The sequence below is a fragment of the Lepidochelys kempii genome, chromosome 7, assembly GCF_965140265.1.
Source record: "Lepidochelys kempii isolate rLepKem1 chromosome 7, rLepKem1.hap2, whole genome shotgun sequence".
NCBI lineage: Eukaryota > Metazoa > Chordata > Testudines > Cheloniidae > Lepidochelys > Lepidochelys kempii.
The window spans coordinates 125344232-125455324 of record NC_133262.1 but is presented as its reverse complement, the minus strand read 5'-3'; the positions used below and the strand labels follow the sequence as shown (position 1 = coordinate 125455324).

Below are 111093 nucleotides of genomic sequence, written 5' to 3'. Positions count from 1 at the left end.
CCCCCGCCCCCAGACACTCGGGGGGCGACCCCAGCCCCTCCCCCGCTTCCGCAGAGACTCGGGGGGCGACCCCAGCCCCTCCCCCTCACCTCCAGAGACTTGGGGGGGCGACCCCAGCCCCTCCCCCGCTTCCCCAGAGACTCGGGGGGCGACCCCAGCCCCTCCCCCTCACCTCCAGAGACTTGGGGGGGCGACCCCAGCCCCTCCCCCGCTTCCCCAGAGACTCGGGGGGCGACCCCAGCCCCTCCCCCTCACCTCCAGAGACTTGGGGGGGCGACCCCAGCCCCTCCCCCGCCCCCAGACACTCGGGGGGCGACCCCAGCCCCTCCCCCGCTTCCGCAGAGACTTGGGGGCGACCCCAGCCCCTCCCCCGCCCCCAGACACTCGGGGGGCGACCCCAGCCCCTCCCCCGCTTCCGCAGAGACTCGGGGGCAACCCCAGCCCCTCCCCCACTCCCAGAGACTCGGGGGGCGACCCCAGCCCCTCCCCCCACCCCCAGAGACTTGGGGAGGTGACCCCAGCCCCTCCCCCCGCCTCCAGAGACTCAGGGGGCGACCCCAGCCCCACCCTTTTGATTTGCAGCTCTGTGGGGGGCAGGGCCCAGCCTCCCCCCGGGAGCGTTCGGGGCAGAGGGCTGGACTCGGGCGCCTCGCTCTGCATCGGCAACAGCTGCCAGGCCCACAGGCCCCTGGCAGGCAGTGGGGGGCTTGTCTCACCTGGGCCTGCCCGCCCCCACCCAGGGGCTCTCAGGGGCACCCAGAAACGGGGGATCCGGGTGTCTCGATGCCACGATAACGACCCTGCTCTGAGAGCAGGAGCCTGAAGGCCCGTGGCACACGAGGGCCCCCCGGGGCGGACAGGGCCCAGCGATCGTCACCCCAAACAGGCCGACCCGGTGTGTCGGAAAGGCTGTCGGGGTTCGGAGTGGATGCTCTCTCCAAGAAGGGTCTGGTAACCAGACACCCCCGGCCGCTTCCTTTCTGCCATTGGCTCCTTCCTTTGCCCCCATAGACCCTTGTTAGGGTTAAACCCATTTCCCACTTGGAGTGAAAGGGCCGAGCCATGTTCTCTGGGGTCCTGTAGGGTCAGAATTCAGAGTGCAACTCCAGGCCCCCTCCCTGACCTGCCCAGCGCTGCCCGGGGGCACCAGCTCTGGCAGAGGTCAGGGTTTTGCCCGGCTCTGCAGGGCTTTTGGGTGAAGGAGGTTTGGATGATCCCACAGCTCCTGGGTGTCGGGGAGCCTGAGAGTCTGCAGAGATCGCTCCATCTCTGTCTCCACAGCCCCTCAGACCTGCAGCGCAGCCCGGGCGCAGGTCCCACTGGCTCTGACAGGCCTCATGGGGCTGGACGGTGCTTTCGTTCCTGCTGCTGCCAAGGCCGCCAGCCGACTCCCTGCTCAGCGAGGCTCCGGGAGGCCAGCTCCAGCCACTGCCCCTCGCACTGCACCTGAGTACGAGCCTGGGTACTGGGCACCTGGGTACTGGCCTTCAGGCTCCCCACTGAGCCAGACTGACCACCAAGGGGAGCCCAGTCGTTACTGATCCAAATGGGGATGGGGGGGCCTGGGGAAGGGGTCTGAGCGGGGCGGGGGAGGCAGAGAGCAACCAGAGGAAAGGCTCCATTCTCAGAGTGTCTGGGGGAACCCCAAGCCCCTTCCTGCCAGGTAGGCTCGGAGTTGGCTGGCTTCAGGACACCACCCCCCTTTAGCCCTTAGCCGGTGTCTCCTGCGTGCAGATTGCTCGCTCAGCCTCCCAGCAGAGAGGTACAGTGACGGGGCCAAGGCCACCATGGGCCTGTCACCAAGCCCCTAGGCTACCCCTCCCTCCCCAAGCCCTGGGCCGGTGTGGTGAGGTCACCCTGTGCTGGGGGTGCGGGGAGCTGCTCACACCTCCCTGCCGGAAGCTCTGGGTTGCTCTGGCCCCATTCCCTGCTTTCCGGTGTGCAGAGCGGAGAGGGTTTAATAGACTTGCAGGCCGAAGGAGCACTTCTCTGACCCGCATGGCACCCAGAGGGCTGCCCCACCGTTCCCGGGGAACAAGAGCAGCTCTTCCTGAGAGCCTCTGCCCCGCCAAAGCGAGCGCTCAGTCACGGGGCCAGGTTTGCTGCCCTTGCTCCTTCCACTGATTGCAGCGGATGCAGCGCTGCTCGCGCCTGGGACCGGCAGAGCCACTCTCGCCGGGAGTCACTCTGGGGTCTGCCAGGAGCGGGGCTACAAATGAGAAAGCGATAACGGCCCCAGCCAGCACCTGGCCCAGCCTCCTGCTTCCCAGCTCCTTGTGCACCAAGGCAGATGTCAAGCCCAAGGAGGGTCCATGTGAGACCAGGCCTGCGAGGCTCCCTACGGGACTCTGTCTGTCCCCACCGAGGCTCCACCGGCTCACAGATCACAGCAAGTTTGTCCTGGATTCAGCCTCTCAATTCCCCCCGTTCTGGGAGCTTTGAGAAGAGCCATGGAGGAGTCCTGCCAATAAGGCCTGGAGTCCTGGGGGTGGGTTGGCAGACCCCAGCCTGCACATTCAGCAAGGGAGCAGTGTCCCCAGGCCTTGGGCATTCGGGTTGTCCCGAGGCATCCCCGTGGCTGGTGCTTTAGGGCCCTGCTCCCAGGACCCCCTGCAGCCTGGGCTGTCACACTTGGTGTCTCACTGGCATTGTCCAACTTAAAACTACAGTCAGGCACCCACCCCTCCCCCTGCCAGCCACCCACTGCAGGGGTCCCCAGAGCTCCCCAGGGAAAGGGCCGTAGGGGGGTCACACTGCAGGCACTTCCCACTGAATCCCAGCCACCAGCTATCCTGGGCATGGATGGTACAGGCAGTGAGTGCGAGGCACACAATGCAGGGCCCCCAATTCTCCCCCTTGGGAAGGCATGGCTGTGACACTCTATCGCAGGGGAACACCCTGCACCCCCACGTTCATCCTGATAATATGATTGTCCGGTATCCAGTGCAAAGTTTGTCATGTCGGGTGTCTTCGGAAGGCTGAGCAGTGGTGCTATAGTGATGTTATAGGTCGTAATTTAATGTATAATAGTTATGAGGCTGAAAATGTGTCCTCCCAGCTTAAAACAGGCCCAGGCAAAACTCTCCAGGAGCAGAGGGGCCGTTCACCCCTCGTCAGGACATGTATGGGACAAACCCAGCCCAGCTTCCCAGGAACAAAGGACACTGGTCTAGGCAGCAAAAAGGCTCTGTTGGACTCTCCAGTGAGTCACCCCCCTTCCCTTGGTCAGGTGGGGACTGCGGTGAGGTAATGCTCCCCTGACTCTGAAGGGGGGGGCAAAGCCAAGGGGAAAGAAAGAACACAATAAAAGGGAGAGACATTTGCCATGTTTCCTCTCTCTTCCACCTCCATCTACAGACAGCACCACCAAGCGACTGAAGCGCTGATCAAAGGGGAAAGCCTGGCTGAAGGGCAACCAGCCAGCCCATCCACTGGGCCCTCCGTCCTTTCAGTGCCACCACCTAGCCCCACCTACCCATCCACCGGGCCCCCCATTCTCCCAGTGCCACCACCCGGCCTTGCATGCCCATCACTGGGCCCCCGTCCTCCCAGTGCCACCACCCGGCCCTGCCTGTCCATCACTGGGCCCCCCCATCCTCCCAGTGCCACCACCCGGCCCTGCCTGTCCATCACTGGGCCCCCGTCCTCCCACTGCCACCACCCGGCCCTGCCTGTCCATCACTGCACCCCCGTCCTCCCAGTGCCACCACCCGGCCCTGCCTGTCCATCACTGCACCCCCATCCTCCTAGTGCCACCACCCGGCCCTGCCTGCCCATCCACCAGGGCCCCATACTCCCAGGGCCACCACCCGGCCTTGCATGCCCATCACTGGGCCCCCGTCCTCCCAGTGCCACCACCCGGCCCTGCCTGTCCATCACTGGGCCCCCCCATCCTCCCAGTGCCACCATCCGGCCCTGCCTCCCATCACTGTGCCCCCTCATCCTCCCAGTGCCACCACCCGGCCCTGCCTGCCCATCACTGCACCCCCGTCCTCCCAGTGCCACCACCCGGCCCTGCCTGCCCATCACTGCGCTCCCATCCTCCCAGTGCCACCACTCAGGTCAGCCCCTGTGTCCTCCCAGTGCTCATTGCCCAGCCCAGCTCCCTGTTCTCCCAGTGCCAACCAATCACCCCCCGACACTATATGGTTGGCACCACCACTCAGCTTGGCTCCCTGTCCACCCGCCTCACATGCAGATTTCAAGGCTCATATATCCCGGCAGGGAAGTGTGACGAAGCGGGACTGTTCTTAATGGTTCCTCTGAATAGTGTGGGGGTGCCTCAGTTTCCCCTAGGCAGTTCTTAAGTATCTAGGGGGTGGGATAAGGGTGTATGATCATTGCAGAGCCCTAGAGGGCAGGTGTGTGCAGGGGTCTGGACACAGACAATGGCCGACACCCTGTTTCCTGGCCACTGATGGCCTGGGCCTTCCCCCCTGCAAGGTGAGAGCTAAAGGGTTGGAGAACAAAGGAATCAGGTGACCTCCTGGCCCGGGGAAAGGGACAAAGCCCAGAGGAGGAGGGGCTGGAGGGAGTTTCAGTTTGGGGCTGGCTGGGACATGGAGTGAAGGGCAGACGTGGTTGTCTGGCTCACTGCCCCCCAAAATGGACCCAGCTGAGGGGTCCTGTTCTCTGCACCTACAAGCTCTGTGTTAGACCATGTTCCTGTCGTCTAATAAACCTTCTGTGTTACTGGCTGGCTGAGAGTCACCTCTGACTGCGGAGTTGGGGGGCAGGACCCTCTGGCTTCCCGGACCCCCCCTGGGTGGACTTGATGTGGGAAGCGCACGGAGGGGCAGAGGATGCTGAATGCTTCGAGGTCAGACCCAGGAAGGGGGAAGCCGTGTGAGCTGTGTGTCCTGCAGACAGGCTGCTCCCAGAAAGGAGACTTCCCCAGAGTCCTGACTGGCTTCATGGGGAGCAGTTCCAGAGCATTGCCCAGGGACTCCGTGACAGGAAGTATGTTCTGTCCTGTGTCCGTCCGAGGTGGCTCAGCCGCTCACCCAGTGCCAGGGAGGCTCTGAAGAGGTTAAGGACACAGCTGGCCGCCAGGCTGCGTCCCAGTCCTGCTTCCTCTCTGCTCTGTAAGGGTGACAGGTCGAGAGACAGAGTGAGACATTCCCAGCACTAGCAAAGGGACTGTAACCCCTCGGCCACAAGCTTTGCTGGTGGGGCCACGTCTGGCCACCTGTCGAGTTCTTTTCCCAAAGATTCATAGATTCCAAGGCCAGAAGGGACCATTGTTGTTATAAGAATGGCCACATTGGATCAGGCCAAGGGTCCATCTAGCCCAGGATCCTGTCTTCTGACTGTGGCCAGTGCCAGTTGCTTCAGAGGGAAAGAACAGACCAGGGCAATTCTGAGTGACCATCCCCTGTCCTGCAGTCCCAGTTTCTGGCAGTCGGAGGCTAGGGACACCCACAGCATGAGGTTGCGTCCCTGCCCATCTTGACTAGTAGCCACTGATGGACTTGTCCTCCAGGAACTTAGCTAATTCTTTTTTGAGCCTAGTTATACTTTTAGCCTTCACAACACCCCATGGCAAAGAGTTCCCCAGGCTGACCGTGTGTTGAGTGGAGAAATACTTCCTTGTGTTTGTTTTAAACCTGCTGCCCATTAATTTCATTGGGTGACCCTGGTTCTTGTGTAAGCAGGGTCTGCATGAGCTCTCCCCTGACATCTAGCCGTGAGCTGGGGGAAAAGACTTCATGAACTGACCTTGTTTGCTTAGACCCGCCCACCGTGCCTAGGTGCGCAGCATGATGGGGCGGCTTTGCCCCGGTGATCACTTTTGGCTGGTGTTGGGCTGCAAGTCACTCTGTTACTGGGTGCGGGGTAATAAAGGGGGTTATCCTGGTGGGCTTGGCAGGCCCCGACTGAGGGGTTCAGCCTGAACGGAACTGCACTCACTGAGCAGGGTGCAGGGGTGCCAAAGCGCGCTGTAAATGACACCACTTGCGCCTCCCCTCTCCACTGTGTAACGACAGAGCTGGTTACAACTCAACTGAGAGTCTCGGTTGTGTCACTAGAGCTGCAATCACTGATGTAAATAACCTGGTGTGCATGATAGACCTGGGCTGGGACCTGCCCACCCCGCACTACAGTGGGGCTCCCCTACTAACAGCTAAAATCACGCCGAGCTGTGGTAAGTGGTGGAGATGACAGGCACATAGTCCAAACCAGAGCTTCTAGGTACAAACAGGACCCCACAGTCAGGTCCTTCTGGGGGGCAGGGAGATTAGATCCCAGACTTGGGGGCTCCCTCCTCTTCCCCAGCCAACTCCAAACTGGAAAAACTCTCCAGCCATCTCCCCCAGCCTCTCCCCAGCTCCTCCTCCAGCCTTTGTCCAATTTCCTCGGCAGAAGGTGTCACCCAGCCCCAACCCCGATCCTGGGCTCAGGTTACAGGCTCAGGTATCGTCCCTCAGGTGAAGTCTCTCCTCCTCAATGCAGACAGTCCCAGTAAAACTCCCCTGCAACATCCCAGGTCAAATCTGTCCCACTCCCTGCTGCGTCACGGGGGCTCAAGCTGGTTCTCTTCTGTGTTGTCAGAAGGACCCCCTAGATGTTGGACCCGTCCCTTGTTGCTGCTGACTCCACCTGGCAGCAGGGTGCCACATACATTATAACACTTCCTTATTCACTTGCTCCATACCCATCAGGATTTTACAGACTTCTATAACCTGGGCAGTCTCAGACTTTTTAATCTCTCCTCGTACAGAAGCTGGATCATTTTTGTTGCCCTTCTCTGTCTTTTCCAATTCTAATATATCTTCTTTGAGACGGAGCGACCAGAACCGCATGCAGTATTCAAAGTGTGGGCATATCGTAGCTTTATATAGAGACCTTATTATATTTTCTGCCTGATTATCTCTCCCTTTCCTAAGGGTTCCTAGCATCCTGGTCGCTTTTTTGACGGCTGCTGCACATTGAGCAGATGTTTTCAGAGAACTCTCCACAGTGACTCCAAGATCTCTTGCTTGAGTGGGAACAGCTCATTTAGATGCTATCATGTTGTATGTATAGTCGGGATGATGTTTTCCAATGTGTATTACTTTGCATTTGTCAACATTGAATTTTATTTTATTACCCAGTCACCCAGTTTTGTGAGATCCTTTTGTAACTCTTCACAGTCTGCTTTGGGCTTAACTATCTTGAGTAATTTAATATTGTCTGCAAACTTTGTCATCTCACTGTTTACCCCTTTTTCCAGACCATTTGTGAATATATTGAACGGGACTGGTCCAGTACAGATCCTTGGGGAACCCTGCTATTTACTTTCTCCACTGTAAACACTGACCACTTATTTACCCTTTGTTTCCTATTTTCTAACCAGTTACTGATCCCTGAGAGGACCTTCCCTCTTATCCTGTGACTGCCTACTTTGCTTAAGAGCCTTTGGTGAGCGATCCTGTCAAAGGCTTTCTGAAAGTCCATGTACACGATATCCACTGGATCCCCCTGGTCCACATGCTTCTTGACCCCCTCAGAGAATTCTAGTAGATTGGTGAGGCATGATTTCCCTTTACAAAAACCATGTTGACTCTTCCCCAACATATTGTGCTCATCTGTGTGTGTGATAATTTTGTTCTTTAGTTTCAACCAGTTGCCCTGGCACAGAAGTCAGGCTCACCAGCCTGTCATTGCCAGGATCGCCTTGGAGCCTTTTGTAAAAATCTGTGTTACATGAGCTCTCCTCCAGTCACCTGGTACAGATGCTAATTGAAGCAATAGGTTACACACCACAGCTAGTTGTTCTGCAATTTCATATTTGAGTTCCTTCATCTGGTCTTGGTGATTTATTACGGTTTAGTTTATCAGTGTGTTCCAAAACCTCCTCTATTGACACTTCAGCCTGGGACAGTTCCTCAGCTTGTCACCTAAAAAGACTGGCTGAGGTGTGGGGATCTCCCTCGCACCCTCAGCCGTGAAGACCGAGGCAAAGAATTCATTTAGCTTCTCTGCAATGGCCTTGTCTGCGTGGAGCGCTCCTTTACCACCTCGATTGTCCAGTGGCTGCACTGATTGTTTGGCAGCTTCCTGCTTTTGATGTACTTAAAAATATTTTTGCAGTTAGTTTGTCTTTTTCTTTTCAGATTCTTTCTTGGCCTGCCTCATTATACTTTTACACTTGACTTGCCAGAGTTTATGCTCCTTTCTACTTTCCTCCTGGGATTTGACTTCCAATTTTTAAAGGATGCCTTTTTGCATCTAGCTGCCTCTTTTACTCTGCCAGTCTCGTTTGGTCTGATCTCCTGTACAACACAGGCCATAGAATTTCCCCAAAATAATTCCTAGAGCAGATCTTAGAAATACATCCCATCTTGATTTCAAAATTGTCCGTGATGAAAAATCCACCACCACCCTTGGTAAACTGTTCCACTGGTTAATTACCCTCCCTGTTAAACATGTACACCTTGTTTCCAGTCTGAACTTATCTGGCTTCAGCTTCCAGGCATGGGATCGGGTTAGACTTTTCTCTGCTAGATTGAAGAGCCCAGTATTAAATATTTGTTCCTCAGGTAGGTACTTATAGACTGCAATCAAGTAACTCTTTAGCTTTCTCTTTGTTAAGCTAAATAGACAGAGCTCCTTGAGTCTGTCACTATAAGGCAAGTTTCTAATCCTTTAATCACTCCTGTGGCTCTTCTCTGACCCCTCTCCGATTTATCAACATCCTCCTTGAACTGTGGACACCAGAATTGGACACAGGATCCCAGCAGTGGTCGCACCAGTGCAAAATCCAGAGGGAAAATCACCTCTCTGCTCCTACTCAAGAGTCCCCTGTTTATACATCCCAGGATCGCATTCGTTGTTCTCGCCACAGCAGCATACTGGGCGCTCCTGTTCAGCCAATTACCCATCACAATCTCCAGACCTGCTTCAGAGTCACGGCTTGCCAGGCCAGAGCCCCCAGCCTGGAGGTGTGGCTGGCGTTCTTTGTTCCCAGATCTAGACATTTACATTTAGCTGTATTCAAATGCCTGCTGTTTGCTTGTGCCCAGTTTACCAAGAGATCCAGGTCGCTCTGTATCAGTGACTCATCCTCTGCATTATTTACCACTCCCCCAATTTTTGTGTCATCTGCAAACGTTAGCAGTGATGATTTTCTTCCAGTCGTTGATAAGCATGTTAAATAGGATAGGGCCAAGAACCAACCCTTGTAGGACCCCAATGGAGACAGGCCTGGTCAATGACGATTCCCCAGTTACAGTGACATTTGGAGACCTGTCAGTTAGCCAGTGTTTAATCCATTTCATGTGGGTCAGGTTCATTTTAGATCATTCTCATTTTTTAATTAAAAGGTCTCATGCTACCAAGTCAAAGTATTACCTCTTTCAGCCAATCTTGTCATAGCATCAAAAAATGTTATCAAGTTAGTTTGATGGGATCTATTTTCCATAAACCCCTGCTGATTAGCTTTAATTATATCACCTTCCTTTAATTTTTTATTAATTGGGTCCATATCAGCTGCTCCATTATCTTAAACATTTGCACAACATTAGCTTTCTTCCCATCTTCTGGAACTTCCCTAGTGCTCCAGGACTTATTGACAATAAACATGAATGGCCCAGCCAGCTCCTCAGCCAGCTCTTTTAAAACTCTTAGATGTAAGTTATCTGGACCTGCTAATTTAAAAATGTCTGACTTTGGCAGCTGCTGCTTAACATCGTTGTGAGATACCAGTGGAATGGAAGGAGTGGTAGCATATGCTATGACTACATCAATTATTTTTTTCCCAAATACAGAACAGAAATGTGCATTGAACACATCTGCCTTTTCTGCACTACTCTTTGGTGTCAAGCTGCAAAAAGCCCGTGCCCCACAGGAATGCAAACCTGCTGGGGAATCCCCTGGAGCTGCTGGCCAGCTCCCTGAGCTGCTCTGCTTAGATATCTCATAGCCCCCTTCCTTCTGCCTGTCTTGTAGCCAGCTGTGACTGCAAAGGCCTGCGGTAGGGCTGGGTTCATTCAGGAAAGGCACAGGAGGACTGGGCTAGCACATACTGCTTTCCTCTGTACTACAGGGCTGCTCACCAAGTGTACTGCACTCCGTAAGTCTTGTTGTTGTAGGGTCTACTCCAAGTCCTGCAGCCTGGTTTGTTGTCTGACAGTCCCCCAGGAGGACTGGGGCGGTGCATGGTAGGGTTTCCTGGGGGGGCTGGGAGCAGAGTGTTCTGGAGACACCCCACTCTGTGGATTCCCATGGATTTTGGCTGGCAGGGTGTGTGGTCAGGGCGGTGTTGGGGGGCTGCCATGCAGTCTGTGCATGTCCTGGCTGATGAGGAGTCTGTCCCAGCCACCTGCAGGGTGATAGGCCCCCTGGCTGTGGAGGGGCTGGCGTTCACCCTGGGCAGAGGGCTGCCTGCCCCACACGCCGTATGGGCTGATGTGGGACATGAGTCCTTGCACCAGCTCCTACCAGGAGACACAGCCCAGCCTCTGAATGTTGGGTGGGGCTGCCGGAGAGCCTGGCTGCAGGGGTGCCTGGGGGGAGCTAGCCGCCCTGCGGCCGGCAGTGCGAGGGTGGCCGCTGGCCGCATGCCCTTGGCGCCAGCAGGGCTGCAGTTTGCTGCCTTGTGCTGCTGGGGTGGCGATGCGACGGGACCTGCCTGTCCGTCCGTCTGTCCTGCGACCCCCGGCAGCACAGCAGCCATGGGGCTCTGAGCAGTCGGGCCTGGGTGGTGGCTACAGCCCGGCGCCCGGGTTGCGGCTCTGGGCCCAGGCGCAGCAGGCTGGCGAGCAGGTCGGGGGGTCTCAGAGGTCCTGTCCCACCCCCCAGGCTGGGCGCGGGCTCCCCATGGGCACGGCACAGCCCACAGCTCGGACTGCAGGGCTGGCGACGGGAGTCTCCTCCCTCCGGTCCTGCGCTCCTTGCTGCTGCGGGGCCTTGGGGGGAGAGCGCGCCCCTGCCCCAGCCCCTCTCCCGTTCCCGTGGCCTGGAGGCAGCCCTGAGCCACCCCCAGGTGCCCCCTGGCGCCGGGGCCCCCACGGCTTGTGCCCTGGAGGCAGGCCTGGGGCTGGCACCGGTGCAGGGCCCAGGCCCGGCTCCACCTCGCCGGCAGGTTTCATTTCAGCGGGAGGAAGGCTTTGCTGACGGAGCGATAAGGCCCCGTCTCGCCGCCGCGGAGAGGATGTAATAAGAGCTGCCAGCAAGATACGGCAGCTCCTCCTAATAACCCCAGTCCTGCCGCCATCGCCCCCTCCCCGGCAGGCTGGGCTCCCAGCCCCCCACGCCTGACTCTGGGCGACAGCCTCCGCACCAGCTCCCCCCGGCCCCCCGCCCCGGCTCCCCCGTCCGCCCTGACCCCCACACTGCCACCCCTGACCCATGGCACTGGTGGAAGCGCATGGGGGGCAGAGGATGCTGAATGCTCCGAGGTCAGACCCAGGAAGGTGGAAGCCGGGTGAGCTGTGTGTCCTGCAGACAGGCTGCTCACAGTCAGGACTCTGGGGTAGTCGCCTTTCTGTGAGCAGCCTGTCTGCAGGACACACAGCTCACCCGGCTTCCACCTTCCTGGGTCTGACCTCGGAGCATTGCACACGGCACTGCACACACCCCCACACACCCCCATCACACTCACTCCCAACTGTACTGCGCACACACACACACACACACACTGCACACTGCACACTGCACACACCCACACCCACACGGCACTGCACACTGCGCGCACACACACCCCCATCACACTCACTCCCAACTGTACTGCGCGCACACACACAGGCGCACACACACACGGCACTGCACACACACACACAGACACACACAGAGTACTGCGCACAGCACTGCGCACACACACACACCCCCACACGGCACTGCGCACACACACACAGACACACACACGGCACTGCGCACTGCGCACACCCCCCACACCGTGCTATGCACACGCGCGCACACATGGCACGGGGGGTGGCAAGCGGCAGGGCCAGCTGCTGCTAGGCAGGCCGGAGAACGGGGGGGGGTTAAATCTCAGCGGGGGCTCAGCTCCAGGCCCACCTGCCTGCCCGCCCCTCGCCCCACTGGGGGCTCCTGTGAGCAGAGGGGGCGCTCGGGGCGGCAGTGTGTCTGACGGCCGGACAGACGGAGCGGGTGGCTGGTGTCCCTGGAGCTGGCTCCCCTTCGCCAGCATCGTGACGGAGCCATTTCCTGGGGCGCCGCGAGCTCAGCACCAGCCTCAAACGGGGCTCGGCTGCCAGCGCCGTTGTGAATGGCGCCCGAGCGGGGCGAGAACGTTCTCCGGCTACGAAGGAGGCGAGGGGAGGCCAGGCGGAGCTGGGGAACAGGGACCCGCTGGCAAGCGGCAAGGGGGGTGTGACATTATTGACCCAGTCTGGGACCGTATAGAACATCATTGCAACCAAAGTCCTGGAGTGGCACCAAATCTTGTATAAAGGGGGTCAAATGAGGTGTCTCAGACGAGGTGATGGTTGGCTGGTTATGATTATGCTGTCTGTATGTGGGTATCATTTTTGTAGTTGAAGTTATGAATATTGGCTCTGTACTGTCCGTAGTTCAAACTTGTGCTCTGCTTCTGGGGGACACCCCAGACAAGTTGGTGTCAGCTCTGCCTAGCCTGCCGGATGGCCCATTAGGGACCATCAGCAACACAACTGACCCACTGAGAGAAGGCAGACACGCCTTGCGACTCAGCCAGGTGTGCAGGGACCTGCCTATGGACAGAACTCTGAGGTGTTTCCAGGCCATGGGATGGGCAGCTTGTCCTTGGGACAAAGAAAGAAAGACCACATGGCAAGAGACTATAAAAACCTGCTGCAGCTCCTCCATCTGGTCTTCAATCCTGCTTCTGACCTCTGGAGGGACTTTGCTACAAACAGAAGCTCTAAACAAAGAACTGAAAGACCCATCCCAGCTGGGGATGTTCTCCAGAGACTTGATTTGAACCTGCAGCTTATTCCATCACTGCTACAAACCTGAACCAAGAGCTTGGCCATGACTGTATGTCATTGATTCCATTTCACCAATCCTAGCTCTTATCTTTATCTTTTTCCTTTTGTGACTAAACCTTTAGATTTTAGATTCGAAAGGACTGGCAACAGCGTGACTGGTGGCTAAGATCTGATTTGTGTATTGACCTGGGTCTGGGGCTTGGTCCTTTGGAATCGAGGGAACCTTTTTTCTTTTACTGGGGTATTGGTTTTCATAACCATTTATCCCCCTAACGAGTGGCCCTGGTGGTGATACTGGGAAACTGGAGTGTCTAAGGGAATTGCTTGTGTGACTTGCGGTTAGCCAGTGGGGTGAGACCAAAGTCCTCTCTGGCTGGCTGGTTTGGTTTGCCTTAGAGATGGAGAAACCGCAGCCTTGGGCTGTGACTGCCCTGCTTGAAGCAATTTGGCACTCTCAGTTGGGTCCCGCCAGAACCAGCATCATTACAAGGGATTCACCGTTAGCAGGGGTCTTCCTCTGGCCAGCGGGCAGCCAGGGACAGAGACCCCAGCAGGTCCATACCCCGGGGCTGGGACTGGCTGGTATTCCCTGGCCCCGCCCCTCCCTGCCTGGTATATCCCGGCCCCGCCCTGCCCTGCCCAGCATTTCCCAGCCCCACCCCTCCCTGCCTGGCATTCCCCGTCCCCATCCCGCTCAGCATTCCCTGGCCCCGTCCCTCCCTGTCCAGCATTCCCTGGCCCCAGCCCCGCCCCACCTGGCATTTCTCGGCCCCGCCCTGCCACTCTCCCACATCACCCGGGGGCTCCTCCCTGGTCATTCTGTCTGGCCCAGACCCGGGGAATCCTCCACGGGGTGAACCTGCCGGCCTTACACCAAGGATTGAGCCAGCCCAGCTGCGGCCCTGGGACACACGATGCCAGGCAGGTCTGCGGGACCCACTTGGCAGGTGACGTGCCAGGCTGAAGCCATCTGGCTTTACATTTCTGCCCCCAGTGAGAGGGGCCTGTGTGGGTCCAGCAGACTGGGGTTGTGTTAGACACTTCGCCCCATGTGCCCTACTGGGGAGCGCAGTGTAGGGCGGGAGCCAGGGCACCCCAGGGCACTGGTGCTGCAGTGCCCACAAGGGGCCGGGGCCCTGCCAGCAGAACGGTGGCACTGAATGCAATGAGCACGTGGAGAAAGGCTGTCTCTGGGCCAGCGTCTACTGCCCAGCCCAGGCACGAGCACTGAGAGGTGCATGGAGCACGGCTGGGGCTTGCCCTTCTGCAAACAGGCAACAGCCCCAGGGACCCGCCCCTGAGCCAGGGCCAGCCCTGAACCCCAGGCAGGTGCCATTCCCCGGCGCAGGACCAGAGAGGGACCCACCTCGGCCTTCCTGGGGCTGAGTACAGGGGGCAGCTGTTTGCCCAGCGGGAACCCTGCCCGGGAAACAAGAAGGCATGAATTGCAGGGAAAGTGGCCGTTCACACAGCCAATCGATGGCGGCAGATCCTGATCCCCTTCATTATTAGGGTTTTCTTATGCATGTGCACGCAGCAGATTGATCGCTGGCTGCGAAGGCAAAATCAATTATTCATGTTAGAAATTAGAGAATGATTTATGTCTGCGGGAGGCTGAGCGGCGCGGATCCCTGGCAGCGTGATGGCTGGAATCAGCTGGGCACGTCACCAGGCACAGTGCCCCGCCCATCCTGGGCCCTGCCGCCCAGCCCTGCCATGGGCCCCCCAGCCCTGTCCCACCCTGGCCTGCCACCCAGCCCATGCAGCCCATTCCTGTCCCAGGGCCCCTCCAGCCCTGCCCTGGGTCTCTGTCACTGCCCAGCCTCCCCTTCGAAACCCGCTGAGGAGGGCAGTGCCCCGCCTCCTTTAGACACCCTGCTTCTCTCCCCAGTCCAGTTCTCTTTATCTGTCCCGGTGTTTCCTCCCCCCCACCCCGACCACAGAACTCCCTGTCCCTGTTTCGCCCCAGTCCAGATTGTATCAGAGGCAGCTGCTGTGGTGGGGTTACCCCATCCCCTGACGGGCAGCGCTTTGGGGTGGCGGGCCGGGGCACTGGCATTGATGACCCCAGACCCTGGGCGTGGTCCTAGAAGAGGGGCTCTTTTCAGCAGTGCTCAGGGATTAAGGTCATGCCCAGTGGCTGGCTCTGACTGGGGCGGGGAGAGGGGCCGTGGGTGGATGACACCCAGCTGGGTGCTGGGGAAGGAACCTGACCTGCATGGGTAGGCGGTGATTTGATCCAATTCGTCGGCGGGATCCACTTGGAGCTGACCAAGTTTTGGCAGAGGAGGCTGGGCTGGGCCAGGCATGCCCCCCCGCCTCCCCAGCAACCCTGGGCTGAGCTGCGCCCAGGGCCCGTTGGACATCGGCCCCCCAGGGGCAAGGGGCCCAGCCGGTGAGATGTCCTCCCGCTCCCCGGCGCACCGGGCCCAAGTTCAGAGCTGTTCAGCCCGCAGGTCTGAGCCGGTCTGGCTCCAGCTGGGGAGGCCCCCTGCTCCCAGCTCAGGCAATGGGCTTGCAACCGAGGGCCAGCAGCATGCCTAGCACTAGGGTTGCCAACTTTCTAACTGCTCAAAACTGAACACCCTTGCCCCACCCCCTTCCCTGCCACTTTTGTGAGGCCCCCCCATCTTTTCATGTTCTCTGTATATATATATATATATATATATATATCGTCCTACTGTATTTTCCACTCCATGCACCTGATGAAGTGGGTTTTAGCCCACAAAAGCTTACGCCCAAATAATCTTTCTAATGACACCATACAAGGGGTATTTAGTGTAAAGTATATTCCAGTTATGTCATATTCATAAGCATATTTCCATAAAGCATACGGAGTCAACGTCACACTGGGGATGGGGGGTTTGGGGTGCAGGAGGGGGCTTCAGGCTGCTGCCAAGAGGTTTTGAGTGCTGGGGGCGGGGGCTTAGGGCTGGGGCAGGGGGTTGAGGTGTGGAAGGAGGTGCAGGCTCCAGCTGGGGGTGTGGGCTCTGGGGTTAGGCCAGGTATGAGGGGCTTGGGGTACACGAGGGGGCTCTGGGCTGGAGCCAAGAGGTTTGGAGTGCAGGTGGGGGTGCAGGGTCTGGGAGGGAGTTTGGGTGTGGGAGGAGGCTCAGGGGTGGGTAGGGGGTTTGGAGTGCAGGTGGGGGTGCAGGGTCTGGGAGGGAGTTTGGGTGTGGGAGGGGGCTCAGGGGTGGGTAGGGGGTTGGGATGCAAGAAGGGATTCCGACCTGGGGCAGGGGCTCGGGGTGCAGGCTCTGAGAGGGAGTTTGGGTGCGGGAGGGGGGTCCAAACTGGGGCAGGGGGTTCAGGGTGTGGGCTCCAGCCGGGCGTCACTTACCTCAGGCGGCTCCCGGTCGGTAGCGCAGTGGGGCTAAGGCAGGTTCCCTGCCTGCCCTGGCTCTGTGTGGTTCCCGGAAGCAGCCGCCATGTCCGGCCCCTAGGCGGAGGCACAGCCAGGCAGCTCTGCGTGGTGCACACTGCCCGCGCCCACAGGCACCGCCCCTGCAGCTCCCACTGGCTGCAGTTCCTGACCAATGGGATCTGTGGAGCCAGCACTGGGGACGGGGGCAGCACGCGGAGCTTCTCTGATCGCCTCTGTGCCCAGGGGCCAGACATGCCGGCTGCTTCCAAGAGCCGCACAGAGCCAGCTGCCTTAGCCCCAATGCACTGCTGACCGGACTTTAAATGGCCCAGTCAGCAGTGCTGACCAGAGCCGCCAGGGTCCCTTCTCAACCAGGTGCTCAGGTCGAAAACCAGATGCCTGGCAAACCCTACCCAGCACCCCAGCCTGAGCGAACTGGTGCCTCCTCGGCTCCTGTCCGGTGCCTGGTGCCCTTGTCCTTTGCTTCTCTGCCCAGGGGTTCTGGCTGCAGCCTGGCACCCTGCCACAGGGCCCCTGGCTGCCCGGCAGCCCCCTGCCAGAGCCCCGCTGGGCCTGATGCCTGGGCTAGTGGCCGAGTTCCCTGGAGCAGCTTTCAGGGCTTGTGTGCAAAGCACTGCCCAGCCAGGTGCAAACGGCCCCCAGGTTGGAGGTGGTGGCCCGGCAAGCCGTGGAGCCCTGCCCAATGGAGGGGGTGGTCCGGCGAGCCGTGGGACCAGGGCCGGTTCTAGGGTTTTTGCCGCCCCAAGCAAAAAATTTGCCACTTCAAGCTCCGAGAGCGCAACTGCCCAAGTGAAAAAAGAAAAGACGAGGGCGGCCGGAGTGCCACCCAAGCAAAAAAAGACAGGCCTGCCCTGCCCCGTCTCTTCTGTGCCCATGGCCCAGCAAGCCTGTCGCCTCGGCCAAGTCCGGGCCCAGTGCATCTCCTCCAGGCCCATCCGTGGTGCCGCCCAGAGCTGCCCGGGGTTGGGAGAGGGCCTGAGCGGAGCTGTCTTGCTGAGGGCGCGGTTTGCCGCGTCCCCCGGGGGTGTCTGGCGGGGGCTGTGTCAGCACGTCCGGGCCTGGCGCCCCCGGCCTGGGCCGGAGCGAAGGGATTGCGAGGCAGGGACAGGCGCGGGATCTGGTTACAGGCAGCGCGGGGCAGAGCTCGAGAACAGACGCAGCACAAGGGCTTTTAGTGATAATTAATAATTAACATCGCCAATGGCGACCGGCGACAGGAAGCAGCTGAGCGGGGCCTGGCCCCAGCCCGCAGCGAGGGGACAAAGGGGGACGCAGCACTGAGTGGGAGCAGGGCAGCCTGCAGCATGGCCAGGGGGCTTGCGCCCGGAGGGAGGGTGCTTGGGAGTGGGGAGTGCCGGGGGGGGGGGCGGGGGACTGGCTGGCCGAGGGAGGTGCCAGGCTGATGTGTTTCACGCAGGCCCTGCCGGGTGGGCGTGTACCATGGGTACCTTCGCTCTGGTGCCCCCGTGCCCCGAGCGAGAGCCCTGCCTGGCCCTCAGGCTGTAACGGGCAGCAGGCCAGCGCAGGGAGAGGGAAGCGCAGGGATTACCGGATCCTGCCCGGGCCCGTGACCCGCGCGTGTGGGAGCTGTGTCAGCCTGGCATGCTCTGGCCCCCGGCACTGCCCCAGGGAGCCGAGCACCCCGTAGCGGGGCCCGTAGCGGGCCGGGGGTCTAGGCCTGGCTGGGCAGGGTGGGTGGCCTGTGCGCTCGGGGGCTGCTGGGGGCACGGGAGCAACTTGGCCCCACAAGTTATTGTGAGCTGCACATCATGACCCCTCCCCCCCACGGGAGCATTTGGTCGGGTTTATTGGGTCCCTTTAGGAGGGCAAGAGCCAGGGCCCCACAGAGCTTGGGGGATGGGGGGAGAATGGGAACCCCACAGAGATCGGTGGGGGGAGAACAGGAACCCCACAGAGCTCAGGGGAGGGGGGAAGAACGGGAACCCCACTGGGGGAAGAGGGAGAACGGGAACCCCACAGAGCTCAGGGGCAGGGGGAGAACAGGAACCCCACAGATCTTGGGGAGGGGGGAGAAGGGGAACCCCACTGGGGAGGGGGGGAAATGGGAACCCCACAGAGCTCGGGGACCGGGGGAGAACGGGGCTGGAACTTGTACTTTCCTTTCCGTCACTGCAGACTAGGCCACAGGGAAATGCACCAGAGACTCGAAGCCAAGAATCAGCCCAGCGCAGTCAGTTGGTGGGAGTTGGCATCCGCAGAGCCAGAGAGCACCGCCCCGCTGGGTCCCAGGGCCTAGGGTGACTGTATTTCCTAAAGGGCAAATGGGGCTAGCCCAAGCCCCCCTCCCTGCCTGGGGCTGGCCCGAGCCCCCCCATGGGCTGGCCCGAGCTGCTCGCCGGAGCCCTGCCTCCCCCCACGCAGGGCTGGCATTGCCCCTTGCTTCTCCGCACCCCACGTGTTGGGCAAAAGCCAACAGGACAAATGCCCACGTTCGCCAAAAAAAGTTGGGAAGTCCAGGACAGGGCTTAAGAAGGGACTGTCCCAGCCAAACCGGGCCTTATGGTCACCCTACCAGGGCCCCTCCCTGAGGCCAGTCAGCCGGGGGAGAAGTGAGCCCAAGAGAGGTGGGACAGGACGAGCCAGGCCAGAGGAACAGACGGTCCCCAGCCCTGCCCATCTCCTGCAAAGAACTGACCCAGCAGAGCCCCAGAGATCTCCACGGCAGCCCTGGCGCTCAGGCACCCAAGGACCAGACTGGGGAGTGCTGGGCACTGCAGCCCGGGGGGCAGAGCCAGGGAACCGGGAGCAGCGCCGGTTGGCAGGGGACATGCTGCACGGTGCCCTGGCCCAGGCGTCAGCGCCCGGCAAGGTAAAGCTGGGCACTCAGCGAGCGCTGGCGTGAGCCCTGCTGGCTCCAGTCTGCTGCCCCGGGCCTGGAGACTCGCTGTTTGCCTTAGGCTGTCACCCCGGGAGCGGAAGGCGGTAGGGGGCATTGCGGGGGCGGTAGGGGGCATTGCGGGGGCACGCGCTGTTGTGGCACCAGTTTTTGTCGAGCAGCTCGAAGAGACCTGCTGACAAGGAACAAGCGTGTGCACAAGATGCTCTGGGACCTCTGCCCCCCGGCTCCGGGTGGGTGGGTGTGGCCGTGTGTCCGGGCAGGGTGGGAGCTCCCATGGCTCACGCACACTGGAAGAGGCTCCACGTCCTCTTTGTCTGGTAAAGCTGCCCTGATGTCAAGGCTGGTGGATTTGAACTGGATTTAGACCCTCGAGGCCCCATGTGGACACACGCAGGCCGGGTCTACACCCCGTGCAGAGTGCTTAGGTTGATCTAACTCGCAGGGTGTGTCACGGAGTCCCCGGGCGATGCTCTGGAACTGCTCCCTACGAAGCTGGTCAGGACTCTGGGGAAGTCTCCTTTCTGGGAGCAGCCTGTCTGCAGGACACACAGCTCACCCAGCTTCCACCTTCCTGGGTCTGACCTCGGAGCATTCAGCCTCCTCTGCCCCTCTGTGCGCTTCCCACAGCGAGTCCGCCCAGGCAGGGTCCTGGGGAAGCCAGAGGGTCCTGCCCCCCAACTCCGCAGTCAGACAGGACTCTCAGCCAGCCAGTAAAACAGAGGTTTATTAGATGACAGGAATATGGTCTAAAACAGAGCTTGTAGGTACAGAGAACAGGACCCCTCAGCCAGGTCCAATTTGGGGGGCAGGGAGGCCAGACCCCCATCTGGGACTCCCTCCATGTCCCCAGCCAGCTCCAAAGTGAAACTCTCCAAACCCTCTTCTCACTTTTGTCCCTGTCCCAGGCCAGGAGGCCACCTGATCACTTTGTTCTCCAAGACCTTCAGTTGGCACCTCGCATGGGAGGGCCCCAGGCCATCAGTGGCCAGGAGACAGGGTGTCGGCCATTCTCTGTGCAGTCACCCTCACACTGGCCCTCTCGGGCTCTGAAACAATCACACCCCCTTATCCCACCACCTAGAGACTTAAGAACTGCATAGGGGAAACTGAGGCACCCCTACAATATTCAGAGGAAACATTAAGAACAATCCCACTTCGTCACATCTCCCCCCACTTCAAGACCGAACTGAGCAAGGTCACTTTAGCCAGTGACCTGGGGAAGTTCGAACCCACCAACGTTCCCATGGATGCCCGAGCATCTCTCCCGTTCCTTGGTGGGAGTTACACCAGGCCCTTCCAGTTTCATGCCCTCCCTTAGGTCGGGTGAGCTTGATGGCACTTGCTGGCGGCATGGGGGAAGGTTTAAGCGGCCCATGCCCTTTTGCCACCCCAATACCCCTGGGGTTCAAACTGAGATCAAGTCTTCTCCCAGCTCTCCAGTCTGGAGAGCTGTGATTTGGGCCCTCTTGGTTAAGAGCCCCCATCTTGACCTTGGCCACCTTCTGACCATGTGTCTCTGTCACCAGCAGCTCGGTCTGGAATTCAGGTGCTGGGGAAGGGATGGGGACCTGTTTCCTCTCGCTGGCTGGGCCTGGGTTCACAGCCCCGCTGAGCCCTGTCCCTGTTCGATCCCTCCCTGCCGTGGACTCACTTCCCAGCAGCGCCTCTGGACCAGGCAAACCTGGTTGGCAGCCGATCTGCCCTGCCTCTGGGTCCCCCCACTCAACTGGGGTCTTATCTCCCCCCTTGCTCAACACTGCCCTTGCTGTCCCAGTGGGGGCAGGCAGCGAGCTCCCTGCTCTCCTTACAGCATCAGAGCCAGCGTGAGCCCCCTTTTTGGTGTGCAAGGGGGCAGGGAACATCTCTCTGTCCCACCCAGTCCCAGGGGTCTGGTTACAGGCAGGCAGGTAGCCTGAGCCTAGCGGCCCCTCCCTGTTGCCAGCCAGGTCATCTGCATTTTCACTGACCATTTCCCTCTCCGCCGATTGGTTCCCTGGATTCAAATTCAAACCCTCAGCAGTTACCGGAGCAGGGCCTGGATCCTGTCCCAAAGAGACACAGTCACCCCACAACAGGGTCTCGCAGCTGGTATCCTGAAGAATCCCAACAGCCAGCCAGCCCCACCCCTCCTGGGTCTGCACAGGGATCTGGGCCATAGGCAGGGTGAGGGGCTTCGTCCCTGGGACCCTCACCCAGCTCACACAGGCCCTCAGCCTCTGAGGCTGCACCACCCAGGGCCTGACACCAGTTCTCTCTGTCCCAGGATCTCGCCACCCCAGGAATGTCTCCCCATTGACCATCCCCTTCCGCTCCCACTGGGGGTCTGAGGGGCCTGGCCCCAGGAAACTCCACACAGACATATAGGTTGGGACCAGGAGTGGGAGCCTGTCCATCTCCCCACCCATCTGGCTGACAGAGTCTATGGCCTTGGGACCCAGGAAGGGAGCTAGACACCGGGGCTTTTCCGCAGGGTCCCCCTGGTTCAAATCGCCAGCCTGCTCAAAGGCAGTGAGGTGGCATCCACACCCCCCCCTCCTTAACCAGGGGCAGCAATTTAGTCTCGAGGTTCCCTGCGGAACTGGCCCCCCGGGGTCTATCCCCACTCACCCCGGGGAGGTCCCCTAGGCCTCTCCGCTCCCCCACCGCCAGTTCATGCTGCTGCTGCTTCTGCAGCTCTTTCTCGGGCTCTCGCTGTCTCTCACAGTCCTCTTGCTCCCTCGGACTCAGCTCCAATCCCGTCCGTCTCCGATCCCCCGATGGGGAACCCGATCGTGAAGACCCTCGTCTGGTCGGGGACAGGAGTCTTGGGGATGCCTGGCTACCACTCCAGCTGCTCCCAGATCCTGCGATAGCCCCATTGGGGGTCAGGAATCTGTTCCTTAGAGCGGTCATCCTCCTCCAGCTGCACGATTAACTCTGCTTTGGTGAACTTTCCAACGCTCAACCCTCTCTTTCTGCACAGGGTTACAATGTCCTTCTTAAGGAGACGGTGACAGGCCGTCACTCCGCTCCTCCCAAGTTGTTGTGGACTCACAGGCCCGTGTGTTCTCAGCTCCCCACGGTTTCCAGGGAGAACCCCTAGTTTGCCAGCCCTTCTCGAGGTCACCACCTCTCTCCCAGGGTTGAGCCGCAGACTCCTCCACTCCTGAGACTGCTCCTCTCTGAGCCTTCAGCACGCCTCATCAATCCCCCTTCGTTTTACTGCTCCCCCGTCACTTACTGCAGGAAGCGCCATTCACGGGGTGCAGTAGATCCCACCTCTGCCACCAGTTGTCACGGAGTCCCCGGGCGATGCTCTGGAACTGCTCCCTACGAAGCCAGGCAGGACTCCGGCGAGGTCTCCTCTCTGTGAGCAGCCTGTCTGCAGGACACACAGCTCACCCGGCTCCACCTTCCTAGGTCTGACCTCGGAGCATTCAGCATCCTCTGCCCCTCCGTGCGCTTCCCCCAGCGAGTCTGCCCAGGCAGGCTCCCGGGGAAGCCAGAGGGTCCTGCCCCCCAACTCCGCAGTCAGACGGGACTCTCAGCCAGCCAGTAAAACAGAAGGTTTATTAGACGACAGGAACATGGTCTAACACAGAGCTTGTAGGTGCAGAGAACAGGACCCCTCAGCTGGGTCCATTTTGGGGGGCAGGGAGGCCAGAGCCCAAGTGGGCCTCCCTCCATTTCCCCAGCCAGCTCCAAACTGAAACTCTCCCGCCCCTCCTCTGGCCTTTCTGTCTTTCCCGGGCCAGGAGGCCACCTGATCTCTTTGTTCTCCAACCCCTTCAGTCGGAACCTTTGCAGAGGAGGGGCCCAGGCCATCAGTGGCCAGGAGACAGGGTGTCGGCCATTCTCTGTGCAGACAGCATCACACTGGCCCTCTGCTCTGCAACAATCACACCCCCTTATCCCACCACCTAGAGACTGCATAAGGGAAACTGAGGCACCCACCCAGTATTCAGAGGAAACATTAAGAACAGTCCCACTTCGTCACAGGACTAGAGCTAGTGCCTCCCAGAGAGCAGGGCAGAACAGCCCCTGCCAGCGAGGGAAGAGAGGCCAGCCCTCCAGCGGCGTAGCCGCAGTGCCATAGCACACTGCAGACACAGCCTAGCTACCGTGGCTCAACAATCCCTGGGCGGATCGTCTGCCAGGGCAGTGCAGGGGCTCAGATGGGGTGGTCAGAATGGGCCCTTGGGGCTTCTGCCTCTGCCAGTCCAGGAGCTAAGTGACACTGCCCGACACTGGGCTTAGAGCCCCTGCACAGCCTCCCTCCGCACGGGCCTTCAGCATGGACGGGGCCTCATCCCCTGAGCACGTGCAGCCGGGACCCGCACTGCCACGGGCAGGCAGGGCACCGCACATGGCTCCCGCGGGTGCATGCAGGTGCTGAACCAGCCAAGGTGCACACCCAGCCCTCTGCCTTCTCTGTGCCCTGCGGCACCCATCTGCAGGGACATCTACCGCCCCGCTGCCCCCGTGTCGCCGGCCACCGATGTCCACTAACCCCAGCCCCTCCTGTCGCCCCATCCCGCGCCGGGCGAGGTGTCTGGGTGGGGCTGTGACCTGCGCAGGGAGGGTGAGCAGTGGGGTGAGGCAGGTAGGGGGGACTGGGCGTTCCACCGCCCAGTGAGGGGGGAGGCGCCAGTTCCATGGGGCTACGTGGGGATCTTGGGAATGGCAACGTTGGGGTGTCCGCAGCCATGCAGTACACGTTGGGGGTGGGATGGGACGGACCCTCTGGGGAGCCCAGCGCTGGGTGCCCCCCTGCCATGGGTGCTGGGGGACCCTATGGGGCTGGGGTGGACCCATGGGTAGGGCTGGACGCCGGGAGGTGGATGCTGCGCGTGGCACTCACAGCCCTGGCTACACCCGTGCCAGCCCACCAGCTGCACAGCCCCCCATCCCCACGTGGCACTGCCTCTGTGTGTGCTCCCCCCGCAGCCCTATCTCGCTGCCAGCTCGGCTCTAATTTCCTGTCCATTGTCCCCGCTGCCAGCCCCGCCTGCCGCGTGGGGCCGAGTCCTGCGCCCAGCCCTCGCTCACTCCAACGGCTCCTTTCCACAGCCATGTCTGTGCCTCCTGCCCCCGGGCGCCCTCCCCCACACCCTGCTGCTGCTACGCCCCCCCTCCGCCCCCTGCCTGCCACATGCCAGCCCCCGGGCGCCCTCCCCCACACCCTGCTGCTGCTACGCCCCCCCTCCGCCCCCTGCCTGCCACATGCCAGCCCCCGGGCGCCCTCCCCCACACCCTGCTGCTGCTACGCCCCCCCTCCGCCCCCTGCCTGCCACATGCCAGCCCCCGGGCGCCCTCCCCCACACCCTGCTGCTGCTACGCCCCCCCTCCGCCCCCTGCCTGCCACATGCCAGCCCCCGGGCGCCCTCCCCCGCACCCTGCTGCTGCTACGCCCCCCCTCCGCCCCCTGCCTGCCACATGCCAGCCCCCGGGCGCCCTCCCCCGCACCCTGCTGCTGCTGCTCACCCCCCCTCCCCACCTGCCTGCCACCGGGGCCAGCCCCCGGACATCCTCCCCCAGACCCTGCTGCTGCTCAGCCCCTCCCCACCCATGTGCTAAGGTGGGCTGGGGGAGGGGTGGATGCTGGGGGGGGGGAGTGTGCAGGGTGGGAGAGGGGATGGGTGCTGGGTTGGAGTGTGAAGGGGGAGGGGCTGGGTGCTGGGGTGCTAGGATAGGTCACTGGAGTTAAGGGGGTTCCTGTTCCTTCTATCCCATGGAATGTGACTCTGGCCAGTCTCACTCAGCGAAATGTCCCATCTCGTTTTGGCTCCTGCTCAGGTTGTGGCCTCTGTGGCTTCCAGTGGCTGTGAGTTCCCCGGGCTCATTGTAGCTTGGGTTAAGAGCACCTCCTTTGATCAGCTGGAGTGTGCTTTCCTCACCTGCCCCCAGGGTCCCCTTGTCCCTGTGCTAGGGGCAGGGTGGGGGAGAAGCTGTCAGTGCCATCCCTGTGCTAGGCAGCTTGTGCCCTGCTGTCCTGTCCCCCCATGGCCCCCCACTTCCTGCACCAGCCGCTCCCACTGTTCCACCCCCAGTGCACGCCTCGGAGCCCCCCTTTCTGAAACAGGGTGGCCAGAAGGGAAGGTCCAAGGGCAGGGGCAGAAGAAGGGCTACCCTGTGCTTAGAAGCCTGGCCTGGGGCTCTACCCGCCCTCCTCGGCCCCAGACTTCCTAGGTGGCCCTGGATGAGTCCCTCAGTCTCTCGGAGTCTCCCCACCTGTGCCCGGCCACTGGGGGGTGAGGGGCACACAGGTACGGGGGGAACAGACAGACCAGCGCCTCGGATGGATAAAACCACCCGCAACATCCCAGGGCTGAAACAACCCAGTGGCCCGGCCCCCGTGTGCCCCAGCAGGAGAGGGCTGGAGGGAGGGCAGAGGCTCTCCGATCGACCCGTCCGGGGCAAAGACGGGTGTGAGGCACGGACGGGCGCCAGGCGTGAGCCGGTGATGGACAGCGAAGCGGTGATGGGACGTGGATACGCTCCGATGCTCACACAGGAGGATGGTGCATGTTGCATCCCCAGTGGCGTAATGAGCCTGCTTGAAGGCCCCAGGGAGCCAGCGGGCCCGGCCCCATTGGCAGTCTCAGCATGCTCGGCCTGGCTGCCTGCCTGCTTGTTTTGGTACCTGGCTGTCGTGGGGGGCAGGGGAGCAGTGCTGATAACACCAAGCTGGTCACTGAGGCTGAGAGACATCCAGCTGCGGCTGCTCACAGCTCCGCAGGGACTGGGGGAGTTGGCAGGGGCGCTGGCTGAGGGACCGGTTGCAGCGTCGAGGCCTGAAGCAGCTGGATGGGCTCCTGGGCCCCCGCACTGCCCCGGGGGGCACAGAGCAGGGGTTGTGGCGCCTGGAGCGGGTGTGTGGCTGGGGCAGGCCCTCTTCCTGGGCCCCAAACACCTGTGCACCCGGGGCACGGCGTGCTGGGCGGAGTGCTCGGGCGCAGGGCGGCAGCAGGGGCCGGGCATGGGGACAATTGCTACGGCAGACCGGGTGCTTCCGACTTTGGACTGGGACTAAGGTGATCCAGGTTCAGTTCCTGGCTCTGACGCCAACTCCCTGCTACCCTCGGGCAGCTCCTGGCTTCTCTCTGAGCCCCAGCACCCCGTACAGTGTGGGGGGGACAGTCCTGCCTCCTCCCTCTGGGTAGGAAAGATTGCGCCACAGGAGTCCGGGCAGCACCGGGCACAGCGGGCAGTGCTGCTATTGGCCGCGGGCAGCGAAGGGTGCAGGTCCCGCACGTGTGGCCTTGTTTCTGTTTGTGGGGGATGGAGATGGCAGCCCAGCGACTGGCCGGCTCCCGGCTGCCAGGCCAGTGGGACTGCCATGGGATCAGCTCCTCACCCATCACCAAACCCATCTCCAAGCCACCTGGGCCAGCGAGACCCGAGGGCCCAACCGGCGGCTGGGCCAAGGCTCTGCACGGGGCCTGCCTCGGGGACCGTGGGGCCCAGCCCCTGGCGGGATCCCACCAGCAGCATCTTCCACCCCCCGGCCAGGACTGAGCCTCGGGCTGCAGGCTCAGACACGGGTGGGAACCTCCCTGTGCTCTGGCTTCCCATGGCAGGAGACTCCCCCCGCTGCCCTGGCTCCAGACCCCCACCCCGGCCCCTCCCCAACCAGCGAGCAACCCCCACTCCTCGTCCCCACCCCTGGGGCTCCCCCCACCAGGCTGGGCCTCTCCCGCCCCGAGCCCCTGGCTCCAGGACTGCTCCCCAGGGCGCTCGCCTGACAGCCCCACACCTCGGGCAGCAAGGGAAGGGAAGGCAAAGGGCCAGCGCTGGGTGCGGGGGGCACCTGGGGGTCCAGGGGCCGGGAGCTGCCGGGCCACGTGCTACCGTCCTGCGAGCGCCGCGCAGCGCCGCGCCGCGCAGCGCAGCGCCCCGGGGTGCAGGACCCGCCCGGGCAGCGCCGGGCTCCCACCGCCCCTCCGCGCCCGGGCCCCGGGAGCTCCTGCCACGCCGGGTAGTAAATCAGCGCCGCCGGCCCCGCCTCCCAGCTCCCCATTGGCCGCCGCCGGCGCAGCTCCCGAGCCCATTGGCCGCCGGGCCGTGGCCGGCTCCCTATAAGTGGTCCGCGGGGCTGGCCGGGCTGCAGCCGCGGGAGCCGGGCCGGCAGCGGGGAGCAGCGTGCGGGCTGCGCCGGGCCCCGTGAGTAGCCGTGGGCGGGTCAGGTTCCCCGAGGCTGGGCAGGAGGCGACGGGGATGGGCGCAGGCGGCGGGGCGTGGGGGGCTCGGTAGCCCCTGGGGCAAAGTTCTCTTCTGGCTCCCCGAAGGGCTGCCATGGGGTGGGGGCAGTGGCTGGGGTGAGGGATATTGGGGAGGGGGGCTGATGGGGAAGGAGGCGGTGTGGCTGGCGGTAGGGCTCTGGGGCCAAGGGAAGGGGGTGGGTGACAGGCATGGGGAGGGATGGTAGGGAGTGGTGATGGATGGGAGGGCATGGGGGGGTGATGGCCTTTGGAGGGGTTGGGGGCTCTCTATCCGCAGAGTCCCCTGGCACAGCGGGCGGCTGGCGGGCAGCCTGCAGGTGGAAGTGGCCGCTCTCCTCTGAGGAGCCCACGTCCCGTCGGGCTGGCGCTCGGATGCTAAAGGTGACTGCCCAGCGCCACACTGCATTAGCAGCTGGCTGAGCCCCAGGGCTCCAAAGCCGGGGGGGCTGAGTGGCACCAGACTGGCTGGGGGAGCCGGCTATCCAGGTTCTGCCGGTTACAGCCCCTCAGAGCTGCCCAGTGCAGCGATGGGACCGTGCCGGCTGGGTCAGTGGGGGGCTGGAGCAGGGTGTAGTATGGGGGGGCTGAGAGCCACTGAACCAGACCATAGCCCCTGGATACGATGGAGACCACGCCAAGCCAGGGCATTTGGCAGCGTCTCTGGGGGTCCGAACACCCTGGGGCTGTCGGCGCTTGGCGGATTCCTCCAGCCGGGGTCCAGCGTGACCAGCTGCTTGCAGCCCTGGGCTGGATCTGCAGGCTCCGGGCTGGGACCTGGGTTCGCTGCGGCACCACCTGGTACCTGGCACTTTGCTGGGCTCTGGTTCCAAGCGGTGCCTGGACGTGACCAGCAGGAGAGCTTTGGGTGGGATGAGCTCCCTGGGCTGCCAGCGGGGGGGCTGTAACCCCCCTGGGGTGCTGGGAGGTCATGGCATGTGGCTGCGTGGTGCTCTGTGATGCCATTCACCGAGGCGGTGGCTGGGGAGTTGTGACCTCACCAGGATGCTGCGAGGGGTGCTGGACTGTCCCCGTGGCTGGGAAGTGACCTGGCCCAGCCCACCTGGGGTGGGGTCCCTGCACACTGAGAAGGTGGGGCTGGGGTGGCCTGGGCTGTGCTTCCCCCTGCCCGGGCACCTGGAATGCTCAGGGATCCAGCCTGCGGGCGCAGCTTCTGGAGGGGGTGGGAGAGGTTGGGGCTACCTGGGGGGCTGTGGGACCTGGACTGCCCACAGGAGAGAGCCGTGAGTCAGTCACCTGGTGCCAGGAGCTTGAGAGGGAGAGAAGAGAACCAGGCATGGTGGAGTGATCCATCCCATCTTCCAGCCCCAGCTTCTGGCAGAGGTGACCCCAGCTCAGTGCTAGGTGCCCTGTCTGCTCTGAGCCTTGGGGGGCTGGGATGTTGCCACTCGCTCCCCCTTGGCGTCCCCCAGGGAGGCCTCAAAGAGCAGTCTCTGCCTCCCCCATTCCCACAGGATTGGGCCCCATGGGCCGGGCCAGGCCAGCACAGCACTCTTTACTGGGCTGCTCCCTGCCCTGGAGGTGGTGCTTACTCCAGCACCCCCTACTCCCTGTGCCCCTCTTCTCTCTGGCCTTGCCCCATGGCTGCCCCTGGGCTTAGAGCCAGGCCAAGAACTCTCTGAGGCTCACCTCTGCCTCCTGCCTGAGGGTGAAGCCTCATGCCCTTCCCGGCCCTGAAGGCTGCCCAGGAGCTCTGAGCCCCACATCTGGCCCTTGGGTCTGCCCCTTGTGCTTTGTTCCCTGCCCTGGAAGTGTGATTGGGGGGGGGGGAGACTAGGCAGAGGTGGGAGCCTGGGGGTATTGTCCCCAGCAAAGGGAACCCCATTGCAGCTGGGCTGGGTTACTGGGGAGGGGTCAGGGTGACTGTTTTGGCCTGGGTCCCAGGCTGCCCAGCCCCTCCCTGCCCCTTCCTTGTTTTCTGGCTCTGGGTTTATCCCATGCAGGAGTGAGGTCCCCCTGTCTGGGCCCAAGGGCTGGCTGCAGCTCTGGGCCTAGCCGTGGCATGATGCCGCTCGCTGCTGGGCTGACTCCCTGGGGGTCAGGGCAGGGGCAGCCACCCAGGGGTCTGCTGGCATTGGGCCCGGGGCTGTTTTCAGTTGCTTACTCGGCCCCCAGCCCTGCCAGGTCCCACCTGGGGTTGGGGTGGATGGGCAGACTGCTGAGCGAGACGGTGCCGCATGGGGCGGCCGTCCCTGTCCTTACGGGCTGTGACCTTGCTGCTGGGCCGCACAGAGCTGCGCTGCGGGACACGGCCCCCGCCCCTGCTGCAGGTTGCCCCCGGCCCCACCCCGTGCCTGCGGGATCATCTGATGGCACCTGGGCCCCGTCCTGCCCGTGTCTCCTGCAGCAGGTGCCCCAGGGTAGGGCCCATGGGGCTGAGCACAGTCAGTGGGAGCTGCAGGCCCTCGGGGGTTGCAGCCCTTTGAGAGGCTGCCGGGAGACGTGTTTTTTTGAGGCGAGCCTGGCCATGGGTCTGTGCGGCATGGGGCCCGGGCAGAGCCAGGCTGCAGCCTGCAGGTGCTGGGCACAGCACCCTCCATCTCCACACAGCCAAACCTGGCTGCCCTTGGGAGCCATGGGACACGTGCTTGGCTTCTCCCAGCCCAGGGTCCTGCGCAGCCCCCAGCAGGGAGCTGGCTCCAGGCCACACCGCCCCCCTGGGTGTCGCTAAGGAGCGGATCCCTGGGGAGGCCTGTTGTCGCCAATCAGGGACATTGTTCCCTCCTGGAAAGACTCCATCAGCCCTGGAGGATTTTGCCTGCAGCTGGGCGGGGGGGCAAGCTGGAGAGAGCAAGAGCTTCAGGGAGCGAGGGACTGCCCAGAGTGTGGGGGTGCCAGCACCCCCTGCCCAGGGGCACCCACAAGGGCCAGGCTCTGTCCTGCCACCTGCCCATGCAGCCTCTGCCTCCTGCATGAGCCTCTTCCCCAGGGCAGAGCTGGGCTGGGGCTGGGGCTGGGGCTGGGGCTGGATGGTGTGGGAGGGGCTGGTGTAGAGGTGGAGGTGTGTGCAGTGTGACAGGTTTTGCTAATTAATGGGCTTTTCCCTCCCAATCTTGCCAAGGAGCCCTCTGATGTATTAGTTTAATTAGCCAAATCCGAGGGCCGGGTGTGCAATGAGCTGGCCCCGCGCTCGGTGCCGATCACATCCTCCTTTCTCAGGTAATGACAAGCTAGTCTCAGGCCGAGTCCTGAGCCTGCCAGCGGCTGGTCAGGTTGAGCCCAGGGGATCCAGCTGCCTGCCTGTCTCTGTTGTGATGCACACCTAGTCCTGTTAATGGGCCCCAACAGCACGGGCGGCTGTTGGCTGGTCTCGGGGGGGAGCCATGAACCTCCATCGAATGCCCTTATTGCACAGGGTGATCCAGCCGCTCCCATCTCTCCCCACGACCTCGCAAGGGAGGGGCTTTTCTAGCCCCCAGGTCCATAGTGTTGGGCATCTCACAACAGTACTCTGTTTACCCTCGCCCCGGCCACCAGGCCGGGCAGCCCACAGCCAGAGCGACAGACTGGCCAAGGCCACACGGTCTGCCGCAGAGCCAGGAATCGACCCCCAGGGTTGCAGGCCACGGCCTGAGTCACTCGGCAAACCCAGCCCTCATCTCCTGGGGGGTGTCCTTCCGGCCTCTCAGGCCGGCCGAGCACGGCCTCTGTTACTGCCCCACAGTAGGTATCTGGCCTGAGTTCAACTGGGGCACCTGTGGGGCTGCCCGTCCCTGGGCTAAGAGCCAGGCCCTCTGGTGATGGCCTCGCTGGCCCTGAGGGAATTGGAGCTGGTGGCAAAGGGCCAAGGGGCACACAGCTCTGCTCAGTGTCCCTCTGGCTCGGAGCCAAGAGGCTGCGTTATGCCCCCAGAGGAGCTGCTGCTGCGCCACGGGAATGGCTCGGTGTGACGTTCCCCGATGTTATCTGGACCAGTGATCTGCTGGGTCACTCCAATCCGTGACTGAGAGCCAGCCTGACCCTGCTCTGCTGTGAGAACCCCCACGCCTGGGCTGGTCACTCACAGCCTCTGGCATGTCAGCTGCTCCTTGGATTGTGCAACCGAATGACACTAGCCAATACCTCCAGTCCCAGACACAACCCCAGGAACCTCCATCTTGCAGAGTCCAGTTATGCCCGCTGGATGCTGCAAGCTTATGAGTTTGTCGATTTCTTTGTTAAATTGACATACCAGGTTTGTTATCCCAAGCGGAGTCTCTGACACGCTGCAAACCAAACGCTGCTTCAGATAGAAGAAACCAACAGATTTATTAAGTGATTGACCAAGTCTGACTTATATTTTGGCTTATAAACAAAATAAAAGCAAAACTCATTCAAAGCTGATCTTAACACTTTCAGTGCCCTTACAAACTTAGATGCTTCTCACCACAGGCTGGCTGGTTGCCCTTCAGCCAGGCTCTCCCCTTTGATCAGTGCTTCAGTCACTTGGTGGTGGTGTCTGTGGATATAGATGGAAGAGAGAGGAAGAGCATGGCAAACGTCTCTCCTTTTTATCATGTTCGTTCTTCTCTCTTGGCTTTGCCCCCTCCCCTTCAGAGTCAGGTGAGCATTACCTCATCGTAGTCCCCAACTGGCCATGGGAAGGGGGGTGACTCACTCCAGAGTCCAACAGATCCTTTTGTTGCCACCTAGGCCAGCGTCCTTTGTTCCCGTGGGCCTGGGCAGGGTTTGTTCCATACCTGCCGTGATGAGGTGTGAACTGCCTCTATGCTCTTGGAGAGTTTTTGCCTGGGCTTGTTTTAAGCCGTGAGGACACACTTTCAGCCTCATAAGTATGTATGTGTAACTATATAACCTATAATACTGCTCAGGGCATCATGAGCCTTCCGAAGACACCTGATGTGACAAACTTTGCACTGGATACCACACAATCTTATAAGGACAAACATGGGGGTGTAGAGTGTTCCCATGTGGTACAAAGTGTCACACTCGGCCTGGCCTGTTACTGGGAGCACCGTGCTGCCTGGCTGGGACTGACCAGCTCCTTCTCAGGGGCTCTGGCTTCCCCCTCTAGGAATTGCCTGGGGAATTTTCTACTACAGACCCCACCCTGGCTGCAATGATCCAGCGGCTGTCCGGGAATCATTGTGCCCATGCCCTGGGAACTCACTGAGTGAGGGCAGCTCTGCCCTGTCTGTGCAGCACCTCAGCCCAGTCCCAGCTGGGGCCTCGACCCTACCGTCATACACGTCCCGTTTGGCTCCAAGCCATGCTGTCCACAAATCTCTCTCGTGCTGAGATTGGGCCAGGTTCTGGAGTCTGCCAGCCGCAGGTGAGTGGGAGCTGCCAGCCAGCCCTCCTGAGCGTGCCAGCCGCTGAGAGCTGGCGCTGCTGCAAGACAAAGTCCTTTGACTTCAGGGATGTGCCCTGGGCGTGAAGCTCAGCGGCTGGGAAGACGCTGGTCCTGGCTGAGTGGAGGGGGAGAGCCAGCAGCTGGGCTGATGGTGGTGCCGCGTGAGGGGCTGCTGGCATCCCCATCCGTGAGTGCTGAGCAGGTGGCTGAGCTGCTCTAGGTGTCTCGGGGCCAGGGCTGCTGGGGGCAGCTCTCACCGGTGCTCCAGCCTGGCAGTTGACCCCTCCTAGGGGCATCCCCACTCTGCACTTCCTCCCTGCCCTGGGGAGGGTGTTAGCGCCATGCTGGCTGCTGCGGGCCGGGGCTCACAGCAGCGAGGGTCCGGGTGGCTGTGGGTTCATCTCAGGGACTCCCAAGGCCCTGGAGCACCTGGAGATGGGACTGGCGCTCCATCTCCTCCCTGCTGCCTCTCCTGGGGTGCGGCAGAGCCAGTTCCCCTGGGAAGAGCTGTGGTAAGTGGTGAAGAGGGGGGGTCCTCGGGGGGACACCACCAGAGTGAAGCTGGAGTGAGGGGCCAGGAACTCTGTGCCTTCGTGGGGAAGGCCTGGGGCCCCCAGCGGGAAAGGCTGGGAGTACAGGTAGGAGGCAGGTGTAAAAGCTTTTTTGGGAATGATTTTGTTGTTGGAATAAATCCAGCCCAGCAAGGGGTACTACCAACCTGGAGGAGAACTGTTTGAGAGAGCCAGAAACATGGGGAAACTGAGGCAGGGCACTGCAGCACCACACTAGGCCCCAAGGGGGTGCTCAGGAGGCAGCCAACTCTGCCACAAGCCCTGAATCACAACACCTGGGCGCTTGAATCCATGGAGTCTGGGAATGGACCCCTCCTTGTTCTGCCATTCACATGCCCCTTCCAGCCAGGCAGCTCCTATGGCCGGGGTGACCTTTCGCCCTATGGCCATCTGGGCCTTCCTGGGGACCGGCTGGCGTCCGCAGCCCTGAACACCCTCCCAGCGTTGCCCAAGAGGCTCTGCTGCAGCCGGCCTATCCCCGGGAAATCCCCTGCGCCCGCTGCCAAGGGGTGTCCGCGCCCGGCTGGCTGAGCCAAGTTGCCAAGGCTCCTGTCCCCGCCGGCTCTTGCCAGAACACAGGTAGACCAGGCCTGGCAGAGGGCCTCCCGCTGTGCAGGAAGGGGCTGCTGCCCTCGGGGACAGTGGCTGGCTCTTGCCCCGCCAGGGGTTCCCAGCCGTCAGCATTTCACTGATGGGTGGCCTGGGGGATGGGCTCATGAGCCATGGAGGTGTCTCATTGTTTACACCCTGCAGGTCTTGTGGCAGAGAGTTCCACCTGTTAACGGCGCTGCGTGCGGAATCGGTTCCTTCCGGTGTCCTTGACCGTCCCCTTGCTCCAGCCGGTCACCCTTTGCCCGCACTGGGCTGTGTCCCCACCCCCGCTGAGCAGATTGCTACTCCCCTCCCCACCCACCGGGCCAGCTCCCCAAGGCTGGACTCAGCCTGTGCCCAGCTGAGCCCTTCTCTCCCTGCTCTCCCTCGTGAGACGGATCTGGGACACGCAGGCCAGAGCACGTCTTCCTTACAGAGCATCACAGGGCTACTGTCTGCATTGCCTGCCTTGCTCTGGGTCTGCTCCTGCCCCATGGCCCTGTCCGGGTCCAGCTGGGCATAGTGCGAGGGCTCTGTGGAGCTGCCCCACGGGCGCCAGTGCCCTCCGCTGGGCGAGAGCTAATGCAAAGCCTGGGCAGGCGGGAGCTTTTCCCGGGCAAGTTGCCGTTGCATGGCCTGGCCCCCAGCGGTGCTGGGTCTGGGACGCTCCTCTTCTGTCTGACCTGGCTCACGTTGTCCTCGCTCAGCCCGGCCTGCTAGACAGCGTGGGCCCCTGGCCAGCCTTGCAGCCCTGCCATTTGCCTTTGGCCACAAGAACAGCCCCACTCCGGCCCAGGGGGAGCTGCAGGGGGGGATGGGTCCCAGGCCCAGCCACGCTGGTGCCTGCTGGCCAGGTCTGTGGGTGCGGGAGCCTGGGAAGCTGCCCAATCTATGGGCTGGGGGCTCTCAGGTCATGGTAGTCTCAGCCGTGTCCCCGGGGCTGTGAGGCCAGGGCCTGGGGAGCTCGTGCTGCGGTCGCTGCGCTGGGCTGGGCATGCCCGTCTCCCGGCCCAACCTCGCTGTCTGGTTGCCCTGCGCAGCCTGTGGCCGTGCTCCCCCAGCGGCCTCGCCTGGTCCCCGGGGCCTGGTCCGCCCAAGAAAACGGCCACCCCCGGCCCAGTGCAGCCACCTGGGCGCCACATGGCGCAGGCCTCCCCAGAGCCAGCTGCACCCTCGGCACAAGTGGCTCATCTGCCTGCCCTGGGCCAGCCGGGCACAGGGCCAGTCCCTGCCTGGGGGCACAGGCCAGTGTGGACAGGCAGCCGGGGTGTAGCCCAGCCCTGGGTGCTGGCTGTAGCGCTGACCTCCCCGCCTGGGGGCCTTTGAGGGGCTGAACTCTGGGGCAGCTGGGCCTGGGGGCAGGGTGTGGGCAGTGACGTGATGGCAGCTGAGGGGCAAGGGGTGGGTGTGGAGGGTCAAACAGCAGCGTGCTCTGGCTGGTGTCTGGGGGGGCGGGTCCTGGGGAAGCCAGAGGGTCCTGCCCCCCAACTCCACAGTCAGACGTGACTCTCAGCCAGCCAGTAAAACAGAGGTTTATGAGACGACAGGAACATGGTCTAACACAGAGCTTTTAGGTGCAGAGAACAGGACCCCTTAGCTGGGTCCATTTTGGGGGGGCCATGAGCCAGACAACCCCATCTGCCCTTCACTCCATGTCTCAAGCCAGCCCCAAACTGAAACTCTCTCCAGCCCCTCCTCCTCTGGGCTTTGTCCCTTTCCGGGGCCAGGAGGTCACCAGATCCCTTTGTTCTCCAGCCCTTTAGCTCTCACCTTGTCAGGGGGAAGGGCCCAGGCCATCAGCGGCCAGGAGACAGGGTGTCTCCATTTATGTACCCTGGCCCTTTGCTCTGCAACCATTACACCCCCTTATCCCACCCCCTAGAGACTTAAGAACTGGCTAGGGGAAACTGAGGCACCCCTACAGTATTCAGAGGAACCATTAAGAACAGTCCCGCTTTGTCACGGGGGGGTAAAGGGCCGGGAGGCTGGGCAGGGGGCCAGGCGCTCGGGTGTGGCCCAGGCTGAGCCCCGTATGGGTCTGGTTCCAGGTGCCGAGGATGCTGTGGCTGCTGCTGTGGCTGGCGTGGCCCGGCGAGGGCTCCCCGCGCGGTGAGGCCACGTTCACGGCCGTCACCAGCCATGTCCTCCCGCCCGACTACGACAGCAACCCCACGCAGCTCAACTACGGTGTGGCCGTCACCGACGTGGATGCCGACGGGGACTTGGAGATCGTGGTGGCAGGGTGGGTAGCGGGGGGGGGGGGAGAGCAGGGTCCCTGGTGCTCCCGGTCCCACCCTTCCCTCTTCCCTGGGGCTGGGCCGGGGCTCGGGTGCCCAACCCTGGCATGGGATGGGGCAGAGCTGAGCTCCCATCCTGGCTGCCTGCTCCCGTGCCCAGTCTCCAGGGGACTCTCCATGGCACGCTGGGCTGCCCTTCTGCCCCTGCCATGTCTCCCCAGCCTGGCCGTGTGGGGCTCCCGCCCCGCGAGAGAGGCCCGTTGTCTCGGGGACTCAGCCCCACCCATGACCCACTCGGCCTCCAGTGGGAGAGGGGGGTGGCGCGGGAAGGGTGGCAGGGTGCCCTGGCCTCCAGGTCCCTTCTGCAGGGCACTAGGAGCTCATCCCTGTTGGGCTGGGGCCCCACTCACCTGTGGTGCTGCTGATGGGCTGGAGGTTTTGTATAGCCCTTTGTGGCCCCCTCAGCAGGGCCCCCGGGTGCAGGCCAGCCCTTTGCTCCCTGCACACCCCGTCCTCTGCAGCACCCATGGGAGCTGGCTGTGGAGGGGCCTGGCGGTGGTGCAGCGAGGGAGGGAACCTGCCAGCACTGCGTGTGGCGGGGGGTGCGTGCTCAGCACACGTAACCAGCTAGGTCTGGGGATCTCGTGGCCCTCGGCCCATCCCCCACGGATACCCGCACAACCCAGGCCTGCCAGCCCCGTCCAGCGGCTGCGGGGCATGGCTGCCTGGGCCCTAGCTGCTGCGTGGAGCCCTCCTGCTGCTCACTCCTCCCGCCCACAGCAGCCCCAGAGCTGGATCTCTGGGTATCACCCCCAGACCCTTGTCGTGGCCCTGCCACCAGGCCCCCCAGCGCCAGCAGGGGGAGAAGGGAAGCCAGCAAAGCCCAGCGAGAGCCGCGCTGCCCAGGCCAGAACCCTGCTGACGCGGCCGACCCGCTTGGCGTGCCCTGCATCGGCCAGGGGCTGGAGGAGGCTCGCGGGGGGGCTAATGGCAGTGTAGACCGCCTGAGAGGCTGTGGCAGGTGAGAGAGCCGGAGTCACACCCGGGGCTCAGTGTTTAAAGCCCCCCCAACACCCATTGCAGGGGGCTGAGGTCCCTGCCCCCCCTGCCCCGTGTGGCCTCGTTTGGGACCTGTGGGCACTTGAAGGCGGGTTCTGGGCCCCGTTGCAGCAGGAACCCACAGCATGCCCCATGGGCTCCCCTGCCCATGGATCTGGCTGGGGGCCCGGCTGGCGAAGGCCCCATCAGACAGTCCGGCTGGAGGCGCCTGACCAGGGAGTTTCCATCTCTGCCGTGGTCTCTGTGTGCCAGGCTCTGGCTTCCAGCTGTGCCCTGCCCCCACCCTGGGGCAGCTGAGGACTGGTCTGTCCCTGCCCTGGGGGACCCTGGTCAGCTGGGGCAGGGTGCGGGGGGAGCGTGGGGGAGGGTTTCCCAGCTCTGTTGCTGTTGCCTGAGGCTTGGCTGGGTAAGACCTGGCCCTGTAAATGCCCATCCTCACCCAGCCGAGGTGCTGCCCCCCCCTTTCTTCCCCCCCTCAGCCTTTGCTGTGCCCGAGTCGGATTATCTCAGGGACAGTTCCTGGCTGCCCGCAGCACCCCTGGGTGGGTGTCTCCAGGTGAGGGCAGCGTGGGTGGCCATGCACCCCCGGGCACAGAAGCAGCTGCTCCCCGTGCTCCGGCTCGTTCAGCGGTGCTGGGCGGTGGTGACCGATCGCGCCGAGCAGACGGACAGGGGCTTTCCCTCGTTAGGGCGGCACGGGGGTCTGGCTGGGTGGCAGGAGGCTCGACTGCTCCCCCACGAGCAGTGCCCCGTGCCACGGTCCAGTGTGGGGGAACGTGGGCCTCACCATGCTGGACAGCGCCCGCTGGCCTGCCCCCACTACCCAGGAGTAGGGGTGGGGCTGGAGCACTGTCCCTGAGGCCTGTATCCCCTGGACAAGAGAGGCCCAAGCAGCACCCCCGGAAGTGCTCCCCCCAATCCCACGATGGCCCTTAGCCCCGCCCTGACCGGGCTGCTTGGAGGGACCCCCAGCTCCCGGGGGCTGGGGCATCAAGGCCTCGGCTCTCGCCGCGTGGGGCAGGCATGTCGCAGGGGGGGTAGTCTGCGTTCCTGGGGGGGTGCGGCTGGGCTGGAAGTGCAGGCTACTGCTCCTCCCTCTCCCTGCCCCCCGCCCCCGGGAGCTGGGCCTGCTCCCCTCCCAGGCCATGCGGAGCAGAGTCAGCAGCCGCGGGAAGGAGGGTTGTGTAACCAGCCCTGACACCACTTGGGTAACTGTTTACTGGAGCTGAGGGCAGGGCAGGGCCCCTCCGGGGTGGGCAGAGCTCAGCCGGGGTCTGCCTTGTTCCAGGCCTCCCAAATCTCCTGGGGAGGGGCCTTGCCCGGCCGGCTGCCGTGGCTCCCAGGTCCTGCTCTAGGGCTGCCCCTAGAGGGGCAGGGCACGGCACGGAGTCTGCAGAGGGGCGAACGCTCTGCTCCTGGCACTGGGCCATGTCCTCGCCCAGGCTGTGCCCCAGGGGCCCCAGCAGGGCAGCGCCCCGACCTGTCCACAGCCGTGCCCTGGGCTGGCAGGTGCAGCCTCTGGGGGGAGCTGCTGAGTCCAGCGCCCGACCACCCTCTCCCCGAGCGCCCAGGCTTCCTCCCGGGCAGCAGGGCCCAGAGAGGCTCCTCTCCCTCCGGGGCAGCCGCCTGGATCGCTGGCACCGGAGCTGTGGGCCTGGGCCCGGCCCCCTGTGGCTGCCCCTCACTGTGCCGTGCTTTCCCCTGCCCTGAGGCCATGGTGCAGTCTTGCTCCTCCCTCAGCTGGGGGGCCCAGCCCCACTGAGCCTTGCCTGGGGCAGCCAGTTCTGGGGTGGTGAGCAGAGGGGCCAGCCCTGCTGCTGCGCCTGGCTGATTCCTTGCGTGCTGGCAGGGTGCTCGGGGGGAGCGGGCAACTCTGTCTGCTGGAGCCTGTGGGCCCCACGGCAGGGCAGAGGCCAGATGGGGCCAGTCACCTCACTCATGCCAGGGAGTGGCATCTCTGAGCAGCAGCAGGCCACTTGGGTGGCCCGGGCCAGACCCACTGCGTTCGTGGCCTGGCCATGTGGGGCAGAGGGGTGGGCAGTGACCCTCCACCGTTAGGGGCCACGTGATGGGGGTGATCCTGCAGCGAGGGTACATGGTGCCTCCCAGGGCCTGGCAGGAGGTGGGGGGGCATGGGTTGTCTCCCCCGGCCACGCCTGCAGTTCCCCCCGCTGCCCGGCTGGGACCCCCTGCCCCGGCACTGCTGTGTGGCAGGGCTGGAGGTGGCCACCCTGATCCTCCCCTCCTGGCGGGGGCTCTGGGGCTCTGGGGCTCTGGGGCTCAGTTAGGGGCAGAAGCTGCCCAGCACCTCACCCCCACCCCCAGCTTGTTCCAGGATCCCCCCCCAACCAGCAGCACCCCCGCTTGCTCCTTCCTGCCCAGCCACTGCCGCCCTCCTGCCTCTGGGGGTGCAGGGAACGAGCTCCTGCCAGCCAGGGCTTGCTGTGGGGGGCAGTTGGAGAGGGCGTCCGTCTCCCCGTGGGGCTGGGCACAGCCTGGTCCTGCCCAGCCCTCTCCAGGGGTTCCTGCTGATTTCTAGATTCCTGGGCCAGCGGGGACCACGTAGCCTGAGACTGCCCCAAGCCATTCCCCAGCGCCACGGCCCCTCCGTGCTGCCCCCATCCCCAGGGCAGCGGAGGGGACGCTCTTCCCTGCAGCCCCTGGTGAGCGCCCGGCAGCCCTCCAAGCTGGCACCAGGCGGGCGGTGCCACTCCCTCCCCAGGGCAGGGCTCAAGTGGGGGCTTCAAGGAAAGGGCCTTGGGGCCACCCCAAACCCTCTGGGGGCCCAGACCCAGCCTTGCCAGCCAGCCCCAAGGCACAGGCTGGGGTGGGTCCCACATGCCTGCCCCAGCGCTCCCGCTCGCCCCCCCAGGTACAATGGGCCCAACCTGGTGCTGAAGTATGACCGGGCGCGGCAACGGCTGGTGAATCTGGCGCCGGACGAGCGCAGCTCCCCGTACTACGCGCTGCGGGATCGCCAGGGCAATGCCATCGGGGTGACAGCCTGCGACATCGACGGGGACGGGCGCGAGGAGATCTACTTCCTCAACACCAACAACGCCTTCTCGGGTGAGCTGCACCCCCCCCCCCGCCACCGAGCCCAGGGGTCAACCCCCCCGGGGCCCCCTGCGCCACCGAGCCCAGGGGTCAACCCCCCCGGGGCCCCCTGCGCCACCGAGCCCAGGGGTCAACCCCCCCGGGGGCCCCCTGCGCCACCGAGCCCAGGGGTCAAACCCCCCCGGGGCCCCCTGCGCCACCGAGCCCAGGGGTCAAACCCCCCCGGGGCCCCCTGCGCCACCGAGCCCAGGGGTCAAACCCCCCCGGGGCCCCCTGCGCCACCGAGCCCAGGGGTCAAACCCCCCCGGGGCCCCCTGCGCCACCGAGCCCATGGGTCAACCCCCGCCCCGGATCCTCTGAGCCACTGAGCCCATGGGTCAAACCCCTCCCCCCCCCCAGGACCCCTGCACCACCGAGTCCATGGGTCAAACCCCTCCCCCCTCCCCGGACCTCCTGTGCCACCGAAGCCCAGGGGTCAACCCCCCCGGAGCCCCCTGCGCCACCGAGCCCAGGGGTCAAACCCCCCCGGGGCCCCCTGCGCCACCGAGCCCAGGGGTCAACCCCCCCGGGGCCCCCTGCGCCACCGAGCCCAGGGGTCAACCCCCGCCCCGGATCCTCTGAGCCACCGAGCCCAGGGGTCAAACCCCCCCGGGACCCCCTGCGCCACCGAGCCCAGGGGTCAAACCCCCCCGGGACCCCCTGTGCCACGAAGCCCATGGGTCAACCCCCGCCCCGGATCCTATGAGCCACCAAGCCCATGGGTCAAACCCCCCCGGGACCTGCGCCACCGAGCCCAGGGGTCAAACCCCCCGGGACCCCCTGCGCCACGAAGCCCATGGGTCAACCCCCGCCCCGGATCCTATGAGCCACCGAGCCCATGGGTCAAAACCCCTCCCCCCCCGGGACCCCTGAACCACCGAGCCCATGGGTCAAACCCCTCCCCCCTCCTCCCCGGGACCCCTGCACCACCGAGTCCATGGGTCAAACCCCTCCCCCCTCCCCGGACCTCCTGTGCCACCGAAGCCCGTGGGTCAAACCCCTCCTGGGCCCCCTGTGCCACCGAGCCCATGGGTCAAACCCTTCCCGGGCCCCCTACACCCCACGCCACCGAGTCCATGGGTCAAACCCTTCCCGGGCCCCCTGCACCCCACGCCACCAAGTCCATGGGTCAAACCCCTCCCCCCTCCCCCCTCACCGGACCTCCTGTGCCACCGAGCCCATGGGTCAAACCCTTCCCGGGCCCCCTGCACCCCACGCCACCAAGCCCATAGGTCAACCCCCCCCCCCGGACCTCCTGCGCCACAGAACCCATGGCTCCTCCACCCGCCCCACCACAGTGCCCATGGTCCCTGCACCCCCCACCACAGAACATGTGGCCCATCCCCTCCACGCCACCACAGAGCCTGCACCCCCTGCCATGGAGCTGGCCCCCCATTCTCTGCCCAGCCCCCCCATGGATCCTGAACCCCAGCCACCCCCCTATGCCACCCCACATGGCTAGGGGTGTGGGGGTCCCTGTGTTGAGCATCAGAGGCCTGGGGGTCCTCGGGAGGGCGCATCGACAGCTCTGGACTGGGAATTCATGGGGGGGCGGGGGGGAGGTCCCTGGAGGCTTCGGGGGGCGCGCGCCCTGGGCCTGCCGGGCGGCACTGCCGTGACCTTCGGCGCATGAGGGATGGCTGCAGCCTGGAGTTAATTTCTCAGTCGAGTGACTCCATTGATTCACGGCCGGGAAACGGAGCCAGCGCAGCCGCTGAGTCAGCAGCGCCTGCGGCCCCCAGCCCTCCCCGCCGCGCCCGGGCCCACCGTCCCTGAGGCCCTGCTGGGACAGGGGTCCCCTACCCACGGGGGAGCTGTGGGGAGGCCCCAGTGCAGGGCCCTCTCCCCAGAGCCAGCACTAGGGTCAAGCTGGGGCCAAAGAGAAACGGGGGAGAGGGGTGCATGGTGCATGTCCCAGTACCCCCAGTCTGGCACTAGGGGGTGCTGCGGGGCGCTGCTCACCAGGCGGGGGGGTGGGCTGACCCATAGCCCCATCCCCAGGGTAGCGACAGGGGCTGTCCCTTAACCCCTCGTATGCCCCACTCCTGCCATGGCATTTGAGGCGGCTGCCCATCTCACACCCCTCGCACAAGGCCAGGGCAGCTGCCTCTTATCCCTGCTCTCCATCTCCAGGGGCCAGTGCTTCCCTGCAGGCCATGGCCCCTGGCTGCCCTGGCCTGGCCCCCCGACTGGCACTGCAGGAGTCTGCCCAATGCTCCGCGTGCCCCTGGCCTCGGCCTGCCCCTGCAGTGACCAGGGCGGTGATGGGGCACCTTGCCAGGGAGTGGGGAGGGGTGTGACGGTGTCAAGTCGCTGCCGCGGTGGGGGCAGTCCAGCGTCATGGGGGCCTGCCAGTGCCCTCCGCTGCATGTTAGATGGGCAGGTCCAATGGCTCGCCAAGGGCCTGACAGCCCTTCCTCCCCCGCTAACGGCCTGGGCAGGGCCATTGTGCGCTGGAATCTCCTCCGAACACCTGGCCCCAGTGTCTTCCCTTGGAGACAGTCCCCGGCACGCTGGGCAGCGCCAGCCTGCCCAGCCACTGCAGCTGGAGCTCACGGCAGCCTGTCCCTGCCTGGGGGGGTCTGGTCATGGGGGGGGTCTCTGTGGGTTGGGCCCACTCATGCTCTGCCAGGCCCCCGGTCTTGCTGGGTGCCTCCATCTCTCCCTTGGGGTACTGGGCCCCGGTGCATTGAGCTCTGAGCTGGGGCAGGGGCCCTCCGGGCCTGGCTTTGGTGCTGCTCTCGGAGCCACGAACAACTCGGGGATGCGTGTCTGAAATGGGGTCCCCCAGGCTCCATGGGAAGGGCACAGGCCCCCGTCAGAGGGGTCCCCCCTTGTTTTTCTTGGCATCGGGGGCCCTGCTGAGTGGGGGCCATGTGGCCATCAACCTGAACTCCTCACCATGGATCCGTCTTCCTGACACACCTAATTACCCAGGCTGCAGCTGCCAGCGAGTTGCCTGTCCCTAAATCAAGCAGTCCCATTACTCCTGTCGGCTGGCCTGCGGCCGCGGGCCCTCCATTGATTTCCCCCTCCCCTGCTTGATCTACGAGGCTCTGCACAGCTCACCTTAATGAGTTCGTTCTGCCGGGCAGCTCTCCGCTGGTGCGGCCCCTGCACCACTGGGCACCAGCCCCCTGGAAAGGCGAGTGGGGGCTGGGGGCCGGGACTGAGGGGCCCCGGCGGGGCTGGGGGCCGGGATTGAGGGGCCCCGGCAGGGCTGGGGGGCTCCAGAGAGCAGGGCCTGGGTGCTGTGACATTGGTGGACTCCCCAGGGCAGTACAGTGGGGGTTCTGCAGCGCCCCCCCACACGTTGCCCCCTGCCCGGGCAGATCCACGCCAAGCCAGCTCCTCCCCTGCTCCTCTCCCTGCACACTTGTGCTTTCAGCAAAGAATGAATGAGCCTCTGTGGGGCCTGCCCCCCACTCGCCCCCCTGACCCTCTCTCCCCCCCAGGCCTGGCCACCTACACGGACAAGCTGTTCAAGTTCCGGGCGGGGCGCTGGGAGGACCTCCTGAGCGACGAGGTGAACCGGGCAGTGGCCAGCCGCTTCGCCGGGCGCTCGGTGGCCTGCGTGGACAGGGCGGTGAGTGGGCAGCAAGCCCGGCTGGTGGCCCTCGGGGCTGAGGACGTGGGCGCAGCGGGGTCATGGGGGCGTGGGGGGAGCTTCCTTCCCACCCAGATCAGGCTCTGTTCCCCAAACTCCCCCCCGCCCCCCTCGCAGGCTGTCGCTGGTTGTGTGGGGATGAGGTGGCACTTCCGAGCCTCTCCCATCCTGGCCTCAGCCCTCTGCCCCCTAAGTGCCCCCCGGCTGCCAGGGCCCCAGCTCCCTCCTCCACCCCCCCCCAAGCTGTTAGGGCCCTGGAGCCTTTCCCTGGAGTTGTCTCCCGGCTCTCGGTGATTTATGCTCCTGTCACCTGCTCTTTCTTCTTCCTCCTCCTGCTCCTGCTGTTTGTTTTCCAAGGATTATCACTAAATCAGGGCCCGGCTGCTGCAGGGGAACAATGGGAGGGGGGCGGGGAGTGTGGGGGAGCAGGGCCTACCCAGGGGATGGGGTGGGGTGCAGAGCCAAGCTGTGGGGTGTGGGGGGGTGGAGTGGGGTGGGGTAGTAGGTGGCAGGGGAGCAGAGCCAAGCTGCAGAGTGGGGTGTTTGGGGGTCAGGTAAGGGGAAGTGGGGCTGTACCATGGGGTGAGGACTGGGGAGGAACGGGGTTGGGGGAGGTGGGGGCAGGTGGAGGGGAGCGGGACTGCGACACGGGGGGCAGCAGGGCAGAGCCGTGGCGCAGTGGGGGACCCGGGCGGTGGGGGGATGCAGCATGAGCATTCCCAGCATGCGGGGGGGGCAGCCGGACAGACACCGAATCTTGCCAGGTCAGGGCCTCGAGTGGCTCCCCCGCCCCAGGCTCAGCCCTCGAGCGACGCGTGGGGCCCGGGGCCCTGACACGGCTGCAGCCCGCACGCCACCCCCCACCCCTGCTGCGGGACTCTCATCCGCTCCCAGCGGGGCTGGCCAGAGCCCGCAGGCTGCCCCCAGGACCCTGCCCGGCCCAGGCGTCTCCATCAAGGGAAGCCCCTTCCTAGGCCTGCTGCTGCCCCAGCCAGGGTGTCGCAGCCGGCTGCAGGCTGGCGAGCCGGGGGGGCCCTGCCCAGCCTAGCTCTGCCCTCACCCGCCCGCCCCTTGCCCGCAGGGCTCCGGCCGATATGCCATCTACATCGCCAACTACGCCAACGGCAACCTGGGCCCCCACGCGCTGCTGGAGATGGACGTGACCGCCAGCGACCCTGCCCGCGGCATCGTGGTGCTGGCTGACGTGGCTGCCGAGGCCGGGGTCAACAAATACACAGGTCCCGGACAGCCTGCGCGGGGCTGGGACACCGTGGGGGGGGCGGCGCGGGGAGGGGGTGCTGCGAGAGGGGCCCATGGAGAGGGGGCGGCGCGGGGAGAGGGTGCTGCGAGAGGGGCCCATGGAGAGGGGGCGGCGCGGGGAGGGGGTGCTGCGAGAGGGGCCCATGGAGAGGGGGCGGCGTGGGGAGGGGGTGCTGCGAGAGGGGCCCATGGAGAGGGGACGGCGCGGGGAGGGGGTGCTGCGAGAGGGGCCCATGGAGAGGGGGCGGCGCGGGGAGGGGGTGCTGCGAGAGGGGCCCATGGAGAGGGGGCGGCGCGGGGAGGGGGTGCTGCGAGAGGGGCCCATGGAGAGGGGGCGGCGCGGGGATGGGGTGCTGCGAGAGGGGCCCATGGGGAGGGGACGGTGTGGGCAGGGGTGGCGCAGGCATGGGGCTGCTGCAGGAGGGGCCCGTGGGGACAGGTTGGCCCATGGGGAGGAGGCAACGTGGGGATGGGGTGCTGCGGGAGGGGCCCGTGGGGAGGGGGTGGCGCGGGGCTGCCCATAGAGCGGGTGCCATGCCTGGCACACATGGTGCTGGGGCTGTCTCTGGGCTGGGTGTTTGTTTTCCAAGGATTATCACTAAATCAGGGCCCGGCTGCTGCAGGGGAACAATGGGAGGGGGGCGGGGAGTGTGGGGGAGCAGGGCCTACCCAGGGGATGGGGTGGGGTGCAGAGCCAAGCTGTGGGGTGTGGGGGGGCAGGGTGGAGTGTGGTGGGGTAGGGTAGGGTAGTAGGTGGCAGGGGAGCAGAGCCGAGCTGCAGAGTGGGGTTGTCACGGAGTCCCCGGGCGATGCTCTGGAACTGCTCCCCATGAAGCCAGGCAGGACTCTGGGGCAGTCGCCTTTCTGTGAGCAGCCTGTCTGCAGGACACACAGCTCACCCGGCTTCCACCTTCCTGGGTCTGACCTCGGAGCATTCAGCCTCCTCTGCCCATCCGTGCGCTTCCCACAGCGAGTCCGCTCAGGCGGGGCTCCTGGGGAAGCCAGAGGGTCCTGCCCCCCAACTCCGCAGTCAGACGTGACTCTCAGCCAGCCAGTAAAACAGAAGGTTTATTAGACGACAGGAACATGGTCTAACACAGAGCTTGTAGGTGCAGAGAACAGGACCCCTCAGCTGGGTCCATTTTGGGGGGCAGGGAGCCAGACAACCCCGGTCTGCCCTTCACTCCAGCCAGCCCCAAACTGAAACTCTCTCCAGCCCCTCCTCCTCTGGGCTTTGTCCCTTTCCCAGGCCAGGAGGTCACCGGATTCCTTTGTTCTCCAACCCTTTAGCTCTCACCTTGCAGGGGGGAAGGGCCCAGGCCATCAGTGGCCAGGAAACAGGGTGTCGGCCATTCTCTGTGTCCAGACCCCTGCACACACCTGCCCTCTAGGGCTCTGCAATGATCATACACCCTTATCCCACCCCCTAGATACTTAAGAACTGCCTAGGGGAAACTGAGGCACCCTCACACTATTCAGAGGAAACATTAAGAACAGTCCTGCTTCGTCACAACCGGTCATAGCATACGAGCAGGCAGCTGGAGCAGCCTCACCTGCCCTAGAGGTCTCAGCCAAAGTCACATGCCCCTATTCCCACCACCAAGGTATTGGTGCACCACACAGGGAAACTGAGGCACACACAGTATTCACGCAAAACAGTAAAACTCACCTAGGCTCGCCAGTAAGGCTCACATACCCCATAACAAGGGGAAATCCCCACTTCGTCACAGCCGCAGAGGGTGACAGGCAGGCGCTCGCTGAGTCAGGACCCTCAGCATCCCCTCTCCTGTCTGCTCTGAGGGTGCTTGGCACAGGGGAGCCCGGATGCTTCCTGTTAGCGTCTGGTGAGGCCTGGGCCCTTGGCATGAGCTGGCACGCTGAGAATGCTGCCCAGCCCTCTGGGGCCCGGCTGGGGCATCCCGGGCAGACGCCAGGGACTCTGGGGCAGGGTCTGAGTGGGGCAGCGCGTGAGTCCTCTGTGGCCCATCCCCAAGGTGCTGAGCACATGGAGGGGCCGGGGGCTGAGCGGGTGCAGTGTGGGGGTGGGAGCTGCGCCCTGCTCCCAGGCTCTGCCCCCCTGGAGCCCACCCTGGGGGCGGTGGGAATTGCCCCATGGGCAGTAAATTGTCCGTGATTAGGAGTGTCGTTACCATGGCGACTGTAGTGCTTAGGGTGGAGGTGACCCCTGGCCCCTGCTAAGTGACTCAGGCCTGGTCTGCCCCCCGGGGCATGCCCATCCCAGGGGGGCCCCTATGGCTGTGCCCAGGCCTGGCAGAGAGGGGGCCTGGCACCCCTCCAGCCACGGGCAAATGCTTTGGGCACCGCTGTGGGGCTAAAGCGAGGCAGCGCCAGCCGGAGCCTGAGGCTGGCGGGTGGGGGTCTGCGCAGGGGTCCGAGGGGTGACTGGCCGCTGGGGAGTGCAGAGAGGGCCGGGGTAGTTTCTGGCGGGTGGGGGTCTGCGCAGGGGTCCGAGGGGTGACTGGCCGCTGGGGAGTGCAGAGAGGGCCGGGGTAGTTTCTGGCGGGTGGGGGTCTGCGCAGGGGTCCGAGGGGTGACTGGCCGCTGGGGAGTGCAGAGAGGGCCGGGGTAGTTTCTGGCGGGTGGGGGTCTGCGCAGGGGTCCGAGGGGTGACTGGCCGCTGGGGAGTGCAGAGAGGGCCGGGGTAGTTTCTGGCGGGTGGGGGTCTGCGCAGGGGTCCGAGGGGGATCTCAGGGGCAATGATGGGTTGGGAGTGTACGAGGGGGCAGGTGCCAGAGGGGCTGCACCTGGGCCATGGGGCGGGGGTGAGCGGGGGCTGCATGAGAGGGGGTGGGGGAGGGGAAGGTGTGGGGCCAAGCGGGAGGGAGCGGAGGTGGGAGTCGGCGGCTGAGGGGAAGGAGGAGGGGCAGGTGTGGGGCCGAGCGGGAGGGGGCAGGGTGGGAGTGGGGGCCTGAGGGAGGAGGGGAAGGTGTGGGAGTAGGGGCGGAGGGGAGGTGTGGGGCCGAGCGGCAGGGTGGGAGTGGGAGTGGGGGGCTGAGCAGGAGGGGGAGGGGATGGGGAGGTAGGAGGGGAAGGTGTGGGGCAGAGCGGGAGAGGGCAGGGAGGGAGCCTGAGGGAATGAGGGAGGGAGGGAGGGAGGGAGGGGGGAATGTGTGGGGCGCAGAGAGGACAAGACGGCCACATGAGGCCGAGTTTGCTCCGGGTGCCCTGACCAGTGCCCTGCTGTCCCCAGGCGGCCGTGGGGTGGCCGTGGGCCCCATCCTGAGCGCAAGCGCCTCAGACATATTCTGCGATAACGAGAACGGGCCCAACTTCCTCTTCCACAACCAGGGGGACGGCAGCTTCGTCGACCGGGCTGCCAGCGCCGGTGAGTGAGCCGGCGGGTGGGGGCGGTGGCGTGGCCGGGGGGCCAGCCTGGAGCCAGAGCGGCCGAGCGATACCCACAGGGCCCGTAGGAGGCCGAGCTGGGCCCCCCGAGCGTGTTCCCAGACCTGGGCCCCCCGAGCAGGTTCCCAGGCGTGGGGCCCGGCTGACTCCACGCTGCGACTGTAACACGCTGAGCCGAGGGCCGCCGAAGAACCGTGCGGGGGATCGCAGCGGGTTAAGGAGCCGTGTCTGGGGCGTCCACTCCCAACCCGGGCAGCTCCCCCCGCCTCCCTCCCCCTCCCCCTCCCTCTGGGGGGGCAGCTGGCTGCATGCCACGCAGAGCCCCCCACGGTGCCCGGCCCAGACGGAGATGGGGCTCCCTCTGCACTGGAGCTGTCCTTGGCCCCACGCCCAACCAGTCTCCTCTGCTGCCCCGCAGGCCTGGATGACCCCTACCAGCATGGACGCGGCGTGGCCCTGGCCGACTTCAACCGCGACGGCAAAGTGGACATCGTCTACGGCAACTGGAATGGGCCCCACCGCCTCTACCTGCAGATGAGTGCCGGCGGGCGGGTCCGCTTCCGGGTGAGTGTGGGGCACACACGCTGCCGAGGGGCACCGGGACCAGGGCCCCCAGCCTCCCCAGCCTTCCACACCCTCCCCAGGGGCTTGCTGTCCCAGCTCTCCCTGGGGATGGACACTCACTGCCCCTTCTGGGGAGCCCAGAGCCCGGCCAGGCTTAGGGAGCCCCTGGGTTCCAGCTCTGTCAGGCTCTGACCTCCTTGGTCCGACTCCTGGTGAGAACCCCGACTTCTTCCAGCAGCCCCCTCTGAGCCCCCCACCCCCATCCTAGCCCTTTGATCTCCAGCTGGGGAGTATGTCTCAGCCTCCTTGCACAGAGGCGGGGAGATCTCTGTCCCCTGGGGTGCTGGGTGTCAGTGTCCTGGGGACTGGATTTGCCATCGGCGTCTCAAATCTCCACTGATCTGGGGCCAGGCCCAAACAGCCAGGCGACGCCCCACCCTTGTCTCAGCCTGTCCTGAGAGGAAAGAGTCCTATCCCACCCATGGGGGAACAGCGCAGGGGAAACTGAGGCACACCACATTCCTAAAGATATCCCTTGGCACTTCCAGCTGTGCTGCCCAGCCCACCGAGCGCTGCAGCTCCCCCATCACTCCATGGCCCTTGTTATGCTTATAAGAAGCACACGGGCAAAGGCAGTATGCCGCGTTTATTGAAGATACAACAATTAGCATATACATTCTCTCTCTCTCTCATGATTTTCCTCCCTTGGGACCCATGAGGTCTGCACCCTCACGCTGTAATCAATCGTCATCTGACGAGGGCTTGTTTTCTTACATTGTCCTTCTCATCCTGGATCTTGTTCTTTCATCAAGTCTCTCAGGGAGTTGCCCCAGGCTGGTTTTGATCACTGCTACCTTGTCCCCATTGATGGGTGCCCATCTCATCTTTTGAGTCATCAATCTGCCTTCCTCTGACATCTCAAATGGGGCATGTTGCAGCCTCCTGGTGCCCTTGCATCTGTGTCAGGGTTCCCTCCCCACTCTGAACTCTAGGGTACAGACATGGAGACCCGCATGAAAGACCCCCTAAGCTTATTTCTACCAGCTTAGGTTAAAAACTTCCCCAAGGCACAAATCTCTATTTGTCCTTGGACTGAGGTATGCTGCCACCACCAAGTGATTTAACAAAGAACCAGGGAAAAGGAGCACTTGGAGTTCCTCTTCCCCCAGTAATCCCCCCAAGCCCTTATACCCGCGTTCCTGGGGAAGCTTGAGAATAATATCCTAACCAATTGGTTACAAAATGATCAAAGACCCAAACCCCTGGGTCTTGGAACAATGGAAAAATCAGTCAGGTTCTTAAAAGAAGGATTTTATTTAAAAAAAAAAAAAAAGAAAGAAAGGTAAAAATCATCTCTGTACAATCAGGATGGAAAATACTTTACAGGGTGTCCAGATTCAAAACCTTAAAGTTACAGAAAACAGGAATAAACCTCCCTCTTAACACAGGGAAAATTCACATAAAACAAAAGATAAACGAATCCACCTTGCCTGGCTTACCTATACTAGTTGCAATATTGGAGACTTGGATTAGGATGGGCTGGAGAAGATGGATTTCTGTCTGGCCTCTCTGAGTCCCAAGAGAGAACAACCACGTAAACAAAGAGCACAAAACAAACAGTCTCCCCTCTCCCCAGATTTGAAAGTATCTTTTGTCCCCATTGGTTCCTTTGGTCAGGTGCCAACCAGGTTATTTGAGCTTCTTAACCCCTTACAGGTAAGGAGGAATTTTAGGCTACCCTTATGGTTATGACAGTCTGTCTCTGGTTCCTCCCTAGACCATCTGGTTCAGTGATTGCCTTCACACTTATCTCTTAACACCCATTCCTCATTCACACACAACACGGAACGTTTTGAACAGAAACATCAAATTGCAAAGCAGAAGAAAAACAGTCATGGCTACATTATGATCTTCTTATTCTTTATCCTTCATTCTAAATTATACAAAAAATAAATCCTACTACTACCCCTGACCCGTCTGTCCCACAGGACATCGCCACCCCCAAGTTCTCCATGCCGTCCCCCGTCCGCACTGTCCTTGCAGCCGACTTCGACAACGACCAGGAGCTGGAGGTGTTCTTCAACAACATCGCGTACCGAGGCTCCTCTGCCAACCGCCTCTTCCGGTAGGGCCACCCGCCGGGGCAGGGTCACAGGGCGGGCTGCCTACCTGGCGGGGGATGAGAGCAGCTCACCTGCCCACCCAGGAGATGGGCAACATGCCCAGGAGAGCCAGGGGCCACAGCTGCGTGCCCAGGAGGTAGGGAGGGCGGGCAGACTGGATTCCGATGCCCCTGGCGTGGAGGTGTGCTCAGTGCCCAGGAGCCAGGAGGTGTGCCCTCAAGAGCCCATGGGCACCAGCCGCTGTGACGAAGCCCTTTGCAATGTCATTATCAGCCCCTCACTCACAGTGCTAATGCCCTGGGTTCTGTGCAGCAGCCCCTCATTAATTGTGGGGATCGATGGCTCATTAGCACCAAACCGCTCATTTGTCCCAGATGGAGAGTATCAGTGCAGCGACCAGGCCCCGGCTGCCTGTGCGGTGACAGCATTCCCGCAGACGGGGCCTCCTGGGGGCACAGCTCTGCATGCTCTATGGTGCCCCCCGGGCAGTGCCAGCTGGGTCTGCTCAGTGGGCAGGGAAAGGGTTAAGCCATTCTGTGGGGTTTCCCCTCCAGCTGCTGGCTCTACTGCTGGTTTCTGGGGGGCGCCCTTGCTTTGCCCCAGCCAACACACTGCTGCGGGTGAGCTCCCCGCCAATGGCGTCAGCCAATGCCAAGAGACATGTCCTGGCCGTGGGCACAGAGCATCCCCCAGCCAGGTTACCCCTCCCCTCTGCTCCCACTGCTCTGCACAGCCAGATGGCATGGGCTGAGCCCGGGCCCCACATCTCCCCTCATGTCCCTGGCCCAGCTCCCAGGATGGATTAGCTCCCTGAGCCTGCCCCTGAGCCTCCCCCCCATGCCCTCCTTATCCCATTGCCCCCACCCGCCCCCTGTTCCCCACACCCTCTCACAGCAGCACCTCTGGGCTCAGGCCGCATCCTGCCATTTGCTGTGTGGGAGGACGGGCCCCACGGCCAGGCCCACACAAATCCCACTGCCGGATCAGGGCCTCAGCTCTTCAGGTCAGGGCTGTCTCTCCTGCGGGGCAGTGCCCAGGGCCCAGGCTGCCCAGATACAATAGCGAGGTCAGCCTCAGCCTCAGCCCCAGGGGCAGGCTGACACGGCATGAGGGGGAGTCAGAGCCCTGCACCCCCACTTCCTGCGATTCACCACGACTCTCAGCCGGCCGGTAGAACAGAAGGTTTATTAGAAACGACAGGAACACAGTCCAGACCAGAGCTTGAAGGCATAAACAGGACCCCTTAGTCAGGCCCTTCTGGGGGGCAGGGAGATTAGACCCCAGCCTTGGGGCTCCCTCCTCTTCCCCAGCCAACTCCCAAAACTGGAAACCCCTCCAGCCATCTCCCCCAGCCTCCCCGCAGCTCCTCCTCCAGCCTTTGTCCAGTTTCCTGGGCAGAAGGTGTCACCGCCCCAACCCCCCTCCTGGCTCAGGTTACAGGCTCAGGTATCTTCCCTCAAGGGAAGTCTCCCCTCCCCAATGAAACTCCCCTGCAACATTCCCAGGTTAAATCTGCCCCACGCCCTGCTGTGTCACACAGGCCCTGCCCCATTTCAGAGGAGGGAATAGGGCCTGCTAAGTCCCCACAGGGCCACCCTCCGACCCCAGCCATTCACCCACACCAAGGCCCATCTGGCTCTGCTGGATCCTGGCACAGTCTCTCCATCAGGGGCTCCGAGCCCCTTGGCCACGGCCTGAACCTGCCTGGTGCTGAAGGGAGGCGATGCTGTGTGTGCCAGGCAGGGCTCCTCGCCAGGATGCAGCACTGGCATAGGCTCTCGCCCGACAGGGCTGCACCCTCTGCCAACCCTGCCCCTTGCAGCCCAGGGACCCTGCGTGGAGCCAGAGGCTCGCTGTGGCAGGGGGTCACGTGGCCAGCAGACATGGAGGGGTTTGGGCAGCCGGTGGGGTTGGGGGCCCGGGGCCTGGCTCTCACCCTCGTCCCCTGCAGGATCGTCCGCAGGGAGCACTCGGATCCCGTCATCGAAGAGCTGAACCCAGGAGACGCCATGGAGCCCGAGGGCCGGGGCACTGGTGAGTCCTCCACACTGCACTCCTGCTGTCGGGCTCCCCTGACCCCCAGGGGCTGGGCCAACCCCGGCAGGGCCAGGTGCTGAGATGTCCCCAAGCTGTACTGCCTGGGGACCCCTGGGTGCTGCGGGGGTCAGTGGGGTGACACATGAGTCAGCCCTGGTCAGCAGGGGGCGCCTGCAGGGCTGGGTGGGGAGCTGCAGCCGCTGGGCGGGAGGTGAAGCAAGCAGGCGAATCCTGGGTTGGCTCCGGGTTGCAGGCGGCTGGATCAATGGCTCCATTGTTGTCTCCCATCCCTGCCCCAGAACAGCAGGGCCCTGGTCTGGCCCGGCCCCTCTGCGCCCTCATCTGCCCAGTGACGCCGTCAGTTCCTGGGGGTCAGGGTCAGGGTGCTGCCCCCTCGATGCGGGGCCCCAGGGAGCCAAGCCTGGCACAGGTCAGTGGCTGCTGATGTAACCCCATCCCCAGGGACCAGAACCTTGGGGTGGCTCCGTGCGTGCTGCAGGGTGACAGTCAGGAAAGTTGAAGAGGCTACTGACAGGCAGCATGATCTAGTGGTCAGAGCATGGGGGCCTGGGAGCCAAGACTCCTGGGTTCCATCCTGAGCTCTGGGAGGAGCGTGGGTTCTAGGGGGTCAGGACTCCTGGGTTCTACCCCTGCCTCTGACACTGACTCTCTTTCATCTTAGGCAAGGAACGGCCCTTTCTAGCCAGGGCTGCCTCCCCGGCCGCTGTCCCTCTGGGCTGCCTGCAGCCCGACCGACCGTGGCTACTGGGCGTGGGGTGGATCATCCCTGCAAGCCTGTGGTCATCTGAGCCGGTCCCAGGTGCAGGCTGCACCGGGGCTAGGAGGGGCTGGCGTGAGAGACGGGCAGAGCTGGGCCGGGGAGGTGGGGGATTGCGATGGGGGCTGACCCCCAGCCCCTGCTGTCGTTGCAGGGGGTGCAGTGACTGACTTCGATGGCGATGGGCTTCTGGACCTGATCCTGTCCCATGGCGAGTCCATGGCACAGCCACTCTCAGTCTTCAGGGGCACCCAGGTGCGTTGGGGCCCCATGCTGGGCCACAGTGGGGCTTTGCTGTAAAGACTTTGTATGACTGCTGTGCGTGCCTCAGTTTCCCCTTGCCACGGAGTCACAGGCTGGGGGTGCAGGCACCGCTCTGAATGAAGTCGGGCAGGGCTCTCGGGCAGCGTGGCTCCCCTCAGGACACACGCTCACCAGGGCAAGAAGCCTCCTGGGCGTCGGTGCTTCCTGGGCCTGACTTCGGAACGTTTGGCCCTGTTCACCCTGGGAGCTCCCGGCAGCGAGTGCCCCTGGATGGGACCCCTGGGGAAGCCTCACCCGCCCCCAAAGGGCCCTGCCCCCCACTCCGCAGCCAGCCGTGACTCTCAGCCAGCGTGTGACACAGACGGGTTATTAGTCGTTGGGCCCCCAGCGTAGAACAGAGCTTGTGAGTGCAGAAATTGGGGACATTCAGAAAAGTCCATTGTTGCGGGGGGATCCAGAGCCCTGGGCCCTCTCCCCGGAGACCCAAACCAGAAGACTGACTCACTTCCAGCCGCCCAGCCTCAGACACGCCCAGCTGCCCCCACCCACCCCCAGTCCTTTGTCTCTTCCTCTTGCCGGGGGACAAGCTCTGGCCATCAGTTGCCAGGATACAAAGTGCCAGGTTCTCTGTGCCCAGACAGCCAATCAGCAGTCACACCTGCCCTCTTGGAGTCTCTGCAGCCTAGATACTTGAGTAACACACGGGAAACTGAGGCACACACCGAGTATTCAGAGTAAACATTAAGCACATTCCCACTGTGTCACCCCGCTTCCCCCCAGACGAAGTCTCTGGCTCTGCCCTATTCAGCCTGGTCCCCGGGAGTGTGTCTCCCCCAGCCGGAGGCTCCCTCCCCCTGGGGCAGTCTGTGACCCCGGGTCAAGGCTGGGGAGTGTGAGCAGGCTGTAGCCACATGTCCAGCCACATGTCCAGATCATCCCCCATCAGCACCTCCGCGGGTCACTGATCCTGCACCCCTGCCTCTTGGCCCCTGTCTCAAGTAGTTCTTCACTGAGGGGCCAAACACCCCCCCAGGGCGCAAGATTCGTGGGGCACTAACTGATCTGGGCCCCCCCATTGGGGCTGTGCCAACATCACCCCAGCACCTGTGTCCAGAACCTGCCCTTTCTTCCCATCCACCCTCTGGGGACAAACTCGCCTGCTCCCTGCGGGTTGCCCTGCGCAGCCTGTACATTGATCACACCAGAGCTTCCTCCCAGAGCCACAGCCAGGCTGTCCCGTGGGGAGCTGGAGTGCCCCCGCCGGGCTCCTGCTGAGTTAACCGGTCATGGGTTCTGCTTGGCTGCTGCTTCCATAACCCTGGGGTGTTTTGCCTACAGAAATTACATCACAGGTCTCTGAGGTCCCTTGGAGGGGGTCGGCCGCATCCACCGTCACCCCTGGTTTGGGCTTACTAGAGTCCTGCTTCTGGGGCACCCCTGGGTGGCCCCTCTTTGGGTCCCCGACCTGGGCCAGTCCCTCCATGCCTGGCCCTGCTGCCCACGAACTGCTCTGCCAGCCTGCCTGCGCTGTGCAGATCCTTTGGCTTCCTGGCCGCTAGCCACGTTTTCCGCTCCGCTCCCCCCGCCTCCAAGCTGTCAGGGGCCCCAGGTCACGGAGCTGCTCCAACCCCGCCAGGCTGCACCCCCTGCAGTGTGGTGACCTCAGCTGGGGGGCGGCTTCCATGCAGGTCCCCCCCCGGGGCCTTCTGCACACCTCAGAACTGTGTCCCCTAAGCCTCGGGGTCCATTCAGACCTGAGCAGCGGAGCCTGTTTGACCTGTTCATAGCCGCAGAATGGATTCCATCCACCTGGCCATGTGCTCCTAGCGCTCTGGGGCTGAGGAAGGGGTGACAGAGCGGAGCTGGGCCGCAGGGTCCCTGAGTTCAATCTGCAGGTGTTCCCAAGGGCAGTGAGATCGGCATCTCAGCCCCCCACTGAAACTGGAGCACCAATTGGGGAGCTAGGCTCCCTGCGGAATTGGCAGCCTTTCCCCACATACCCATTGGTGGGGCCTCTCTCCCCTCGGCTCCTCCAGCTCCCGCTTCTCCTGCTGCTCCACCTCGTGCTTTCGCTCCTCCGGGTCCTCTCACCCCTTTGCTCTCAGCTCCCCATCACTCCGGTCAGACTGTCAGGACCCAGGTCGCGAGGACACCCCCTGCGAGACGGGGGACCCAGATCGCACGGAGGCCCTGCTGCTGCGCGGGCTGCTGCCTCTGCTGCTCTCAGACCCTCCTAGAACCTGCTTCCTGGACTGATCGTCCTTCTCCAGCCGTCCCAGCGGCTGCCCGCTTCCCCCCACGGAGCCCCCTCTCCCTGCAGAGGCTGGCAGTGCCCCCAGGGGCAGGTCACACGCCGTTTTCCTGCTGTTCCTTTTGGCTGCTCTTGTTTCCTGGCTGCCAGTCACTTATGGCAAAATACTTCTGATGCGTTCAGCAACCTCCCATCCTCGTGGTGCCTTCCCCAGCCTGCCTCTGCTCCCCCATCACCAACCCACAGGGCTGGTTTTCTTCAACAGCCCGAGAAGGCCCCCTTCAGGGAGCCAGACCCACCCAGGGGCTCGCTCTGTCACTAGGGGAAGCCCCTTGGCTTCATTGCCTCCTTGGACCGAGCCTTCAGCACCCCTGGGTCATGCTGTGAGCTCCCTCCAGCGAGTCCACCTGAGAGAGACTTGGACCCCCAAGGGGCGCAATGCCCCCCACCTCCAGCCCCTGCAGGGCCGCAGCCGGCACGGTTACAGCAGGAGGGTTATGAGGGGCGTGGAACAGAGCTAGGCAGGCCTTGGGTAGCACCGAGAGCAGGAAGTTACAGCCTGGCCCACACACCCAAGTATCCAGCCCTTCTCCACCCCTAGGTGACAAAGCAGCATGGGGGGTGTCACGGAGTCCCCGAGTGATGCTCTGGAACTGCTCCCTACGAAGCCAGGCAGGACTCTGGGGGAGCCTCCTCTTTCTGAGCAGCCTGTCTACAGGACTCACAGCTCACCTCACACAGCTTCTACCTTCCTGGGTCTGACCGCGGAGCATTCAGCCTCCTCTGCCCCTCCGTGCGCTTCCCCCAGCGAGTCCGCACAGGCGGGGCTCCTGGAGAAGCCAGAGGGTCCTGCCCCGCAACTGCGCAGTCAGACGTGACTCTCAGCCAGCCAGTAAAACAGAGGTTTATTAGATGACAGGAACATGGTCTAGAACAGAGCTTTGTAGGTACAGAGAACAGGACCCCTCAGTCAGGTCCATCTTGGGGGGCAGGGAGGCCAGAGCCCCATGTGGGCCTCCCTCCATTTCCCCAGCCAGCTCCAAACTGAAACTCTCCAGCCCCTCCTCTGGCCTTTGTGTCTCTCCCGGTGGGGAGGCCACCTGATCTCTTTGTTCTCCAACCCCTTCAGTTGGCACCTTTGCAGGGGAGGGCCCCAGGCCATCAGTGGCCAGGAGACAGGGTGTCGGCCATTGTCTGTGCAGACATCATCACACTGACCCTCTCGGGCTCTGCAACAATCACACCCCCTTATCCCCCCACCTAGATACTTAAGAAATGCCAAGGGGAAACTGAGGCACCCACCCAATATTCAGAGAAAACATTAAGAACAGTCCCACTTCTTCACAGGGGGAAACTGAGGCACACAGAGTATTCATACAAACTATTCCCAGAAAATCCCCACCCCGCTGCCCGATTCGTCTCACCCGTCTGTCCCCTGCAGGGTGCTGGCAATAACTGGCTCCGCGTCATCCCGCGCACCCGCTTCGGGGCCTTTGCGCGGGGGGCCAGGGTGGTGCTGTTCACCCGGCGCAGCGGGGCACACCTGCGCATCATCGACGGTGGCTCGGGCTACCTGTGCGAGATGGAGCCCGTGGCGCACTTTGGCCTAGGTGAGTCGCTGGCAGCCTGACCCCTGGTCTGAGGGAAGCCTGGCCCTTGCCCCGGCCCCCAGGAAGCCCTGGGCATCTGTCTGTGGCTCCTGGTTGGAGCTGAGACATGGGGTCAGGGCAGCATTAGACTCCCACGCTGTGTTCCCCAGCTCTGCCTCTGCCCCATAATTGTGACCCACTGCCCCCTACTAGACCAGCCCTGGGCTCCCCCCAGACCTGCCTGTGCCCCTCACTCCCGATCCACAGCCCCCTGCTGGCCCCGCCGTGGAAGGGTCTGTTCCTTTAAAACGCTCTGTCCTGGATAGTCGGTGGCTAACAGATTGGGGGGCTTGGAGGGTCTCATTGTTGGGGTTCAAAGCGTTGGCTGCAGCAAGGTGCCCGCTGCCTGGGCTGGGAGGGGGAGCTGAGCATCCCCTGCTGCCCTCCCCAGCTGCTGCTCTGCAGAGAGGTGAGTGTTTCCATGCCCCATGAGTCCCCGACCCCTCCACGCCTGTTTCCAGCCCAGCCAGGCCTGCGGGGTGAGCAGGGCAGCCAAGCGCTCGGGAACCAGACCGAACAGCGTCTTGGTGCTGGGCCCTCGCCCTGCTCACCCCACTGCCCCCCAAGCTGCTGCTCTCAGCAGGGAAAGGAGGGTCCCCTGGGCAGACAGCAGCTTTCTCTGCTGAGATCTGCTCCCTCTAGTCCTGCTCCAGGCTGGGCCCAGGCCCGCGGCTGCCCGCTCTGATGGCTTCTCCTCTACAGGCCAGGACGAAGCCAGCAGCCTGGAGGTGACGTGGCCAGATGGCAGGGTCGTGGCCCGGGCTGTGGCCAGCAGCGAGATCAACTCGGTGCTGGAGATCCCCTACCCCGAGGGTGCTGAGGGGCAGGTCCCACCCGCCTCGCTGGAGGTGAGTGCCATGCAGCGCACCTGGCACGGAGTGGGGCAGGGCCGGGCCGGGGGCACCTCCCAGAGGCAGGGCGGGGGACGTGGCACAAGGAGCCGACAGGACGCAGACACCCGCTTGGATGGGACAGGCCAAGGGACATGGAGCCTCTAGGCTCACCCAGGCAGGCAAGGCTCAGCCACCCCTGCCAGCTGCCCTGCCCTGTGCGACGCCGTCCCTGGTGTGTGGGCTCCAGAGCGCTGGGGAGTCAGTGCCCCGTGCCCCCTGCCTGGCTGCAGACAGGGTGGGCCCTGAGCCTGCCCCTCACTGACCAGTGCCCAGCAGGGGGAGCTGGGAGGCCTGGGGCAGCCCCTCCCCACACTAATCCCAGCCCCCCGGGTCTCTGCTTCTCCCCTTGATGCAGTGCGGCCAGGGATTCTCCCAGCACGAGAACGGACGCTGTGTTGGTGAGTCGCTGCTTGTGAGGCGCCCGCGGGAGGGGCTGTGCCAGGCAGGAGCCACAGGATCGCTCTGGCTGGGTGGCAGGCAGGCGGGGGACCTTGGGCTGTGGCATGGCCGGGGGAGGAGTTGTGTGCCAGGGCATTTCTGGGCTGCTTACTTGGCAGGGGGGCGGCAGCCTGGCGGGGGTGGGAGGTGGGGCGCTGTTGCATGGCTGTAGGGCAAAGATTTGCTGCAGGGCTGCAGCCTGGCCGGCCTGGGGGCTGCACTCTGGGGGCGCTGGGGCCCCAACCGTGGGGGCTGTCGTGTCTGGGCGGGTGGGGAGCCGTAGCGCCTTCCCCGGAGCCCAGGGCTCACACTGTGCCCTGTCCGCTTCCAGACACGGACGAGTGTGCCGCGTTCCCCTTCGTGTGCCCCAGGGAAAAGCCAGTCTGCGTCAACACGTACGGCGGGTACCGGTGCCGTAGCAACAGGCGCTGCGGCCGGGGCTTCGAGCCCAGCGAGGACGGCACGGCCTGCGTGGGTGAGTGCCGCAGCCGGGGGAGAGCCAGGCCAGCCCCGGCCCAGGGGCGGTTCAAGTCCCAGGTCGCTCTGGGGAGCCTGGGTACCTGTTTCAAGGTGTTTCGCCCCCCCCCCCCCCCCGCAGGCCACGTGAAGCTGCCCATGCTCCTGGAGCTGCTCCAAGCACAGAGCTCCCAGCCCCATGGCCCTGACCCGCCTCTGCCCCAGCTGCCTGCCACTGACCCTCCCTCCCCTCCTCTCTGTCTCTCCTTCTCTGTGCAGCGCAAGTGGCCTTTTTCGGTGGATACCCCTCTGCAGGGAGCCGGCTCTGGGCCTGGCGCCCCCCAACCCCCGTCCTCCCGCTGGGCCTCGGACTCTGCCTTCACTTCTATGCACTTTAACCTTTGCCAATGACCTGTGTGTACGGACTGGACGGTCTCTCTGCCTCTCTCCGTCCCTCTGCCTCTCTGTCCTCCTCTCTCTGCCCCTTTCCCCCACCCTGTCCAATGCCCCTCGAAGCGCTGGCTGTGCCGCGGCCATCTTTGAGAAGGGCACGGAGCCGCCCGGGCCACAGCAGCGACCGTGCTGGAGGCAGAGCCATGTGCCAATCACCCCTTGCATGTTTTCTGAGAAAACAGACAGGGAGGCGCCCTGTGACCCCGTCAGCGCCCCCGTCGTGGGAGCTTGCCCTTAACAGAGATGGATGCTCAGTCGAATCGATTCCGTAGCATGTGCCTGCTGGTTTGGCCTGCAAGGTTTGCCTCACCTGGCCCCTATCTGGGCCACTGAGGATGCACCCGGCCCCGCTCGCTGTGGGGGAGGACGCCCCCCGCTGTGTTTTCTAGCAAATTGACCCCACTGTCTGGAGTTGGACCCGGCTCAGTCTTCCAGCCCCTCCCCAGGGAAGCGACCCAATAAACTCTATCCTGTCTATTTGCACCTGCCTGCTGAGTTGCTTGCGGGGGCTACGCCCTGGCCTGGGGGCCCTGTTGGCTCCAAGCTCGGCCGAGGGCGGGGGAGGGCCTGAGGGCGGGCACCAGCACCCTGGGTGCCTGTGGCCTGGGCCTGCATGGGGTGCAGGTGGTGCATGAGAGCGCTGTCCCCCCACCACTTGTGCTAGGAGGTCGTACCCCCTCTCGCGCCCCAGCAGGACCCCTCGCTGCTCCGCCGATGGGATGGGTACGCAGGTCCCAGGGCCCTGATTTCTGGTCCCCAGGCGGGTGCCTGGCTCTTTCTCCACCATAGCCACCAAGCGGGGCCAGCGTCTTGCTGGCTTGGGGCCCAGTCCCCCGGCTCTGCGCATGTGGGGGGAGGCTGGGGCCCGGGCAGGGTCCGAGAGCCGTGGGGAAGGGGATGGAGGGGGGCGGAAGCAGGAGGGTGGGCATCGGACTCAGCTGTACCGGTCCCAGCTGACGCGAGCCAGCCGCTGCCATGCGTGGGGCTGAGAGCTCGTCCGTGCTGCCCAGCTTGCCCGCGGCGTCGGCACCCATGTGCGGGTGGGTGCTACGGGCTGCCTCCAGCCCCATTAGCTCCTGCTGGGGAGGGGCTGATGGAACAGGGCTGGGGGGAGCTGGGGCTGGGGGGGCCCAGGAGGCTGGCAGGGCTGGGGCAACCAGGGAGCGGCAGGGTGGGGGGCAATCAGGGGGCCCTACAGGACATCTGTAACACCCCACCCCAGCTGTTCTGCACTGGGGGGGCGGAGGAGGTGTGACAGTCCTGTGACCCCATCTCAGCCAATCAACTTTTGGCTCCCGAATTGAATGAGCCGCTCCGGTTTGAAGGGCGATTGGTTGGAAGGGGCACAGTTCGGCAGCCTGCGGGTCCCCGGGGTGCCAAGCGTGAGGCTCAGGGGGCGGGGCTTGCTGGAGCTTCGCCCAGTGACCCCCGCTCTCTCCCTGTGCTCCCCCAGAGGCTGACGAATGTGCCCGGGGGCTGCATGACTGCAGCCAGCTCTGCACCAACACCTGGGGGGCCTTCGCCTGCCGCTGCCACCCGGGCTTCCGGCCTGACGCCCGCGCCGCCAGCCAGTGCCGGGGCGAGTAGCTGGCTGCAGGGTCGGCTGGAGCAGGGGGGCAGGTGGGGCTGGGCCAGGAGCGGGATAGCAGCAGGTAGCTGGGCCCGGGGAAGGGGCTGCCCCCCCATTGTCCCAGGCTGGAGGGCAGAGCGGCCTGGAGGCTGCGGCAGCGCAGGGGTTAATTCGGACAAGGTGCCCAGGGAGCCCGTGCGTGGCCGGGACTGGCACAGGCAGGGCATCTGGGGCCCCCCCCGGAGCAGCTGTCCCTGCCCACCCCCCTGCCCGGGCGTCACACAGAGCTTGGCACCGCCTCCCTGATCCCGCCCAGCAGCCCCCGGGCCTGGCCCGCAGGCAAGGGAGCCCGGTGCCCGTGGCCCCGCTGGGCTCAGTGGGGTGACGCCCTCCCCTTCCCTTTCAGACGTGGACGAGTGCCGGGAGCAGCCGGGCCTGTGAGACCACGTCTGCCACAACGAGCAGGGCTCCTGCCACTGCCGCCGTGGCGTCTCCCTGGGCCCCGACCAGCACCGCTGCCTGCCCCTCTAGCCCAGGGCTGCCCCACACCCAGGGCAAGCCCTAGCCCAGGGCCACCCCCAGCCCCTGCAGCCCCCAGGCCCACGGCCACCCCCTGCAGCCCCCAGGCTGCCCCCGGCCCACTGCAACCCCCGGCCCACTGCAACCCCCAGCCCATGGAAGCCCCCAGCCCATGGCAGCCCCCAGCCCACTGCAGCCGCGGGAGGGAACAAGTTCCCAGCTGCAGGGGCCATGCAACCCTGGCTCCTTCCCCCTCGGGCCTGGCCTCCCCTCCAGCCACCCGCCGGGCTCTGGCCCAGCCTGGGCTACTCACGCCTGGCGCTGCATGAATAAAGCGTTTCCCAGCTAAAACAGTCCTCGGCCCGTCTCTGCAGCCCCCAGCCTGGCTCGTCACACCAACCCCAGGCCTGGGCCGAACATCCTGCCCGCAGAGGGTCGCTCCCTGCCCCCCACCAGGGTGAAGCCCCCTCTCCTCCACACTGATTTTCCATTGTGATTTCCTGCCCCCTTGTTCTTTGTCACTCTGTGAACTGCCCGCTCAGCCATGCCCTGGCCCCCGCTGTCACACCCCCTCTCGGCCCCTTTCCCCTTCTCCTGAATATGCCCCCCCTTCCCCACGCCCCCCGTCTCTTCTGTCACCGCCTGCTGGATTTGTGTTCCTGAGCACCCCGTCCCCAGGTGGCACAGTGTGTGCTGGGGGTGCAGGCCACTGGATCCAGTAGTGGGGGGGCTGTACAGCGCCCTGCACGGACTGCCAGCTGCAGTGCTGCCTTTTACACCAGGTGGGGCCAGGCCCCGCAGCCAGGGGAGCTAGCTCTAGGGAGGAACAGGATGGAGCGGGGCCCCAGGCAGGGAGGGTTACGTCAGCCAGGGGAGGGGGCTGGTTTCCCTGTAGCCTGCTCTGGGCCAGCCCATGTGCCAGCCACATGGCACCCCCAGCTTTGCCCCCAGGGTGCCAGGCCAGGAGAGGCGGGCTCCCCAGCCCTGCGATTGTGGTGTCGGTCCAGACCCGGCCGGCTGCCACCCCCAGTCCCAGCCAGCAGGGCCCCCAGCTGCCAGCTTCCCATGCCCCCTCGACACGGCCCCTGCCCCCTTTATTGTGTGTCAATGGGGGGCAGGGGCCGTTCCCGGTGCTCTGTGCCCCCAGCCTGCTCTCCCAGAGCCCTCTGAGAGCGACATCTGCTCAGACCTGCCCCAGGCCCCAGCCCCCGTCTGCCCCAGGCCCTGCAGCGCCCCCTGCTGTGTAGGGCCGACTCGTATCGCCAGATCCATGGGCCCTTCACTTTGGCCTCTGGTAACATCCCGGCCAGGGAACCTCGCCTCTCACCCGTGGCCCCATTCCCTGCAGCGCCCCTGCCCCTGCCCCATAGGGCCGGGCCTCTCCTCTGTAGCCCCCTCCCTGCCCCCACCAGAGCTGGCCCGGTGAGGCGGGCTGGCTACTGGCCTAGTTCAGCTCACCCCCTGCAGGCCACTGGGTGTGCACCTAGCTCGCATGGCCCAGGACGCGGGGGGCACCTTCCAGGAAAGCTGCCTTGGGGGACGCTGTGACGATGTGACTCAGCAGGGAGGGGGGAGTGTTGACCTGGGAATGTGCCCTGGGGATGGGAGACCTGAGAGCCTGTCACCTGAGCCAGGAGGGGGAGGGGGAGGTGACACCTCTGCCCAGGAATGTGAACAGAGGCTGCAGCAGGGAACCTGCTGGGTGGGTTTAGTTTCAGTTTGGGGCTGGGTGGAGAAACACAGGGAACCCCAGGGCTGGGGTCTAAGCTCCCTGCTCCCCCAGAAGGACTTGACTGAGGGGTCCTGGTTGTACCCACAAGCTCTGTTTGGGACTGTTCCTGTTGTCCAATAAACCTTCTGTTTTACTGGCTGGCTGAGAGTCTCAGTGGATCCCAGGAAGAGGGGTGCAGGGCCTGGACTCCCCCACACTCCGTGACAACTGGTGGCAGCGGTGGGATGTACTGCACCCCGTGAACGGCGCTTCCTGCAGTAAGTGACTGGGGAGCAGTAAAACGAAGGGGAATTGACGGGGACCAGGCGTGCTGAAGATTCAGAGAGAGACGGTTTCGGGGGGCGGTTAACCCCTGGGAATGTGTGACCAGAGAGAAAGACTTTTGCAGTAACAGGGTCCCCCAGGGGATTGCAGCGAGCGGTCCCAGGGGCGGAGGAGTCTGCAGCTCGACCCTGGCAAAGAGTCGGTGACCTCAAGAAGGACGGGCACACGAGGGGCTTTTCCTGGAAACCGTGGGAAGCTGCCCGGCCTGCGAGTGGCCAGCAGGGAGATGTACGCTAAACGCCTGAAGAGCGACCTGGTGGAGCTGTGCAGGCAGAGGGGGCTGCGCATCGGGAGGTCCACCAAGGAACAGCTGATTGCCCAGCTGGAGGAGAGGGATCGCTTGGATGACCCGATCCCTGTCCCTGAGGGAAGCTGCCCGGGGGACGCAGCGTGGGCCCTGGGGCCTGACCGGGCTGGGAGGGGTCAGACTGCTGCTGAGGACATCCCGAGACCCTTCCTACCTATGTCCGGGGGAGGGGTTGGGGGAAGCCCAGCGAATACCGAGGGCACCCTGACCCCGGCACCCAGCAGGGGATCCTCCCGGCGGAGCTCCCCATCCCTGGAGCGGAGGCGGCTGGAATGGGAGAGGGAGATGAAAATGAGGGAGCTGGAGGATCATGAAAAACAACGTCAACATGAGCGTCAGGAGAAGGAGAAACAAAGACAGCATGAACTGGAGCTGGCCAGGCTGAGGAGCAGTGGGGCCCCGGCTGCGGCTGCGGTGAGTGAGGGGGGACCCAAGACGGCAAGGAACTTTGATAAGTGCTTCCTGGCCCAGCGGAAGGAGGGGGAGGACATGGATAGCTTCCTGACGGCCTTTGAGAATGCCTGTGAGCTGCACAGGGTTGACCCTGCAGACAGGCTCCAGTTTCTCACCCCCTTACTGGACCCCAAAGCCGTGGAGGTGTACAGCCGAATGACAGGGCCGGAGGCAGGGGACTATGAACTGTTCAAGCAGGCCCTGCTCCGTGAGTTTGGGCTGACCCCCGAGATGTACCGGAGAAGGTTCCGGAGTCAGCGTAAAACGCCTGAGGTCACCTACCTACAACTGGCCAACCGGATGCAGGGGTATGCCCGCAAGTGGACAGCTGGGGCCCGAGCTAAAGAGGACCTGCTGGACCTAATCGTACTGGAGCAGCTGTATGAACAGTGCCCTTCCGACCTGAGGCTGTGGTTGGTGGACAAAAAGCTCGAGAACCCCCAGCACGCAGGGCAGCTGGCCGACGAGTTTGTGAACAGTCGGTCAGGGGGTAGCCGGGAGGAGCCCCAAAAGAACAGGCCCCCCCCGATGCAGAGAGAGAGTCACCAGGGGGCCTCCCAGCGGGGAAATAGGGAGAACCCCCTCCCAAGGGGAACGCCTGGCGTCGGGCCCCTCCGACCTGCTCGAGGGGACCAACGTGACCTGAGCTGCTATCACTGTGGCCAGAGAGGCCACGTACGGTCCCAGTGCCCCGGGCTCAGGGACAGACTGAGCAGACCCAACCTACCCAGGGTTAACTGGGTAGGGACCCAGCTGGACGAGGGGCAGACGACCCAGGAAAGGGGGGCTGCCAGTTTACCACCTGCTCAGGAGGGAAGAGTACCCCAGGCCAGCTCCACCAGAGGGCTGGAGGCTCTGGACTCAGGGTGCTCAGTTTACAGGGTGGGCGCGGGGCTGTCCCTCCGGAGAGAGTGCCTTGTTCCCCTGGAGGTGGATGGGAGGAAGGTCAATGGATACTGGGATACGGGCGCGGAGGTGACGCTGGCCCGGCCCGAGGTGGTGGCCCCAGATCGGGTGGTGCCCAACACCTATCTGACCCTGACAGGGGTGGGCGGGACCCCATTTAAGGTGCCCGTGGCAAGGGTACACCTGAAATGGGGGGCCAAGGAGGGCCCCAAGGATGTGGGGGTACACCACCATTTGCCCACTGAAGTTTTGATGGGGGGAGACCTAGAGGACTGGCCAAGCAAGCCCCAGGCCGCCCTGGTTGTGACGCGTAGCCAGAGCCGGCGAGGGGCACTGCGCCCTGACCTCGGGGAGGGTATCACACCGGAGGCGCAGGACCCTACCCTGGTGGGGAGGGAGGGCCGAGGGGCACGGCTTAGAGAGGCGGAGGCCTCAGACCTGGCCAGCGAGAGGGAACCGGGCCCCGTCCCTGCCCCAGCTGCTGAGTTCCAGGCCGAGTTGAGGAAAGACCCCTCCTTGCGGAAGCTCAGGGACCTGGCCGACCTCAGGGTGGTACGGACCATGAGGAGAGGCTGCCAGGAGAGGTTCCTGTGGGAGAAGGGGTTCCTGTACCGAGAATGGGCTCCCACAAGGGAAGTAGAGTCCTGTGGGATCAGGAGGCAGCTGGTGGTCCCCCAGAAGTATCGCCGCAGGCTCCTGTACCTGGCCCATGACATCCCCCTCGCAGGGCACCAGGGAATCCGGCGCACCCGGCAGAGGTTGCTACAGAACTTTTACTGGCCCGGGGTCTTTACCACGGTCCGGCAGTATTGCCGATCCTGTGACCCCTGTCAGAGGGTGGGGAAGGCCCGGGACAAGGGGAAAGCGGCTTTGAGACCTTTGCCCATCATAGAGGAGCCTTTCCAGAAGGTGGCCATGGACATCGTGGGGCCTCTCAGCAAGACGACCCGGTCGGGGAAGAAATACATTCTGGTGGTGGTAGATTTTGCCACCCGCTACCCCGAGGCAGTGCCCTTAGCTTCCATTGAAGCAGACACCGTGGCCGATGCGCTCCTGACCATTTTCAGCCGAGTGGGGTTCCCCAAGGAAGTCTTGACAGACCAAGGCTCCAACTTCATGTCGGCCCTGCTCCGGTGCTTGTGGGAGAAATGTGGGGTCCGGCACGACTGGGCCTCAGCTTATCACCCCCAGTCCAATGGGCTGGTGGAGAGGTTCAACGGGACGCTAAAGATGATGCTGAGAACCTTTATGAATCAGCACCCGCAGGATTGGGACAAGTACTTACCTCACCTGCTGTTCGCATACAGGGAGGTGCCCCAGGAGTCTACCGGATTTTCGCCTTTCGAACTGTTATATGGCAGGAGGGTGAGGGGCCCCCTGGACCTGATGAGAGACGAGTGGGAGGGGAAGGCCACTCCCGATGGAGAGTCAGTGGTGGAGTATGTCCTGATCTTCCGAGAGAGACTGGCTGAACTCATGGGCCTGGCCAGGGAGAATCTGGCCAGAGCCCAGAGGAAGCAGAAGGTCTGGTATGACCGCACGGCACGGGCCCGTGCCTACGCCACCGGGGATCAGGTGATGGTTCTCATCCCAGTGAGAAAGAACAAACTACAGGCCGCCTGGGAGGGCCCTTTCAAGGTCGTCAAGCAGCTCAATGAGGTAAACTATGTGGTGGAGCTGTCAAACCGGGCGCACCACCGCCGGGTGTACCATGTGAATATGATGAAGCCATATTATGCCAGGGGGAATGTGGTGTTGGCCGTGTGTGGACAGTGGGAAGAGCAGGGAGATGACCCTTTAGTAGATCTATTCCCTGGGACCAGAGCTGGTTTCCCCCTGGAAACAATTCCCCTCTCGGATCAGCTAACCCCTGCCCAGCAAGCTGAGGTCAGGGAGGTGCTGCATCCGTACCGACAGCTGTTTTCCAACCAGCCTGGACGCACTAATCTGACTGTCCACCGGGTGCAGACAGGGTCACACCCGCCGATAAGATGCTCCCCCTTCCGAGTCACAGGGAAAACTGCTCAGGACCTGGAAAGAGAGGTCCGGGACATGCTGGCTTTGGGGGTGATCCAGCCATCTGCCAGCCCTTGGGCCTCGCCGGTGGTGCTGGTCCCCAAAAAGGACGGGTCGGTCCGGTTCTGTGTGGACTATCGGAAGCTCAATGCCATCACTGTATCTGATGCCTACCCCATGCCCAGGCCTGATGAGCTCCTAGACAAGCTGGGAGGAGCTCGGTACCTCACCACCATGGACCTTACAAAGGGCTACTGGCAAGTGCCGCTGGATGCAGATGCCCGACTGAAATCGGCCTTTATCACCCCTCTGGGGCTCTATGAGTTCCTGACCCTGCCTTTCGGCCTCAAGGGAGCGCCGGCCACCTTCCAGCGCCTAGTGGACCAGCTCCTGAGGGGGATGGAGAGTTTTGCCGTGGCGTATATTGATGACATCTGTGTCTTTAGCCAGACCTGGGAGGACCACGTGTCCCAGGTTAGACAAGTGCTGGACCGACTCCAGGGGGCTGGGCTGACTGTAAAAGCGGAGAAGTGCAAGGTGGGGATGGCGGAAGTATCTTACCTGGGCCATCGGGTGGGGAGCGGCCGCCTAAAGCCGGAACCAGACAAGGTGGAGGTGATCAGAGACTGGCCCGCTCCCCACACCAAAAAGCAGGTCCAAGCCTTTATTGGGATGGCAGGATACTACCGAAGATTTGTGCCCCACTTTAGCGCCATCGCCACCCCCATCACGGAGCTATGCAAGAAGGGGAAGCCAGACAAGGTGGTCTGGACCGAGCAGTGCCAGGAGGCTTTCCGGGCGCTGAAGGAGGCTCTGGTCAGTGGCCCAGTTCTGGCAAACCCAGACTTTGACAAGCCCTTTGTGGTGTTCACCGACGCCTCAGACACGGGACTGGGGGCGGTGTTAATGCAGGAGGATGAAAAGGGGGAGAGACACCCCATCGTGTACCTGAGCAAGAAGTTGCTACCCCGGGAGCAACACTACGCGGCCATCGAGAAGGAGTGCCTGGCCATGGTGTGGGCCCTCAAGAAACTAGAGCCCTATCTCTTCGGGCGACACTTCACTGTCTACACCGACCACTCTCCCCTGACCTGGCTGCACCAGATGAAAGGAGCCAACGCCAAGCTCCTGAGATGGAGCCTGCTCCTGCAGGATTACGACATGGACGTGGTCCACGTGAAGGGAAGTGCCAACCTGATAGCGGATGCGCTGTCCCGGAGAGGGGGCCCCGAACTTCCCCAGGTCACTGGTCAGCGTGACCCCGCTCAGTTCAGTCTCGAAGGGGGGAGAGATGTGACGATGTGACTCAGCAGGGAGGGGGGAGTGTTGACCTGGGAATGTGCCCTGGGGATGGGAGACCTGAGAGCCTGTCACCTGAGCCAGGAGGGGGAGGGGGAGGTGACACCTCTGCCCAGGAATGTGAACAGAGGCTGCAGCAGGGAACCTGCTGGGTGGGTTTAGTTTCAGTTTGGGGCTGGGTGGAGAAACACAGGGAACCCCAGGGCTGGGGTCTAAGCTCCCTGCTCCCCCAGAAGGACTTGACTGAGGGGTCCTGGTTGTACCCACAAGCTCTGTTTGGGACTGTTCCTGTTGTCCAATAAACCTTCTGTTTTACTGGCTGGCTGAGAGTCTCAGTGGATCCCAGGAAGAGGGGTGCAGGGCCTGGACTCCCCCACACTCCGTGACAGACGCCCCGATGGGGCTGATGGGTCACTCCTCCCCCGTCGGTAGGGTCAACACTTTGACCTTTGATGGGGGCACAAAGCCCCCAGGACACGGCCCCAGTGCTGGGGCCATGCACTCCACACGAGCCCTGGGCTGGGGCGGTTCATGCCGCGGAGAAGCGACAGGCTCATGCAGGAGATGCGCAGGGAAGGGACATGGGGGGCAGGCAGGACGGGGCCGGGCCAGGCAACTCCCAGGGTGCAAACACCCCTCCTGCAGAGGGGAGCAGGCAGAGAGGCGGGGCTGGGACATAGGGGCTGCAGCAGGCGTGGGGCTGGCCACACCCCCGGGCTCACAGGCTTCAATCCCTTCGGCTGAGGAGGAGTTTGGTGAGAGTTGGTGACCCCCTGGGATGTGCCGTCACCCCCCAGCCCTTCCCTCTCCCCCGCATGTCCACCAGTGTCCCACATGGGCTCATTCACGCAGGGGAGGGGACGGTGACCCAGCCGTGGCGGATGGTCCCCAGCAAGCCCGGTCTCTGGCCCGAACAGCTGGGCATGGGGCGTGGGAGTTGCGAGCTGGGAGGGGATCGGGGGGACAGGGGAAGGACATGGCCAGGGAACCAGGCTCGCTGGTGGGTCAGGGCGATACAGGGCCCAACCTGGAGAGGAAGCTGGTGCCTAGGGCTTTGCCAGCCACAGCAGGGCCGTGCATGTGCCACGTGCCGGGGCTACGCTCACGGCAGCAGGAGCAGTGGCCGGTGGGAGGCTGCTCCGCGCGAGCTGGAGACCCCCGATCACGCTCACCCCGCTGCCCCTCTGCAGCTCCCTCAGCTCCTGGCTTCATGGGAGGGGGAGGCCCCAGGCGGCACTGCCCAGGGCATGGGCGGGGGCAAGTCCTGGCACAGGGCCATTGGCTCTGGGCTGGGCCAGTGGCCGAGGGGCCCCAGGGGGCTCGCCCGAGGCGCCCTCGCCCCGTTCCGGCAGCAGGTCTCCGCGGGGGTCCCCCCAGCGGCCGCCCGCCCCGCCCTGCTCAGAACCGGGTGCTCTGGTACCGCAGCCGGCCCAGCTCGGCGAGGCCTTGGTCCCGGCAGTGCAGGTCCCCGCAGGGGCTCGCTGCCAGTCACCGCCCCCCTCCGCCCCCGCTGCTGCTGCTGCGGCTGCTGGTGCTGCGGCTGCTGCATCTGTCCTCGTAGATGGAGATCTCGATCTGGGCCCCGGCTAAGGACCGACAGCCGGGCAAGGGCTGCTGGGCAGGGGGAGGGCAGGCAGGGCGGTGCCCGTCTCTGCTCCCACTTCTGAGGTCAGCCAGGGCCCTCCAGCCCCTCGCCACCCCGACTGGGGCCTGGTCGGGGGCTCGGGGCAGGGCTGGCGTTGCAGAGAGGGGCCTGTCTGCGGCAGCCGTACACACCACTGTAAGAGCATCACGCTGTGCCCACGCCCGTCCCGCCAGGCTCAGCCATGCCCCTCTTCCCTGCCCCATGCCCACCCGCCCAGCCAGCCCAGGAGGATACGACCCGCATGCCCCGCTCCACGGGGTCGGTGAGCAGCAGGCCCCGTGGCGCGTAGACCTGCTCGTTCTGCTCCTGGATGTACTTGGCGATCTTCTTCAGCACCTGCGAGGGCAAAGGGGACAGCCCGTCAGGGCCCACCGCCCCGGGCACCCAGTCAGCACCCGCAGGCCCGGGTGCACCCAGTGACTCCCTGGCCCGGGGCACCAGCCTGCGGCCCTCCCTGGCAGGGGATCGGGCCCTTTGGCTGTGCTGGCTCTCACTGATGCTAACCAGCACGCCCGCCCCACTGCGCCTGCCCCACAGCAACAGCCTCTGGGGGCGGGTCACTGCCCCTTTGGGAAAGGAGGAGATCCTGGGGAACAGGGAGCGGGGAGCACAGGCCCACGGTCACAGTCAGGGGCAGAGCTGGGCTAGAACCCAGGCGTCCTGGCTCCCAGCCCCGCCCCACTCTAACCACTAGAACCCACCCCCCTCCCAGAGCTGGGCTAGAACCCAGGAGTCCTGGCTCCCAGCCGCCTGCTCAGAGGAGGGGCAATGTCTGAGGGGAAGGCGGGGGCAGAGTCAAACCATTGGCTGGTGACGGCCCAGGAATAAGAGCTGGCTTCTTAGAGTGCTGGGACCGGGAGAAGCCAGTCTGGGGTTCTGGAGCCAGGGCCAGGCAGCCGGTGAGTCCCAGGGCGCACACGGGCCTGAGAGCTGGGGTGCTTGGCAGCAACACCCCTGAGCTGGGCCTTTCCCTGCCCAAGGGGATCCCCAGTGCAGAGCTTTGCTGGGCTGAGTTCCCCCTCCCCGGCACCTGCCCAGACCAGTCACCCCGAGTCCCGCTGCTCTGGGGCTCGCAGGGCTGCCGCCTGGGGGCGCAGGGCCGAGCTTGGGGGCAGGGGCTGTTGCAATCTGCGCCCCTTGTGGGGAGGGCAAGCTGGGCCCAGCACCAACCTGATGCCTGTGTGATGAGGGAGCCGTCTGCAGCCCCCAGCCCCCTCTCAGAGCCCGAGCGGCCCTCGCTGAGTAACCACCCTTGGGAGACCCCAGCTCCCTGCTCTGTGCCTTCAGGGCGGGGTAAGGGTTGGGGGACTGTGTCACCGGCTGCCTCGTCCCCCGCAAGTCTCATGCAGCCAGGCTGCTCTGCTGCATGGGGCAGGGCGGTCACAGGCCCGGGCCCCAGGAGCACGCGGCCCAAGGGCCACCGCATGTCACTGGTGGCTGGGGCGGCGTGGGCTCATGGCCCTGGCAGGGGTGTTCTCCCTGGCAGGGTGCGGTCAGTACGCCGTGACTGCACTGGGTGTTCGTGTGATTCCTGGGGATGCCGGCGGGGCGCCAAAGGTGCAGGGCTGCCGCAGCACCCGGGTCCCGCTAAGGGCGTGGCTGCCCCGGAGGCCATCAAGGGCTGTGCTCCAGGCGGATGTGTAGGGTGGGTGGGGGCGGTGGGGTGAGGTGGGCTGTGATGGGGCTTGGGGGAGCTTGGGGCGTGCAGCTCTACGGGGGGAGAGAGGTCTCCCTCAGCAGCACTATGCACAGCGTATTAACCATTGCCATTTACGTTAACATCCGACTGGCTCTTGGAGCTGACGTTAGTTACCAGCCTGGAAACTTCCTGCTGCTCCCGCAGCCGGACCCTAGAAACCAACACTATCTGTAAAACTCACCAGCACATTGCAAGAAATACCTTGTTTCTTTCCCTGAGAAAAATTGCCAGACCTCTGTGCGCTGCACTTGGGGACCAGACTCCTTGGTCATAAAGCCTCTGTTCGAGACTAATAGTGTTAGTGCAAGCCCTCCGTCTGTGCAAAGGGGCTGGTGACATCACACTCACTTCCCCGCACACCCCCAGATCCGCTCACACTCACTTCCCCGCACACCCCCAGATCCGCTCACACTCACTTCCCCGCACACCCCCAGATCCGCTCACACTCACTTCCCTGCACACCCCCAGATCCGCTCACACTCACTTCCCCGCACTTCTGTTCACACACACTGTCCCTCAGGCCTACTCACACTCTTGGGGCTGTCTTTCTGAGGCTGGGGGAGGAGAGTATTTCTTGTCTCTATGGGAGACGGGGCTGCTGGAGAAAGGTCCATTCCTTTTCATCTTGAGCGGAGACGCTCGAGCATTCGGCTCAGGGCACCGGCCTGCACTGTTTCCTGTGCTTAGTGTAGTCTCCGACCCAGTGAGCTGCTGGGCCGGAGATGGGGGCAAAGGGGCGGGAGCTGCAGAAAGGAAAGTAATTGGTACTATTCGTCTCCCACCTGCGGCAGGTAGCCGCAGGGTCTCTCTGTGGAGCCTTGCTGATGGGGTATTATTCTGATGAACACGTCCTCCTGTTGTGAACGCTTAGAAAGGCTGGTGTACAGGTGGCATGGCTGGCAGTGAGTTCCACACGCCAGTGATTCATGATGTTAAAAAATGTCTCTCTCCGCCGTTTTGGACGTGTTGCTTTTCACTGTGATTGAATGCCACCTTGGTCCGTGTCGAGAGGGTGAAGAGGAGCTCCCAGTTCACCTTCTCCGTCCCATTCATTATTTTATGCAACTCTAGGAGAGCCTTTCTTACCGTGGCACTTGCTACTAACGACTACTAATCTCTGCCCATAGGGCAGCTTTCCCCCGACTTTCCCACACAGTCCGAGGAAGTCACAATGGCCCCCAGACCTCGGCATCACCTCCTTATTGGTGCTGCACGTAACAAAATTCATTTGCATGTGGATGGAAAAATGAGAGGGAACATAGTGCGGCACCCCCAGGTTTTACACGCGGCTCTGCTCCTGGCCCTGCATGCTGGCTCCCAGCCCCGTGTGATCAAAAGGGACTGTTCTTAATGTTTCCTCTGAATAGTGTGGGGGTGCCTCAGTTTCCTCTAGGCAGTTCTTAAGTATCTAGGGGGTGGGGTAAGGGTGTATGATCATTGCAGAGCCCTAGAGGGCAGGTGTGTGCAGGGGTCTGGACACAGACAATGGCCAACACCCTGTTTCCTGGCCACTGATGGCCTGGGCCCTTCCCCCCTGCAAGGCGAGAGCTAAAGGGTTGGAGAACAAAGGAATACGGTGACCTCCTGGCCCAGGAAAGGGACAAAGCCCAGAGGAGGAGGGGCTGGAGGGATTTTCAGTTTGGGGCTGGCTGGGACATGGAGTGAAGGGCAGACGGGGTTGTCTGGCTCCCTGCCCCCCAGAATGGACCCAGCTGAGGGGTCCCGTTCTCTGCACCTACAAGCTCTGTGTTAGACCATGTTCCTGCCGTCTAATAAACCTTCTGTTTTACTGGCTGGCTGAGAGTCCCATCTGACTGCGGAGTTGGGGGGCAGGACCCTCTGGCTTCCCCAGGACCCCGCCTGAGCGGACTCGCTGTGGGAAGCGCACGGAGGGGCAGAGGATGCTGAATGCTCCGAGGTCAGACCCAGGAAGGTGGAAGCCGGGTGAGCTGTGTGCCCTGCAGACAGGCTGCTCCCAGAGAGGAGACTTCCCCAGAGTCCTGCCTGGCTTCGTAGGGAGCCCTTCCAGAGCATCGCCCAGGGACTCCGGGACACCCGGCACCCGGGGTGCTGGCTCCCAGCCCCGCGCAAGCGGCTCCACTACTGGTCCTGCGCCCAGCCCCAGCCCCCTCACTCCTGTCTGGGTCCCCCACGCAGAGACACAGCCCTGCTCCTGGCCCCAGCTCTGACGGGGGCACGGACAGGGGTAAGGGGGCTGCCTTTCAGCACCACCATTAAAAGTGTTCCCACGTGTACAGACTCACAGGCCGTGCCCACTCTGGCCCCGTGGGGGGAGCCCCCCTTCAGTGCGACAGCCCCTCTCAGGGGTCCACTCTCCCTCGGGGGTTAATGCCTGGGGAGGCTCCGGCTGGCTGGCACGGCAGGGTACCCGGGGAGAATTTCCCTTCCGAGCCGCCTGGGGACCCTGCCAGGGAGGAGCGAGGGGGTCACCACAGAGAATAAGGCCATTGCCCCTGTGGAACGGGACCCAGGGGAGCCCAGGCCTGGGGGGTGGGGGGAGGGCACTGCTGGGGCCTGCAATTGTCCCTGCATTTCGCCGGGCTGACCCAGTGGCAGATGGGGGCCCCAGGTGCCGGCCGTACCTTCTCGTAGTGGGTCTCCATGCAGAGGAAGATGAAGTAGGCCGTGGCACAGGCCAGGCACCCCTCCAGGTAGGAGCTGCCCCCGATCTTCTCAGCCTCGGCGTAGAAGCCATTGAGGGTCTTCACTGTCTCCTCAAAGAGCTGCCGCTCGAGCTGGGGAGAGAAACCCGGGTGAGGGCGTTGGGGGTCACACGGGGCTCCGCCAGCCGGCACTGGGAGCCCCTGCCCACACTCAGCCCATGCCCTGCAGCAGCGGCTGGGGCATCGTGAGCATCCAGTGAGCTGACCCTGAAGGACCCCACCTGTCCCCCCGACCACAGACAGACCAGCTCAGCTAGTAGGCACTCTGCAGGGACCCAGGGAACAGCCAGCACGGTGCCCCATAGGGAGCCCCTCAGGAGAACGAAGCCCCCCATACACATGCACACAGACACCTGGGCGGGTACCTCCCACCCCCATGAGTTTGCACACACACAGATCCAGGGCATATGCACACAGACATTTGGGCACATCCAGGACCTGGCCCAGCATGAGCCTGGGCAGCTGCCACCAGCCCAGACCCCATGGCTGTGGGTGCAGCTCTTGTCGGGGGATGTGCCAAAGTGGGAATTTTCTGTATTATTTTGTATGAATGCGGTGTGTGCCTCAGTTTCCCCTATGTGCTGCATGGATAGCTAGGTGGTGGGGAAAGGCGGTTACTACAAGGTTGGGATGGCTCCTGGCTGGCTCAGGTTTGGGGGCCAGGTCACTAGGGGGCCCATGAAGACAATGGCCAACCCAACCCCTGGGACATTTGCTACGTGCTGGCTGCTAACGACCCTGGAGCCCCCACTAACCAAGAAGCCAGCCGGGTGTGACCAGCTGGACAAAGGGCTGAGAAGAGTACAACTGGGGCTGGCCAGGAATCTGAACACAGAGCGGGAGCCGAGGGCGGACACTGCTTGGCTGGGGCTCTGGGGAACCCGAACGGGCCAGGCTGTAACTTCCTGCTCTCGGTGCTACCCAAGGCCTGCCTAGCTCTGTTCCACGCCCCTCATAACCCTCCTGCTGTAACCGTGCCGGCTGCGGCCCTGCAGGGGCTGGAGGTGGGGGGCATTGCGCCCCTTGGGGGTCCAAGTCTCTCTCAGGAGGCCGCGTTGGAGGGAGCTCATAGCATGACCCAGGGGTGCTGAAGGCTCAGTCCAAGAGGGCAGTGAAGCCGAGGGGCTTCCCCTAGTGACAGAGCGAGCCCCTGGGAGGATCTGGCTCCCTGAAGGGGGCCTTTGTGGGCTGTTCCTGAGCACCAACCCTGGGGGTTCATGATGGGCACCATCTGAGGGCTACACTGGCATCTGTGCTCGCTGCGGGGAGACCCTTCCCAGAGAGCCACTGGCCGGCCCTGCCCAGGGATCGCAAGTCCACACAGCCTCCGGGCCCCAGGCCCACACCAGGAATAACTGGAGCGGGGGGCGGGGCTGTGTGACGAAGTGGGGCTGTTCTTAATGTTTCCTCTCGCTGGCTGGGCCTGGGGTCACAGCCCCACTGAGCCCTGGCCCTGGTCGCTCCCTCCCTGCCCTGGACTCACTTCCCAGCAGCGCCTCTGGACAATGCAGATGACCTGGCTGGCAGGGGGAGGAGCGGCTAGGCTCAGGCTACCTGCCTGCCTGTAACCAGTCCCCTGGGGCTGGGTGGGACAGAGAGATGCTCCCTGCCCCCTTGCCCACCGGATTGGGGCTCACGCTGGCTCTGATGCAGTGAGGAAAGCAGGTAGCTGGCTGCCTACCCCCACTGGGACAGCAAGGGCAGCGCTGAGCACGGGGGGTGCTGAGACCCCAGCTGGGGGCGGGGGACACACAGGCAGGGCAGGTCGGCTGCCAACCAGGTTTGCCTGGTCCGGAGGCGCTGCTGGGAAGTGAGTCCATGGCAGGGAGGGAGCGACCAGGGCCAGGGCTCAGCGGGGCTGTGACCCCAGGCCCAGCCCGCGAGAGGAAACTTTAAGAACAGTCTCACTTCGTCATAGGCTGTGACGCAGGGCCAGAAAGGGTGAAGCAGCAAGCAGGCTAAATGACTCAAATCCAATCTTTAAAGGCCTCTCAGAGAAGTATGTCCGTGGTGAAAGGGGCCATTCCGGATAACAACTAACAAAGCCTGGGACGCAGACTGGAGCTGTGAAATGCAGCCTGCATTGTTGCAGGATCGGGGGTGGGTGCTATGGGGGTGTTTCCTTATGCCTTGCTAGATGTCAGCCATGTAAACGGGGGGCTCCTGTCGGTCACTGAGCTATTGAGTCAGACGTCAAACAGGGATAGTAACATTTAGATCAACCCTGAATGGAATAATGTCACTGGCTGTATTTCGCTTGGAAGTTTGTAGTCAACGGTCTCTGAACCGCTGGAATGGTCACTCGCCTTCTGCTAAGCAATGCAACTCATTACCTGTGTCAGAGTAACAGCCGTGTTAGTCTGTATTCGCAAAAAGAAAAGGAGTACTTGTGGCACCTTAGAGACTAACCAATTTATTTGAGCATAAGCTTTCGTGAGCTACAGCTCACTTCATCGGATGCATACTGTGGAAAGTGTAGAAGATCTTTTTATACACACAAAGCATGAAAAAATACCTCCCCCCACCCCACTCTCCTGCTGGTAACAGCTTATCTAATGTGTATGATAATGAAGGTGGACCATTTCCAGCACAAATCCAGGTTTTCTCACTCCCCCCCCCACACACAAACAAACCCATTCTTGGGCTGGTAATAGCTTATCTAAAGTGACCACTCTCCTTACAATGTGTATGATAATCAAGGTGGGCCATTTCCAGCACAAATCCAGGGTTTAACAAGAATGTCTGGGGCGGGGGTAGGAAAAAACAAGGGAAAATAGGTTACCTTGCATAATAACTTAGCCACTCCCAGTCTCTATTCAAGCCTAAGTTAATTGTATCCAATTTGCAAATGAATTCCAATTCAGCAGTCTCTCGCTGGAGTCTGGATTTGAAGTTTTTTTGTTGTAATATCGCAACTTTCATGTCTGTAATCGCGTGACCAGAGAGATTGAAGTGTTCTCCGACTGGTTTATGAATGTTATAATTCTTGACATCTGATTTATGTCCATTTATTCTTTTACGTAGAGACTGTCCAGTTTGACCAATGTACATGGCAGAGGGGCATTGCTGGCACATGGCATAGATCACATTGGTGGATGTGCAGGTGAACGAGCCTCTGATAGTGTGGTTATTAGACCCTGTGATGGTGTCCCCTGAATAGATATGTGGGCACAGCTGGCAATGGGCTTTGTTGCAAGGATAGGTTCCTGGGTTAGTGGTTCTGTTGTGTGGTGTGTGGTTGCTGGTGAGTATTTGCTTCAGGTTGGGGGGCTGTCTGTAGGCTGCCTCAGAAACAACTCTGACATCATAAACAAAAAGGCTGACAAAGGAGGTGCTGTTGTCATCATGAATAGGTCGGAATATGAACAAGAGGCTGCTCGGCAGCTCTCCAACACCACTTTCTACAAGCCATTACCCTCTGATCCCACTGAGAGTTACCAAAAGAAACTACAGCATTTGCTCAAGAAACTCCCTGAAAAAGCACAAGATCAAATCCGCACAGACACACCCCTGGAACCCCGACCTGGGATATTCTATCTACTACCCAAGATCCATAAACCTGGAAATCCTGGGCGCCCCATCATCTCAGGCATTGGCACCCTGACAGCAGGATTGTCTGGCTATGTAGACTCCCTCCTCAGGCCCTACGCTACCAGCACTCCCAGCTACCTTCGAGACACCACTGACTTCCTGAGGAAACTACAATCCATCGGTGATCTTCCTGATAACACCATCCTGGCCACTATGGATGTAGAAGCCCTCTACACCAACATTCCACACAAAGATGGACTACGAGCCGTCAAGAACACTATCCCCGATAATGTCACGGCTAACCTGGTGGCTGAACTTTGTGACTTTGTCCTTACCCATAACTATTTCACATTTGGGGACAATGTATACCTTCAAATCAGCGGCACCGCATGGCCCCACAGTATGCCAACATTTTTATGGCTGACTTAGAACAACGCTTCCTCAGCTCTCGTCCCCTAACGCCCCTACTCTACTTGCGCTATATTGATGACATCTTCATCATCTGGACCCATGGAAAAGAAACCCTTGAGGAATTCCACCATGATTTCAACAATTTCCATCCCACCATCAACCTCAGCCTGGTCCAGTCCACACAAGAGATCCACTTCCTGGACACTACAGTGCTAATAAACGATGGTCACATAACCACCCTATACCGGAAACCTACTGACCGCTATTCCTATCTACATGCCTCCAGCTTTCACCCTGACCACACCACACGATCCATCGTCTACAGCCAAGCTCTGCGATACAACCGCATTTGCTCCAACCCCTCAGACAGAGACAAACTCCTTCAAGATCTCTATCAAGCATTCTTACAACTACAATACCCACCTGCGGAAGTGAAGAAACAGATTGACAGAGCCAGAAGAGTTCCCAGAAGTCACCCACTACAGGACAGGCCTAACAAAGAAAATAACAGAACGCCACTAGCCGTCACCTTCAGCCCCCAACTAAAACCCCTCCAACGCATCATCAAGGATCTACAACCTATCCTGAAGGATGACCCAACACTCTCACAAATCTTGGGAGACAGGCCAGTCCTTGCCTACAGACAGCCCCCCAACCTGAAGCAAATACTCACCAACAACCACATACCACACAACAGAACCACTAACCCAGGAACTTATCCTTGCAACAAAGCCTGTTGCCAACTGTGCCCACATATCTATTCAGGGGACACCATCACAGGGCCTAATCACATCAGCCACACTATCAGAGGCTCGTTCACCTGCACATCCACCAATGTGATCTATGCCATCATGTGCCAGCAACGCCCCTCTGCCATGTACATTGGTCAAACTGGACAGTCTCTACGTAAAAGAATAAATGGACACAAATCAGATGTCAAGAATTATAACATTCATAAACCAGTCGGAGAACACTTCAATCTCTCTGGTCACGCGATTACAGACATGAAAGTTGCGATATTACAACAAAAAAACTTCAAATCTAGACTCCAGCGAGAGACTGTTGAATTGGAATTCATTTGCAAATTGGATACAATTAACTTAGGCTTGAATCGAGACTGGGAGTGGCTAAGTCATTATGCAAGGCAACCTATTTCCCCTTGTTTTTTCCTACCCCCCACCCCCCCAGACGTTCTTGTTAAACCCTGGATTTGTGCTGGAAATGGCCCAACTTGATTATCATACACATGGTAAGGAGAGTGGTCACTTTAGATAAGCTGTTACCAGCAGGAGAGTGGGGTGGGGGGAGGTATTTTTTCATGCTTTGTGTGTATAAAAAGATCTTCTACACTTTCCACAGTATGCATCCGATGAAGTGAGCTGTAGCTCACGAAAGCTTATGCTCAAATAAATTGGTTAGTCTCTAAGGTGCCACAAGTCCTCCTTTTCTCATTACCTGTGTGTACACAGGAACCAGGTAATTCTGCTTCCGATCTACTACTCTTCACGCAAGGGAGCCCTGGAGCCAGGAGGTGTCTTAGCCTGCCAGAGACCTTTAGAGAGAACTCTTGGGCCCTGGTCTTGTTATCTTCAGATCTGCCTAAGCTTGGTCAGGGGCCCCAGGTCCATTCTGGATTGGCCTATGACTCATGCCTGCATGTTTAATGCTCCTTTAACTAGGACTCTCCCTCGCTTTTCTTGTAACACCTTTTCGCCTGGTTAATAAGCGGTGGCCGCCAGCGTGCATTTGGCAGGGTCTAAGATGCTCATGAGCCTGGTGGGTGATGTGTCTGCTCCTCTGGGACTGGTAGAACTGTTTATAGGATGAACAAGATTTTCGGGAACCCTCGTGATGTTGGGTGTGGGGTGCGGTGGGAGCCCAAGGCTGGGTCGCTGGAAGGGAGCTGTGTGTTGGCTTCCGGGTAGCCAGTGAGGTGTTGCAGCCGCTGTTTTGTCCCTGGCTTGGTGCATCGAAGTAGCAGAATAGCCATCAGGTTGGGGGATTGTCTGCCCCAGCCTGTGCAGTTTGCCCGAACGGAGCCATCTCAGCAGGGCCCCCCTGGGACTCCAGTCACAGGGGCCTTTGCCCCAAGGCTCTGCCGGGCCCTGCTCTGCCCCCCCAGCCCCCATCACCTGCCAGCGCAGCAGGGCACCGTGCTTCCTACCCGGCTGTCCAGCTCCAGGGGGAACTTGGTCTGGAATTGGCAGAGGGTCCCGTCGCTGTAGTCCCGCTGCACAAAGACCTTGGTGGCCAGCGAGGCGCTTCGCCGCAGCTCCTGCAGGTCATGGGCCTGGGGGGACAGGGGCGCGGCAGGTTACCCAGGGGCAGGGACGGGGCGAGGGGGCTGCCGCAGGACTCTGGGGAAGGGAAGGAGGGTCCTGACACAGAGCAGAGCTCAGGACTGCAGCCCCGGGCTGGGGGGCAAAGACTGGGTGACATACACCATCCCATCCCCCACCCCCTGTACCCCCTGTGCACACACCCCGTCCCATCCCCCACCCCCTGTACCCCCTCTGCACACACCCCATCCCATCCCCCACCCCCTGTACCCCCTGTGCACACACCCCGTCCCATCCCCCACCCCCTGTACCCCCTCTGCACACACCCCATCCCATCCCCCACCCCCCATACCCCCTGTGCACACACCCCATTCCACCCCCCGTATCCCCTCTGCACACATGCTGTCCCATCCCCCACCCCCTGTACCCCCTCTGCACACCCCCCGTACTCCCTCTGCACACATGCTGTCCCATCCCCTACCCCCTCCACACACGCACTGCAGCCCACCCCCCGTACCCCCTCTGCACACACCCCATCCCACCCCCCGTACCCCCTCCGCACACACGCCGTCCCATCCCCCACCCCCTGTACCCCCTCCACACACACACCGCAGCCCACCCCCCATACCCCCTGTGCACACACCCCATCCCATCCCCCACCCCCTGTACCTCCTCTGCACACACCCCATCCCACCCCCCGTACCCCCTCTGCACACACCCCATCCCATCGCCCACCCCCTGTACCCCCTCTGCACACACCCCATCCCACCCCCCCTACCCCCTCTGCACACACCCCATCCCATCGCCCACCCCCTGTACCCCCTCCATAGACACACCGCATCCCACCCCCCGTACCCCCTCTGCACACACCCCATCCCATCCCCCACCCTCCGTACCCCCTCCGCACACACGCCGCAGCCCACCCCTGGCCAGTTCCCTGCGCCCGCACAGAGTCACTGTTCCCCAGCATGGTGCACTAGTGGGCGTCCCCAAGCAGCGCCCTTCGCACGCAGCACTGCGGGGTTAGATTAACAGTGACGCTACTCGAGAGGTGGTGACCAGCCGATGACGCGGAAAACTCACAGCTAAAGGCTACCACTTAGTCTAGCAAGGGCCAGGCCAGTCCCCCTGGCTTCCCTTGGTGGGGACTGACCCGCTCCTGGGGCAGGACTGCGCCCTGCGGCCCAAAGGTGCCAGGCCTTTGTCTTCCTGGTGAAGGCGGGAACTTGGCGTTCTCTGCCCCTCACTTTCATAGGCCAGGGAGCCTTTGAAGCGGCATCTGCTGACGGTTACCCCTCAGAGCAACAGTTAGCCCAACGGGGAGGGTGGCAACACAGCCACTCCCTGCTCCTTCCCCCCCCTTGTGTCTGCTCAAATGCAGCTTGTTCTGTTTCCTGCCGTCTCCGCCCCTGCTGTCGCGCGGGCCCTGGTTACTGCGGCCGGCGGGACCCCACAGGCCTGTGCTGAGGACAGACGCGTCCAACACCTAGGTTTGCACGTGTGCTGGCAATGTTCCAAGCCAGGGCGGAGTCCTGACCGGGCAGGGAATGGGGCTGCAGCCTTTCCCCAGGCTGTTCCTGACCAGTGAGTTATTCGTTTTCAAATGACCCCTCACAAGGCACATTTTGTACAAAGATTGCTACACTGGTGTGTAGAGTGTGAATCCATGGGTGCTGTCACACACACACACACCCCGATTTCCCCCCCCCATACCTCTTGGTGACAAAATGAGAATGTTCTGTAATCATTTTCTGATGGCTCTGTGTGCCTCAGTTTCCCTGTATGCTGCAGGGCTACCCGGCGGGGTAGAGAGGGTTGTTTGCATTCTGCAGTGGCTCAGAGACACAGGTGTGGCTGGTGTCCAGCTCTCTGGGGACTTAGGTCCAAGATCAGGAGCTCTTGAGAAGACTGGCAAATCCAATCATCTGGACACAAACCCATAGCAAGCAAGTCCCCAGAGACATGGACTTCCCGCCTCTCCGAGGGGGGCTGCACCGCATCCCCCAGCTGGGGAACAAAGGCCTGGGGGTGAGGTGGGAGTTAAGTGGTGGCTATGGGAAGCAGTCAGGACATCTGACCTGGGACAAAGAGAGGTCAGAGGGACGGAGATTGGGCTCTGTGCTGAGCAGGATGGACTAGGCTGTCACTTCCTTTTCTCTGGGCTAACCAAGGACTTTCTGTGCTGTGTCCAGGCCACTAATAAACCCCATGTGTCCCTGCAGCCGCTGGCGCAGGGAGCTGCCTGGCTCCCAAAGCCTGGACGAGTGTCCCTCAGGGTCTGTCCCAGCTGAACTCGCTGCATGGAGCTCATGGGGTGCAGCAGGAGGCCCAAAGGCACAGCGTCCAGCCAAAGGAGACAGGGAAGCCTTGTGGCCCACCCTGGGGGAAGGAAGAGTGGGACCCCCAGGGGCCTGGTCCACTGACGGGCTCCCAGAGACTCTTCCAAAGCTGGGGCTATAGCACTGGGCCTGTGGCTCTTTGACCAATGCACGTCCTCTGTGTCAACAAACCATCCCTGTGCCCCACCATGGCCCACAGGCCGGCCTTGGCACTTGGGAAGGGCTCCTTGCTTTCCCAGAGCACTTAGCTGGGGTGGCTCCTTCCCCCTGTTTCTGGTGCACAAGCCTTTCCTCCAGCCCAGAGTGAGCAGAGACCACTCCTCCCTACCAGCTGGTGCCCCTGCAGCCAGACTCCCACCCCCACTGTACGGGGAGCGAGCAGCACTCAGGGGCTCGGTGCCCCCCCCAGCGCCCCTCCATCCTCTACTGCCCCTTGCAGACACAGCCCTAGCCCCAGCTTGGGGAGGGGGCTGGATCTTGCAGGGTGTCTTTGAGGTGCTCCTATCTCCTGGCTAAAGGGTCAGCATTGGGGGAAGGAGCTGGCCTCAGCCTGTATGCTGCTCCCTCTCATGGAAGAGACCCCCCGCTCCATGGCCAGGCCTGGGACCAGCAAGGGGGAAACACTCACTCTGCAAGCCAGGGGCAAGGACAGCCCATCTATGACAAAGTGGGAGTTTTCTGTAATATTTAATATCCCTACGTGCCTCAGTTTCCCTCTATGCTTTGCATGGCTCCCCATGGGGAAAGGGCTCCGTTTGCTCCCAGGGCAGACAACAGCTGTTGATGCGAGCAGACAGCGGGTCACTGAATGGCCTGGTCACGGCCGACCCACAAGTGAAAATGTGAGCGGACCTTGGAAACCCCGGTGGGCAGAACGCCAGCACCCAGGAGCCCAGAGACCCTGGAGTGAGGATCCTGTGCCCTCAGCGTGGCCCTGCCCGGAGGGGGGCAGCAGGGACTAATGGGGGGCTCTGGGAGAGGCTGGGGCTCTCTGCTGGGCCTGGCGAAGGCCGGCAGAGACAGCGCCTGGGACTGGAGCTCACACGGCTTGGCTGGGGGATTGAGCTGGCTGCACCAGACGCTGCTCCCCGTGCTCTGGGCTCCCTGGGGCCAAGCATCGAATAAACCCGCCCGTTCTGCCAGCGCTGGGCGAGCCTCACTGCAGATGCTGCGTGCGGTGCATTAATCCCTGTAGAGCGGACAAGTGTCCCCCCAGGACCTGGCTCGGTGGGACTCGCTGGGCAGAGCTCACAGTGGGGAGCGGGGGGCTGGAGCCCCGGAGGTCCAGCCAAAGGAGGTGGTGAAGCCTCAGGGCTGACCCTGGAGGAAGAGGGAGACCCCTCAGGGTCTGGCCCACTGACGGGCTCCTCCCAGAGACTGGGCCAAAGCTGGGGCATAGCACCCAGCAGTGACATCTGCATAAGAATGCCCCTCTCACCCCTGCCACCCCCACCCCGCTGCCCCAGCCTTGACTCAGGCCCCTCTCACCCCTGCCCCCCCACCCCGCTGCCCCGGCCTTGACTCAGGCCCCTCTCACCCCTGCCCCCCCACCCACTGCCCCGGCCTTGACTCAGGCCCCTCTCACCCCTGCCCCCCACACCCCGCTGCCCTGGCCTTGACTCAGGCCCCTCTCACCCCTGCCCCCCCACCCCGCTGCCCCGGCCTTGACTCAGGCCCCTCTCACCCCTGCCCCCCACACCCCGCTGCCCCGGCCTTGACTCAGGCCCCTCTCACCCCTGCCCCCCCACCCTGCTGCCCCGGCCTTGACTCAGGCCCCTCTCACCCCTGCCCCCCCACCCACTGCCCCGGCCTTGACTCAGGCCCCTCTCACCCCTGCCCCCCACACCCCCGCTGCCCCGGCCTTGACTCAGGCCCCTCTCACCCCTGCCCCCCCACCCCGCTGCCCCAGCCTTGACTCAGGCCCCTCTCACCCCTGCCCCCCGACCCCGCTGCCCTGGCCTTGACTCAGGCCCCTCTCACCCCTGCCCCCCCACCCACTGCCCCGGCCTTGACTCAGGCCCCACTCACCCCTGCCCCCCCCCCGCTGCACCAGCCTTGACTCAGGCCCCTCTATCCTCATACTGCCCCTGCCCCCAATACTGCCCCTCGTGCCCCCAGCCCAGACACTGCCCCACATCCCCTCCACTGACTGTCCCCCCTCTACGCACCAGACCCAGCTGACTCCCCCTCCCCAGCTGAGCTGTGACCCAGAGAGGCAGGGAGCCCACTGGGATTTGGCTCTTGCTGTGGATTCTCTGTGGAAGGCGCCGGGACGCCCCAGGGATGGGTGCAGGACAACAGCTGGAATTGGGAAGGGAGGGAGTGGGGGCCAAAGACAGCAGCCCATGGGGGGCTGTGCTGACCCCATCTCCCTCATGCCCCCAAGTGGCTCCAGCCCATTGGGCCGGGCAGATGGTGCACAGGTCACAGGGTGTCGCGAAGGCAGGCACCAGCTGAGCTGGGCAATGGGCTGCCGGCTCCGCTGTGGGAGTGCAAGGAAACAGGCACTTTGCCACAGCGCACACGAGGACCAGCTCCGGGCAGCCCCCGGGACCCCCCCCAGCTCCGGGCAGCCCCCAGGACCCCCCCAGCTCCGGGCAGCCCCTGGGACGCCTCCCCCAGCTCCGGGTAGCCCCCAGGACCCCCCCCAGCTCCGGGCAGCCCCCGGGACCCCCCCAGCTCCGGGCAGCCCCCGGGACGCCTCCCCCAGCTCCGGGCAGCCCCCGGGACCCCCCCAGCTCCGGGCAGCCCCTGGGACAAGATGCAGGTTTGCTCAGGGACAAGCCGGCCGGATGTCCCGTGTCGGCAGCCCCCGCCCCCGGTCCGGAGCCCGGGGACCTCGCCCGGCCTGCGCCCCCCGCTCCCCGCCCCCCCAGGCTGCGCCCCCCGCTCCCCGCCCGGCCTGCGCCCCCCGCTCCCCGCCCCCCAGGCTGCGCCCCCCGCCCCCCCGCCCGGCCTGCGCCCCCCGCTCCCCGCCCGGCCTGCGCCCCCCGCTCCCCGCCCCCCAGGCTGCGCCCCCCGCTCCCCGCCCGGCCTGCGCCCCCCGCCCCCCAGGCTGCGCCCCCCGCCCGGCCTGCGCCCCCCGCTCCCCAGGCTGCGCCCCCCGCTCCCCGCTCCCCGCCCGGCTTGCGCCCCCCCGCTCCCCGCCCCCCAGGCTGCGCCCCCCGCCCCCCGCCCGGCCTGCGCCCCCCCGCTCCCCGCTCCCCGCCCGGCCTGCGCCCCCCGCTCCCCGCTCCCCGCCCGGCCTGCGCCCCCCGCTCCCCGCCCCCCAGGCTGCGCCCCCCGCTCCCCGCCCGGCCTGCGCCCCCCGCCCCCCAGGCTGCGCCCCCCGCCCGGCCTGCGCCCCCCGCTCCCCAGGCTGCGCCCCCCGCTCCCCGCTCCCCGCCCGGCTTGCGCCCCCCGCTCCCCGCCCCCCAGGCTGCGCCCCCCGCTCACCTCGCTGGCCATGGCGTGGCGCGGGCCCGGCGGGCTCTGTCCCTGGTGCTGAAGCCGCTTCTCGGCGCCCGGAGCCCGGAGCGAGGCGCAGAACCGGGGCTGAGCCTGCGCGGCGCGGCCCGGATGCTGGGAACAGGGGCGGGGGGCGGGGGGGAGCGGATCCCGGCGCTGGGGGGAGCCCGGCTCTGGGGGAGGCCCGGGGGGGCGGATCCCGGCGCTGGGGGGGAGCCCGGCTCTGGGGGGGGCCCGGGGGGGCGGATCCCGGCGCTGGGGGGGAGCCCGGCTCTGGGGGGGGCCCGGGGGGGCGGATCCCGGCGCTGGGGCGAGCCCGGCTCTGGGGGGGGGCCAGGGGGGGCGGATCCCGGCGCTGGGGGGAGCCCGGGGGGGCGGAGCCCGGCGCTGGGGGGGGTCTCAAGGGGGGTGGATCCCGGCGCCGAGCGCAGGACTCCCGGGCCCCCCCGCGCCAGCGGTGCACGAGGCGGACCGAGCGCAGCTCCCCCCCCCCCGCCAGCTGGCGCCCGGTCCGCCTCGTGAACCGCTGGCGCGGGGGGGCTCGGCGGGTCGGAGCAGCGGGGCGGGGAGCCCCGGCCTGGCAGGGCCCCTGCACCCCGGGGAGGCCCCTCCTGGGCGCTGCCCTAGGGCAGCTGGGAGCGGGGGCAGAGCCCAGTGGCTGCATGAGCGTGGGGTGCCCGGGCATTGCCCCCCCCAAGGGCACAGACCCACCTTGGGGAGGGGGAATAACCACCTCGCGCTCTGCCTGCCCCCCGCCCTGGCCCCGGGGTCCTGGCTTGCAGGGCCTGGCTGGGAAATGGTGGTGCAAAGCCCCTCCCGGCCGGCCTCAGCTCAGGCCCCGGCACAAGGTCCCCGCATGGCCTGGCTGGCGGGTGCTGGGGTCGGGACTCGGGGCTCGGGAGCAAAGTCCTAGCCACTGGATTGCCATTGTCTTCTCAGACGCTCCACCTGTGGGACCGAAGGGCCAGAGAGCTGGGCGGGCGCCAGTCACACCTGTGGCTCTGAGCTGCTGCAGAGAACCCCCCTTTCTACCCACTAGGGAGCCCTGCAGCATGTTGGGGAAACTGAGGCACGCACAGGCTTCATCCAAATATTACAAACAATTCCCACTTGGTCACAGCTGGTATCTGTGAGGGCTTCCACCACAGTGCCGGGGCCTGCTGCGTACCCAGGTCACTATGGCAGAGGTGCAGCACCCGCCTGCCTGTCCATCCGTCCCTCCAGGTACATGCATGGCCCCCTTCACTGGCATGTCTCCATGCCCCCCCCCCATGCCTGCCCCCAGCTCAGGTTGGTGCCGTCCACAGGCTGTGGTGTCCTTCGGCCAGTGTGCGGTGCCCACGTCTCGCTCCGGGGCTGGCCTCGCAGGTCTGCGCTGGGTGCCTGGAGTTACCCCTGGGCATGACAGTGCAACAGCATCTCTCGCCTGGCGCCTCGGGGTGGGAGCTGTTTACAGCCGCTGCTGTTTGACCAGCGGCCCTGGGAGCCTGGCCTGTGCGGCTTGGCCCAGCCAGTAAAGGACCCAACCCCCTGCTGGCTCCCACACCACTAATGGCTAATAGGCCTTGTGTTCACAAGGGGCTCCACGGACTCGTGTTCCTGCCGTGGGCTGTGTGAGCTTCTTGCCCTGGGGACAGGCTGCTCGCAGAGAGGAGGCTCCCCCAGCATCCTGCCTGGCAGGGAGCAGTTCCAGAGCATCGCCCGGGGACAGGGCGGGTACCAGCTTTCACTAGCCCAGCACAGACCTGGAGAAGAGCTCTGGGTACGCGTGAAAGCCTCTCACTCAGCACCAGGGGTTGGCCAATAACCGATATTCCTCACCCACCTGGTCTCGCTAACGTCGACAAAGCGCATCAGCACGTGCTATGCTGGCGTGGGCACCAGAGCCCATCACCCCTGGCACCTGTGGCTCCTGGTGCCAGCGGATACAGCGGCTGCCGTGGAAGCCCAGTGCCTATGGCTGCAGCAGGCTCCTGGCACCCATAGCTGTGACTCATGGCCTGGCACTACGCCAGTCTGTGAATGGATGAGCTGGGAGAACCCTGCCCTTGGCTCCAACCCCAGAGGGACCCTGGGAGAGAAGGCACCAGCTCCTCATGGTTCTTGCACTGCTGTTGTTCAGCGGCTGGGCCCCCTGGGCAGGGAACCTGGACCCTGGGTCAGCGTCACCTGCTCCATATCTCGCCCTTTACCAGCCTGGTCTGCCACAGGAACCGCGCCCAGCACTGCAAGGGCGCCGGGTCCCCGTTAGGCACCTAATTATGCACCCAGGGTTTGAGACATGCCCAGCCCAGTGGGTGAACAGTGCAAAGCTGCCCCCAGCTGTGGGCGCTGACTAGCCTGGCCCCAGAACTCACCCTGGTGTTGCAGACAAACGGGGCTTAGTGCCAGTGACAAGCGTCCCCTGCGGGCTGCGAGCTGCACTGGGGCCTGCGGACACGCGGGAGCCGACAGCAGTGCTCAGGTCTGCAGGAGGCCTCTCGCTGCGGCACCCAGTGATTTATACAATGGGCTTGCCAGCCTGGCGGTCACTGCGGGGTCACAGCTGCCGGCTGCCCAAGGTCTTCGCTGTGCTGCAGGCCTGAGGCTCCTCCAAGTGCCAGGGACTGTCACAGAGCTGAGCAAAAACAGGGCAGGGCCTGGACCATGTCTCCTCCCGGCCACACCGGCCAGGGCCATCACCAGCCATGGAGCTGTGCTCACACCATTCACAACGGCGTGCCGCATCGCTGCCTTCATAGAATCATAGAATATCAGGGTTGGAAGGGACCCCAGAAGGTCATCTAGTCCAACCCCCTGCTCGAAGCAGGACCAATCCCCAGTTAAATCATCCCAGCCAGGGCTTTGTCAAGCCTGACCTTAAAAACCTCTAAGGAAGGAGATTCTACCACCTCCCTAGGTAACGCATTCCAGTGTTTCACCACCCTCTTAGTGAAAAAGTTTTTCCTAATATCCAATCTAAACCTCCCCCACTGCAACTTGAGACCATTACTCCTCGTTCTGTCATCTGCTACCATTGAGAACAGTCTAGAGCCATCCTCTTTGGAACCCCCTTTCAAGTAGTTGAAAGCAGCGATCAAATCCCCCCTCATTCTTCTCTTCTGCAGGCTAAACAATCTCAGCTCCCTCAAAAAGAAAAGGAGTACTTGTGGCACCTTAGAGACTAACCAATTTATTTGAGCATGAGCTTTCGTGAGCTACAGCTCACTTCATTGTAGCTCACGAAAGCTTATGCTCAAATAAATTGGTTAGTCTCTAAGGTGCCACAAGTCCTCCTTTTCTTTTTGCGAATACAGACTAACACGGCTGCTACTCTGAAACCTGTCAGCTCCCTCAGCCTCTCCTCATAAGTCATGTGCTCCAGACCCCTAATCATTTTTGTTGCCCTTCGCTGGACTCTCTCCAATTTATCCACATCCTTCTTGAAGTGTGGGGCCCAAAACTGGACACAGTACTCCAGATGAGGCCTCACCAATGTCGAATAGAGGGGAACGATCACGTCCCTCGATCTGCTCGCTATGCCCCTACTTATACATCCCAAAATGCCATTGGCCTTCTTGGCAACAAGGGCACACTGCTGACTCATATCCAGCTTCTCGTCCACTGTCACCCCTAGGTCCTTTTCCGCAGAACTGCTGCCTAGCCATTCGGTCCCTAGTCTGTAGCTGTGCATTGGGTTCTTCCGTCCTACGTGCAGGACCCTGCACTTATCCTTATTGAACCTCATCAGATTTCTTTTGGCCCAATCCTCCAATTTGTCTAGGTCCTTCTGTATCCTATCCCTCCCCTCCAGCGTATCTACCACTCCTCCCAGTTTAGTATCATCCGCAAATTTGCTGAGAGTGCAATCCACACCATCCTCCAGATCATTTATGAAGATATTGAACAAAACCGGCCCCAGGACCGACCCTTGGGGCACTCCACTTGACACCGGCTGCCAACTAGACATGGAGCCATTGATCACTACCCGTTGAGCCCGACAATCTAGCCAGCTTTCTACCCACCTTATGGTGCATTCATCCAGCCCAACCTTCCTTAACTTGCTGACAAGAATACTGTGGGAGACCGTGTCAAAAGCTTTGCTAAAGTCAAGAAACAATACATCCACTGCTTTCCCTTCATCCACAGAACCAGTAATCTCATCATAAAAGGCGATTAGATTAGTCAGGCCCTTGGTGAATCCATGCTGGCTGTTCCTGATCACTTTCCTCTCATGCAAGTGCTTCAGGATTGATTCTTTGAGGACCTGCTCCATGATTTTTCCAGGGACTGAGGTGAGGCTGACTGGCCTGTAGTTCCCAGGATCTTCCTTCTTCTCTTTTTTAAAGATTGGCACTACATTAGCCTTTTTCCAGTCATCCGGGACTTCCCCGGTCCGCCACGAGTTTTCAAAGATAATGGCCAATGGCTCTGCAATCACAGCCGCCAATTCCTTCAGCACTCTCGGATGCAACTCGTCCGGCCCCATGGACTTGTGCACGTCCAGCTTTTCTAAATAGTCCCTAACCGCCTCTATCTCCACAGAGGGCTGGCCATCTCTTCCGCATTTTGTGATGCCCAGCGCAGCAGTCTGGGAGCTGACCTTGTTAGTGAAAACAGAGGCAAAAAAAGCATTGAGTACATTAGCTTTTTCCACATCCTCTGTCACTAGGTTGCCTCCCTCATTCAGTAAGGGGCCCACACTTTCCTTGGCTTTCTTCTTGTTGCCAACATACCTGAAGAAACCCTTCTTGTTACTCTTAACATCTCTGGCTAGCTGCAGCTCCAGGTGCGATTTGGCCCTCCTGATAACATTCCTACATGCCCGAGCAATATTTTTATACTCTTCCCTGGTCATATGTCCAACCTTACACTTCTTGTAAGCTTCTTTTTTATGTTTAAGATCCGCTAGGATTTCACCATTAAGCCAAGCTGGTCGCCTGCCATATTTACTATTCTTTCGACTCATCGGGATGGTTTGTCCCTGTAACCTCAACAGGGATTCCTTGAAATACAGCCAGCTCTCCTTGTTCCTTCAGCCTTGTTCCCCCCCACCCCCACCAGCGCTGCAAAGCCAGGACCCCTGTGTATAGCCTGGACCCCGCAGCTCCCTCAGGGGTCTCTGGGGTGAGGAGGCAGAAGCCCTGCTCTTTCCTTGGTCGCAGAGCAGACCCATCCCACCCGCTCCAGCCTGCTCTCTGCTCCCCCATGGAGGGCGTGCTCTGCCCTGGGCTGGCACAGAGCTGCGTGTCGTGGGGCTGGTGCTGCAAATCCAACCGTTTCATGGCTTCCACGGCCTGGGTCTGATCAATCCAAAGCAGCTCAGTGCGGTCAATGGGGTAATGCTGGGTAGCCCCGCTCAGGATTCCTGCTACGAGCGAGTGACACCAGTTGGGACCCTCAGAACAACCAAGGGCCCAGAGACCGCTCAGCTGAGCTCCCCACAGACAGAGCACGCCGGGGCGACCAGCACCTATGGAGCATCCCCCCGCCCCCCATGCCTCCACCAGCATCTGCCGGGGGGAACTGCCCCAGCTTGGCAACAGGGTCTGGCAACCCCCAAGGCTGGAGCATTCAGACGGGCCTGGACAGGCCCAAGCCTGGCGTGTGACTAGAACCCAGCAAGCAGAGGAGTGTAAGGCCTGGCAGGGCAGCATGGGTGGCCCCCAAAGGCCCTGTGAGTGGGGGAAACAACCCCCTAGGAGGCATTAGCCCCTCCCACCCAAAGACACTGAGATAACATCGGGGAGGGGCAGCTGCTGGGAGGGAGAGGGGCTCACAGGGCCCCCCAGCACAGAGCTCTCCAACCTACCTCCCCCACCCCCCTCGCACCCAGCCCTACAGTGTCAAAGCACCTGACAGGGCTCCCCTCAGGTCACCCAGGGAGCCAAGCAGAGCCCCCAGCCCACCGGCCTCCCACAAGGCCACACAAGCTGCCCTGGGGTGGGGTGAAGGATTTCAGTGAACACCCCCATGGTGCTGGCACCTCTCCCACTCCAGCCTGCCCCAGGCCGTGCCTTTGCCATGCTGTGCCCCCCTCCACAGGCATGGTGCTGCGGGCGGTTTGTGCGGGGGGCAGGGGCAGGGATCTGGTTCCTCTCCGTGTCTAGCTGCTGCAGCCAGGCTTCGGCCACCCCGCACTCTCTGTGCACGGTGCTGCCACCCGCCCGGAGCCAGGGCCGGACCCAACTCCCTGTGCCCAGATGGGCGCCCCTGGTAGCACTGGGCCCTGAGTCCCAGAGCCCGGCCCCTGCCCTGCAGCCCAGAGTGGGGCTTGCAGGGGGGGACAAGCCCCCAGACCCCCACACTCATCCCCCAGCAGCCCGGTGGACTGACAGACCCAGTGCCCCCCGGGGTCGGGGCCCCACGACCCCAGCTCCTGCCTCTCCTCCTGTCATCCCCCACGTCAGCAGTAGGCCACCTCCCCATGTGTTGCCATAGCGATGCTGCCTTTGACTGTATGAATAAAGCCCCCCCCCATGGGAGCCAGGAGATCAGCTGCCTCCAGCCCCCCCGGGGCTCGGCCCCCCAGGGGCAGGGAAGGTGGCTCGTGACTAGGCTGGGAAAGCACCAGTCTGGGTCTGCGGACGCTGCCTGTCTGTGCCCAGCCAGCGCTGCCCAGGGTGGCCTAGTCTGCCCCTCGGCCCTGCTGGCCTCCCACAGGGCCCTGAAGGGTTTGGGGACCAGGGGAGGGGGCCGGGTCTGTGGCCAGGTTCAGCCCTGGCACAAAGACCCCACCCCGCCCCCACTGCTTGAGCTTAGCACCACCCCAAACCGGCAGGGGAACGTCACCCCAACCCGCAGGGCTGGGCGCGTGGGCTGCCCCCTGCCTAAGGGCGCCCTGCCTGCCTGGCAGCACCAACGCCAGCTGCAGCACCCCAGAACCAGGCGTGTGCCCTGTGGGCACGGCCGAGCCCGCAGCCAGCACAGCACATGAATGGGCAGGGGCTGAGGCAGGGTAGCCCAGCGTCCCCCAGCCAGAGCCAGCACAGACCCCTCAAACAGCCGCACAGCCGCTGGGCGCCCCCTCAGTCACACCAGGCTGGGCGGGCGCCAGGGAGAGGAGCATCGGCCCGGGGCCCCAGGGAGTGGGCGCGACATTTGTGTGTGGCAGGAGGATTTCCTCTCTCCCACCTGCAGCCACTTCCTACGCGAGGCCCCATCTCAGGCTGGCTCTGGGCGAGCGGCCCCCTCCGCCACGCACCCAGACTCCGGGGCCGCGGCACGGCGAGTGGCTGGTGCCTGGGTAGGAATGCCGGGGGGCAAGGAAACCTGCTCCTCTGGCACGGGGCAAGAGCCCCCGCCTGAGCAGTGTGAAGCAAACTGGGCACTGAGCCTCTGCCAAGGCAATCTCGGTGCGGCCCCCTGGGTCTGCCCCACACCAGCGCCCAGCGCCCCCAGAGAACTCCTGGGTCTGCCCCACCCAGGGCCAGAGGCCCCGTAGAGCCCCCACGGCCTGCCCCACACTGTGCCAGGTGGGCGGCATGCTGCACTGGGGGGCAGGCAGGGGCATGCTCACTGACCCCCCCGACCTTGCCCCCCGAAGCTCTGCCGTAAACGTCACTGATGCTCTGAAACGGCAGCCCCTGCCCAGGCTGGCATGTTGCTTTGCTGCAGCTCCTTGGCACGGGCAGCGAGGTGCCACCACGCTGGGGGCTTGGCCCTTCGGCTCCAGCCGCAGCAGCTGAGAGCTGCTATTTTTACCGGCCTGGAAGTGGAGGCAGCTCGTTTCCCAGCGCGGCTGCAGGAGCTGTAATTACTCTCCCAGCTGGGTCCCTTCCCTCCGCACGGTGAGCTGGGGCCAGACCTGCCTGGCCTAGAGATGCCCCTGCCCCCCTGTGAGCCACTGTCCGGCCCATCAGCCCATGTACAGCCCACGTTGCTTCGCACGTCCCCCCTGTCGTCTTTTCTCAAGACTAAGCAGGTTTTAGCCTTTTCTCACAGAGCAGCATTTCTAAACCTTTGAGCAGTTCTGTTGCTCACCTCTGGGGTCTCCCCCATTTGTCCACATCTTTCCTAATGTGTGGGGCCCAGAATCGGACACAGTATCCAGCTGAGGCCTCACCAGTGCTGAGTAGAGCAGGACAATTACCGCCCGTGTCTTACATATGACGCGCTTGTGAACACACCGCAGGATGGTATTAGACTTTTTTGCAACTGTGTCACATTGTGACTCATATTCAATTTGTGAGTTACTCTGACCCCAGCTCCTTGGCAGCTGTGTGAGACCTCGCCAGCTGCTCTCCAGTGTGTACTTGAGCATTTGATTTTTCCTTCCTAAGTGAAGCACTTTGCACTTGTCTTTATGGAATTTCATCTTGTTGATTCGAGGTCAATTCTCCAATTTGTCAAGGTCACTTTGAATTCTGATCCTGTCCTCCAAAGTGCCTACGACCCCTCCCAGCTTGGTGTCATCTGCAAATTTTATAAGCATTCTCTCCAATCCATTTTCCAAATCCCTGACAAAAATATTGCATAGGATCAGACCCAGGACTGACCCCCGCTGGACCCCGTCAGGTATATCTCCTAGCCCCCAGTGTGACAGTGAACCATTGATCACGGTCTTTGAACCAGGTGTACTTTATAGTCATTTCATTCAGACCCGATTTCCTAGTTTGCTTATGTGAATGTCAGGTGGGACTGCGTCAAAAGCCCCACTAAAATCAAGGTGTATCACGTCTACCACTTTCCCCTTTCCCCGTTCCAGTAGGACAGTGACACTGGCAATGAAGGAAATCAGGTTGGTTTGGCATGACCCTGAATACACTGAAATATTCGTTAGTCTGTTCTTCCCCTTTTTTGGCTTGTGTTCCTTCCCCGGGTTCTTAATATTAACTGTGTTGAGTCACCATTAACGTCTTAAATGAAGACAGAGGCTAGAGAGGCATTAAACACATGTTCTTTCTTGATGTTATTAACTTTCCTTTCCCACTAAATAGAGGGCCTAGACTTTCCTTTGTCTTTCTCTCACTTCCAATGTATTTAAATAACCTCTCTCTCCCTTGCCAGGGCCACAGGGGGAGGGGCTGAGAGCAGCGAGTGGGGGCGTGGCCTCGGTGGGAAGAGGCGGGGGCAGGGGGCTAGCCTCCCCGAGGGGAAGCTTTGCCTGCCACAGCTGCTGCCCCTGTTCAGAGCAGTTCCAGAGCACCAGGACTGACTCCATGATCTTCACTAATGATCTGGAGGATGGTGTGGATTGCACCCTCAGCAAGTCTGCAGATGACACTAAGCTGGGGGGAGAGGTAGATACGCTGGAGGGTAGGGATAGGGTCCAGAGTGACCTAGACAAATTGGAGCATTGGTCTAAAAGAAATCTGATGAGGTTCAACAAGGACAAGTGCAGAGTCCTGCACTTAGGACGGAAGAATCCCATGCACCGCTACAGGCTAGGGACCGAATGGCTCTAGCAGGACCTAGGGGTTACAGTGGATGAGAAGCTGGATATGAGTCAACAGTGTGCCCTTGTTGCCAAGAAGGCCAATGGCATTTTGGGATGTATATGCAGGGGCATTGCCAGCAGATCGAGGGACGTGATCGTTCCCCTCTCTTCGACATTGGTGAGGCCTCATCTGGAGTACTGTGTCCAGTTTTGGGCCCCACACTACAAGAAGGATGTGAAAAAATTGGAAAGAGTCCAGCGGAGGGCAACAAAAATGATTAGGGGACTGGAACACATGACTTATGAGGAGAGGCTGAGGGAACTGGGATTGTTTAGTCTGCAGAAGAGAAGAATGAGGGGGGATTTGATAGCTGCTTTCAACTACCTGAAAGGGAGTTCCAAAGAGGATGGATCTAGACTGTTCTCAGTGGTAGCAGATGACAGAACGAGGAGTAATGGTCTCAAGTTGCAGTGGGGGAGGTTTAGGTTGGATATTAGGAAAGCTTTTTCACTAGGAGGGTGGTGAAACACTGGAATGCGTTGCCTAGGGAGGTGGTGGAATCTCCTTCCTTAGAAGTTTTTAAGGTCAGGCTTGACAAAGCCCTGGCTGGGATGATTTAGTTGGGGATTGGTCCTGCTTTGAGCAGGGGGTTGAACTAGATGACCTCCTGAGGTCCCTTCCAGCCCTGATATTCTATGATTCTATGCTTGGCAGCTCTTCACATGGGCCGGTCTGATAGTTGCTGATGGTTGGCCCTACTGGATCAACAGCTTCTAGTTTCCCTGGCACGGCTTCCCTGTGCTTGGGCAATTCTGTTTCCAGTGGCCTTTGCCTCCACATCATCTGCACAAGTCAGCTGGGCTGGGATCCACGCGGGAGCAGCCCCGCATCCGACCCATGGGACGCTGGAGAATAGCTGGCACATGGGCCTCCTCCGATTTTTCAGCAATTCATTAGCAATCGTTCCTTGCAAAGCTGCCTTGGATAGGAAGGAGTCACCCTGGGGCTGGCAACAGGGGTGCTGGAACAAGGGGACAAGGGGCCACGGCCCTCCCACTTTTCACCACGGGGCCTGGCTCCCAGCCCCTCCTCTTGCCCCTGAAGCCCAGCCCAGGTGAGAGCAGCCCAGGGAGCCCAGGGAGATATGCAGAGTCGCGGACCCTCCACCTGCCTGGGGTGAGGAGACCCGAGAGCAGCCCCTGGCCCATGTCCCTACCCCCAGGGTCCCGCAACAGGCAGCTGTGGAGACCTGCAGACCTTCCACCTGCCCTGGGCGGGGCCCAAGGGGGCGGGGACAGGGACAGGAGGTGGCAGGGCCTCATGCCCCCCCCCCCACACACACACACACTTTTAGGAAGACTCCGTCACCCCTGGCTGGGAATTAACAGCTGATCCCTTTAAGGAAACTCCAATTTCTGCTCCCACATTTGTGACTCTGTCTTGTCGGAGCCACAGCTTTCCTCAGCCCGTCAGGCTCCTTCTCCAGCAGGTGAGGGACTCCCCATCAAACAATTTACAAACTGGCTCTTCACACAGGCCTCTCTCAGGGCTTGTGTCACAGACCCACAGGAGCGGAGCTGGGCCCCAGCTTTGGAACAGTCTCTGGAGGACCCCTTCAGGGGGCCAGACCCCCAGGGATCTCACTCTTCCTCCAGGGTGGCCACGCGACCCACCCCTTCCTGAGACTGAACCTTCAGAGAACCACAGACATGTGGGGCTGGAAGGGACCTCGCTAGGTCAGCTACTCCAGCCCCCCCCGAGGCAGGACTCAGTATTACCTAGACCAGCCCTGGCAGGTGTGTGTCCATCCTGCTCTTAAACACCTCCAATGACAGGGACGCCACAACCCCCTGGGCAACTTATCCCAGGGCTTAACCACCCTGACAGCAAGTTTTTCCTAGTGTCCAACCTAAACCGCCCTGGCTGCAATTTGAGCCCGTTGCGGCTTGTCCTGGCCTCAGGAGAACAACGTGGCACCCTCCTCTTTGTAACAACCATTTACAGACTAGAAAACTGCTTGGCACCATGAGCCCGGCTGCCCCAGGGACTTGCCCAGTCTGCAGGGAGTGAGGCCCCTCTCCCAGCGTGTGCAGCGACCCAGCAGCGCTTTCAAAGCAGGCGGGTTATTAGTCCCCGGGACATGACAGCAGCACGGGAATCCTTTGGTAGCTAGGTGAAGCCCAGTCCATTCTGGGCAGCCCAGATCAGGCTCTGTGCGTCTCCGGCTGATCCTTAGGCAGTTCCCAGGTGAGAGCCCAGGCTCCTTCTCCCCCTCCTCTACCCCCGACCCGACCTCACCGTCCTTTGTTCCCTGGGGTCTCCGCTCAGCTCCCTCCTTGCTGAGAGGTGGAGAAATCCTCCTCCCTCCCAGTGTTGGCTGCTAGTGTGCTGAAGTGAGGGTTCTCTTGGTTGGTTTTGTTAATGGTTTGCATGCCAAGGGGGTGGGACTCAGTGTCCCTGGGTGTTACTGGTTTAACGAGGGGATGGGAGAGGGGGTTTGTTGGGACACAGGACCGGCGAGGAACTTGGGACCCTTGCCAATGGCCTGGAGAATGAAGACCCCAGCGACTGGCGACCTGGGGACCCAGAGGCCCAGCTCAGGAGTCACCTCCGGGTCTGGCCAGAGGGAGGACAATAGGCTGCGGAGAGAGGACCCCGTGACCTGACCAGCCGGTTCCAGCCAGAGGGGACAAAGGACAGAAGAGGGGAGAGGGGGCCCAGGCAACCCTCTTTACCTGGAGAAAAGACAATGGATAGAGGCAGGATTTGGGGCCGGTGATAGCAGATGACCAGCTGGGAAGCTGGGGGGCTCGGGACTGGAGAGGGGGAGCAGGCAGAGCCCCCCTGGATGCAGGGGAGACTGGGATGTGCTGTGCTGAGGGGGGCCAGGCCTGAGGCTCTGAGAGTTTCCTGGGCTGTGTTCGGACTCTCAATAAACCCTCCTGTTTTATGCTAGCTGAGAGTCGCTCCGGTCTAGAGAACAGGGGGCATTATTCCCTCTGGGGGTGGAGGCCCCGGGGGTCCCGAGCGAGGGGACTCCCTGAGGGGGCCCACGCCGAAAGACAGGCAGGCTAAGGCTCAGAGAGGTGCGGCTCCAGGAGGCGGAGGGGCTTAACCCCGAGAGAGAGTGGACCCCTGAGAAGGGCTGTCTCACTGAAGGGGGTTCCTGTGAGCCCTTGACAGCTAGGCATCAGTGTCCTGGCAATTGGGGCTTTCCATTGTCTTCCTGGATTTTCCAGCCATCTGGGTTGGCCTTGGCCAGTCCCCTGTAACAATCCATTCCAGCCACTCAGACAGCTGAGAACCTGCTTTGGCATCACCAGCCACAGCCCTGCTAGGCGCTGGGCTGCTGTCTCAGCCCTTCGCTCCTTACCCGCACCTGCCATGTGCTCACAGCCGCCCCGCACGCAGGGTGCTGCTCAGCCAAAGGCTGCTGCAGGACTTCGGGGAACTCTGCAAGTACCAGCTCCCAGCGTCCACGGGCAGGAGCCAGGCGCCCGTCACCAACTCCCACCCCTCGGCACAGCCGCACGCCAGACAGCAGTGCAGAGCCCCGGAGGAGCAGGGCTGCCCAGCTTGAGAGCGAGGCACGACTCCCGTGCCCGTTGCCCAGCTGGACTGGCCCTGGCCCAATGGGCTGCAGGAAGGCATTTACCTGCAGTTATGGCTTTTGACCATCAGAGGCCGCTGTGGCACCTGCTGAGCTGGCAGTCCTGAACCCCGCCGTCCCCCCAGCCGGAGGAAAAGCCCCCCCAGCAGGGCAAGCAGCCCTGGGCTCCCTCCACCCCCACCAGAACCAGTGGTCCAGCCATGGGACACAACCTGAGCCCTTTCACCAAGGGCCAGGGAGCCCCAGCAGGCCCCAGCGTTGCCTGGCTGGGCAGCACCCCCCGCCTCCCACAGGCCAAGTGTGGGGCTTGGGAGCAGGCCCACCAGTGCCCCCCAGGGGTACCCAGCGCCGCCCCACCAGCCTCTGTGGGCTCATACATTGCACCTAAGATCATGGCAGGTCGGGTGTGTTTGAGTCCCCTGGCACCAAGGCCTGGGCAGGGGGGCTCCTGGGGCCCACTGTGGCTAGGCAGGGTGGGTTAGTGCACTGGGCTGGGACCCAGGAGTGCGGGTCCAGTTCCCTTCCCTGGCAGGAGGCCCCAAACCCAGACGTGCCACGCCCAGGGTTTGGCAATGAGCACAGTGCACGGAGGGAGCAGCTCCGGGGAGCCCTCTGCAGAGGAGCCTGTTCCAGAGCCACGTAGGGCTCGCCCTGCCCACCCAGCACATCGCCCCATCCCCCGACACAGCTTCACGGGCCGCGTCCCCCCACCCCAATACAGCCAGGGCACGACCCACCAGACACGGGCAGGGCCAGAGCGTGCAATCCCCTGCCAGCTCCAACACGGCCCACACGAGAGTAAGTCCCCCCACCCCAACACAGCCAGGGCACGACCCACCAGACACGGGCAGGGCCAGAGCACGTCCCCCCCGACATGGCCAGAAAGCATGTCCCCACACACACAGCCAGGGCCAGAGCATGTCCCCTGCCCCAACACGGACAGGGCCAATGCATGTGTCCCCCCCGACATGGCCGGGGCCAGAGTATGCAAACCCCCCGCTCCAGCACGGCCTGCACGGTCCCCCAGAACGCGGAGCCAGGCGGGGGGCTGGGCAGTGCCAGGTGCTTGGGACGTGCCTGAGGGGGAGGGGAGCCGGCAGTACCTGGTGAGGGTCCTGGGGCACCAGCAGCAGAAGTGGCAGCCCCCATCGCCAGTCCCACCGCTCTGGGGCAGGCCCCTCTCCTGCCTCCATGGGCTGGCCAGCCCCACGCAGCCGAATGACAGGCACAGGTGCCAGCTGGGCTGCAGGCCAGGAGCGACTTCCCCTGCACTCCTGTCCCAGGACGGGGGGCTGCCAGGGATCCCCCGCCGGTTTCCTTGCCCTCCTGTCCCTTCCAACCCACCTGCCCCCTGGGCCAGGGACAGCAGCGCCCCTCCCACACCCCAAGGGGCCCATATACAGGGGGTGAGACAGAGAGGGCTGGAGTGTGGGGGGAGGGGCTGGAGGGGGCAGGGTGTGCAGGGGAAGGGGGGCTGCAGGGGATAAAATTAAAGCGGGGAAGAGAGAAAACTGCACAGGCCAGACTCGGGGGATGGGCTGAAGTTGGTGCATAGAGCTGGGAGCCAGGACTCCTGGGTTCTCTCTCCGGGTATGACTCTGCCTTACCAGAGGCCCCTTCCCACTGGGGGAGAGCACCTGCTTGCCCACGGGTGCTGGGTTATTAGCGGAGGCAGGGGGGCTCAGCCTGTGGGAAACGCCACTCCAGGAGCACAGGGGCCTGGGCCCAGCCCCGGGAGCCCCAGAGAGCTGCAGGGCAGCAGCAGTGCTGGGGGGCAGGGGGCCTGGAGCTGGGCATTCCCCTCAGGGCAGTGAAGGGGCAGGCCCTTCCCTACCCCAGGCCAGGGTCCCCTGGGGGCCCCGAGTGCAGGGCTGTGTGGGGTCTGGGGGCAGCTAAGGGAGCCAGGGGCCAGCCCTGCCCCCCAGCCGCCAGCCCTCCCTGCCAGGTGGTGACTCAGTGGCTCTAATGGAGGCGTGCTGACAGACGGGGGTCACAGGCCAGCTGGCAGGTAGCCCTCTGCTCACAGGGCCTTTCATCTCCTGTCCCGGGCTCAGGGCAGGGAGGGGCTCATGGGGGTAGTGCATTGGCCTGCTCCCAGCTCCCTGGGGAGGGGGACTCGGCCTGGGCCCAGCCCTGGGAAAGGGACCCCTTGGCCCTGCAGGGGGGTGGAATCCCCAGTCCCAGAGCTCCCTGCACAACCCCCCCTCCCACCCCACACACACCCCAGTCAAGGCACACAGGTCTCAGGGCCCCGTCATGGGACCCAGGCTCTGGCGTCCACTGACAGCCAGTCCCTCAGGGAGGAGGGACAAAGCTCCCCGCCTGCCCCCCAAGGTTAACCTGCTCCTGGGGGGAACCCCAGCCCGGTGCCTCGGCCCCAGAGCTCAGCCCTTGAGTGCAACGTCTGGCCCTGTCGGATCCAGGCTGCTGAGAGCTGTGACAATCTGCCCCAGCTGGGCTCTGCCCCATGGGGCATCCGTCTGGGGGGAGGCCTAGAGCCAGGCGCTGGAGTCTCCCTTCCCCAGGTGCCCACCTACGGCCCGTGTGGGAGCGCCGCAGAGGGGGCGTGCGGGCGGAGGCTGGCTGGAAGCTGGCGGCCCGGAGGCAGCAGCCTGGCTGACGCAGCCCCAGTAACTCATTGGTGTCTGCTCCAGAAGAGCTCTGGGGGCCAGGCGGACAGCCCCGGCTGAGCACAGCGCCTCCTAGGGAGGAGAGAGACGCTGCCGGGGGAGCTCTGCGGAGACTCCCTCACACACGTGCAAACCCTCCCAGCTACAGCCCGGCCCACGGAGGAAACCGGGGCAGGAGCAACCAGTGGCCCAGATGACCAGGCACCGGTCAAGTGGGGCACACATTCAGCACAGGGGACCCGCCCCGCCTCATTACGGTGCCAGGATCCCAGCTGGGGGCTGGCCCTGCAGCCCCTCAGACGGCAAATGAGGACAGGGGGCCCCGTGCAGCCATCTCAGCTCAGGGGAGTGGGCTCAGCCGCTGCAGCGCTGGGAGCGTCGGACACAGAGCCGGTGCTGCCGCAGACGTCTTGGAAGCCGGTGAATTTGCCAGGTGATACAGCGGGCACGGTCGCCCTGGCCAAAGGCAGCATGCACCAAAGGTTGGTCAGGCTCCCCGTGCCCGACGCCCTGAGTCACTGACGCCAGGCACAGAGGTCCCACAACCAAGCGGCAGCCAGTGCTTTGCCCCGGGCAAGGGGTGACGCACGCGCACAGGGCAGGCCAGGCCCAGAACAGAGCAATACCCGTGCTAGCTGAGGAGCCCTCCCTCCTTGCTGAGTGGTTAGTGGGACAAAGCCTGTGCCCATGGGAAGGGACTGCTCAGCGAGGAAAGCAGGATCAGGCCCAGACAAGCAGGTAGGCAACAGACAAAGAGATTGGAAAACAGGATGGGAGCCCTGAGGGGCATAGAGGCAGGAGTAAGGAAAGCAGTAAGTAAGTCCAGGCATGGGGATTTCAGATCCCTGGGGCAATACTTGGAACCCTGAAATCTTGAGTTGATGAAGGTGTCATTCTGGGAGATAAGCCAGTGATTTAAGGAAAGAGAGTGAGAAGTTAACTCTGCAAATTCTGGAGGGAATTAAACAGTTGAACATTGTGAAAATGTTAAAAAGGCAAGATGTTATAGAAAGAGAATTCTTGGCTTCTTTGCAGCCATTCTGAAGGAAAAATGGCCCTTTTCCAAAGGAATGCCTGTAAATAATCCAGGCAAAGAGACAATCGGATTGCAATCATTTGACTATGGACAATTTAGTCAAATTTGGTAAAAGAACAGAAGGGGTTTCTGTTGGAACATAACTGCCCCAAATGTATAAAGGGAATGTAATCTATGTACAGCTATGTATCCATAGAGCAGTGTAAGGGATGTTAAGGAAAAAAGAATATGTGTATGTGTCTGTACATAGATATGTATGGATCTATCTGTGTGTACAGTATAACTATATTGTGAAAATACACGAGGTTCTAAGGACCTACACCAACACACCTGGTTTGTAAAACTCTTGTTTTGTAGGTTTAAGATAAATTGGTTTTGGTTTCAATAATGCCACTAAAAATCCATTTGAGTCTTTAATTCAAAGTTGCGGAACTGACAGACCTTTCTGCCAAATACGGGTTATCGTTGTTGCTTTGGACTTTGGCCTTTAACCCTTAAGAGGAACCCCAATGCTTTACAAAGTTTAATTTGTTCTTAAATAAAGACCAAAGTCATGGCTGCAGCAGGGCAGTCAAAACCAGGCTTTTTGAAGAGAAGAAAGATTCTTCGGGAAGAGATTCTGGATCTTTTTTGTTTGTTTGTAAAATAACAGGAAATTAAAAAAAAAAGACAGCACCCCACTGAAGCAACAACAGGGGTGAGGTGCACAAAACGATAAGAAGCAGTGTCAGAAACACTGAGCCTTAGGTGGCCCGGAGTAATCAGACTGTGACTTTAATAAAGTTACTTGAAAACTCTGAACACAAAGAAACAGGGACACCTGAGGTAAAAACTGATCTGGCTAATAGCATGTTATAGAAGCTACACTATGGAAGGAATGTGCATTTTTCCCAGGACATGTGCAGTGTATCTTGGAGAAGGGGTAAAAGAAATGCAAACAAAACTTGCTACTTAATTAAAATCCTATTAGGGCTCCAAAAGGGAGCCACCATAGGTTGTGTTTTCCTTTTCAGATCTCTGTGTGTTTTGGAAGCAGAAGCTGAAAGTGAAAAGAAATCAAAACTCTGGTGGAAGTTGATTGTGTCCCTTCTAAGACAAAAAGAAAAGGAGGACTTGTGGCACCTTAGAGACTAACCAATTTATTTGAGCATAAGCTTTCGTGAGCTACAGCTGAGCTCTGCTGATGGCTTTGGATCCCAAAGCAAGACAGGAAGCCTCTGTGCTGATGCAAATTGCCTAACTGGTAGAGGAAGGAAAGAACTGCCCATAAATGGCAGCACAAAGGAGCCACAGAGAAAGGACATACCTGGTCAGCAAACAAACTACAGTAACTCCTCACTTAACGTCCTCCCGCCTAACGTTGATTCAAAGTTACGTCGCTGCTCAATTAGGGAACATGCTCGTTTAAAGTTGTGCAATGCTCCTGTCACGGCGTCCCCAGGCGATGCTCTGGAACTGCTCCCTACGAAGCCAGGCAGGACTCTGGGGAAGTCTCCTTTCTGGGAGCAGCCTGTCTGCAGGACACACAGCTCACACAGCTTCCACCATCCTGGGTCTGACCTTGGAGCATTCAGCATCCTCTGCCCCTCCGTGCGCTTCCCACGGCCAGTCCGCTCAGGCGGGGTCCTGGGGAAGCCAGAGGGTCCTGTCCCCCAACTCCGCAGTCAGACGGGACTCTCAGCCAGCCAGTAAAACAGAGGTTTATTAGATGGCAGGAACATGGTCTAACACAGAGCTTGTAGCTGCAGAGAACAGGACCCCTCAGCCAGGTCCATCTTGGGGGCAGGGAGGTGTGACAAAGTGGGAATGTTCTTTATGCTTTCTCTGAATACTGTGTGGGTGCCTCAGTGAATTTGTGCGGGGGGTGGAGGGTGAGAAAACCTGGATTTGTGCTGGAAATGGCCCACCTGTTGATCACTTTAGATAAGCTATTACCAGCAGGACAGTGGGGTGGGAGGAGGTATTGTTTCATGATTTCTGTGTGTATATAAAGTCTGCTGCAGTTTCCACGGTAAACATCTGATGAAGTGAGCTGTAGCTCACGAAAGCTCATGCTCAAATAAATTGGTTAGTCTCTAAGGTGCCACAAGTCCTCCTTTTCTTTTTGCGAATACAGACTAACACGGCTGTTCCTCTGAAATCAGTTTCCCCTAGGCATTTCTTAAGTATCTAGGTGGTGGGATAAGGGGGTGTGATTGTTGCAGAGCCCGAGAGGGTCAGTGTGATGATGTCTGCACAGAGAATGGCCGACACCCTGTCTCCTGGCCACTGATGGCCTGGGTCCCTCCCCTGCAAAGGTGCCTGACTGAAGGGGTTGGAGAACAAAGAGATCAGGTGGCCTCCGGACCGGGAAAGACACAAAGGCCGGAGGAGGGGCTGGAGAGTTTCAGTTTGGAGCTGGCTGGGGAAATGGAGGGAGGCCCAGATGCGGCTCTGGCCTCCCTGCCCCCCAAGGTTGGTTAAAGTACAGCTAAAACAGGCCCCACAGAGAGGCAGCTCCCCCAGAGTCCTGACTGGCTTCATAGGGAGCAATTCCAGAGCATCGCCCGGGGACTCTGTGACAGGAGGCCAGAGCCCCATCTGGGCCTCCCTCCATTTCCGCAGCCACCAGGTAACGTGGGGGGGAAAGGCCACCCCGCCGCCAGGTAACAGGGAGGACACACTGCCTTGCCACCAGGTAACGGGGGAGACAGGTCACCCCACCACCAGGTAACGGGGGGGGGACAGGTCACCCCACCACCAGGTAACGGGGGGGGGACAGGTCACCCCGCCGCCAGGTAACAGGGGGGACACACTGCCCTGCCGCCAGGTAACGGGGGAGACAGGTCACCCCACCACCAGGTAACGGGGGGGGGACAGGTCACCCCACCGCCAGGTAACGGGGGGGACAGGTCACCCCGCCGCCAGGTAACAGGGGGGACACACTGTCCTGCCGCCAGGTAACGGGGGGGACAGGTCACCCCGCCGCCAGGTAAAGGGGTGGGACAGCGGGAAGGGCTGGGTCGCGGAGCATCTGTCCGCAGTGCCAACGTCACCCGCTCGGCCCTGATACCCACGGCTCCGAGCCCCGTCGGTGGGCTGAATGCCCGGCAGACCCTGCCCGGGGCCAAGCAGGGCTGCTGCAGAGCCCCTGGTGCCCCCCATGCGGGGCTGCGCTGGGGAGACAGGCGGATGGGAAGGGGGCAGCAGTGACCCTGCCATGGTCCCTGGGGCAGAGGGGTTGAACCGGCTCAGCCTGGGGCTTTGGCTCCGTTCCCGCAGCCGCACGGGCTCCCCGGGGCAGATACGTCAGCCCAGCCCCTCTGCCCACCTTGGCAGCAGCATCCCCTCCTGCTGCCAGCCTGACTCCCCATGCTCTGCCCTGGGGGGTCGCTGACAGCTGGGCACACGGTGGGAACACAGTCACATGGGGGGGCCTGTGCCAGGCCTCTCACCTCCCCATCCCCACAGCGTCCAGGGTCTGCCCGCAGTGCGAGATGGAGCACAAGGCGGAGGGCATGATGGAGCAGATGTGACTAGTGACTTCAGTGAGTGGGGTGGGGAGAAGGGGGCTCCCGGGGTGTCCCCCCCTCGGATCGGCCTGGGTAGGCCTTGTCCCAGGGGAGGGAAGGCTGGATAAGGGGAGCTGGGCAGTGGGTGGGGGGAGCGGGTAGGGGGAGGCTGAGCAGTGGGGCTGGGAAGGGACTGGGGGGGCTGGGCAGTGGGGAGTGGGGGGGCAGGAGGGGGCTGGGCCGGGGGGGATGGATCGGGGGGGCAGGGGGAGTGGGGTCCAGGGGGCTGGGCAGTGGGGAGTGGGTCCAGGGGGGCACAAGGGGGCTGGATCAGGAGGCCCGGGGGGGCTGGATCGGGGGGCAGGGGGGAGTGGGGCCGGGTGGGGCTGGGCAGTGGGGAGCGGAGCCAGGGGAGCCGGATCGGGGGGCCGGGGGGAGCAGGCCGGAGGGGCTGTAGGCGCCCCGGGCAGTCCGGGGGCAGCTCCGAGCCGGCCCCGCTCCCCCTGCAGTGCTGAAGACGCAGCTCCGGGAGCTGCGGGCGGAGGGCGGCGAGCGCCGAAGAAGAAGCTGCTGAAGCGGGGCCCCCTGCAGCTCCCCGGCGCCCGGCGCTGCACATGCGGAACGCGGCCGCCTGCCCCTGCCCGCAGCTGGCCGACCCGCGCCGCCCCTTCCTGGTGCTGAGCGGGCGGCTGCTGGGGGCCCTGTACTGCTGGGAGCGGGGAAACCGGGAGATGCGCTTCGCCCTCAAGTTCATGTTCTCCTACCCCTGCCCGCCGCGCTACGCCCCGCTCCCCAGGGCCGAGCAGCGCTAGGGGCCTGGGAACCCCCCCTGCCTGCCGGGCACCCCGGGGACTCCGCCCCATCTGCCTGCAGGCCACCCTCTGCCCGCCGGGCACCCCCGGGACTTCCCCTGCCAGGCACCCCTGGGAATCCTCCCCCCGCTAGGCCCCACTGGGAACCCCCCCCTGCCTGCCGGGCACCCCCAGGGACTCCGCCCCATCTGCCTGCAGGCCACCCTCTGCCCGCCGGGCACCCCCGGGACTTCCCCTGCCAGGCACCCCTGGGAACCCTCCCCCCGCTAGGCCCCACTGGGAACCCCCCCTGCCTGCCGGGCACCCCCAGGGACTCCGCCCCATCTGCCTGCAGGCCACCCTCTGCCCGCCGGGCACCCCCGGGACTTCCCCTGCCAGGCGCCCCTGGGAACCCTCCCCCCGCTAGGCCCCACTGGGAACCCCCCCTGCCTGCCGGGCACCCCGGGGACTCCGCCCCATCTGCCTGCAGGCCACCCTCTGCCCGCCAGGCACCCCCGGGACTTCCCCTGCCAGGGACCCCTGGGAATCCTCCCCCCGCTAGGCCCCACTGGGAACCCCTCCTGCCTGCCGGGCACCCCCGGGGACTCCGCCCCATCTGCCTGCAGGCCACCCTCTGCCCGCCGGGCACCCCCGGGACTTCCCCTGCCAGGCACCCCTGGGAACCCTCCCCCTGCTAGGCCCCACTGGGAACCCCCCCTGCCTGCCGGGCACCCCGGGGACTCCGCCCCATCTGCCTGCAGGCCACCCTCTGCCCGCCGGGCACCCACGGGACTTCCCCTGCCAGGGACCCCTGGGAATCCTCCCCCCGCTAGGCCCCACTGGGAACCCCTCCTGCCTGCCGGGCACCCCCGGGAACACCCCCCCCCCCACTAGGTCCCCCTGGGAACCCCTCCTGCCTGCCAGGCATCCCCGGGACCCTCCCCCCCGCCTGCCGGGCACCCCGCAGACACCCCACCCACCTGCCAGAGACCCCCCCAGGGCTCCCCTCTGCTGGGCACCCCTGGGACCCCCACAACTCCCGCCTCCCTGCTGGACACCTGCCCCCTGTGCTACCCCCTGGTCTATGGGGCCAAGCTGCACTGAGGGGCACTCCATGTTTTTGTCAGGCCCAGCGGGTGGCAAACCCCGGGCAGTCGGGCCCCCCCATCCCAGCCTGCGAGTTCTGGTGTGTCGGGCAGGTTAACCCGGGTGCCAGGTCCCTCCTGTCCCTCCTGCACAGTGGGGTGGCCCCGGGGGAGGGGGGAATTCAGGCTCCGGCCCCTCCACTTGCTCCTGTCTGCCCCCTCCTGCTCAGCAGATGATTGGCAGCCAGCCCCAGGGCCACCAGGACAGCAGCCCTGGACAGCCCCATGGGTGCTGAGCACCCCTTAGTTCTTCTTCATGGGTGCTTGAGCCCCTGAGCACCCACAGAGTTGGCCCCATCCCCCAGCAAGGCCCCAGCAGGGGACCCCATGGCTACAGGAGGGCACAAGGCCTGGCCAGCAAAGGCTCGGCTCCCTGCTCTGCAGCCGTCTGCCCTGCAGGCACCACAATGCCCCGTGCCCAATGGCCCTGCCCCTCCAAGCCGGAGAGACGTGGCAGGCCCCGAGCACCGGGGACACGGGCAGAGGGTGCTGCCAAGGCAGCTCCCACACTGGGCACCTGGCTGCTGGCAGGGTGGGGGCAGATCTCTGTGCTCCGTGTCACGGTCCTGGCCGAGGGGCTCCCAAGGATCCTGCCAACACCCAGCATCACACAGCAACTGTGGCCTGGCCCTAGCACAGCCCGGCTGCCCCCGCACGCAGTGCCAAAGCTGCCCGGCCCGTGCACAGCCAGGCCTGGCATCCCAGGTGGGCACTGCAGGGGGAAGGGGCAGATGCCACACGCCAGGCCAGGAAACACCGGCTGAGTCCAGGGACACGACCACCTGGGGGGCTGTGGCAGGAGCTGGGGGCTGACCCACGCAGCCACCCCCAGCCCTGTCTCCCTCACACGTTGGCTCCAATGAACAGGCAGGTGGGGGCCACAGGCCAGACCTAGAACTCTGCTCCCGCTTGGCGCTGTGGCCACCTGCCCCCGGAAACGCTGGCCCCATCAGCATCCACTGGCCCATGCCAAGGCTTGTGCAGGTCCCCATGGCACAGACACCCCCACTGGGGACCAGGCCAAGGCCCCGCAGCCCGAGCTGCCCCCTTTGCCCCACCCCTGCATCGGCCGCTCTGGCCAGGACTCCAGCAACACCTTCTCCGGGCACCCTGCAGGAGCATCAATGCAGCCAGGTGCCCCCTCCCCAGCTCCAGGGGTTACGCCCTGCACAGAGCTGGGCACTTTGCTGTACACGAGGCGCCCCGGGGAGGGAGCACGGCTCCAGCAGGTCACAGGAAGCAGCAAGGCGGGGGCTGGCAGGCTGAGAGGGACGTTGGCTGGGCTGGAGATTGACCTGTGCTGGGGCTACAGCCAAGCCTGTGAACTAGGGCCTGGGGCACACCAGGCTTGGGGGTAGCAGGGCACAGAACAAGGCTAATGAATGCACCAGTTTGGGAGGGAACAGTCTGGGAATTTTTCATGTTTTGTAGGAATATTGTGTGCCTCAGTTTCCCCTACGTGCTGCATGGGTAACTAGGTGTGGGGGGAAGGTTGGTTGCTCTTTGCA

General features: G+C 62.9%; 2 protein-coding genes across 4 annotated transcripts; one reads left to right on the top strand and one right to left on the bottom strand.

Moving 5' to 3' along the window:
- The first annotated feature begins 27247 nt into the window (after positions 1-27247).
- CRTAC1 (cartilage acidic protein 1) lies at positions 27248-62802 on the top strand. Of its 3 annotated transcripts, none has more exons than XM_073354645.1 (15): positions 27248-27298; positions 35880-36073; positions 40000-40196; positions 43679-43809; positions 44912-45068; positions 48302-48436; positions 48875-49020; positions 51009-51145; positions 53095-53177; positions 54113-54213; positions 57915-58083; positions 58825-58970; positions 59371-59413; positions 59785-59928; positions 62339-62802. In XM_073354645.1, exons 2-15 carry the CDS (start codon positions 35889-35891, stop codon positions 62371-62373), a joined length of 1809 nt encoding a protein of 602 aa, XP_073210746.1. In that variant the 5' UTR covers positions 27248-27298; positions 35880-35888; the 3' UTR covers positions 62374-62802. The 3 variants fall into 3 exon arrangements, with proteins under 3 accessions (XP_073210746.1, XP_073210745.1, XP_073210744.1); XM_073354644.1 differs by lacking the exon at positions 62339-62802 and adding an exon at positions 60189-60971; XM_073354643.1 differs by lacking the exon at positions 62339-62802 and having other exon boundaries at positions 59785-60972.
- Positions 62803-69882: 7080 nt separating this feature from the next.
- Positions 69883-87636, bottom strand: GOLGA7B (golgin A7 family member B). The gene is made up of 5 exons (XM_073354647.1): positions 87512-87636; positions 81623-81748; positions 75436-75588; positions 71368-71469; positions 69883-71063 (listed from the first exon to the last, which is right to left on the bottom strand). The coding sequence occupies exons 1-5, from the start codon at positions 87521-87523 to the stop codon at positions 70977-70979; spliced, it is 480 nt and encodes a 159-aa protein (XP_073210748.1). The 5' UTR covers positions 87524-87636; the 3' UTR covers positions 69883-70976.
- Positions 87637-111093: the final 23457 nt, after the last annotated feature.

Excerpts from the sequence above, each read along its gene's own strand:
- CRTAC1 (XM_073354643.1), top strand. The coding sequence starts at position 35,889 with ATGCTGTGGCTGCTGCTGTGGCTGGCGTGGCCCGGCGAGGGCTCCCCG. Across the intron at positions 51,146-53,094 it reads TCTGCCAACCGCCTCTTCCG|GATCGTCCGCAGGGAGCACT; the intron begins GTAGGGCCACCC and ends CGTCCCCTGCAG. Across the intron at positions 53,178-54,112 it reads GCCCGAGGGCCGGGGCACTG|GGGGTGCAGTGACTGACTTC; the intron begins GTGAGTCCTCCA and ends CTGTCGTTGCAG.
- GOLGA7B (XM_073354647.1), bottom strand. Across the intron at positions 71,470-75,435 it reads TGGAGACCCACTACGAGAAG|GTGCTGAAGAAGATCGCCAA; the intron begins GTACGGCCGGCA and ends TTGCCCTCGCAG. Across the intron at positions 71,064-71,367 it reads TGGAGCGGGGCATGCGGGTC|ATCGAGATCTCCATCTACGA; the intron begins GTATCCTCCTGG and ends GCCGGGGCCCAG.